The 124,751-nt window shown below is 46.4% G+C and overlaps 1 protein-coding gene and 2 long non-coding RNA genes across 11 annotated transcripts; all 3 read right to left on the minus strand.

The window, feature by feature from the left end:
• Nucleotides 1-28,571: 28,571 nt before the first annotated feature.
• Nucleotides 28,572-30,686, minus strand: SOX14 (SRY-box transcription factor 14). Of its 2 annotated transcripts, XM_015871050.3 has the most exons (2): nt 29,980-30,686; nt 28,572-29,826 (listed from the first exon to the last, which is right to left on the minus strand). In XM_015871050.3, exons 1-2 carry the CDS (start codon nt 30,249-30,251, stop codon nt 29,529-29,531), a joined length of 570 nt encoding a protein of 189 aa, XP_015726536.1. In that variant the 5' UTR covers nt 30,252-30,686; the 3' UTR covers nt 28,572-29,528. The 2 variants fall into 2 exon arrangements, with proteins under 2 accessions (XP_015726536.1, XP_015726535.1); XM_015871049.3 differs by having other exon boundaries at nt 28,572-30,685.
• A 16,979-nt stretch (nt 30,687-47,665) lies between these two features.
• Nucleotides 47,666-121,226, minus strand: LOC116653862 (uncharacterized). Of its 8 annotated transcripts, none has more exons than XR_004308443.2 (5): nt 120,933-121,226; nt 111,612-111,816; nt 83,516-83,709; nt 49,714-50,832; nt 47,666-48,924 (listed from the first exon to the last, which is right to left on the minus strand). It is a non-coding gene; the product is annotated as an uncharacterized LOC116653862 (long non-coding RNA). The 8 variants fall into 8 exon arrangements; XR_014933519.1 differs by lacking the exons at nt 47,666-48,924; nt 49,714-50,832 and adding exons at nt 77,816-82,648; nt 82,749-82,831; XR_014933520.1 differs by lacking the exons at nt 47,666-48,924; nt 49,714-50,832 and adding exons at nt 77,816-82,648; nt 82,749-82,776 and having other exon boundaries at nt 82,872-83,709.
• On the minus strand, nt 59,046-65,852 carry LOC107317834 (uncharacterized). The gene is made up of 2 exons (XR_001557052.3): nt 65,572-65,852; nt 59,046-64,900 (listed from the first exon to the last, which is right to left on the minus strand). It is a non-coding gene; the product is annotated as an uncharacterized LOC107317834 (long non-coding RNA).
• Nucleotides 121,227-124,751: the final 3,525 nt, after the last annotated feature.

Raw genomic sequence — 124,751 nt, forward strand, 5'->3', positions numbered from 1 at the left:
AGAATGGCTTGGGTTGGAAGGGACCTCAATCCTCCCAATCACCAGACAGCTCTGCAGTCTTACCTAGTTTATTTAGGGACTTTAAGAGTGGAAGAAGAATAAAAGGTGTCACTTTATCCTTTTTGGCCCAAATAGTTGTTTCACAGTAGATGCCCTCCAAAATAGTTATCTGCATCCCCTCCTAAGCATGGGCTATCTACTTCTGGGAGGGAACAGGTGCGTTATAGCATTTCTCAGAAGCAGGGTTGGCCTCTGCTCTTGGGTAACAGCAATAGGATGAGGGGTGATGGTCTCAAGTTGTGCCAGGGGACGGTCAGGTTGGATATTAGGAACAATTTCTTCTCAGAAAGAGCAGTGAGGTACTGACACAAGTTACCCAGGGAGTGGAGGAGTCACCATCCTTGGAGCTGTCTGATAACCATGGAGATGTGGCACCAAGGGATGTGGTCAGTAGGCATGAAGGTGATAGGTTGATGTTTGGTCTAGATGATCTTAGGGGTTTCTTCCAACCTTTAAGATACTATGACTCCATGACCTAGGCAATCGTGCCAAGTCAGTAGATCTGCTCCTAGACACCTCAATGAACAGGTATACATCATATACGGCAGCACCAGCTCTTGGATCCCCTAGAAAACCACCTCCTTCAGCCCAGCCCCTGCAGATCCCATACAGGGAACCTCTGCTCAGCCTCCAGGGCAAATTCCAGTAGTAAAATCTGGTAGTGTGCCCCAGCATTAATGCAAAGAGCTACTTGCAGAAGTATGTGACAGACTGCATAACCCAGTAACCCACTCACTGGCACTGTGGGGAAAGTGGCACAGTTTGGAGCTGTCCTTGCTCCTTCCAAGGAAAGGATGAGGGGAAAAGGTGAGTAAACAGAGAAAGGCACAAGCAGCCCCACTCCCCTCCCAGATCTCCCTAAGGAGATTTTAGAAGAGATCACCTGCTAAGGAGAGGATGGATAGAAATTTTCAGGGTCTAAAAGCTGATTAAAAGCTCAGATAAGGTCAGATTTTCAAAGACTGTTGAAAAGCTGCTTTGGAAAAGCCCACTGCTTTCCCCTGCTTCTCTGGGCTCTTCCAGCCCTTTCAAAAAGCCCTCCCTGGGCTTCTGAAGGTGAAAGGAGCCGAAGTGCGGTTGCTGGAGGGAGGCCAGGTGCAACGATAGATGCCTGGAGGATTTGTTGCCGGTGTGTTGTGCCACAGTGCAGGTCTCTACGCTGCAGCCCAGACAATGGGCATTGAGCTCCGTGCACCCCTCGGGATACAGCTAACCCTGTGTTGCCATCAGGTGCACGCAGAGCCGGCAGCCCTGCGGCAGGAGGAGAGCTGCGAGGCGATTAGAATATTCCAGGGGGAACTTTTTTGCTTCAAATGAAAATAAACGCAACCGAAGGATTACAAAACCCAAACATGGAACATTACACGAAGCCATAATTGCCTCCTATTATTTCCCCGCTCTCACCAAAACAGCTATTTAGACAAACAAAAGAGCAAAGAAAGGCAGAGACCAGTGCTGAAAGTTGTTTTATCTCTGCTAATCCCCGCTGCTTTGATAAGTCTGTAATAGGATCATTTGGCATCTCCAAAGTGCTGTGCCTGAGGAAATTCCTCTTTGCAGGCAGGTTTTGCCCAGGTGTCCTCTTCCAGAGATGGAACGATACGGGGATGGCTCAGCTCTGGGCACGCAGCACTCTGAAGAAGATTGCCCTCTATTTTGCATGCACGGAGCTGAGGGATCTTATGCTCCTTCAGCTTAGATTGCTCCCAAATGTTGTTTTATTATTGTTTTATTAGTCTCTCTTTTATGTTCTTGGCAATTCAGCTCATTTGAATGCTCTTTTTGTCAACTTTGGATGCCTTTATTCACATTTAAAGGAGCTTATTCCACAAATGCTGGCATTCCCTCACTTGGACTGTGTTAAGGAGTTACTGCCTGGGCTATCAGAGTTGGGCTCCAGAGCTCTGCTATCCCATCCCCAAATGCTGGAAACAGTGGGTCTTTGTGCTGTTTGTGTTGGCAGGAGAACCATAGATTCACAGAATCTTAAGGTTGGAAAAGACCTCTATCTAAGATCAATAAGTCCAACCATCAACCCATCCCACCCACTTGCCATGGCCCTTCATAGCTTTGGAGTACCTCCACCAAGCTCTGCTGAGCACAGAAGTTTGGTAATTGTATCAGCCACAATGTCCTCTTCCCCTTTTCCCTCTCCACATTGTCTAGTTTCAAATTCAAGACAAGCACATGTTCCACTCTTAATATACCCTAAAAAGCATGAAGACCATTTCCCACGTCCTTCCCTCTGCAAAGCTGACTGCAGCATTAACCCAGCTGTAAAGACATCAAAGTGGTGAAAGCAGTCTCATAGACAGGACTCACATTGATGATGACCGGTCTCCAGGTCATGCTCCATACAAATCTCTTCCTATCTATTCCATGTTATTTTTGAGCTTTTTCCCCCAGAATTAGTTTTGTAAATATGCAGTGCTGGAAATTCACCTTTGACTGAATTTTATACATGCAGCCCTATTCTGTTGTTGTTTTTGCCTGGTATTTTACTTCTAGAAGAAAAGCATGACCTGCCTACACAAAGTTACCATAGATACCCAGAGTTGATATGGTGAAACATGGGGGGTTTTGATGTTTTTTGAATGTTGTATTTAAGATCAATTTATTGCCATTATTAGCAATATCAAAGTTTATGAGCTGCACACAGAAACTTAATTGCGTCAGATTTTCCTGTCGGGAGCCATGCTTTTCTGTCAGATTTTATCTCACAACAAAGAATGGTTCATGCTCTGCTGCTGGCACATAAGAATTCATGAGCAGCTGTCGGGGGATAACATTTTCTCTATAAGCTGCTGGGCTTTTTACCTGCACAGAGTTGTGTTACCACCAGCGATGGGTGGAAAACAGCTGGAAGCAACCCTCCAGCAGCTCTGTTGTGCCAAAGTAATGTTGTACACAGTCCTACCCTGTGTTAGACAGACTCCACAAACAGGAGGTGAAAATAATCTCCTCGCTGCCATAGATACCACCAGTTCTCCACCAATGGTGGCACCATTTCTGCACATTACCCATTGCACTGCCTTGCACTTGGATAAGGCCACCTCCTGTCCTCCCCATGCTCCTGTGTACCTTCCTTTCCCACTTGGACACAAGCAGCTGCTGCAATAAGGCATTGATATTTATGGTAGAGGTAAAATAAAGCAAATAAGACATGCAGAATGCTGTGAGTGATGGGAGCTGTGCAGGAGATGTGTTGAGCTTGGAAGGGGTGACCAGCAAAACACTTGTTGTGTGAGCACACACCATGACTGCATGCAGAAAAACGCTACTTTGGGGGCAGGTGTTCTGTTTAATCACTACAGAATTTCCTCAGCAGTGTAAATAGCTGTAGGATGAGTGGGGTGATCCTCAGCCTATAGGGAAAAGAAGCTGCAGCTGGAGTAACTCCCCAATTCATTACAGTTCTATCAGTTCCTAAGAGTAGAGATGCAAAGTATTGGTGCTGGGCCCTGCACAAAGCAGGTTTCAAACAGCACAACCTGCCCCAAGGATCTTGTGGCCCCATCTCCTGGAGCTGGAGAAGACCACTCCAAGGCTTTGCTTTGTATTTACAAGGAGCAGCAGGGCGTATTCCCTACGGGTGTCCCAGAAGATATATACTGGTGACTGTTCCTATTCATAGTAATAATATGAAGTGAAATGAAATATCAGCGACCCATCTTATTCAGCCTATCTCTATTTCAGATCTGTATTTTGTAAAGAATATTGAAAGCATAATACGGAGCCTTCAGTAACCTGCTCTGCTTTATTACACAATCCACACAAGTTTTCCATTTTTTATTGAATTGGTCACTCAGTCATACTAAACACGGCAGAAAAAGAACAGGAAATAAAATGAACCAATAAATAAAAGCAGGGTTTCTAAAGCTCTTCGTACTGAAAAGAAAGCCGGAGTGTTCTTCAGAGTTTATCCAGGAGTAAACCACCTTAGTTAGAATAAAATTGTGCAGTGGAACAGAAAATAAGATGTTACTGCAAATGAAATGTATTCTTCAGTGGCAAAAATTAAAGATGTCTTGGGAGATAGGATTGGCCTGTGCCCATCTCACCCAGCCCTTCCCTGGGAGTGATGACAAGATAGAAATGCATGGCTGGCTAAACCCACCCATCGAGGGGCCAGGCAGGGCTGCATGGTCCCTTTGCTGCTAGCCCGTCTCTGCTCACCCCAGAGCTTTTTAGTATGTTGCAAAAGTGAAGATGTTTACTTTGCCGTGACATCTTATTTTCTGTTCTGCTGCACAGTGTTATTTTAACTAGAGCAGCCTGCTCTCAGATAAACCCAGAGGAACTTAATACCTGCAGAAAATCCTGCATTCAAATGTGCCTGGGTGTATGCATAGTGGGGAGACAAGAGGATGCTGTGACTTCTGTAGTTCCCTGTGATGTTGCCCCGCTTATGTCTCCCCTGTGTATGCAGGAGGAGTTGTGTGTGCTTAATATGCAGGTTAGAGTGGCATGAAAATGAGCATCCTTCCCAGCTGCATGTGCTTGGGTAGATACACACATCTCTCTGTTAAACCTAGGGGTTTGTTGTAGCACTCTATACCAGGACGGCTGTTTTGTGCGTATCTCTTCTAGGTCTTTGTTTCATTAGTAAATGCAGCAAGTATCCCCTCCTGTCCATCAGCTTCAGCTCTTGAAGCAAGAGACTCAACAAACAACATTGCATTTCTTTCATACCCAGACCCACACATCACATCCTTCTTGTGTTATTAAAGGTCTTCAGTGTTTAGGACATGGCCATGAACTTGTGCTCACCTCCACATTTGCAAATCAGTTATTGTCAGCACTGACAGCTCTTAGCTTGCATATAAATGTTCCATCACTTTTCAGATCTAGCTCTTTTTTTGGCCCTATCAGCTCCCTGTATAAAGGACTTCTTTGTTTCAATCATACAATCAGAGAATCACCAAGGTTGGAAAAGACCTTGAAGACCATACAGTCCAACCGTCCACCTACCGTCAATATTTCCCACTTATCCATGTCCCTCAGTGCAACATCTATATGTTTCTTGAACACATCCAGGGACAGTGACTCAACCACCTCCCTGGGCAGCCCATTCCAATGCCTGACTGAATCAGGAACATTTCATCTCTTGCACTGTCAAAGCCAGGTAGATTTAAATTTTGGTTCTCCGCCCAGGAAAATATAATGGTAATAGTTTAGAGCTGTCCTCATCCACATTCTTCTGAACAGATGATGCCAGAGATAGACTTAAAGACACAAAGAGATAGCTCATGAATGATGTGCTGGGATTTGCCTCCAGCCCCAAGACATGGTCCCTAGCCCCTGCACTTTGCACATCTTCAAATGCCTTTTCAGCAGCTGCCTAAGTTGCATCTGTTCCATTGTCTGTGGATTAAAAGCTCGGCTAAAACAAACATATCCACCCGAGCACCAGACTCTTGTCTGGGACAGTGACATAACATCAGTCCCCTCCAGGCACACTTTGAAGTCTAACTTTGGATGTTCCTCAGTGTCCACGAACCAAAGGGGAAAATCTTTCTTAAACAGTATTTCTTAGATAACACAACATAAACTGGCTGACACATCGCCTCCATCTCAATCAGCGCCCAAATTCTACTTGTAGCAGACTTAACTTTTGCATTGTTTTGTTGGTGCTATTTTTTTTTTGCTAGTTCCATATTGTAAAATACATGTACTTCTGCAGAAAGGATGCCTGCTTGTCCATAATGTTCGTTTAGCTTTTCATTAGCAGGGACAGGCTTTCTTTCCTTTTGTTGGGAGCATCGTTTGGGTTTCACTTGTAGCTGAACTGGTGTTTGAAATGCAAATGTGAAACTTTCCATTCTGAAAAGAACAAAAGGAAACATCTAATCTTTCTGGGTGTTTCCCCAGGACTCTTCTTTTAGAGACACCTGTGAAAGTTTACAGGTCTTTCTGGTCAACCAAGTGACCAAGAACAGCCAACTCATTTCACCACTTGTAGCCATTTAAAAATGATGTGTCTCATTCAACCTCATCATCCTCACTTCTTCCTTGAGCAGCAGTGCATGCCGACTGCACCAAAGGATGGCTCATCCTCCCCAAGAAACAGCGCCTAAGAGTGTGGAGCTGAAGCTGTTGCTGACCTTCCAAAGAGCACAGAAGGGGCACAGACAACCAGTGCTGCACCTAACTTTTCTGCAACTCTGAGTGAAGAAATGCACTCTTCTGTAGCTCAGTTCACCTAAAAACTCCAAGCTCCCCTTCCTTTTTCACCAGCCAACCCTGTGGATGTAACAAATCCACCATTTCTCTGAGCAGCACCATTCAGCTGTTGAAAAGAGAGCAGATTTGGCCTCCAGCCATCAAGGGCAGCCTGAAAGGCACCCTGAAAAACATGGACCCACTCAAAGGCAGCTGGGCTCTTTGAGAATAAAGGAACACTCTTGGAAGCTGGGTTTTTTTGTACTGCCTGGCCTGCCATGGCTGGAGAAGATCAGATATGTCTGCTTCACATGGGATATCCTCAGCTAACAGGGTCTCCTTCAGCTGGTTTGCACTGCACTGGGACAGCAGCAGCAGAAAATCCTGCTTCCTTTTGTGTATCTCACTCACCTACCCAATAACCTTGATTGTTTCCAGGAGATTCCTGCTTTCCCTTCCCATGCCATCCCAGGAGCTTTGGGATGACTGGTGACCCAAAGGTGGCAAATCCAGGCTCTGTGTCACCTATTGGCCATGGGTCTTCTGGGGACCTCTTCTTTGCTCATGTCTGTGCTTCATTGACAGAGAAAGTCTTCCCTTTACAGAACAGCTCCTGGATGGTCTTTATGTTTCCCAACAGCAAATGCTGGTACCTGAGACTGTAAACTTGTGGCAAATCTTTCTGAGTGTCCCTCAAAAACTAAAATAAATATTAATGGCAAATCAAACGCTGTCAATGAGAATCACTCTGGTGTGACAAGCTCAATTTCCAGCCTATAGCATCTTCCCATTCACCACATTAATACCGAGATGACCTTTCGAACCAGCTCCATGAGATCAGTCCAGCAGGATGAATAATGGAAGAGGTCTAGGGTTAGGTAGGTGTTTTCACTGGCTGTCCTGGTGAGTGGGTGGCTGAAACCACATCCCCTCAGCTCCCTGCTGCCTGAAGGACAGCTCAGGGAGAAGCACAAGTAATCACAGCTCATCCCAGGTCTCTCAACACCTGTGGGTTTCTGTAGCAGCTATCCCAGGGGAATGACAAAAGGGAGATGAAAGCTGCAGAGGTGGCATTTTTTCCCCTCTAACATGAAGTTTGGTGCAGATGAGGACTGGAGAGATGAGGAGCTCCCTTGTTAAAACTCCAGCATTTGAATAACCCATCATCCATCCTGCCTACACCAGCCAAGTTTCCTTTGCAACTGTCTGCCTGGGAAGAGGGAGCTCTTCATTATCCTACATGCTCCCTCCCTCACTACCCTGCAGGAGAAGAAACAGAGGAGAGATAATGCTTGAAAAACCAATAGGAAAAAAAAAAGAAAGAAAGAAAGAAAACCCTAATATGGAGCTGTCTCCAAAGAGCTGCTTTCCCTGTGTGGCAGGCGCCTCATGGATTAACCTTTTGTATATGCAGAAATGGGAAATGAATAATTGAGCAGCGTGCAGACATTGCAGCGTTCCCTGTCCCGCATGCTGTGCTGCTCAGACTCGATGGCTCACTTTACAAAACCCTCTTCAACAACACCTTTTAATTGAGATGTACAGAGGATGGGAGGCAAGGGGCAACGAGTGCTGCTCATCTCGTTGCGCCTGATGATATGCCTGGGATCACGTGCAGCCCGTATAATTCTGTCAACAAATTTATACACAGCAACAAATCCATTGGCTGTGGTGTATCGGCCAGCATTCACTAATGCAAAGGGATGATGGGAGCTAGGGTCATAGCCCCAGATCCCAGGCTACCAGTACAATCCAGAAGGAAGCCAGTGGGCTGCTAAGGGCTGCTATTTCACGTGACCTCTCTTGTCCCCCTGAAGAGCAGTAATAAACCATTAAATCCCTCACCAGCTGATGGCAGTGAAGGTGGAGGTTTAGGGGGGAAATACTGATGGTAAGTGGTTGGTTGGATTAGATGATCTTGGAGATCTTTTCCAGCCTTGGTGATTCTATGATTCACCTGTACTGGGCACTGGTACAGCACCATGTACCAATTCCTAATGCTCTGGCACTAGGGTTTGGGGTTTGGCTGAATTCCTCATTCCAGTAATTGCAAAAGTGATGCCTGAATGGACTCATCACAAGTATTCAGCAGGTGTCAGGAATGCTGTGTCTCTAAGGAGCATCACAGATCTCTGTTCTAATTCGATGTTACTATTTTCCAGATGGGCTTGTGCAAAGAGCCCCTGTGCTACTCATAGCCTATAGCTTTTCCCTTCAGACAGCCTTAGGTGAGTGACTATGGAATTTCAAACTGTACATCTGAGCATGGATCACTCATATTCATAACATTCCCCATGCCACAGAATTTTTCCCTTGTCCTCTGACAGCTGCATCCATTCAGTCACTTTCTAGAGGATGCTTAGGTAGGTCCAGCCCTAAGCACATGCTCCTCTGTGGCAGGTCTACCTTTGCTCCTAGAGGTTAGTCAAGGAGTGCGTCCATGTGAAATCACTGTGTTGATGGAGCTGCAGCTTGGCAGTAAGGTACCCAGACAGGCTTTCTGCCTGTCCCCTTGCTCCTGATATGTCCCTAAATATTGCAGGGACACATCCATGTCGGTATCTTTAACACTGTTAGAGCCTGATTCCTTAATACCATAACTGAGCTCCTGCTACTGGTCCCACACAACATTCCTTTGGAGATGGCAGTGGAAAATGTCTCCATCACTCTCTGGTCTCTGCCACCTGCTCAGTTCCTTATTTGCCCATAGGAAGCATTTGTGAAGGCCACCAGCACGTGTAAGCCTGGTGTTTGTCTACCCATGTCACTCAGATTCTCTGATAAGCCTTTACTGGTAGTGGCAGCAGGATGTGAGTGATGTTCTGGGGTGCGAACACAATACATTCCTGAACAACCATCTTTTTGTGCCAGGTGGAGAATGTATAAATGGCAGCCCTGACAGGGCTAATAAAGATAGGGGAATCTTTACCTGCAGAGAAGGATCTATAACTAGGGGGTAAGTTTGCCTGAAGGCCAGCTCAGTCCTCAAGGTCCTGTCTCTGGTTGTTACAATGAAGGAGATGTGCTGAAGGCAAAGGTGAGTGACACAGCTACTACTCTATGGACAGTCCTGCTGGCCGGACTCATACCAGCAGTGAGGAGAGAGCAGCCAGATAAAACTAGAATTGTTTATCTTCTTTTCCTAATATTTGTTGTTTCCATGGTGACAAGTCCCTCTTCACCAGTGTCAACTCATTAGGCCTAGTAATGACAAGTCCTTTTTTTCCCTAATGAATTCTGTTAATCTCCATTGTGGTCAGACTCTGTTTACCCTTGAAAATGGTTATTATGATTTAAAGTGTTTCTAGCGTGCCTCAGAGCTCATCTCTCTATTTGTCTTACTTTGGTTGACCCAGTAGAGATTTACTTTCATGTTTTTTGTACCTCTAGAATTAAGGTTGACACAGAAGGAAGATGGAAAAGGAAGAGATGGCACACAGAGATAGCTTGGTGCTTCAACAAATGAGTGTTCTTGCTTTTCACCTCTTCTAGTGAGAGCTGATGTGAGTCACAGCTAAACCAGGTTAGGAGGTCTATGTTTTACTCTTCATTTATCTGCTGGTGACTTTCTGGGTCAAATCAGGATGCTGCAAACAAGCAGTTCAATTTGTCCCTTCCCAAGGAGTCTCTGCCCACACAGCATATTGGCTGCAGCCAACCAGGGAGCAAGTTGAGAAATTTGATGTGACACCTCTGCCTCCCTGGAGGTGGCATCACTGGAGAGAAAGCAAGAGTTGGTTTACTGACATTTACAGCACACAAAAAAGATGCTGCAACACGTAATGGGCTGCAATAGGAGGGCAATACCAGCACATCTAGGTACTGTGGTAATGTGTTCCCACTCTCTTCCTTTTGCATCAGGACATGGGGCTGGTCAGTTCTTTGTCACCTCCCCTCTGAGCAGCCTTTTGAGCCAGACGATCAGTGCACCATGGCCAGACAGACCTTCCCATCCTAACAAGGCACCACACAATTTCATTGCCCCTGCAATGTCAAACTGCAGCCTGCTCTCATCCATCCTTTTCCTCCCAGGACTGCCCAGCCCCTCCCTTACTAGCACGGCTAGTGCAAGCTTCCTAAGGTGAATTTACCATATTAAATTTGTCTGTGTTATCTACACTGCCCTGGTGCCGGTTCAGCCAAGAATGATGGATATGGTCCCAGCCCGACAGAAATTAAGGAAGTTCACACTCTGTTTTAATAGCAAGTGTGGTGATTTGACATTGAATAATGGAGCTGGTCAGGTTCTATTAGTGGCAGATTAGACCATAATTCAATCTCCCACCTTGCTGTTTTAAGCCTTTCTCATAGACTGTATTAAACCTGACCCAAGCCTGAAAAGGCAGAATGGAAATGCTCTGTGGTATGTGCAGATGAATTACATCTCATAGGGTTGAGAAAACACAGCTGTATTTAGACACCACGGGACCAGGCTGACAGCAGCTCTGGTTAAACCTGGGACATCTCATCCTAGTGCTCAAAGTCACCCATCTGAGATGCAATGGGGCTGGAAAAACTTCACACTGCACACCATTCTATGGGGATGCATTTGCTGTAGGGGGAGGACAGACCCGCATAGTGGCATGTTAGGCTAAAAAGGAGTGGGAATGTGGCACAGAGAAGGGAACATACAACTCAATACAATGTCATTCCCCTGTAGATGTCTTCCCACAGCTCTCACTTACCTCACTCCTACAGTGTTGTGCTCACAGAGTGTTTCCATCACCCTGATAAGCCCAGCAGCTCCAAGCCTGTTCTTCAGAGCTGCTTTCAGTGTTTTCCTCACCCTGCCTTACTGAATCAGAGTGTGATTGGATAGCTGACATGGTGCCATGTTTTCTGATTGAGAGAGAACACTGAATTACTTTAGCATTTATTATTTAACATTTATTGAGCACCTGAGACATAGAAAACATAAGAGACAGCAGTGCCTGGAGATTAGAGAGACCTCAGCAGTGCTGCAAGCTGGCAGAGCAAGCAAGAGTTCTTCGCAAAGAAAAAGGAGCCCTAGATGAAGCCATGAACATCATCACCCTGCCTGCACTCAATACAGAAATCTCCCAGTCACCAAACCTTTCCCATAGCCACATGGAGCTCTGACTGACCCTAGTGCTGGAGCAACTTGTGGTCAATCCAGCAGGGTTCGACCATTGGAAGAAACAGATCATGGGCTGGCATCAGCGCAAACAGCCACAGGAGCCCAAAGGAGATGTTTTGCTTCTCTGCTGCTTTTGTGATTCTCTCGCATTCCTGGTCTCCTCACTGTCTGCAGAAGCACCCATGGGAACCACCTTTGAAATTCATCTGCTTGTGGATATCAGGGCAAACTGGAATCACTGTAGCAACACAGCGAGTACAGGAAAACACAGATACTGGAAAGTGGTAGCATGGATAGATACAGAAAAGCAGTCAGTGGGATTTCTTTTCCATGAAACAAAATCCCTGATCCTTTAACCTATTAAATTTGCATGTTATCTATATCTGGTTTTTTTTATCTTCCATCTCTTGCATTGCAGCAGCCCAGATCCCCACTCACTACCTGGACAAGGTGGTTCATGACCAGCAACACCCCCAGAAACTGGTGACCCTGGCAAAGAGGGTAAAACCTGTTGGCTCTGAACCATCTCAAGTAGCTCCTGGGGAAGCCAGGACTGGCAGGTAACCCCAGAAGTCACCCACCAAGCTTTGAGTACCTTCTGGATGGGAGGAGGACCTGCAAAGGAGCTGTCTTTGCACTGGATTTCTCCTTTCCAGGTATCCGAAGTTCACTTTTAGTGTCTACAGCACTGGTTATTGTGGCAAGTAATTTTCAGGCTGCAAGGGGCAAGAGGTACACATGGTCAAGAGAACATCATCAGAACAGATAGTTCCCTCTGGAAAAAAAAACAAAAAACAAAAAAAAACCAAAAACAACCACATCAGCACAGAACACCTTTGTTAGCTGTATTGCTTCCAGCTGAGCTCCCTCCATCAGAGGAACTTCACACTGAAAGTAGCTATAGGAACCAGTCCAGTATGACTGGAAACAACCACATCTGCAAATCCATAACCAAAAGCCCTTGTGGGGACACTCAGCAAAGCTCTCTGTGTCAATGGCCAAGGAGCTGCCATAGACCTGCTCACCCCAAGACACACACTGCATGTGTCCTGCTCTAGTTCTATGTGTAGGAGTGATGGGATTTCATGTTACTGACACCACTACTCATAGCTCCCTGGATGCTCTTCTGAAGTCTGTCACCTCTGGGATGCAGTTATGGGATCCCTAAGCCAGCTGGGTAACACAGCACACATTCTGTAAAGGTGGTTCTTGTGTGCTGTGTGCCAAATTAACTAAATTAAGCTCAGAGGTGGCACAAACCATGTAACCACACTTGTAAATAACAGCGTGCTGAAGCAGAAGCTGGAATTACATCCCTCCAGACAGTCATTCGGTAAGGGAGAGAACAGCATGCACCTGCTGTAATGCCGTGCATTAAAAAGCACTTACACTGCAACAACCAGCATTAGAATAGCACATAAACATGGCTGTCATGATCTCAATGGGACTCTGGAGTCCAAAGGGGAACTCAGGCAGCATACTGGAGCCTGCAGAAGTGGAGATGGGAAAAAGAACCATCTCATGTATTACACTGATACATCCACAGCATATAGACTACTGCTGATGCCCTCATGTACTTGCATTGAAACAGAGGTAGCTGTGCAGCAACAAGGGGGATCAGCTAACACCTCAGCAGCCCTTAAGAGATCAGACCTTGGGCAAAAGGGCACTTCTCCAACTTTCTCTTAACCAGACACAGCCGGAGTGGCACAAATGCAGCTGAAAGCTGAGCAGTTCCCAAAGCCCAGCAAGAGGACTGAGTTTGCATCATGCTTTTGTGGCTCTTTTGGCAGCATCTCCAGCCCTGTCATCTTCAGTACATGCTGGTTTCTTGAAGACCTGGAAAGACATGAAGAATACATTATCATTGCCAGCCATAAGCGTATCAAAAGGCTGATACAAAGGACATCAGTGAAGACACCAAGGAAAAGTTAAACATTTGCAACTGCAGCCTCACAGAGGCCAACACTGACAGAAAGCATAACATCCTTACCAAGGGACTTACCATTTCTAACACTACTAACTAACACTAGCTGGGAAAGAGTGGGAAATAGAATCTAAGCTTCCTGCTGCTGCTTTTTTTGAGGCTCTGCAATGCATGGAAGCATGCTGGGAAGAGAAAGGAAAACAAGGACTGGTGGGATACAGCCCAGGATGTGGGATTTTGGAGGAACAGGCTAGAAAACAATAAAATCAAATCAGAAGCAGACCTCAAGTGATAACCTTTCATTTGCCTGCTGCACAACTGTGCCCTCCTACTTCTTACTCATGGATTAGACTTGTGTGAGTAACAGCTTTTTGTTCATTCAGCAAATGTTGCTGACTACAAGCAAATGTGGTCTCTGTGGCTTTTTCCCTTTCAAAGGAGATGTCCTTCTGAGCAAGAGCAGAGGGCAGCCCCAACTCACCCTTCCATAAGGAGCAGGCACACTGGCATCCTTTTAGATGGGTAGGAACTCACAGAAGTTAAAGTTCTTAATTAAAAATCCATGTTTGGTCTATAAAAGCTGGGCTTTTCCTCCTGAAAACGTTCGTGTTTGCCTATGAGATTTTACAACTGGGAAACATATGAGTTCAAGGTCAATCTGGTGGACAGCAAGAAAATGATGATCTCATGAGCTCTAAATCTACAGGGCCATTTGGAGATTGACTTGACATTAAATAAGCTTGCAACCTCATGAGGAACAAGACAGGAATTTAAACCAATTCTGCATTTCTTGCCCATCTATAAGGTTAATTGCCATGATATTCATTAACCACAAGCTTAGAGGCAGCCCCAGATTTCCCTGGCTTAAGGACCAGCATGGCCCAAGCAAGTACTAGACACAGCACTTAAGCTGGAGCAAGGAGAAGAGCTGTGTGTACCACCAGCAACCACCATTTTCATAAGACCTTAGAAACAAGGAAAATAAGTGACAACCTAGTGAAACACCATAACACAATGGGAAAACACAGCAATGACAGCAGGGTAAGAAGAGCCCCAGGCCCAAATGTAGCAGCCACAGATGCAAAAACAAAGGAAATAAAAGCTGCTTACCTACAGAAAGCCCCAAGTAAGCAAGAATATCCAGGGAAGTACCCTCACCTCCACTGCTGACCCTTAAATGAGGTCTGGGAAGGGCTGGATCCTGGCTCCACCCTTGTAGTCACTGGGGTACATTGCAAGCACCTGAGCTCCCCTGGGTTGGCCCTGCCTTCCACCAGGTGCTCAATCACTGCTTCAAGCCATGAGTCAGCATTTCTGTGACATCTACCAACCTGAACTACAAATGTCAGGGCATGTTCACACAAGCATCCTTCAGGCACACTGGCATTGCAAAAGGATCGCAGCTACCCAGAGCAGGCTTGCACCTACTTCCCAGGCTGTCCAGTTATCCGTCTGCAACACAACTATTCCATCTATAAAATGGAAACCACAATGCTACCTCTACCACTAAATGATGTGAGATATGCAAGAGGAATAATAATAAACACTGGTGGAAATGAAGCATTTAGTGCCCAAGGCTGGTCCAGTGTAGTCACCAAGTCCAAAAATCACCCAAAGATTGAAGGTTTGACAATATCAAAAGGTTGCTGGGAAATGATCTGTTCCTCTACATCCAGGCTTGTTTCTCAAGAGATTGCTTTCCCTGGCGGCAGAGACAATATTTCATTGAGTGGGGATGCCTGGAGTGAGTCCTCCTGGGACTTGGATTGAGAAAAAATATCACATTCAGTGCACTGAAGCATTTGATGTCTGAGCTTCAGTGAAAGTCAATATGAACACAGAGACACGAGTACTCAAAGTGCACCTATGAGGTACAGCCGGCTGTGCCTGTGCTCCATAAAGGTGATATGTACGAATGTGAAATAACCCAAAGCCCTCAGTGCCCAATACCATGTGGCAACCAATGTTGGGGAGGGTTCTGATTTTAAACTCATTTACTCTAATTTGAAAACAATTGTATTGATCCTTATTCTCACTGTTGTAAAATGAAAACAATGCTTTAAGAAGTACTGATGATATTGAGGTAGTCTGTGAATTACATTGGTCATTCAGAAGTAGACATCATCGTCTAAACTGCAGTGTCTTTCCTGTGCCAATTAGACTCCCATGCTGAAACACAGCAAGGAAATCCTCTCTCCAGCAAACATTCGAGCCAACCATCTTTACAGCTAAAAATATTAATCCTTTGCTTGAGCCATTCTCCCTTTTCTCCTGATAGCGCATCCTCTGAGGAGCATTGTGCCCTGCCTCGGTAGAAATTGCCTACAGGGAATAATTACCTAACGTCATCAAGCCTTGCGTAGTCAGACAGTGGGGAGGATTCGCAGCACCAAACCCGAAGCCTCAAAGAGCAGTGCAATTATACTCTTTACTGGTGCAGTTCCAGGAGTATCCAGACAAACCACGGGCAAGCACAGAGTAATTTTATCCTGATATGCCTGTCTAAACAGCAGATAGCTCCTCAGTAGTGTTCTCCCTCACTTGTTAATTTAACGCTTGATATATAGGAAAAATTAGAATTAAAACGTACCCAGCTGCTTCCTCCATTCCTGATTCCATTTAGAAATATCTCACATCTCTCCACAAAATGAGCTTAACTGCTTGAGACACTTGAGAGCCTGGATTTTATTTTTTGATAAGCCTGTGTGATTTAGGATCCTAAACCCTTCAGGAAGGTCAGGTTTGCACAGCTCTGACAGCAGCACCCACTACATCCAAATCCCAGTCCCAGGGTGGGAAGGGGCACGGGTCCCTGCCACTTTGGGTGGACAAGCTGATGAAAGACCACAGGGACGTGGGTCTTGATGGACTGAGTCTTCTTCCTCCTTCCCAGAGGAAGCACTGCTGGCTTTGTGAAGGTCAAAGGGAAATAAAGATGCTCCAGGGTAGCCAGAGGAATCAACACCCAGACAACCAGGCCAAGAACAGGAGCAAGGAGAAGTGCAGTGACTTGGATTATGCATCATTTCTCACTGTGGGGCTGAGATCTGAGAACAGAGTCCCAGCACACTCCCCACAGCCCTGGGAGAGCAAAGGACCTTGCTAGGAGGAGCACTCACCATCCTTCAGCCCTCCTGCACAGGTGAAGCAAATTCCTTTTCTGTTCTTCAACAGAGCCAATCGGTTATCTGTGCCGAGAAATGAGGATTATCTTTTGTCCCGGGAAAAGGGAGCAAGCCATGGGCAATAGAGGAGATGGGAGGCAGCAAGGCAGAAAACACGGTGCACCTTTGTCCTGGGAAAGGGACCAGGATGTATGCAACTAGAAAATCCACCTGTGGGAGAGCTGGGTGACAGGGCAAAAAAGAGGGGAAGAAGCAGTTTGACAATAAAGGGAACCCCTGGGCATGAGGACAGATATAAAGCAGAAGAGGGCCCATGAAAGGCAGGACTGAATTTCAAGAGCAAATAACTAGAGCTAGATTTAACAGCTGACTCTAGGGACTGGAGGCAGGTGCATGAAGTGTGCTGCTCCTCCAGCCATGGGAGCAACAAGGAAAGTAAACCAGCCGCTCGCTTAGCATGTTGAGAGCCTTCCCTCCTCTTCTCCAACGCTCTCCAAGCAGCGGTGTGCACACGTGATGGCATGGAGAAGATGCCTGAAGAGGCAAAGGCAGATCCGAGGCTCTATTGCCTACGTCTTGCAAGAGGAGAAAGCAAGGACTACACTGGACCCTCATTAATCCAAATAGCTGGAAACCGTGGACCATGTGAGCGAGTGAAGCTTGCACGTCTACAACACAGTAGTGATGCTCATGAGCCCATACCCTTCAGAGGCACTTCTGAGTTTTCTTATTAAAAAATGAATTCTTGGGCTGGAGACAAAACAAAGGAAACACTCAGTATGAAGCGTTACGCAGCAGCCACAGAAGTAGCCAGAGGTCAATGTTAGTTAACTGCGCTGTCAGAGCACTGAATTCTGGAATACTTATGTCCCTCTCCATTGCTTTGTTTCTTTCTATGGCTTACTAAATGAATGGAGATGTTTCAGCTTGGAGAGCACGTAGCGGAGATAGTGGGTGAGGAGTGAAATCCAGGCCTTTGAAATCCAACAGAACTACAGCGAGAAAATGTTCTGTCAGCACCTGTTGAGAGGGAGAAGAGATTAAAAAAAAAAGTAGGGAATGTGAAGAGAGAAGAGGAGGGGAGACAGTGGGAAGGTTCTGTGTATAATCAAGATGAGTTGGATGCAGAAAGTGGGTCTGCGGACAGAGGTTGGCTGCCCATCCTGACCCAAGCACAGGGTAAGCAGGATGAGGCTGTTTCTCCAGGACAGCAGGCGAGTGAAAGCTATGCAGGAAAATGTCACTTGGTGCCTCCAAACAAGTGATGGGAACAGCAGGAAAGGCAATATCCTGGTAGAGGTGTCACTGGACAATGATTAGATGACTATTCGCTGCAAAAACTTTGCATTTCAAAAAGGAAGGACCAGTAATAAATCCAAGTTGGGAAGACAAAAAGTGATGTTGGTACAGGTATGTAAAACTGCTGTGTTACCATCATTCTCAAGTGACTGGTAAAAGAAGGACGACTGTACCAAGTACTGGCAAGGATAAACATAATAAAAAGGAAGTGACAAAGGCTGGGAGAAATTGCTTTAAGAAATGCCCAAAATGATGCCTCCTCCCAGACAATGCCTGCAAACCTTGGAGTATTCTCTGAGCACCTCCGGGATGAACCCACAGTGGCCACTTCCCCCAGGAATGGCTTCATTTACCATGAAACACAGGTCTTTAATACCATAAAACCCAACATCACCCCATTGGGAGTAAAACATCCAAGCAGAAATTCATACATTTGCCTGAGTCAAAGTCCAAGCTGAAAACAAGCGAGTGCTCAAAGCCCAGGAACAACTGTCCCAGAGCAGTGTGCCCAAAGCCTCCAGCAGATACCAATGTAACCCCTGAGCAAACACATCACTGGGGCTGGGGGCTCTCCAGCCCCACCTCCAGCCCCTCTGTGGTCACTTAGAAGGACCTCAATAAGCCCAAAGTCTCACTGACACTGTTCTCATTCATGCTGGTACCGAGGAACCTCCAGGCTCCCAAAAACCCAACACCACCACAAAACCAGGCTCAGAGAAATCAAGTTCCAAAACAAAGAGGTTTGCAAGAAAAAAACCCTCTCTATTGCCAAATGCATCTATCTCTTGCCACACAATGAGAAGAAACACACTCCAGTTTAAATAAAAAAAGAGAGACCTTCAAATCATCTCAACTTCAATAGCTAAACACAGCCATAGATCCATACCCGCGCGTGGTTTCTCACAAGCTCTCTATGCATTGCTACACCCTCATCTTTCCCAGCTCCTTCTCGGAGTTCAAACCAGCATTTTCAATGAGTATCTCTACTTTCTTTAGAAATAAGTCAGTCTTTTTCCTTTTTTTTTTTTTTTTTTTTTTTTTTTGCTATCTTACGGAATCCAGCAGGTTTTGCTGCTATGAATATGTAACGTGTGTTGCTATTTCTAAGTGATGAAGGTAAGTGAATAGGAACTTGTGTTACGCTATCAGGACAGGGATGATTAATTTGCAGTTAACATCCGTTTACTTCATTATCCCTTCATCGAAGCTTGACAAATGTGAAAACAATAATGAAAAATAGAAATTAATAGGAGTATTAGCACTGAATGCAGCCTACTACAGATTTAATCCTCACAATGGAGCGCACAGATGTGTTGGATCTCCTCTCTTTGTAACGACCTTTTATCCACCTTCCTGCCCTTGGGCATAAATCTATTTAAATTTAAAGAGATCCATTTATATACACACGTGTTCATCTGTGTGCGCGTCTATACATATGCATAGGCATGCATAGAGCAGAAGGTTTTCTCATCAGTTATCAATTAGGGCTGAGAAAACCACTGTGAATAAGACAAAGCATGTGCAGAGCTTGACCTTCGGGATGGTTTCTCTGCAGGCAGCAGCTGCTCCCCATGTGCCAGCAAAGGAGGTGACCCATGGTGTCCTGTCCCAACATAGCCCCATTGGCTCCATGCATGATGTTAGTCATAGAGAAGAGAGACCGACATCGACACCAATGAGCACCTAACCATTGCCCTGCCCAAGGAAGGAACCACTGCAGCACCTCCATTCCTATGCTTTTATCCCTCATCCATGCTCCTGTACTGTTGGGATGCTCACACTGCACTGGATGTCCTTTTTTGTACTTTTTAATCCATGTGAAACAGAAGGGCTGCATTTCAGTGGAAAGAGGGTGTACCCAAGTAGGTACATCCTCCAAATCTGCTGTTTGGACATGTGGGCACAAGGTACAGTGCCAAGAGGTGCTTACAAAATTGAGTTAAAGAAAACTATTCATGCCAAACCTCCATAGTACCTCTGCACTGCAGCGATGGAATAAAAATCCATAGTGGAGAGCTGTCCAGATGCTTGCATATCCTTAAGACAAAACTGAGGACCTGTAAGGAAATAGGGATTTTCAGTCATCGCTGCATTTGCCATTAAAATCCTCTCGGAATAAGAAATACCATTAAAAGAGTTACTCATTTACCCTTCAAGGTAACCTACGAATGAAGAAAAATTGTTTCATGCCCTTATTTTTGTCTTAGCTACGAAGGCTCAAAACGTTGGCAGGGATTTGAAGCAACGTGGGGTTGGTTGTTTTCGTTTTTTTTTCCCTATTTTTTGTAAAAATAAATTCTACTATAAATTCAGTTTTTGTCTTCCCTGGAACTCTATAGCCCAAGAGAGAACAAGGAAAATCACCCCATCGCAGAGGAGTGGTACATCCAAGAGAAGGACAAGGTCGCACCACAACCTGTGTTGCCTCCAAAGGAAGGGAACGCCACAAGAGTCTTAAGTAGACTTAAGTTAAGATAGAAAAGTTCGGCTGTTCAACTTACTGTGGGTGAGTCTCTGATAAGGATCTGTTCCTGGGTGAGTAGGGTTGGATGGAGAAGAAGAAGCGAAGGGAAACCCATTTCTGTGTCATCCAGCTAATGGCTCACAGGGAAGGGAAGGAGGCAAACTTCAAAGACTCCTGCATGGAAATTTGGAGAAATTACATGTGATTAAATACCCACTCTAAATCAGAGGTCTCCTACCTTAGTGGAGATAATAATAATAATAATAATAATAAATAATAATAATAATAATAAAATGAAGACCTTATTTGATATTGGAACTACAGCTGAAAGATAGAATAGGAAAAAACATTGGGGAGCAGTGCTGGGGTAGGTGGTGCTGCCCCAGGATGCCACCATGAAGAGGGCATCACCAATGGAAGCCAGAAAGCCCAGCTCAGCCCATGACTATGTGGGGTTCCCATCAGTACCAGTGATGGACACGGACCCTTTGCCACCCAGGTGGCCCAGGGATGGCAGCATTCCTGTGATGTTTCCTATCCCAAACAGGCTGGCACTTATTCCTGATTTATGCAATGATTTCAAAGCTGAAACTGCTGAAATCATGTGAGCCTTCCAAGACCTGATCCTGTTCTGCTGGGAGGCCTGAGAACATTTGCCATTGCCCTTTACAGACAGAGTTTGGGCTGGTGGCACATGCAAAGCCCACCGGTGCCAGCCTGCATGAGAGAGGGCAGCCACTGGGGCAGCCTCAAAACCCCCTTACGTTGCTCTCAAGTAGGTTTCCCCTACATACACACTACCACAACATGACAGCCTGCTTCCTGCTTCACTGGAAATGGAGATAGCTGGTTTTCCAGAGGCCAAACCCTTGTGGGTAAGAGAGATGGGACACTTATGCTGTGGCTGTTACATTTCCCATTTAACCCCTGGCTCAGCTGTTTACTGTGTGGTTCTGCATTGTTTTATGCAGACATCACTTCTTAAGGCAAAATAAAAAGCCTTTTACTTACCGACCCCAGAAGGCGATACCATGCAGACCCATCCTGAGTGTGATGGATTTGGGGACACTCCCAAGCAAAGAGCTTGGGAGAAACCAAACCCTATTTCAGCAGCTTGGTAGTTGTCGCGCCGTCCATGATGAGGGAAAGACAAACAAAGCAGCACCCTGAAATGACTTGAGTGGGTCATTAGACAAAACTCCAGAAGGGTGAGGTTGGAAAGAGTGTTACAAGCAGGGACGGTGCATGATTTCCAGCAGAATGAAGCCACAGGTCCCAGCAGGTCACTGGTGGTAACGTCCTTGGGGGACCTTCTCAATCAGAACCGCTACAGCAACAAGATCCTCCAAAACATGCAAGTCCCAAATCATAAGTCAAATCAGTGCTAAAGGAAAGACATTATGAGATCTAAAACGATGCTACCCAGAGGTATTAAGATGTTGGAACTAAACCTGCCTTATTCCCACTAGCGGCAGCATTTTAAGGAAACCTTTTAAAAGGATTATCTTCAGGAACTCTCTTTCAACAGCCTTTCCTTTAAGAGTCCTTCATGGTGCTACTCTTATTAATTACGCTATGTGATATGATTATGTATTTATTCAGGTGTGGGTTCCAAACATGAAGCGGAGCTGACATCCATGGGTGCCACTTACAGCACAGAGCCCGGCGCCTCTGCCTTTGATCAGCCTGGTGTTGTTGCAGGGATGCACACACAAGGGCATGCTTCCATAGGGCTGCCCATCTGGGTGCTGTTTGATCGCAGGGTGGGCGATGCGCTGATACCTGGGATTGCTGGAAGAGTAGCAGGGACCCCCTGAGTGCCGGCGGAGGCGCTTCTAAGAGGCAGCAGTGGGAGAAATTATATGCGGATCTATATAAATATCTGGCTGAAGATAAAGGTGTGTGTTTTTATCTGCCAATGGAGGTATTTCCATATCTAGCTGCCTCTCCGTTTATGTATTCCTTTCAATAAAGAGCCAACTTCTTGTACAGCTTTTCCTGCTACACGGAGCCTACAAAGGCGGGTTATGCTGATCCGTTCGCTTCCAGCCTGTGTGAAGGTCTCTGGGAGATGACTGATGGATTGGTGGTTTAACAGCCTCCTGCTTTGGGCACACAGCCTCATCCTCCTCATGGCTGTTCTGGTGGGTGAGGGCATAGGGAGGAAGGAGACACCTCCAGCTCCAGCCCCATAAGGAAGGGCTCACATAGGGTTGATTGGTTGCAACACTTGCCTGTGTTACCAACAACAAGAGCCGTTTGCTTTTTGGTCCCTCTTCCTATAAAGGAAATTCTACCTCAGGCCCAGCTATCACCCTAAACACAACAAAAACCAAATACAACCACAGCTTTTCAACTGGGACGGTCTGAGGGCACCAGGCTGATCCTGCCTTCCTGTAGCCCACTCTGTCTCTGTGTGCATAGAATGCTCAGCATGTGGACACAAACACCAGCACCCTCACTACACTGTCAGATGCACCTCCACACTCACACAGGAACACACGTGGGGAATTTAGAATGCTATTTTATGCCTAAATACAAACGTTCTGTTCCAGCTCAGAGAGACGCTGTCTTTGTATGTGCGCAGCGTGGGCATCATATATACTGCACATATATATAAACAGCATACGTAGGCTGGATGTATGTTTCAATCTATGTCTGTGCACTCAGGATATATGAATGCCGTAAATATCTGTACAATATCTGTATATTTTATTTTATAGGCACACACATAGAGAGGGAATGAGCTATTTATATAACATGAGCGTAAAGACACGGTACATACATGTTGAGCACACAAGCTCCGTGGTATATATTATATATACACAGTAGACACATATATAACATCTATAGTTCATATATTATTTATAGATATATACAGACATTTTCTACCAAACTTAAAGGGGTGGGTTTATTTTTTCCCTTCATATTGCTAATATCCTCAAAGTCTGCAGGGTAAACTAGGAGCTGAGGGCTGGGGGTAGAAGTGGGAACTTCCCTTTCCCTACTTCAGCTCAATCCCTCATTATTTCCTTCTCTTTTTCTTAAGGAAACTTCATTGTATATTCCAGAAAAGTATATTGGCAGGGTAGGTTTACCAGAGGCAGAGGGAATGTGCGGGGAGAGAGAAAGTGAATTGATGGATGGATGGTTAAATGAATATAAATGAACTGATACCTTTACAGGAAAATAACATTTCTTTTCTTTTTTTCTTCTTCTTTTTTTTTTTTTTCTTTTTTTATTCTATAGATCAGTGGGTTTTGTATCTGTAATTCTTTCATATCAGCAAAGAGGAAATAAACTCCCATGTAAATCATATTCCCCCCATCTGGAAGCATATTAAAAGCATGCCTTTTTTTTTTCCTTCTTTTTTTTCTTTTAAGCAGAGCCTTTTTTTCCCCCCTATTTGCTTATCGGTTCATCCACCATTACATTTTAAATGAAATTGCAAGACCCCCCCCCCTTCTCTCCTCCCCCCAAATTCCGGGCTGATGTCGGAAAGAGGGAATCAGCCTCTCCCATGCTTTAGAATAACTGACCTAGATTCAATTACAGATAGACCCAACGGAGAGAGGACGGCACCTCGCCGTCTTCTCAGGGGGCTCTTCGTAAGTAAGTAAATAAATAAATAAATAATGATTATAATAAATAATATTAATAATAATAATGGTAAAAAATAAAAAATAAAAAATTGTCCCTTCTCTTAAAAAATAAATAGATAGAAGGAAATAAAATGGAAGTGGGGAGAGCAATCGGACGGACGGCCCCCATCTGGCTCTACCGGGGCCCCTCTCCGCGCTGCCCCGTGCAGCCCCAGCCCCGACGGCTCGGCCCCAGCAGCCTCCCAGCAACGAAGGGGAACACAGACCCCGACATTGCCCACCATCACAACCCCACCCCAGCCCTCCCCAGGCACTTCCGAAGGTGGTTTTGGGGAGGGGGGATCCGCTTCGGAAAGCACAGCCTGGGGATGGACGCCTCGCGGTTCCGGACGGCTGTCCGCGGGCGGCAGCGGGACTCGCGGGGGACACCCCGGGGGCGACTATCGCTCTCCTCGGGACGAGGCGGGTGGGTAGATGGTGATGGTCGCCCCCCTCCACCCGGCTCCGGGGGTGGGCACGGAGCTAGACACGAAGCGGCGCGGTTCATTTCCAAGCGGGACCGGGGCCGCTTTAGGACTCGCCGCTCGCAAATATAATCTTCATATTCAGTTCAATGGAGTCTCCTTATAATTTACAGCGCCGAGATAAGGCTGGAGGATGCGGCGAGGAAAAAAAATCTGAAGCCATCCTCTCCCCCCCGTACTGCTCTGCACCTTGGGCAGCGGAGCAGAATCCAGAATCTCAACTTCTCCCGACATATGTTTCCAGCAGATAAGTAAACAATCTGGACGTGAAATGAAAATTTTAATTAATGCAGTAATGCTATTACACCTCAAGTGTGCAAATCCCATTGCCTTGCACTGTGACAATGGGTGGGGAGGAGGAAAGAAAGCAGACAGACAACAAACCACGAGCAAATTCTAATCTGGGTTTTGCTTTTCACTCGGCTCCAATTGTTTTCATAGTTTGTTTCCTTTGAATTAATCTCACCCTTATATTTCAATAATTACCAGCTCCTCATCTCGGCTCCTCTTTCTCTCTCACACTCAAAGAGCCGCTTCCTCTCCCTCGCTCTCCGTTTTAAATTGGGATCAACCGGGATTTAATGCCGGGCTTTGAGCGTACACATGTTCGCGTGTTGCCGTGCGGACCTGCACGGACCCCGAGCCTTATTTCTTCTGTAGCTCACAATGAATAAATGAAGCATTTCGCTATTTGTCCTAAATATATATATATATATATAAGTGAGGAGGATGGAGCTGGGGGGTTGGGGGTGGGGGGGAGGAAGGGAGGGAAGCTGCGTTGTCCTTTTGATGTTTATATAGAACACCCCAACTGGAACAGTGGAGAGAGAAGGGGGGAAGGCGAAATGAAGGGCCGGAGGAGAAAGGCTCAATTACAGCACATCAAAGCCCGGAAGGGCAGGGGATGCCGCGCCGCGACGTGGGAGCAGCGCACAGTCCGTCCCCCTCAGCGCCCAAAGAGCGCATCGCGCCGCACGCACCTCGATAGGCGAAATGTTCAGCACTTCGGATTCCCCCCCTCTATCCCCTTCCCCCCTTCCCCTTCGTTTTTACATTTGTTTTTGTTTTGTCACCTCGGCGGCATGGGACGCGTCTCCCCCCCACCCCCTGACCCCCCTTCCCTCTGCCTCTTCACCGACACCCGGAGCCCCACAGCTTGGGTCGGGACGGGCGGCGGAACGGAGCGGCGCCGATCGGTGCTCATCGTTAAACGCTACAATCGCGGCATGTAGCCGGGAGGTCGGGCCTGGAAGGAAACCGTAAAATCAGCCTCGCAATCTTTTTGATGTTCCAAAGTCGCTTTGAATGCCTTTGATACACTCAATAGCAAATTTACTGGGCTATTATCACTAATAAGCAGAAATAAGTAATATCTCTCAGAGACTTCTGTGAGCTTAATGTGTCCTTTAAAACAAAGTTTTTTAACATCACATCATTTCCCCCCACACCGTCTTTGTCTCTCCCGTAGCAGCGATTGCAAGGCTGCACCTGGGCTGCAGCTCGGGCCCTACCGATTCCCTCTGCCTCCGGTGTCTGCCCTCTACCACCCGTTCGGTACTTCGGTTAAAGGAAGCTCGGGTGGGATGGGATGCAAACTGACTCGATGGTCCTCGGAGCGGCTGGAGAGAAGGGAGGAGAACAAGAAGGGGGAAGGAGAGGAGAGGAGAGGAGAGGAGAGGAGAGGAGAGGAGAGGAGAGGAGAGGAGAGGAGAGGAGAGGAGAGGAGAGGAGAGGAGAGGAGAGGAGAGGAGAGGAGAGGAGAGGAGAGGAGAGGAGAGGAGAGGAGAGGAGAGGAGAGGAGAGGAGAGGAGAGGAGAGGAGAGGAGAGGAGAGGAGAGGAAAAAAAGAAAGGAAAGAAAAAGAAATGAAAGGAGAAAGAGAAGAGAAGAGAAGAGAAGAGAAGAGAAGAGAAGAGAAGAGAAGAGAAGAGAAGAGAAGAGAAGAGAAGAGAAGAGAAGAGAAGAGAAGAGAAGAGAAGAGAAGAGAAAAGAAAAGAAAAGAAAAGAAAAGAAAAGAAAAGAAAAGAAAAGAAAAGAAAAGAAAAGAAAAGAAAAGAAAAGAAGAGGAGGAGCAGAGGGAGCGGAGCAAAGGGAGCTGTGCGGGACAGGGAGCTGTGCGGAGCCACTCGGGGCCGGGCAGGGCCGCTCCGGGACCCCGGGGTTGGGCGCTGCGCGGCGCTGCTCGGCACTGGAACAGGCTGCGATGCTCAGCCCGGCCCGGGACAGCGCCCGGCCGAGCACCCAAGGCGTGGTACACATAACCTCGCGGCCTCTGTGTAATGATTTTATTGAAAGAAAGAGACAGTTGTGGGGAAACAGGTTTAACGAGAAGCTGTGATTCCCCCTCGAGGGAATAGCTTTTTTTTTTTTTCTTCTCCTTTTTTCTTTTTTTTCTTAGGTTTCCCTTCGACATCAAAGTCAGCAATCGGTTCATTGCTGTGTCAAGATCATTATTTAATTTATTTACCTCCACGGGTTAAATAGCTCCACACCTGCAGATGGGCGAAAGAGCTGGAGGAACAGCTCCAATAACAGCGCTGGGGGAATGGAAGCGCAGCGCTGAGCGGCTGCGGAGGGGTGGTCGGGAAGGGCAGGAGGGAGGCGAGAGGGTGAGGAAGGGTGAGTGAGAAAGGGGCGAGAAAGGGGAGGGGGTGGAAACAGAAGGGGAACTGGAAGAGGAAGAAAAGCAGAGAGGAGTGAAAATGAGAGAAAGAAGGAGAGAAAAGGAGAGGAAGAAAGAAAAGAGAGAGATAAAGAGTGACAGGAAGAAAAAGGAAAGAAGGAGAGAAGGAAGCAAAGAAGAGAAAAAGGGAAAAGAGAAAAAGAGTGTGAGAGAGACAGAAAGAAAGAGTGTGAGAGAGAAGGAAGGAAAGAAGGAAGTAAGGAAAGAAGGAAGGAAAGAAGGGAGAGAAAGAAAGAAAGAAAGAAAAGAAAAATAAATAAAAGAGAAAAGAAGGGAAGAAGGACAAAAAAAAAGAGAAAAGAAGGAAAGAAGCTCCTCGCTAAAGTTTCCAGCCCACATCGCCCAGGTTTTGCCCCGGTCCCGATGTTCCCGTCCCCGGCCCCGACGCGCACCCTCGGCCCGGCCTGGCCCATCCCTATCAGGGCTGGGGGGCTCCCATCCGGCCGGCAGCGGAGTTCTCCGCTGGGGCGGGCGCGGTGCCTCCCCCGGCTGCTCCCTCGGGGCCCGGCGGGCGCGGGCAGCCGCTTCCCCCCCGCGCTACCTCCGACCATTGTCAAACTAATCTGGGTAGATGTTAAAGGACACTGAGCTATCGGTGTTATCACCGAGACTGACAGCTCCTGTCAGCTGGGGTTACATCAGCGCCCGGCGCTCCCGGCGCCGCGTTCCCTGCCCCACGCCGGCCGCATTCAGCCCGCGTGTCCCAGCGGATCGGCCCGCTGCTCCCAGGCCCTCCCGAAGCCAGCTCTTTTAATTGTCCTCATTTGTAAGAGCCGTTTTGTCATGCTAAACAAGGCTGGAGCAGCCATTCTAACCTCTCCTTTCAGCCCTTTTCTCCTCTCCCCTTTTGTTTACCTTCGCCTGATCTCTCATTTATTTATCTATCTATTCTTCCCCTGCTTACCCTCCCATTCAAGCCCCATGTATGTTAATTGTGTTATGCCGTTTAATTCTAACATCGGTCTCCAAAGAGCACTTAATGAGCAAAGCACATCCAAACACGCCGCGCTCCGCTATTCAGCTCCAGCAGACGGACCCCGAGCTCCTCCTCGCCTCCGTCCCTCCGCGCAAAGACCCTCGTTGCACAAAGGGCCCCGTGAATAGCACCCGGACACCGCTAATTGTCCCCCGGCACGATGCTAATTCCCCCCCCCCTCTCCCCGACTTCCAAAAAAAAAATTCAATTAAAAAGAATTAAAAGAAAGACAGAGAGAATCGTCGCACCGGTAACAACTTCAGCTCCGCGGAGGTAACTTCGCAAAGCTCACTTTTCCCCGACGGGAGGGGAGGGGGATGCCTCCCCCCCACCCCCCACCACCTTCCTTTCCCCGGCTCTCCCCCCCTCGTTGTTTGTATGTATCGTCCACCCGCAGCCTCCTGCTCTCCACGAGGGGCTCCAAGAGGAGCCCGCAGAGGTGCGGGACGCGGTGCGGGGCTGTGCGGGGCCGCCCGGTGCGCGCCGTCGGGGCTCGGGGCTGCAGGACGGGCACCGCGCTCACACCGCTCTCAACGCCAAATTGCCTTCATTCCGAACGGCTTTGTTTAACCAACGTAAAGGTTCAACGAGATAAAACCCTACCGGATACGCACGGTTTTGTTTTTCCTTCCCAAGACATCGCGAAAACGTATTGAAATGACCATCATTTTTATTACGATTATTCGGTTTTCCGTTATTAGTAGTATTAGTATCAGCATCGTTCATTTGTTTTGTACAATTCTACCGCCTGACTTCAGACCTGACGCTCTGCCTAAAGTAAACTTAGATCTAATCTCACTGGATCACACAAATTGAAGGACTAGCTGTTAGAAATGAAGCAAACACTATCATATGTTAGAAATAGAAATGCTTCTCTCCCTCCGTTTTGCTTTTTCTTTCCGTTTTGAACTTTGAAGAGACACGAAAAAGCAATTTGCTTTCTTTCCCGACTAAAGCGTGGTGGCAAAATATATAGAGATTTATATATATAACACAGCCGCTCTCGTCTTTCAATGTGCAAAAGGAAAACAATCCTCCCACCCCACCCCTTAAAAAAGCCCCAACAACAGAACAGGACCGGGACATCCCAAAGTCACATCCAAGTGCCGTGAGACCATGGAGAACTCAGAGACGTTCAGGGAATAAATTAAAATCACCGCCTCTCTCCATCCCCCCCCCCCCCCCCCCCCCTTTGTCCCAGAGGGGCAGTTCGAGCTTCGCTCTTCTTTGCTTTCCTTTTTTTTTCTTTTTTTTTTTTTTCTCCCGGATTTTCGGAGTTATTTGTTTCTTTCTTTTTCATTTTCTTATTGGTTTTGTTTGTTTGTTTGTTTTTCTGTTTTGTTTTAAAACACATTTACAACTCGGCCCGGTGCCTGGATCCTATCCGCCCCCCGCTGCTGCAGGTTCTCCCCCTCCCACCCACCCCCCACCTCGGGGCCCGGTGACAGCTCTCAGCATCTCCTCGTCCCCCGGGGCGCATCCGCGGCTGTCCGGGCTGCAGAGTCCTGGCTTCGGGAGGCTCCGGCGGGGTTATGTACATGCACACGGAGGAATCCCAATCCGGCCGGCTCCCCTGGGTGGGGGCCGCCCGTGGGGTTGTGGGCGGGTGTTACATAGCAGTCGCGTGTGCTGAAGAATAGGGGTCTATGCCAGTCTTGGTCATGCCCGGGAATAATATGTAGGCAACCGGAGGCTGCAAACTGGAGGCCGACCATGCGGTACAGTTACACGGCACCACGTAGCCAGGGTTGGTCGGCGAGGGGTGGGTGTGGGTGTGTTGGCTGGGGCAGCTCAGGCTGCCGAACGCCCCGTTCTGGTATCCCAAGGTGGAGGCGTAGGGCAGGGTGCCGGTGGCCAAGGTGTGAGGAACCTCGGTCATCTTCTGAATGGCGCTGGAGCTGAACTGGCTGGGGTCAAGTAAGGAGTAAGGTGCTGAGGTGGGGGGCAGGAAAGCCCTGGCCTTCTCCGGGGAGCTCAGCAGCGAGTCAGTGGCCCCCACGGGAAGCCCGGCGGCCTTTAAGGGATCGGTTTCCCCCAGGTAAGGCAAAGGGAAGACATACCTGTCCTTTTTGAGCAGGTTCTTGGGCTTGCGCCGGGGCCGGTACTTGTAGTCGGGGTGTTCCTTCATGTGCTGCGCCCGCAGCCGCTTGGCCTCGTCGATGTAGGGCCGCTTCTCCGCCTCGGAGAGCAGCTTCCACTCCGCTCCCAGCCGCTTGCTGATTTCCGAGTTGTGCATTTTGGGGTTCTCCTGGGCCATCTTGCGCCGCTGGCCGCGGGACCACACCATGAAGGCGTTCATGGGGCGCTTGATGTGGTCGCTGGGTTTGGACATGCTGCGGGCGGACGGGCGGGCGGGCGACGGGACGCGGCGGTGCGGGGCGCTCTGCGGGCACCGCGACGACGAAGAGGAGGAGGAAGAGGAAGAAGAGGCGGCCGGGGCAGCCGGAGGAGCTCCAGGCGAGGGCTCAGCTGATCATCACAGTCCTCCACCGACGCCGTCCCCGCCGGGAGCCGCGCCGGGGCGGGGCGCGGGGAGGCGCGGAGCGGTGCGGAGCGGAGCGGCCCGCGGGGAGGCGCGGGGCGGCCCGCGGGGCCCGGCGGGCGGCTAGGCGGGCGGCGAGCCGCCGGGCACAGCTGCGGGCCGGCGGTGGGGACGCGGAGCGGCGCGGGGCAGTTCAAAGGCGAGGGGCTGCGGCGAGCGGGCTGACATAGTGGCAGGGCGTTCACAGCGCGGCTGGGCGCCCAATCAGCGCGGAGGGGGACCAGCTTAAAAAGAGAGGGAGAGAGGAAGGGCGAGAGGAAGAGGAGGGGAGGGGACAGGGGAGGGCGGAGGAGGAAGAAAGGAGGGGAAATGAGGACCCCCCCCACCCCCTCTCCATCAGCGCGCAGATTAAAGGGAAGGCTTTGTGAGTTGCCGCGCTAACAGCGAGGGGAGAGCTGGGGGGGGGGGAAGCATCGGGACCCTCGGGATATGGGGACAGGGGGTGCAGGGGTCCCGACACCCCTCCTCCGCCGTCGGGGCTGAGAGCACAGCGCTCCGCCGGGCCGAGGCCGCTCCCCGCCGCCAATTCCCCCGTTCCGCAGCCCCGCTTAACCCCGGGAGCCGGCCCGCGTCCCGACTCGCTTTGAATAATTGCCTGCCTCCCTCCAAACGCCCGTGGGGAAAATATTTATTAAATGGAAACAATTGTTCCGAATCCCGACGGGGGCCGCGTTTGTTCGTGGCTTATTGGTTTTGAGCACCTGCTTGGTTAACAAACCTGCTCCGAACAGCCCCCGTCGGGCCGCCCCTTGCCCCGGCGCGGAGCGTTCAGGCCGCTCTATGGCTGACGGGGGCAGAAACGAGATGCGAGCCGGGCGGGGGGCTCGGGCCGGGCCGGAGGTGGGGTCCGCAGCCCCGCAACCTCCGCGCTCCCCCCGCAGTCCCCCGGAGGCAAGTTCTGCTCCGGCCGGGCGGCCACGCGCTGCCATTGGAGGTTGTTCGCTACCCCCGGAGTAGTAATAAGAATAACAACAACGATAATGATAACAATATCATCAACCACCCTCAGTTATTTCCTGCTTTTTCTTTTCTTTTCTTTTTTTTTCCTCTTTCCGCTCTAAATAAATGACTTTCATTTCCCCGTGTGCGTGCGGGGCCAGGGAGGAGGAGGAAGAGGAGGAGGAGGAGGAGAAGGAAGATGGGGATACGCTTTAGAGTCCGCTCACCTGGACGAGCCTGGTGGGGCCGGAGTCATTGCGACTGCCGCCACCGCCACCGTCCCAGCGGCTTTTTTCGTTGTGTTTAGGAATGTGTTGGGAATTTCTCAGCCCCATCCCCTCAAAGCGGGGGCTGCGGGTCGGGCTCCCCCTGTCTTAACCCTCGGCACGGGGGAAACCCATGGGGAAACTCCTCCAACCCCTTCTCAAGGTGAGGTCCCACGAGTCTCTCCCTCAACATCCCGGCAGCCTCTCTCGAGAACCCGTGACAAAACTAAAAGCGGCTGCAGGAGGCCCCTTCCCCCTGGATTTCCCCCACATCCCCTTAGCAGTGCCCACAGCGTCACCCCTTCGGGCAGCTCCGTGCCACGCGTGGCCCCGACGGGGAGGGAGCAGGGATGGTACGTGCAGGCGATGAGAATGGGAACTGCTTTCCCCCCCCCCTTCCCCCCACACCCACCCACCCGTGGGAGCAGCCCTCGTGGATCGTGTTTTCCCCTCCTCCATTTAAAATACAAAACTACCTTTGTTTTCATTTCTTATTCTCGGATACTTCGAGGATGGGGGGGAGGGGGGTGTCCTACGAATATACTCATCATTTGTCATCCCGTGTGCAAACTGAAGCAGGGAAACCTGGCGCCGTTTGCCAAAATCCGGCTCTAGCAGCCAACTCGTTCGGAGGGGGAACGATGGCTCTGCCCGCTCCCAGAAAGTCTTTCCAAGCAGTTCGTGACGCTTCGCAATATTAACGATAAAAGCCAGGCAGCTCCGCTTCCATTGGGTGCTACCTCGGACCGCGATGGGGAGCTCGGGGCGTTTCGGGCTGGGTTGTGTTCAACTCCATCCTATAGAAGTTTAAAAAGAGAGAGAGAGAGAGAGAAAGGAAAGGCAAGATTTCTTGCGAGGTGCTGATGCCCCAGTCCTTAAATACTCCCATTCATAACAAGCCGCCTCTCCTGGCAGCAGAGCTCCTGTTGCATCCCCCCAAGGAGATTCGGGGCTTTTTGGGAACTTCGCAGCGAGCAGCAGCGATTTCCAGGACGACGCCACATTGTTCAGACATCAAAACGAATCTTGCAATTACGAATGACATCATCGTAACGCAGGAAGATAAGAAGGTGCTGATATGGAAACGTTAAAATCGGATTCTCGGTGGGAGTTCATTCGGAGTAACTTTAAACGCGATGGGATCGCGGAGCCTGAGATATGACAGCAGCACTAACAGAGCGGTGCTTCTGCCTTCATCCTCCTCCTCCTCTTCGCAGGAATCCCGGTTGGGCAGTGCTGGAATGGCCCGAAGTGGCACAACAGTTAGAACTTGAAAGTGCCCCGATCCAAAGTTTAATTGCTGGAGGATAATGGATCATTAAAGAACGTTTTGCTTCGTGTTTGTGCTTCGGGCGTTGGGGAAAAGAGGGGATTTGAAACCAAAGGGAGCACGTTTTGGAGAGCCTAAATCTCCACCCGGCTGCAGGCGCTGCCCGTTTCGCAGCCCCAGTGCCATTCCCTCTGGCAGCAGCACTCAGTGCATATGTATGGGGTAGAGCTCGGTGCCCAGGCTGAATATCGAGGCAGTTTTCATCTCTACTTGATTCTTTTCTCTTTACATGTAAATGCATAAGCACGTTTCCTCGTTCACGTGCCACATATTGAAACAGATCCATTTAATCACGTGCCATCACATTATATATATTTCTTTATTAATATTAGTGTATAAAACATCTACATGCACACTCACCCACCCAAGCACTGATGCACTCACAGATGCTATGCAGAGCTCAGCCTGCACCCATAGGATATTCTCTGTGCATATCTGTGGTATTTCTTGCTCAGCACCTCCCAGCCCTTAGCAACACCATTCATAGAAATAGAGGCACTCAAAGTTACATGGATGCAGCCCTCTGCATGGGCAGGTGTAAGGGAGCAGGCCACCACCTCATGCTTTAGGCAGAGGGATGGAAGCATCAGACCCTATAAGCCCCAGTCTGCATTCTCACACTAGCCAATATGAGATGGGAAGAAACCGCCCTCTCCAGGAGGATAATCACTACAAAACATACAGACTCCTCTCAGCCCCAATAATATACACTGAAGCTGAAGAGTTTTCAGCCTCATTCAAACTTCATCTTCATTCTGCCTCTTCCAATTGGCTGCAATTGGTGGAGAGGGGGAATATCCCAATGGGACTGCGTTACAGCATGGCTTTGTGCCCTGAATTGCAGACAGCAAGGACTAATATGGTCCCAATGCTCTGAACAGCACTGGCCACAGCCAGTGGACACCGCTTGGATTACCATTGTAGTGTGTAGCACCAGGGCAGAGAGCACCAAAGCTGTCCAGGCAGGGTCAGACCACACCTGGGATAAACCTCAAAGGTCCCTGATCACAGACCCTGCAGAAGAGGATGGGAAGACCTTTGTGTGTTTCCTTTGCACCACAGGCAGCAAGTAGGAGAGCTGAGATTCTCTACAGAATGGAAAGGACATTCACTGTGGCCTCTCATGTAAAGCCAGTGCTCAGCACAGAGCTGACATCCCAGATACTGTGTGGCTGGGAAGCCTCAGTCCTTGTCAGCAGCACAGAGTTAGGGATAAAAGACGTGAGCTCAAAAGCGCAGAGCAGGCTGGTAAGGGAAAGGGGTATCTTTTACTGGAGCAACTGATATGATACTATACTTATTTTGAGCAAACAAATGCTCAAAAGTGTTATTTTCCCATTGCTATTCTCAAGCAGTTAAAGCATCATAGAATCACAGAATGGTTTGGGTTGGAAGGGATCTTACAGCCCACCCAGTTCCAACCCCTGCCATGGGCTGGCTGCTTCCTCACCAGGTCAGACTCATTAGTGTTGGAAAAGACCATTAATATCACATAGTCCAGTCATCAGCCCATCACCATCACGCCCACTTAACCACATTACCAAGTGGAACATCTGCCCTTTCCAAGGCATCAAACAAGAACCAGGTAATTCCCCCCTTGCTGCTCCCACATGCACCCACTGGGCACTTCAGTTGAACATATTCACCCAAATACAAAGCTGTGAGCACATAGCACTTAAGACCCATCAAAGATCCAAACATCAGACAATTTCTCTTGCTACAAAGACTCCATACCTCTCTTCCCTATTCACACAACCATTCTCAGCATCTGCAGCTGAAGCTACAGATGTGGGTTGAGACGCTGTAAGCACCAAAGGCCATTTTTTTGCCAGTGACACACTCCCAGTATAAAGATAGAGCTCTAAGAACACTGGTAGCCAAGCACTGTCTGATAAAGCCCTGAAGAATCAATTGCGTGGACCAAAATAACCTCCAGAACAGGCAGGGAGGTTTTATGTGTTGTTTAGATCCCAGATTGCTGGAGATGACCACAGCAGTCAGAGTTGCTCCATGACAGTAAGAGCTGATCAGTAGATGTTCACCCACCTCAAACCCAAGACCCTCAGTAGAGCTTTGGCTGAAGACACCATGTGACAAACACAGATTTGGACTGAAGTGGTGAATCAAAATCTAAACAGTCAGAACGATGCTCAGATCCCACACAACACAGTGTCTCAGGTGCCATGTTTTGGTGGGGACACTGATGATGGGTCCCCATGAGTAACAATGGAGCTCTCCAGCATTCACTCCTGAGCTACAGAAGTTGTTCCTCATTAGGATCAGCAGGGCTGTAGTCCTCAGCCATACCACAAGCATCCTCATTGGGCATCATATGAACCTCCCGCCCAGTCAGGGAAACATCACTTCTGGAGACTCCAAAACACATCAAACAGATCAGCAAAGAGCTTGGGTAGAGAATATCCATAATGCCTTGAGACAACTGGAGATCCATTCAACCTAGATGGAAGACATAGCCTTATTCAGACAGAAAAACTGCTGCAAGACAGACATGGTGACTAGAAACAGAACCTGGTGTTGCAGAAAGTGTTCCTGGCTTGTTTCCTGTGTGCCCTCTACCACCCTGCCCAGCCCAGCCCTACTCATACACCATAGCATCCCAACTCCAGCCTCAGCCTCCTTGGCAAACACATCCCCCTGCAGCAAAGCCAACTTCGGGAAGTTTCAGGAAGTAGTTTTTATTTGGGGGGGATGGTACAGATGAGATGGTGATGGCTGGAGGAAATTATTATATTTTTAATTGAATTTTGTGTGTTACGCTCAGATACTACGGTAGCGGGTCCTTTATCAATTGTTAACACGAATACTAATGAATACTAATGCTAATCATTTGTTTCTGGAAACAAATGCATAGATATTTGATGGAAAAGTCTCCCTGAATTTTAACACTAGAAATAATGAAATGCATCAAAGTCTTGTGGTGCCAGCAGACAAAACCCTACAGTTACAATATGGTGACACAGAACGTGAGATATGGAGGAGTCAGCACCTGCATTGATGTAAGTTGCTCCATAAGTAATGCCTCCTATATATTTCCATGCCAAAGACAACAGCCACAAATGACACAGTAACACTACTTGAAAGAGCAAATTCTCACCTACAAAACACTGTTTTCCCACACAGCCATCACCATTAGGTATGCATTTTTGATCGTGATTAACATACAGGGTGGGAAGATGCAGCCTCTACTGCCGTACCACCAACACTTGCCTATGATGCTGTGGGCCAACATAATAAAATAGGATGCATTATTTTTGGAGCAGTTCTTGCAGCAACTGATGCAGTCCCACCAGAACCCAGATATTGTTTTCTCACCACCCCTGAGGGCAACCCAGGTAAGAGGAGCAGCCAAAGTCTCCCTCCAGGTTCCATCCCATAGAGCAGGACCTGGCACATCCACCAGTGCCCACATTGGAGTGATGCTCCCTGCTTGACTTGCAAGGAGCCCATCTCTCCAGTAGCTGCTGGCTCTTTACAAGGCTGGGAGATGAAAGCAAACTTTATTTCCAGCCACCCATCCCAAACAGGAAGGCACGCTGCTAACCCTTTCCTAACCCTCCAGATAGGGATTTTGTGGGGAATAATTTTGCCAGCAGGAGATTCCAGAAACTGCAATTAACAAAAGACTTGGATGAAACATGCCTTATATCTTGTTCCAGATGCAGTCACAGAGGTTTATACTGAGGTGGGGGAGGCAAATGTTTAAGGGAGGGCCTGCTCTGGAGCACAAGTCTGCAGCACCTGCAAATTTCACCCCCAGGATAAATAACTGAGATATCTCCGTCACTTGGGGCTGCTCAAATTATTCATAGCAAATAAATTACCAGGTGCATTCAGTTTGTTGTTCACCCCTCCTTCCTTTTCCTACACGCTCATGAATCACTTGGAAATAGATTCTGATTTCTGCAAGAGTGTCTATTAGTCATAATAAAGAGACGTGGCACGGCTCATGTGAACACATGTGGCCAATGGGCTGTCAGCAAGTGTTTGTTACAGGTCTGGTACCTCAACCTGACTGGTGATTCAGGGTGTTTGCTACTGCTTCTGAGCCTCACTTGGTGATGGGACTTTTATCTTCTTAATCCTTTTTAGCGAGCAATGGGAGTGAAGAGGGAGGACCCATGGGGATGCCCAGCACAAGCCTACCCTGCCAGGCAGAATCCCCCACTCCTCTCACAAACATAGAAGCCTTAAGATTGGAAGAGACCCCTGAGGTCCCCAATTCCAACCCCAGCCCACCCCACTGTGCCCACATCCCTCAGTGCCACATCTCCACAGCGCTGAACACCTCCAGGGATGGTGACCACACCACCTCCCTGGGTAGCTGTACCAATGTACAAAGAATGGGAATGGAGGTCCTCCTGCATCTCCATGAACCATAGCACCAAAGAAATACATTCTCCTCTTGGGTAGATATATGATTATATATATCCCTCCAGGCACCAACAGCTTCAATTCTGGTTACCAAGAAGCTATGCAGCACAGAGGACCAGCCTCACTGTTACCCATCTGAGCCCCTGCAAGGCTGCCCTAACAAATAAACATCTTGTGCTTGTCCTGGTGGACGTCTAGGATCCCACTGGTCATGGAGGGAGTGAAAACTTGTTATTGGTAGAACACAATTAACACTGTATACAAATAGAGATTTAAGGGGACGCGGGTGGGAAGAGAGGAGGAGAAGGAGGTGCTGAGTCTGGACTTCCTCCACCACGGTCAGGTTGCAGGGGATGGGAGACTTGTCTGATTACCAGCCAAACAATGAGCAGCGCTATTCAAACACATCCAATTACTGTCGTTATTCAGTGGGCAGAAGCCAATATGAGAATAAAAATGCAGAAGGAGCAGAGAGGTCTTTGCCTGGGAAAGCATGTAGGAGCCTTGTAACGCTCCATTCTGAAAAAGGATTTAATCAACAGCAACAAATTTGTAGGGTGAGGAAAGAGAATGAGTGCATTGTGCACAGCACTGACTTTTCATGCTCCCTCCTACATAGGGCATGCTGATAACCCCCCAGCCATCACCTTCCCCAGGAATGAAGGAAATCAGGCTGCCTCATACATTTAAACCCAGCCCAGGGCCTTTGTCCAAGAGAAACTTCTCAATTTCCCTCTGATGCTCCGATTCTGTTGAGATCTGATGATTTCTGGATATCAAACCATCTCCCAGCCCTAAAACTGTGGGTCAGAGAAGCCATTCTGCTGTTTTACCCAACCTACTTCCTCCTCTTCCACAGTAGCCCTGCTCAGTGCTGGTTTTAACATGGGTTCCTGCACTGGTACATCACAAAACCACAGAATGGTTTTAGGCTGGAAGGGACCTGTGGAGGTCACTTGCTCCACATTGAAAGCATCAGGTTTTAAGACTAAAGCAGCTGTTGTTGTACAGCATTAGCAGAATAAGGGTAGCTTTGTACCGCATGAGCTTAGTGCCTCCCTTGAGGCTGCAGTGGTACAAGTAACAACATAAGGACACATCGCATCCTCCATCTGGAGCTCATTCTGCTCTCTTCCTGTTAGCATCGCTCATTTCTCCATCCATTGGAGTCCCCAGGTCACAGCTGAGTGCCACCAGAAGGGGCCCTCAGCATGGAGGACAACCACTGTGCATGAGGATGGGGCCCCTAAGTGAGGAGTCTCTCCATAGCTGGCTCTTCTCACCAGCTCCTGTTGTTGGAGGCATCCCAGCACATGGCTAAGGGTGCTGATGAACCCTGAGGGAAGGCAGCCTGGCTATGCCAAGCTGATCCCCACACTGTCCCAACACGTGTGTGAACTGAGTTTTTCCACCAGCTTACAGCTCAGGATTCTTTTCCATTTAGTCAGTCTCTTGGTTGAGCATTTGATCACTTACTGACAGGAATCACAAAGCCTTTCCTTCTGACTCACTCGATGCCTTCAGTCATTGCCTGCCAGGTCTGCATTGGACTGTCTGGGTCACATGCATTTATTCCTGGGCAGGACCTCAGGATCAGAACCAAAGTAGGATGGGAACACCATAGAGCACAGGGAGAACAGAATTCCAGGGAACTCAGCACCTTGACCCCCATTATTTTACTCCCTCTGCATTGACTGAAGAGGATGAGCAGAGCCAGTTTGAAACGAAAGGATTCCTGGGTGGGTTCCTCCAGCCAAGTCAACCTGGTGGCTCCAGCATGAAGGTTTATGATGTCTGCAGTCAGAGTGGCTTTTTATATATCTGTCCTTCCTCCTAAATTAGGGGTTAACTTATATAGCCCTGGATTGATACTATACTGGCATCCTGTTCTATTTTCATCCTTTCCTATTCCCCCCCCCCCCCCCAATTGCTGTCACACAACATTTGTATTTCAAGCCCTATTCCCTTGGAAGGGCTTCTTATTCTAATGCAGCAAATTTCAAGGATGCAAATGCATTTTCTGTTTCCCTTGCAAAACAGGAATAGTCCTCTTGTGGAAATTTTCCATTAAAAAAAAAATGTATATATACAAGAATAATAACAACAACCAAAGCACGAGCAATATTCCACCTTTTGGAATCTGAAATAGATTTGGAGCTGTGCCTGAGGAAAAGGGGGGAGGGAAGAGAGGAATGCCACAGAACACCTTTATAAAACACCCCCACTCCCATGGGGTGCAGCACGGGCAGGTCCTGGCTGCTCTGAAATAGCTCCGTGCCACTGGAGTGAGAGGACCAGATCTCAACCTGCCTCACTGATCAGCACCAGCAGAAGGGCAGCCAACAGGGAAAGCCCTCAGCCCTATGGAGAGAGAGAGGTTGGGGTGCTGTGCCTGGGAATGCAGCCATTGGAAGGCAGGTAGATGAAGTAGAGAGGAATCCTAAAGAGTGTAAATCACTGCTAAAAGCTCTCCCCACTCTGACCCCCCATCCAGGACTGGCTAATCCAGCCCAGCTGCCTTCAACTTTGATCTTTGTGCTCAAGCAACAAAATCCAACTGGAAACAAAGCAACCAACCCCCTTGGTCCAAAAGATTCACCTGACCTCCTTATTTCTATATGACCAGCAGCATCCCCTAAAGAATCATAGAATCATTAAGGTTGGAAAGACCGCTAAAGTCAACAAGTCCAACCAACAACCCATCCCCACTATGTCCATTAAACCATGGCACTCAATGTGATAGTCATCCTGTTCTTGAACACCTCCAGGGACAAAGACTCCACACCACTTCCCTGGGCCGCCTGTGCCAATACCTCGACATTCTTTCAGAGAAGAATTTCTCCCTAACATCCAACCTGGTATCCAGCCAAAAAGCTCCCAGTGCAGGCAACCCGGTATGCATTAGCCAGAATGGGATCTCTGAAGCAGCGTGGGGAACATCATTTCAGTGCTGAGGATGAAGATGTCAAATCAAAGTGGATTCAGGGCCATGGGCTTCTGCTGTCTACAAGATCACATTTCAGCCAAGAACTTGCTATGCCCAGTGACCCATGTTACCTCCTGCTACTAAAAGCTCACAGAATACAGTTGTGTAGGGTCCCCAGGGGGACATAAGGAAGAGTTAATAACAAATTGTAACAATCAAAAAGATCAATGTGATATAATGGTGATACAGGAGGTGTAATGACAAAGAGACTCGTGCGAAGGAAAGGTGCTACAAACAGAAGTGCTCACCCATCTCTGAAGATCTAGGCTTACAATAGGAACTCCACAAAGGAGGGATCTCCAACCAGAAATCCTTCCCCAGTGGCAGTCAGCCTTTAAATGGGGTCTAAGAGAGGTGCAGCCAGATTCCACCCCTTCCACCCTCCCAGCATTGCCTTCACCTGTGCTCCCAGGGCTGACCAGGTCCTTTCCCCAGGTGCTCAATCAGTGGTTCAGGCCTGGACTCAGCAGTTCCCATAGACAGGTTTATTGCTGTGACATGTATGAAGCAAGGATGCCCCATGTGCTGGGACACTTCTGGTCCCTTCTCTGAGGGTGCTCAGCCCCAGTGCATTCTCAGGGCTGCTCCTTTCCCACTCAGACCATGGAAGAAGGAGGATATCCCTCCCATTAAAATCCATCTGACTCCGTGTCTCGAGTCTTCTTATTTATTTCCATCTGGGTGACATGGCTGATCTCCTGCTGCACTTCAGCCTGTTTTCCTCGTCCTTTTTAGAGACTCTCTAATACTTTGTATTGTTCGTGTTTTATTTTATCTTCTTATTTATTTCCCTCTAACGCCGACCTTCTTTCATCTCCCTAAGACTTTCTCCCCCCCTCCCTCCGCTCCCGCCTAGAGTCTCCCTTTAGCTTCTTATTCTTCGCCGTAAGCCCCCATCCCCTCTCTTGCCTTGTACCGGATCAGTGTAGGGTTTCATGCTTATCACCCAGCCCGGCTCTGCTCGGCTCCCTCTGCCCAGGAGAGGGCACTGGCGCAGCAGCCCAGCGCTCCTCACTGCAGCCTCCATCTACTCGCGTTTTCATTTATTTTCCTGCTCCTCCCCGTGGATGAGCACTTCTCCCTTCCAACCCCGTTTTCTTTCCCTTTCCTCCCCCCCCCCACCACGCATTTTTTTCTCTCCATTTATTTCTTCTCCTTCCTCCCTCCCACTCTGAACTCCTCATCTGCAGGTCCTTTCTTTGGGCCCAATGCCATCATCAGAGCTTCGGGTGCTCCCTGCTCTCCCCATACCCCCCTGCCCTACACCTCCTGCTCCCATGCCCACAGTACCCAAACCATTCAGCCATCGCTTCCCCAGTGCCGATGGGGAGGAGGCAGACCCTTTGCTTCTGTGAGTAAAGCACTGCATGGAGCCTAAAAATAGCTGCCGTGCGTCTGAGCTGCGTCAGCAAAGCTCAGTTTCCGAGTGCAAGGCTTCTCCAGGGAGGAGACACCCTTGCTTGGCTGTATGTTGGCTCCAGGTGCTCCTTGTTTTGGATCCCTTTGTGCTGCCTTTATGCAGGCAAGGGGAGGTGAAGGCTTCCCTATCTGCCCCAGTCCAGCTGAGGGGTGTGGGAGGATGTTCTGCTTTCCTCAGGTGTAGTTATTATTGGCAAGCTTGGCTTTGTCAGAACCTTTTTGTTTTGCCTTTTATCATCTCGCTTGCTGTGTGTTGCTTTTATTCATTTCTTCTTTCTCGTGTTTTATTTCATCTCATTTGCCACACGAGGAAAGGCTGAGAGCCCTAGGGCTGTTCAGCTTTGGAAAGAGAAGACAGAGAGGGGATCTGATCTGTGCTTATGACTACCTAAAGGGCAGGAGGCAAGTGGATGGGGTCAGGCTCTTATTGCTGGTACCCATAGACAGAACATAGAGCAACAGGCACAACCTGGAATATAGAAGTCCCATTAGAACAAGAGAAAGAACTTTACTGTGAGGGTGACAGAGCACTGGAACAGGCTGAAGTGTCCTCCTACGGAGGTATTTAAGACCCATCTGCATGCATTCCTTTACAACTCCTACCACAGAACCTGCTTTGAGCAGGTTGCTAACATACAAACCAGCATGCTTCCAGCCCCAGGCTGCCTCCCTTTCACGGCACTTTTTGGGTGCCCTGCACATTCAGAAGGAACTTTCTTCAGCTCTAAAGTTCACTGTAAGACATCATTAATTCCCCCTTGTTTTTGCCATTGGAAATAACTGCTGTTGGCAATAAGGGTGAGAACTGCTGTTACACCAGAGGGTTTTTGGGTCTATCCAGACCCAGAGGCGAAGTCTGGGTGGCATTCAGGTCCCAACTCCTACATGCTGCCTTTGCCATGGGCAAGAGGAGCCCTGAGATGTCACCTTCCCTGTCCCTGTGGGGTCCCCATGCTGTGACAAAGTTCTCCAGACACTCCTAGAGCTGCAGGTTGGGCTTTGAGCACAGGGACACCCACCTGTAGCTCCATTCACCCCAAACAGCTCCAGCACTCCTATCAGCACACCACATCTTCTGCCCAAAGCCACCACAGGAAGCGGATGGGGGAACTTTCCAGGTTCTTATTCCCTCCCCTCTGTCCTAATGGGAGGAGAGATCCTCATGTGAGTGCATGGAGCCCCTGTGCAGCCTCCGGGACTGAGGGCAAGAAGCCAAAATCAAATCTTCCCTTTTTTTCTCCACTCCCCCCCTTTCTTTTTTTTTTTTTTTTTTTTTTTTCCCTGAGTGTATCACTGGCTATTGTCCTTATCAAACAAAGCCCTTTCATCAGAGGTTCTTTAACACACTTTATTTCTCTTTTATTTTGCTTTGAAATAAGCCGGGCAACAATTAATTTCAGAGAGAGAGAGAGAGAAAGAGAATTCAACAAGGATCTATTACTACTCTCGGCTTCTATTGCTGTAATGAAAATCTATTTCCTTTCCCTTTTGTGTCCCATATAATTTAATGCCCATTTTATTAATGGTCTGAAATAATTACGGAACCTTTTGTGATTCTCAAGTATGTTTCATTTAATTGTGCAATAAACGCCTAATCTCTTCCTCCATCTGAAGCTATTATGGCATTAAAATTAACAATTATGCAGCAATGCGCCCGGGTCCATAGAAATCACTCCAGATAACTAGACATATATAAATCATTCATGAGAACAATTTCTGAAAAGAGACGAAGGGAGAGAAGGGAAAAAAAGAAAGACCTGTGTTGAGAATGACATTGGGAAGCCAAGGGCCCGGGCTCTACCAAGATAGCAACACCTTAAAAGAAAAACAACGTGGGTTTTTTTTATCCCCTCCCTCCTTTTTCCCCCTGTTTTTTTGTGGTTCTTATTTTACTAATTGTATTTAGGAGCACAGCCTTCTCTTCTTCCTCCTCCTCCTCCTCCTTCCCCCCCCCCCCCATTAGTCTGACAGATACTTTCAGAATTAATTAACCGTTAGCTCAGAGGATAAATTGTTCGTTATCAATTTTTCCCCCCTTCCTTCTTTTTCTTCTTCCCTTTTATAGTTTTCCCTTTTTTTTCCTCCTCCCCCCCCCCCTCCATCTCTCTCTCTTTCAGGCCAGCAATTACACTCTCCGCCTTTCACTGGCAGGTCCTGTTCTGTAGGAGGTAATCCAAATGGGGAAAGTGCTTTTTCTTTCAACCCTATTCACTTCTCCTCTTCTTCCTTTTGTGGGATTTAATAACCATGGCTGATAGGAGCGCTGTGGACAGAGAGGTTAAGTTTGTTGTCTCAGCACTTTGCCGTTGGAGGACAGCTCAGGCATCCTGCCTCAACCAACCCTCCTCTCTGCTCCTCGTGCTGCGCTGCTTGTTAATTGTGATCCTTCTAATTATCACCTGAGCCCCAGGATGGCCACTTGGTTAGACGCTTATATCCCACACAGGAAAGGAGTCTGGGACATCTCCATCTTGGTTCTACACAGGCGCTGGATGTGGAAGGCCTGGGGAATGGCACTGGAAAGGAACATGGATGTGTTTCAGGGCAATATTGGAAGGAATGTCCCAGGCTCGTGCTGCATCTCCATGTGTAGACAGGGGATCCCAGGATGGGGGAGGACAACACTCAGCCCATCTACCAACCCCCAGTGGTCTGCAGGACTCTGACACAGTCTTTTGTGTCATACCCATGTTAGCATCAGCCTCTGATACCACAGCATCAAAAGCCCTACCAGAGGTGAGACATCCAGCTGGCCTCTCCTGCCCCTCCCCATAGTCTCTGCACTCCCAAGGGAGTATGGCACACATATGGTTAAAGCTGATATCCAGACACAGATCTGACCAAGGACTTCAAATAGTCACTTTGAATAATAGTAGCATATTAGAAACGAGATATATCATTCCCAAATTCACCCAGTGGCCTGCCCACTTTTGAGCCAATGGAGAGACTCACACATCACCTTTGATATTGTTTCTACGTAGAGAACCCCCTTTCTGATCAGGTCAAAAAGCCCAGCCCTCCTGGCAGATGATAATTGGGATTTATTGGGCAGCGTCATGAATTCACCACTTACAAACTGCCTTTTTGCTCTATACTGAACATGACTGGAGGTGAGCATGCTCTTATAGCATAAACACGAGTACCACTCTGTTGCTGAATGGGTAGCCTGGCTCATTGGCACCATCTTCATCTTCTCACTCCTCCACCCATAGACCAGTGAGGACAGACGCCTGGCAGTCCCCTTGCATTAGGTTATGACTGTGGATGTCAGGACCGATGCAACAACCTGCCCAAAATCCTGAAGAGAAGTTATGATGGAACTTCTTTCACTTGTCACTCCTGTTGCCCTAAAATCTGGGCTGTAGTTCCTCCATATTGTTTTTAAAGGGAAGGCTGGATAAGAGGCTGCCAGGGAAGGAGCTAAAGTTTGCCTGAAGAAAACGAGGGACAACTCCTTGAAGCTGCCTAAGGAGGATATGGAGTTATTCTGCACAAGTTAGAGTGATACTGCCAAAACAGGGCCCACGAGAGAGAAAGAGGTTGGCTGCCATGCAGGCTAGTGTTCAGAGCAGGCATCGGCTTTGACTTAGATCAATATACAGTAAATGCTTCATTCATAAGTGATTTCCAAGGCTTTTTCTGCTTTCTAAATCTTTCCTTTATCACTTAACACTAAAATCAAAGCCTTCTCAATTCCTCTTTCTTTTTAACACAGACAGAGAACTCAGTCAAGACGTGGGAAGATCCCTGCTTTTGATTAAGTGGCACAGGACACCAAAATCCTATTCCTTATAGCCTTGCTGCACAACCATCCCAGCAGGCTGTATCTGGTGGACGATGCTTCATCCCTGGGCTTATCTGAGCTCTGTCACTCCCTGGGGTCACAAACTCACAGGTAAATGTACCTCACATTAACACCTACAGCTCCTCAACTGAAGCTCCTCACCTTTAATGCTGTTTACCCCTTACACTGGCTTGATAGTCACTGCAGCTATCAGTGGAGATACTATCAATGATACAGAAGCCAAATCACTATCCACATTGGCCCTTGATTGCAACACGAAGTATTGGGCCATGAGTACTGGGAAAGCAACACCACTGGTGTGCTCAGCAGCAGGTGAGGAGTTTTATCCAAACATGGAGGTTTTGTGCAAGTCACCTTTGAGATGTAGCACAGAGCAGAGACCACCTGGCCTCCAAACTCTGCCAGCTCTGCTATCAGTGTCCAAGAATTGAACACCTGTTTCTAGAGATGGAGAATGAAGCCACTCATCTTGCTGCCGGATGTCAGCTGGCAACCTGGATTTATACCAGCAGCCCAAAGAGGAACATTGGTTCAGCATAAAACCAGCCACCTCCAGCAGCCTGTTTGGAACAGACTCAGTAAAGCCTTGCAGAAGGTATATCCAACCTGCAGCCTGTGGCTCACAAACATCACTGCACAGCTTGCACTGCAGCCACCCCCACCATCATGGTGAGAGCTCTTCCCTCCCAGTAGCCTGCAATGGCCCCTCCGAACATCAGTGCTGTATGAACCACATCTGGGTTAAAACCAGGGCATGGGGAGGGCACAGTGCAGTGCTAACTCAGGTGATGATGTAACAGGACAGAAAGTACCACTGTAATAGCATGGGGGCAAAGTCTTTGGCTGAAACAAAAGAGAGCAAGCCCAAATGCAACAGCTGCAGAAATAAAAGAGCTGCTTACCTTTATAAGGTCTCAGTTAAGCAGAGATCTGCAGTAAGATAACCTCACCTTCATTGCCAGCCCTTCAATGAGGTCTGGAAAGGGCTAGATCCTGGCTCCACCCTTGCAGTCACTAAGGTACATTGCATGCACCTGAGCTCCTCTGGGTTGGCCCTGCCTTCCACCAGGTGCTCAATCACTGCTTCAAGCCATGGCTTAGCAGTTCCACTACAGATGTTAATCAAGTTTATGTATTTGCAATTTCATTTTCAGTTGACGTGAATACACTACTTGTGAATTTTCAAATGGAATGTATAGGGTTGCAAAAGTAATGTCTTGTATTTGATGAGGTTGGCTCACGAGGTCAGAGGTAGATGTTGGTGGGATGGCAGTAGAAGCTGAACCTTCCCATCAGCATCCCATCTATATCTTGTTGCTGTGTGACAGGTGGCAGCAGAGGGGCAGTCTGACAAATGGCATCTGGCTTGGATCATTTCTGGCAAAAATGCATGGCTAATGGTGGCAACTACATGGAAAAATAGTGTTTTGCAGCTGAGAACTTGCTCAATCAAACAGTGTTCTTGTGCTCCTTATATCTGTTGTTCTTTCTATAGAAATAAACAGGAGGCATTTCTTTCGGAGCAATCTATGTATATACAGCCCAAGACAATTCCTCTTCACTCAGCGTGGCCCAGGCAAGCTGAAAGGTTGGACACCCATGACTTACAGCACAAGGGTCACCAAGCAGAGCTCCTTGTTCACTACTAAACCCCTTTCAGCTTTTCCTGCAGCGTTTCTCCTTGAAAATCCAAAGGTGATCTGCTTTCCTGGCTTTAAAACTGGAATTGGGAAAGTGCATGTCGTTACATTGACCTTGCTCAATGTTACTACAGTTCTGATGGTCAAGATGCCCAATTCCCCTCTTGTAGAGGCCATCCCAAAGAGGTGGATGCAACAGACCACCTCCCACTCCCCAGCAGGTCCTGTTGTGCAGATGTTAGCAAAGCCCACTTCATTTAAATGCTCGTTTTCATTTCACTGGCTGGTATTTATTTATTTCATAGAGCGTGTTTGAGGTTGTAATGAAAAACGACCCAACCTCACCACCGAGACTGCCCCACACTTAAGACGATTAAGATAAAGTCCCACATAAGTGGCCCTAATAAAAGGAATTTATCACAAGACATGGAGAGGAAGGTATCTTTATTCACGAGGTGAATAGCACTAAGGGTTGTCATTGCAGGTTTTCAGTTGGGGAAATTATCATTCATTCTCCAAATTACTGACTGCACAAAAATTACTAAATGGTGCGTTATCACTCCCTCTCAGCGCGAGAATGTCTTTGTTGTACGTCCGATTACAAATGGCTTGCCCCACGATTATCATCAATAAATCACAGGTAAGCACAGCACATGCCATCAGGAGGCTTGGCTGAGAGGCTCCTGGAGCTGGCGTGAAAGGAAAGACAAAAGCCCCCTCCGGCGTGAAGCTGAGGTCTTTCAGTTTGGTAATAACTCACTTCATGCACAAGGACAGCCGTGGACTAACATGGGCGCAGGGAGAATTCATAGATACTGAAAATGCCTTTCCTTACCTCTTCAGAAATCCAGGCAAGTTGGAGATTCTGGGATGTCTTTTTTGGCTTCTCCTTCTTTCCCTTTTTTCTTCTTTCGTTTTCTTTTTGACTATGGAATCATTAAGGTTGGAAAAGACCTCTAAGATCATCAATCCCAACCCATCCTACCCTGCCCACTGACCACATCTCTCAGCACCACATCTCCATGGCTCTGGAACACCTCCAGGGAGGCTGACTATGTTTATTTAAAGAAGAAAACCATAAATATTTGTTACTGACAATATAATGAGATCTTTCCACGCTCCTTGAAACAACTTCTGGGCAGCAAGAGACAGTGGATAGAACTTCAGGCTTGTTCCTTCAAGAGCAGGATGAGTATCTCCCTTATTGGTGCTCGTTGCTCCTGCCATAGTGCAAAACCCCTCATCAGAGTTTGTGGGTAAAAAAAGCCCAGCTTCCAGTGGCTGTGATCACCTCCTGTGCCAGAAGAGATTCTTGAACTCAGAAGTCTTGATTCAGTCACACACTTTGACCTATGTCAGAGCTCATCTTTGCTCCGCACTCGAGTCACTCCTACAAAATTGCCTTCTAAAGCTTTTCTAGGAAGAAAATCCCAAAGAGGAGGATGCTTTTACAGTAAGGCTGCATTGGAGAGCAAGAAGGAACATATGAGGAGCCTGAGTGATCCCAAAGCAGCTGGTGACATCTATATTGGAGGCAGAGGATGTTCAGCCTGGTGAACAGACAGTGCTTGCTGTCCAGCCAAGCAAAGCCTCTTTCAAACGTGAAGGCTGAAGAATTTCCCCACCAGCACAATGCTGTGTTTTTCCCCTCATCAGCTGTCTCTTGTGTCCTCGCCTTTCTTTGATCTGTAAGAAAAAAGAAGGGGCTGTGTTCAAAACCTCTGGGTGCACAGAACCCATCACGTCGGTGCAGTGAGGCCAGGGAAGCAGCAGACGCTCACTGCGGTGTGAAAGGGACTGAGTGCAGAGATTAAGATCTCTATCAGAGCTTGTGGCTCCAGCGATTACAGTGTATTAAGGCTCTGGCAGTGTTGACAAACACTACCCCAATTAGGAATTATTTTGGCACGGCATCTGATAGCGCTGCCTGCTGCTAACCTGCTAAATGGGCTGCCCTTCCCTCCCCCCACTCTTTTAATGGGGTAGTAGGCAACAAATCAAATTGGAGACCCCTTTGCACCATCCGTTCTCCTCCTCTTTTCACCTTAAGTGACACATATCCACTGACACCCCTGGGCCTTGTAGATGAACATTAATGCTAGATACCCAGAAATGCCTCCCCTGACACCTCCAGGCCAGTATCTTCCAGTACAGCTGATGATAATCAGCCTTTATTTGGTATCTTTGGACTTGTGCTCGTCAAATACATAGTAAAAGAAGCATTTTTCTCTCTTGAAGGCAGTGTCCATTTAATGCAATGCTTATCCACATCTCCAAGACCAAAATCTAGCCTGCCTTCTTGGTGTCCAGCATCATGGTGCATATATACATCAGTCAATTGCTACCAGTGCAAGGAAAAGCAGATATTATACCATCTAAACTTCTCAAGGGAAAATGCAGAAAGACAAGAGGTGCCCACAGCCAAGGATAGGGTACATCTGGGTCAGAGAAAGGCAGGAAACCAGAGATACTTACCCTTTTCCTTCTCCAGGGTGTTTTGGCTTCAGAGGGAGCTGCACCCTTTGGAGCTGGAGGCATTTGTGGTCACAGGTAGACATTTAAGTCGCCCAAGATGTGGACAGGACAGGAGGTGTTCTGAGATCAGTGCTGGTGGGGACCGTGAAAATGGCTCATAGAGAAATGGATGGGGCAGCTGTGAAGGCGTGTTGTATGGAGACTGGAGAACCTGAATGTCTGCTAATATGAACAATTAATTTGGACATGGAAATAATACAGAGCGATCTCCTGCTCTTCTTTGGACCATGACTGGTACATGAGATTCAGGAAGAAAGTGTCTGCTGTGCTAAGAAACAGGTTGATAGGGGATGAGAGTTGGGCTGTGCCTGTGTAAGGGACTCCAAATACCAGTGGCCAAGAGCTTAGCAAATGAAGTGAAGGAAGCTGCCTTACTTGTTCTTATTGCTTTTAGAATCAGGCCTTGATTGAAGCTGCTGTGATGTACACAACCAGGCTGTCCTGACATCCCTGTGCTGACAATGGGATTGCATTGATGCTAGTGCCCCTGCTGATGGGCAGCAGCGATAAAACAGGCTTTCCATCTGCTCCTTCCTCCTCTCCTTGGTGGAGCCAGAGGGTTTACATCCATTTATTGCTCCAGCTCACACGGTTTCCATTAGAGTGAGGAGGACTGGGGGAGGCATGCTGTTTTGGTTCACCTTTCTGCAGCGGTGGAAATTGATAAGGTTCATATGCATACAAAAGGCTGAATGGAGAGGCAGGAGGGTGAACGGGGTCGTACACCCAGATGGATTTTTTAATTCCGGGGGAAAATAACACCACGCTCTCAAGTGATAACTGAGCTTTTCTTCCCAACTCGGACCAAAATATGATTTTTCATCTGCGCGTTGGAGGAGAGGAAAATTATACAGAATTTCATTCTGCAGAATAATAAGGCTTCATGCTGAATAAAGCTCCCATAAGCCAGTGTAATTACTGAAGGGCAAGAAATACACTTTCAGTTTATATCTAATCACAATGCCATATTGTGTGCTGTGAAAGGGACTTCTGGAGGCCAGAGTGTTGCTGGAATGTGAGCAGGCCCTGTAGACTTTCTTCTTGGCAGGACTTTTTTGGCTGTGAAAAAAAAAGGGAGAGGACTTACCAAAGTCGCTACAGAGAGGTACAAAAGTGTCCTTTGAGAAGGAGCCTTCGTTTTGAGCTCCAGGCTCAACACTGCTACCTCTTTGACCTCAATTTGGGACCACAATGTCACAGACCAGAGACCTACCAGCAGGTGCAAAGGAACATGTTGTGGGTGGCCTGGGGCTGGGTGCCACACACGCACAGACCACAAGACATGGGTTGGCTCCTTTGAGGTTATAGATCTTACTGCAGGTCTAGCGCTGCTTCCCCCATGTCCCACCTGGGCTTTTCTTCAGGCTTCCAGAAGAGTGGAACATGTTGCAGAATAACTGGAGACCAAACCTTCTCTCTGGAGACAACTGAGCCTTTCAGACACTGCCTCAGGTGAGCAACAGCTTTGATCTTTGCTTTCCCTGCCTCACAACTTCCCTGCCCTACACTACAAATGCAGTTGTAATTTCCAGAATACACTGATTCCTGCTAGGTTCATTTGCACTGATGCCAGTGGTGGATTTTAGCCCCTTTGTTTGCCTCTAAGAAAAGCCAGATCAAGAAGTGATCTGTTAGACAAACCAAGAGCTGTTAACATCCTCTATTTTTTAACCCTGCCCGCTTTCTCCACATCTTGTCCACATGGACAACAATCCATGTGAAATATTGCTGTTATCATGTAAGGCACCACTGCAGTTTAACTGGTCTGAACTGGGAATGGCTCGGCTGTCAGGGGCTGGGAACTTTGCTTTTTCATAGTACAGCTCCTTAGTGGCTCATAGACATCCTCTGGTTAACTTATATGCTCACATCTTTCTACTCCCCTCTCATTTCCAACTGATGAGCTTCCAGTTTAGAGCAGAATTTCTTGTTAATCCCCAAGTGCATGACCTTGCATTTAGTAGTCTTAAATTTCATCCCATTTCCTTTACTCTCGTCTTCAAGATTATGCAGTTCTCCATGTATGGTATTGTGATCCTCCTTTACTTTGCTGACGGCTTCGAAATTTATGAGAACTAGAAAACTGGCAGGAAACTTCAGGCCAAGCCTGGCTGCCAGTTTGCTTCAGCTGAGAGGGGATGCTGGGGGTGAGTGCCCCAGCTGCTTGCAGGTGGTGATGGATCCATGGGTGCAAAGGACAGCAAATGATGCAGTAACCACCTGCCTATCCCCACAATCGTGCACTTCCTTAAAAAACACCCAACATGGGATCTGTCAGAGAGAGAAAAGGTTTCTCTGGTCAGATGAACCCATTTGCTCACCCTTCAAGGAGGAAATGGTTGGGTTGGTTCCCTTGGTGGTGAAATGCAAGTTACCAATGGCCCAGTGAGCCATTCAGAGATGGGAGGCTGGCAGCGTTGTTGTCCATCCAGAGACAGAATACACAGGGAGAAGCCTGTGATGACTTATTTTTTTTCTAATGGCTGTGTGGTATTAGGAAATAGCTCCTTGCCAATATAGTTCAATGTCTACTTGGATGGTGACTGCATCAACCATGTTTACTACTACCACACAGCAGCTATGCAACTGTACCAAGTTTCCTTAGCCACAAGTCCACAAGAAACAAGTTTTGACATTCTGACAATTTACGAGGCCTTCTGAAATGTTTTGGACACATTAACTCACATCCAAAGATAAATGAAGAGAGTCCGGGAAGATGGCAGAGGCATTGGTGGAGGCACAACGGTGTGGACAGGTGTATCTCTCCCCGACCTCCTACCTGCTTGGCTGCTTAAAGCTGAGCTGCATTTTGCTCAGCTCAGTGTACGCCAAAGCACCACTGCATCTGAAAGAAACCCTGCTTTGCACACACAGACGTAATATCTCTGGTTAATAAATGAGAACCGTTGGGGAAAACCACAGGACATTTCTCCTCCAGCTCCTCGGTGATAGGAAATCTCCCTGTCTGAGGGCTCGCACGGCAGCACCCCCTCAGAGACCCCATTTGCCTCTGCAAAATCCCCTGTCTGCAGGGAGTTAGCCTCTAACCTCTCTCCATTCCAGGAGGGAGTGCAACTGTTTTGCACTAAGTAGGTAGCCGAGTGAATTCAGCCCTTCCAATCAGCACAACTAAAGCATGAAATGAGGACACAGAACGAAGGAACGAGTGGGAGAAACTGTGCTCTGCCCCTCCCGCCCCACCGAAAAAATAAAAATAAAAAGGAAGGAAGCAGAGCCTTTGCATTATTATGTGTTCTGTCCAGACTGAAAATGCTCTATTTTTATACACCTCCCCATCTCCCTCCAGCCCCGTTTCCTCCGCCTCTACCCGCACAGGCAAAGTTCTTGAATCAGCAGATTCTGAGCTCGGCAGCGGTAAAGAGCTATTGAGGGACGGACTCTGATAGCATTACAACCATACATGGAGCCATTTTCTGTGGCGAATCGCTGAGTTCTACCTGGTTATCTCCTGCCTTGCACATCACTTCCGAATGACATGCTCTCAGTCTGGGCAAAAATGAGAGTTTTTTTTTTAAGAGCTGGGATTTCAATAATATGTGACGAAAGGATGAGATTACTTTCTGAGGTGGGAGAAAGCGAGAGAGGGGGAGAGAGGGAGAGGAGATGAAGAGGAAGTTCTTGGTCTTTTATGGAGTTTCTTAGCAAGGCTTCTTTCGTGGTGTTAAAGGAAGAGCAGTTGGCTCTCTTTGGATGGCGCCTTGCCTGTTCTCCATGCAAAGGGCTTGTTGTTAAGTATTGCTCTGAGGGTGAGCCCTCCTCTTGGCCACCTACAGGCAGCGACCCGCTGCACCAGAAACAAGAAATGGGCCATTTTCCATCTATCTGATTTCTTTGTTTTGGTGTTTCCAGGATGAATTGCTCTGGTTTCTAGTTTCACATACATGTGCATTGGAGCACCTTTGCAATGGCTGGGAATGCAGAACTGCACTCACTTCCAGTGTCTGGCTGCTGTAATTGCTGTGAGTTGCTCAAGAACCAAGAGGCGAACACAACATTCATGAAATTTGCTGGTGATGAAGAGGTTGCCTGTCTGGCTAGATGCAAATGGCACAGCCCTAAAGGATGGATGAGTCATAACTGAAATCACAAAGATGGATTTCTGCTTGGAGAAGACATGGTGTGTCTGGAGCTCACCTGGTGGTTTTATTTCCAAGGTCCCAAATTAACCAAAACCCTTCTGAAAACGGAGCGGGCTGCAAACACCAGTGAGAGGCTCCCAGGCAGATGGGGGGATGCATGGGCTGTGTGGATGCTGGTGGTGGGGCCAAGGGTGCAGCAAGAGTGCCAAATATTCCCCTGATCAGCAGAGGCAGACTTGTTCCCAAGTGATAATCTCTTTTCTGCCTTCAGATAATTCCTGTGCCTATATTCTCCAGCTCAGGTGCTTATCTGCTTCCTTTCCCACTGTTGCTGGTTGCGTCACTGTCTTTATCTCTCCAGCACCCCTCTGAGGCAGGCAGTGCTGTTATCCCCAGGTACCATGCAGAAACCAAGGGTCGGGATGAGCAGCCTGTGGGACTTTGCCATGGTCACACTTGGAACTGACTGTAGATTGCAATTGGCCCCCAGGGTACATAATAATGCATTAAAGCTTTGTTTCAATGCTCAGATGGAGGATGAGGAGAAAAAGAAATTCCATCTCCATAAAAAAAGGCAAAGTCAGGGTGTGTGGAACTACTGCATCCAGTCCCTGGGAAAGGAAGCTGAGGCTCAGCAAGATCTTAGGGATGAACTGCAATAGGGCCAGAATTTGAAGATGAAGGAGCCAAGCTTTTCCTGGAGCTATTGTGTTGCTTGGCACCGGAGTAGGATTTAGGGCAGCCCTCATTTGAAAAGGAGTCTGCTTTTTTTTAGTGAGGGCACTGCTCAGGGAAAAGGATGCAATTCTTGCACAGCAGAGATTGGAGAAGACTGCTTCCCTGCATGGGAGCTCCAGAGACCAAGACAAAACCTTCATAGCAATGCACATAGGCAGCAGGCAAGAAGGTCACTAGGGGTGTGAGAGCTTTGCCCACACTGTGGCAATGCAGAGGGTACCAGCACTGGAGATAAACAGCTGTAAAAGGTGTGGATAACACAAATGACATTCTGCTGGCCAAGCAGAAGAGATCAGGGTTGTAATTCGTCCTTAAAACACAAAGCTTCATCCCGCTTTGTCCTCAGAGCAGAGCTGCACAGCTGCAGCCTCACCAAAATGCTGCTCAGCCACTGAGCCCACCTGCTCTGCAGGACAAGCTCTTTGCTCTCCATCCATTTCCCAACCCTGGAAGCACAAACACGACCTCTCCCAGAGCCAGATGCGATCGCCTGCTTGTCACAGCGAGCTGCCGGCTGCCTGTGTCGAGGCACAATCTGACAAAGTGCACCGGATGAAATTTTCCTGGCTTCTGTCTTTAGATAAGGGCACTATCACTGACTCAACATATTTTATGTATAACACACCCGATGCAAAAAGCATTCAAGCATCAGGCTTGTTTAAATGTATTTGATGGTATCTGGAAAAGCAGTTAACACTTCTCGGCTGGATGCAGGACGCTCAGGATGGCAAATCACTGCAGCAGTGGCCATCACAGCTTGTCCTGTGTGCCAACCCACCTGCCAGCAGGGCAGGGGGGAGGTAAAGGACAGCACCTGGCAGCATCACCTTCCTAAGGCTGTGATGGGGATTTGGGCAGCTCTGCTCTCTGTAGAAACCTCAGGAGGAGCTGCTGGTGGGGCGGCATGTCCTAAAAGACCCCTTTCACATCAACAGCTGTAAGAATGGGGCCCTTTGGCCACTGTGGCACATGGCAGCTACGTGAATGTATCCAAAAGTTTTATGGGCACCTGAGACCATCATCTCCCTACCAACACCTGCCCTGTGACTCTCTTGTGTTTCTGCATTTCCAAGACCTCCAACATACACCTCTGCTCTCAGTGAAGACAAGCCTCTGAGCACAAGTATCACCACACTGCATGGGGTTTTTGCCTGGGTTGGACCTAACTTTCCACTACCAGGGTAGAAAGTGATTGTTCAGATAGATTAACATACTCCAGAAAATTAAAATGCAGTCACTTTAGTGGAGCTTTACTTTTTTAAGCTGGATTTTACAGGAACACATGAGAAGCAGATAGAGGCAAATTACTCCTAAGGCTTTCTTTCTATTTACAAGATAGTTCTTAATCTTGAATTTATGATCCTGGATCCAAACTCATGTGCTAACTGCAAGAAAGCAGAAAGTTTTTGTGTGTAATATTACATACCAGTAGAGATAGCACTGTGTTGAGGCAGGCATCTATTAGCAAGGCACTGGCACTGGTTGCCCATATTGGTGGCGAATGTTCCTATCTCTGGAGATACCCAAGGTCAGGCTGGATGGGGCTCTGAGCACCTGATGGAGCTGTAGGTGTCCCTGTTCATTGCAGGGGGTGAGGAGGAGCACCAAGATGTACATGAGTTTGTATACGGATGGTGGCTGGGGCTGATGGCGAAGGATCCTTTTGTAACCATCAGCAGTTCTCCATGCTTTCATCCCAGGCAAAGATTACATTGAACTCCCAGGGGTCTTTGCTTCCTCGGATCCTTTTCAGACTGAGCCACTGTAGCACTGCAGATAGTTTTGGGTGCCCTTTCATTTTATATATATATATATATATATATATATTTGACAGTATTAAATATATACTCCAGCGAGCCATAAATCAGTGGTTTATCAGAGAATAAATCGTATCTATAATAAGGGACCACTTCTTTTTAATTGGACAGTGCATTAAATTAAAGATATACTTCCTCAAAGAATACAAAAATGTGTCAGCTAGCCTTCTTTAATGAATTTTAATTTTAAACCACCTTTTCTTTGAGAGAAAAGCTATTTTTCCCCTTCTCCGGTAAAATTATATTCTAACTCAAGGATTTGCTGAGTTTTATGGGCTATTGTATTCACACCACTTTATCTTTCATTCCTACAGAGATAGAGCATCCTTTTGCACAGGTTCAAATTGGGTTGTGTTGAGATGAGTCTTTTAGCAAATGAATCTTTGTGCACGCAGGAGATGTTTGCATGCGCCTGAATGTGCATGTGTGTGCAAACAGGAAGGGCATGTCTCCAACACATACAGTTGCAGGATATAATATGATTTCAAACCTCTTTTCCTTAGTGGGTTTGGAGCAGGGATCGTTTTCCTTCTATTAGCAGCTTACATATCAACCAGTGTGCCCATATATCAGCTTGGGAAGAAGAGAATGGCTCTCTACAGATGAGGTTTGATCTGCTGGGGTGAATGTTGTGTGTTTTATTCTGTTATGAACCCATTGCAGTTCAAAGGGATAGTGCCCAGCCTGTATTGGGAAAATCCCTTGCAAATGTGGGTAATGTGAGGATAATAACAAGGATATAACACAGCAGTATGTGAGGAGTGGTATGCCATCTAGTGTGTGCTCTTTGATTAATAAAGCAGTTATTTACCTGCATGGCTTAGAGCAATATATTCCTCTGCTCTGTGTGGTTGAACACGGCTGACCCCAGGTTTTGCTCAGTGCTTAGTATTTTAATGATTAGCTCAGGCTGAACAGATAGACAGAACATCAGGTGGGCTGTCTGCTTTACTTCTCGGCACAAGAGCCCTGGAGCTGCACAGGGAACCACAAAGTAGCATCAGAGTAGGGATGCTCCCCATTTCAGCAGGCAGCCAAGCACACCAACAGAGAAGTTAAGGCAAACTGATGCAGAACACCTGGTTTCTTCTTACCCATGGTGACATCCACTGTGAGTTTCCCTATCCTGCATCACTCCCCATTGTTCTAGCATCACCACCAGATCCTAAGGGGAAGGAGCTCATGAGAGCAAAGCTTTTGGGGGCAACGAGTCCCACCAAAATGATGAGGCTGCCCTCATAGGAGTGCAGAGGAGGGACAGAGGAAACCCCAAAGCCCTGAGGAAGTCCTGTAGCCCATCATTCCTCTGCAACAGGCTGAGGCTGGAGGGCAACCACCTCCTGGATAAGGTGGGAAGGAAATGGGGATGTGAGAGAGCCTGCCCTAGCACGTGGCCAGGCACGGCCGTCGGGTGTGATGTGCTCTTGGATTTTATTTAAATCAGTAAGAAGGGAGGACAGTTCAGAGCACTGGATTAATTCCACTTTCTCCCTCTCTCTCTCTCTCTCTTATATATTTTTTTTATTAGGAAAATAAAAGAGACTTTGAAATATTAAGAGAGAGTGGGATTAGAGCCCTCTCCTGCTACCCCAGTCTTTCCTCCCCTATTAATTTCCACTTGATTAGAATTCTTTTTGAAGTATTTAAATATGGACAATAGGAAAAAGGGAGGGTGAAGTTATTGAATATCAGTTAAACTGTATTAATATAAGCTCAGTTCCAGCTTTTATATAGATACTTCATATATATGTATAGTTTCCACCAGGAATAAAGTAGATCTATCCCTCCTCCCCTACCTAAAGTAATTATGATTTTAAAAAAACTATAATGAAACTCTTAAACTTTAATAGCCCATTTATAAATCCCCAGCTTAAAATTTAAATGCTTTAAAAAAAGTTTTAGAACTGTAGAAATTTGATTTTTTTTCCCTCTCTTTTTTTTCCCCCTCTCTTTTTATGTAAAAGACACTTTTATACAGTAAAACTTTTGAAGCTGTGTTTCAGGAGCAGCCACCCCTGGCCTTGGTGGCAGCTGGGGTGCAGTGGGGCCTGGGAGGAGACTGTGGGACTCTATGCTGGCAAATGGAGGTGGTAGCAAGGTGGTCCTGGTGGGCTTCCAAGGGCTGTAGAACCACTGGAGATTTCCAGCTTCTCCATCCTCAGCATGGGTGGCTTGACATTACACTGGGTATGATACAGAGCCCTCAAGATATTGTTCCGTTAAAATATGATGCTGGGACTGCTGATGGAGGGTCCTGGGATAGACAGTGCTGGGCATCCCCACCATGGTCATTTGGCACCTCACGATGCACTACCTGCCAGCATCTGAGCCATTCATTGGGGGGGGTTCATTTCTTAATCAGTCCTTTTATAAACCAGATTTAGATATCTCCTTCCAGATTCATAAATCCTCTCAGCTAACCCAAGGACTGCATTTTGATTTACAAACCATGACTTTCCACATCAGATTTAACTCCCTGAACAACTTCTGTAGCGTCCGATTGGCTTAGAGGTCAGGAAATAGATTTACAAATCCTAAAATATAACATAACCACTGGTCATGCCAGTAAGTTCTAAGAGAAAAAGCCAAACAAAAAAGGAAACAAAAAAACTACTGGTCATTTACAAATACTTCTTTACATTAGGAATACAAAAGACTGAGGTCTTGTCACCTTTACAACAGGCTGCATAGATCCAGCTCTCACATTTAAATGCCAAACTCAGATCTATAAATCTCAGTCCGATGTTCCATCTCTAACTGAGCCTGAACTTCCAGTGAGGTCATAGGATACAACATGAACCCAATTGCTGACACCAGTTCCTCTACCCATGAGATGATCAGAAGTTGATGCTGCTACCCATGGGAACGCAACACCAACCATGGAGGATGAAGGGCTGCAGTGGTAAACTCTTTAAAGTCACAATGTTTAATGAGATGAAAGCAATTATCCAAGGAGAGGATATATTTAAGAGCATGTGTTCCCCTGCCTGATGGCTTGTGACACGTCCTCAGAAGATCTGTGTTCCACATCCTCCCTCTCCAAGCTGCAGCATTCTTCCATCCCATCTCTTGGGATGGGCTTAGCACCAAAGCAATCACAACTCATGTTGCTGGGCTCTTAAAAATGCACTGGAAATGGTCCAGCTGGTATATTAGGATTGATTGGCCCCACTTAAAGAGGAAAGAAAAGAAATGTTGTATCTGCTTGGGAATAATTTCTTACATAGCATTTTCAACACGTCACGTTGTTTCTCTGAGGTGGTGGCCCTCTGTACCAGATTCAAGAAATAAACACTCTCTAATCCAGCCAAGATTTCATAGCAAATGGTTGCTGATGATGCAAACTTCCATCTTTCTTAGTGTTCTGGTGAGATTTAGAAGAAAAAAATCTTGTCCACAATGTTAAAATGTTCTCAAGTATCACCTCAATTCAACCATTTCTTTTTCTCTATTTCCTCCTCTTTTTTCCCTTCTTTTTTGTAGCCTTCAGTCTTCCAGATACACATCACAAAGCAATGACTGTCACTAACTCATTTTCCTCTTCACAAGCACCTTTAACAGAAAAATCAGCAGGTGTAAGCAGGTGTAAACATGAGGAATAAAAAGGCAGATAACAATGAAGATTTCATGGACACTCACAGAAACGAGCATCCAAGCATAACTGCTGCAATTAAATGATGGGCAACAATCCTCAGATGACATTTTGTGAACTGACTGCTGAAAAATGCACCTTAAGAATCAACACTGGGGCAGGAACTTGAGAATCTGGAAGAGACTGAAGGAGGTGAACATCACCAGAAAGCTTGGCCTTGTTTGTTAGAGAGAAACCAATGGGTTAATGGTAGGTCTGGATGGTGTAGGTCGAAGTTTCCAATCTTCACGATTCTATGAAACAATCAGTTCTAGGAATTAAACTCCTCCACCTTTCAGTCCTCTGAGGTAGGACTTCACCAAAGAAAGGGTTTAACCCATGGGTGAGCTTTTATATCTTCTGCAGCTCCTCACGCTGGCTGTGCTGGCAGCTCAGACTGTCTTAGGGAAACTGGTGGGACTCAAATTGCGGAGCAATGCCGAGATCCTCCTCACCCCCTCTTGGAACAGGATTTTGTAAGTTTTGCCCTTATTCCATTCCTGGCATCAAATGAATAGCAGTTTGTTTTCCTACTGAAGGACGATGTGGCACTAATGTTGCCCTGGCCCAAACCTTGCCTGTATGCAAGGAGAAAGAGCGTCCAACTGGGTCTGATTTCCTTCCTCCCACTGAGGAAGCAAAAGAAAACACTATTTCCACCCTCCCCTCTCCAGAGAGATCTCCTCACTAACATTATTACACTTTCTCCAGACACCTCCTCCACCACGCGCCCTCAGGAGCTGCTAATAATAATATTGCAAACCCCATAATAAATATTGTGATGGCTGCCTAACAGGCAGTGGAAAGAGGCTGAGGATAAATAATAAAGAGAGAGAGAGAGAGTTTTCCATTTATCTGTGCTCCTATGTGCATGCACGAGAGAGGGAGAGAGAAAGGAGTTAGCTATTAAAGATCCTGCATAGCCACGGGCAAATTCAAGCCTCCTTGTCTCCTTGCAGAGACCTTTTTCTTAAAGCAAGAGATTACTCTGGCGGTTCAAGGTGCTATCGAGCTCTAACCAGGGACAATTACAAGGCTCCAGTTGGAGCGTCTGAGACGATGCTTACGTCTGATAAGGTTGAAGGGGAATAATGGAAGGAGGGAAATGATAATGGACTGCTGAATGGGTGGGTTGAGGTATCATTGCCATAGAGCCTGGAGACAGAAGCGGTTGCTGATGCAGAGAGGGTTGGTAGGGTTTTTTTATTATTATTTTCCCCCTCATTTTGTTTCTATTTTCTTTGCACAGGAAAAAAGAAGGAATATTTCTGAACATGCACTTCAGAGTGATTTTTTTTCCTCCTAGCCTTGAGCAACATTAATAATACCACTCACCAACAAGTTTTGAGCCATGGGAGCATTCATAAAACATGCCTGTTTGCCTCACCTCTCACATGGCTCAGGACAAGAGGTTCAAAGAACATTTGTCTGTTTTCTATCCATCAGTACTTCACCAAGCACCAGGCAGGACCCTGTGGCTGCTCTCAGATGACCAAAGACTGAACATCCCAATACCATGTGCCCAACCTCATCTCTCTGGACCACCTCTCATACCCCATTATCTCTCCCTTCTCTTTCTGGTCCATTCTCATCAACCTGTGGGCCACAGTCCTCATAAAACAAAGATTGCTGGCAGACCACAGAAAGAACCAGTTGAGTTTTCATTACATTTCATTACTTGATTCAGAATGGACTGTGACTCAGAAATGTCCATTTGTCTCTGTAGACTCTAACATGAGCCTAAGCAAAGAGTTCAAGCATGAGCAAGTACCCTATTCACTTCTGAAGGCAATGAGATAACCCCACCTTTGAAATATATTTCACTTTCCTCCTAGGTTTTAAATCAGTAGACTTAAATCTGGGTTTTCAGACTCTTCCATCAGAAAGCACTGAGTCTGGAGTAGTCAAATGACACTGGGGCCTGGGGCTAGAAGGCAGCTAGTGCTCACTGTGCCCTTGCAGGTTAGAAGGCCCAATGGACAGACTACCCTGTGGGACAGCGTGTGTTTCTGTATACAGAATAAACAACAGCCTTTAGTAGATCTTTGGTAGGAAAGAGAAAGCAGGGTGTTCCAGGAGGGTCCAAAAGCACAATAGCACTGGGAGGAGTTGGAGAGATGAGCATGAAATGTATCCAAAGACAACCAGACACCCATGGCACATCCTTACAGAGGGCACATAAGAAGAACATGCCAAGCCACGTACATTTCAGGTTGAATATAAGGAAAAGGACTCAGTGAGACCTGTGGGTCCCTTCCAAACCTGAACATTCTACAAACCCATGATTTCCATTCCTTAACTGAAACATAAAGAAGGAAAAAGCTGGTGTCACTCACAACAGTTGAAAATATTTCATGTTTCCTTCCTTCCCACTTCCATTTACTCTTCCTCCGTGCCACGTTTCTCACCTTGAGCCTTAGGGTGAGCTGAGAGTACAGATCTCAATAACTTAAGGAGCCCCAAATTTCAGCATGAGCTTCCCACAAGCCTTCCTGCTCCTTTCCAGCAGCGCCTTGTCAGAGAAAAAGGCAGGAGAAAAGAGCAGGTGATAGATGGGGAAATGTCTTTGTCCTCTCTGCCATTGTAGCGGGTTAAAATAAAGAAGCTGCTGTGTGATGCCAGGAGAAAGGAGATGATATCTGTCCAGGTTATACCCTGGATACTAAATCCAAAAGCATTGCAAGCAAGATCAGTTGGCTTTTTTTTTAAAGAAAAAAGTTGATTTTCTTTCCAGCTCTTGGAAGTGAATCTATTTGGTGTCAGGCTGAAAGAAGACAGCGTGTAAGTAACTGAGAAAGTGTTTACTCAGTGAATTAGTTCAGCTTTCATTGTGCAGAGAGGATTATGGCCTCAGCAGTGGATGAGCTCCATTTCAGGCTGGAGTGGCTCACTTAACTACCTCCAGGGCAGGACTAATTATCATAGGACTTAGGCCATTAAAGGGCTTTAACTACCAGTGCTCTCTCCCAGGTCTGGATTAACTGTTTGCCTGGAGCAAACTGCCTGGATAGCCATTCAGCCTAATGGACTGCTTTGATTCCTCTGCCCCCGCTGCCCACCCCTTTCGCCTTTAAACTTCACATTATTGGCAGATCTGGAACAATAGCTAAGAATAGTACTACCATTGCAGCAAAACGACAAAGGCGTTTTGTTATAGGTTTGTTTTTTTGTGTGTTTTTTCCCCCCCTCTCTTTTGTTTGATCACTGCTGAGGCAATGATGTAAGGAAGAGCTATTAGCCATGTCAGATAGCTCTTACCTGGATCAGGTGGATTGAGAGGGGCTGCTTCAAAGGCTTGACCCCCAAGGGAAAACACAGGCATGCCTACGGAGCTGGGCTCTGTCTTACTCTGCTGTCTACACGACAGTAATTATGGCAGAAGTTACTCTGCATAGAAATAGCAAAATAGCTGTTGTGCCCCGAGGTGTCAAAGAGCCAAGATGAGAGAGAGCAGAAGAGGCTGGAGTACGGTGGGTTTCAATAAATGGTTTGCCCAAGGAAACAGATGGAGGCTGCTCTGCTCCTTCTCATTAACAAAAGGCTCCTACTGGAACAGAGGGTTCTCTTTTTAAAGAGACCCTTCCAAACCCATCCCTTCCAGGGTGCCATTACACCCAGGTTGGCAGCAAGCACTTTGCTCTTCATTCCTGAGTAAGATCCTGAGATTTCCTCTCCACTTCCACATTTTTTTGGGTGAGTTTCCTTTGTTATGGGGGGGCCGGGGGGGTGAAGAAGATACCATTTAATGCCAGTCCCCATGCTGAGCACACAAGGCCCAACATGGCAATCACTTACTTGCACAGATGAGTTTATTCACCTGAGTAACTTGGCTGTTTGAGGAAGAGAGTTCATCCAGCCAAAGCCCATAACATTCATGGCAGCACAGATTAAAAGCTGAAAGGTGTATCTGTGCTCCTCCACATGTACTTACGTCCTTGGCACATACATAAATAAAACAGATATTTGTGCAAAACAATATATAAAAATCAGCATGATTCCTCTTCCTGCTGTTAATAAACCAGCACAGTGTGATCAGAAACATGATGTACATACAGCAGGAGATGGTTCTGACCCAAATGAGCAACACTTAAAGGCGGCAGCTTCCTATGTTCAGGGTCTGCTCAAAGTTAGAGAAGCTTCCATGCTCAAAATATCAAGACAGACCTAAAACAAAGCCCAGAGAAAGATGCTTGAGCCAACAACAGAGCACAACCTGTGCAGATTATGATTGTCTGAGTGGAGTCAAAGGTCTGCAGCCAGGTTGTGCTGATGATGTGACCTCCAGCCCTGCCAAGCTCAGGCACCAGCTCTGCTCTACTGGGATCTTTCTTCTCTTATTCTTGGCACAGAATCACATGGCAGCGCCTGTCCAGCAATGGGCTTTTCTTCTTTGACACTTTTCTCCGTCCCTTTGAGCACAGTCTTTGCTGACTTACTAGGTTATGCATTCTGTTGCCCAGCTGACAGCTTTCGCAGCATTTTTCAAAGCTCTGGAGTCTGTTGTAAGATGGCCAAAATCGCCTTCCGCTGCTTCGTCTATATGGAAATTGCATAATTTCTGCTTTCCTCTGATCTCTTACTCTGAGGATAATGGGGTTTGGTTCTTTCCCTTCTTGCCCCTGCTGCAGGTGTGAACTAGAATAGAAAACAAACTGCTTGCTGGAGTGCAAGTTATTTGTTGTTTGCAGATGAACGGAGGTGGTTTTCATTTCCTGTGATTCTGAGCATTAAATTTTCCCCCCCTCGTCATTTACCCATTGCATGACATCTTCTGCTTTCAACTCATTCATTCCTCGTCGCGTCTGAAACCTTCACACTGGAGCCCATCAAGGAAAACATAACTGAAGGAACACAGTAGGGGAAAAAAAACAGGCAGTTGAAACAGCAAGCAATATCTTTGGAGAAAAGGCACTTCTTAGAGGAAAAGTAGAGCATCTGAGGATTTCCTTCTTGGTACTGAAAGTACTGCAAGCCTGACAGAAATGTCTACCTATGAAATCTATCAAGAAAGCCCCCAAAAATGAAAATTAGGACTGCAGTAATCAAGGAGTGAATGAAGCTGCCCTGTCCTCAGTAAGAAAGCACCAAGATGGCACTTTCAGAGGCAGCAAACCTCTTACTGCGTGCCTGTTCAACAGGGCAAGACCCTGCCCTGCAGCAGGAAGAATGACTGTAGTGAGCCAGGAACCCCCGTGCTAAGACCAGGAAAGCACACACTGGCACCTCCTTCCCTTATTTATGAAATGCATCTTTCCCACCTCATAAACATGTGCTACAAACTTAACATTCCACTCACTGCTGTTCTTTCATAGCTAAAAGGAACAAGGTCAATAAAACACCAAGGTAAGCTCTGATATGGCCTTTACAACAAGATCTGTCCTAGTACAAAAATCTGCAAAACTAATGAACCTGGAGCAGCTCATGCACAGGGAGCCCAGGATCTAAAGGGAGGTCAAACCAACCACCTCAGAGATGCTCCACCCAAAGGGTTTTTGTGTTCCTATACACATACCTCAGTGTTAGAGGATCCCAAGTTTGCCACCACCTCCTATGAACAAGGGTTCTTCTTGGCTGCAAGTGCAAGAGCTTCATGCTGTAGATGCAGAAAACCTTGGTGGGAGGTATCTGAACGTGTGATTGGTTAAGAGATGGGTTTTCCTAAAGGCTGATTCTACAGGAGACATCTGTGCTGAGAAACAGGGAAAAGCTGTTTGAAACAAACAGCAGCATTAGCTGGCAACTGAAAACAGCTGCTCTAGAAAAGGAAGAAAAAAAAAGAAATAACCCATTCCCCCCCCCACACACACAATAGCATGTTATGGGAGAACAGCTAATCCTGTAGCATAGGCACAGAACTCAGCGCTGGGAGGAGATAACAAAGACCAGGGACTCTTGTGTTATGGGTCAGCTGCTGGCCCCCAGCTTTACCTCTTCTCAACAGACACAACAGGCACTGTCACACAATGTCACTATGCCTGCAAGAGATAAGCTCCTGGATGAAAAACAGCTGGCTGGAGCTCAAGCCAGGCAAGATGGAAATGATGCTTCTAGGAAAAAAAAGAAAGAAGCCATTCAGGCCTTTTCTAAGACAGTGTTGGTGCTGTCTTCCCCCTTGCATGGGGAGAGGAACACCCAATGGTCTGGGGCTGCATTTAAGGCTCAGCCTGTCCCAGGCACACTGCTCACTCTCCTGCCTTTCTCTTTCTGTATGTGAATACTGGGAAGGAATGGTCCTTCACTGAGCTTGGACTGAAGTGCCTCTTCTCCAAGATGAGGCTTCCAGAACCTCATCAAGGTGAGTTGCAATGAGCAGAGGATGCCAATGAATTGGAGTTGATCTCATCTCCTGACCCAGTCATTAACCCATTTTGGAAGCACAGCTTCTTCTATGGGAGAGGAGCCAAGAGATGGGTGGAATAACAGGAATGTTTGGAAATTCAAGGAAGAAGTTCCATCCATTTTGACCCATGAGTTCTTTGGTCCTTTTGAGCATTATCAATAGGGACGGAGTTATTCCCCATATGGAAGAATTAATTTATTGTGTTTTCATCTGGGTTTAAACTTTCCCATCTCTTCTTCCACAGCTTCCAAAATAACCTGCCATTTTAACTCTCAGTTTTCTTCTCCCTGCCCAGGAAGAATTTTTCATGCACTTCCTTAGGAAATCAGGCACAAAAAAGGCACAAGTTGACTATCAAATAATCTACTTGCCAAAGTGATAAATACTGGAAAACTCAGCCCTTAATTCAATTCTTGTAGTCAGAGTTAACGTAGCAGTCACCTGGAATACGGCAATCCTTTCTGAAGTGTAGATTAACCAACTGAACTCCAATTTCCTCTATCTTTCATGGCTGCCTCTTCTTTCTTATATGTGCCCTTACTGAGATACGTGGGTTCTCTTTCCAGTAAGGAATTTGCAAGGTCTCAGCCTCATGCCCACATGGAATAAAGGTCAAACCCCGAAGCCACAGAGTTCATCATGAATCAGAATTCTCATTTTTTATCCGGCTCACACAGAGTAAAGGGTAAGAAGTCTCTTCATTGGCAGCTCCACAATACCTGCCTCCAAGGACACTTCCCTCCTAATCCCCAGTAACTGGAAGATTTTTTGTGCCCTGAAGCGTGAAGGTTTATGTCTCTTCCAGAGCGCTGGATGTTTTGTTTAAAATTCAGAGCATTATAACTTCTAAAATAGCCCGTGTTCCCTTCCTGTGGATGCTTCAGCAGCTGAGATCTGCTGACTCAAGACTTTGGGCTGTGATGCAAACAAATACCCTGGGGAAGAAAAAGGTCCAAGGAGAAACTTTGTGCTTACCCAGTGGAGCAGAGAAGAAGATGGGAGATGTGGTCATCTGGGCTGTCAAATGTCCCCACCACACCCCTGGGACAAAGCATGCTCACACAAGGAAGCCAGAGGACCAGCTTATGGTATCCTCATCAAGTGAACACAGATAACCTATTTTTGCTCTCCCAGGGCATGTGTGCTTCTATCAGGCTTAGAGGTTATTGTAGTCAGGCATTGTGGGGAGAGAGAAAAGCAGCTTGGTCCTATGCTCCTGTGCAAGAGCACTGGTTGGACATCTCTCCACTAGTGGCTGATGTGAGCCATCCCAAATGGACAACTGCTGCGTGGTGACCTACCCCAGCCTACAACCTCTTAGAAAGCTATTCTAATGTCTGTGACTCCCCACACATCTCATTCTGCAGAAGAGCAAAGTTCTCAGTGCCTTCCTTTGCCCACTCCTCTTGATGGCTGAGTCCACCAGCGGGGTCCATAGTTGGTGGATGGGGACCATGCGTCCTTAAGGTTGGGCTGCCAATGGCTCTGCCTTATAAAGCCCAACACCTCTCTACCATAGACCCCTTCCTCCTCTTACACAGAGCACATTCAACTTCTCAGTAGTACACAAAGAAATTTCAAGCATTTTACAGGAAAAGAAATGTGCTCCCTTGGATATGTATGAAATTACCCGAGTCGGTGTGGGGAAATGATGCGTTTTCTCCTCTTTGGACTTGCTCCTTCCTCCTTTTAACACGTGGAACAAATGTCTGCTTTGGACCGTGATGGGGTAACTTGGAGAGGTTGGCAGAATTGCTGCAGATGGACGCGGGGCCGGTTTTATTTTTCTATTGAACCTTGATGGAAACGCATGCACAGCAAGTCAGGGCCTGTCCCTTTTCCTTTCTCCTTTCTCTCTCTCTCTCTCTCTCCCTTTTATTTATTTATTTATTTTTTTATTTCTTCCAGGAGTGCTGATGATAAGAAAAGCAATGTCTAAATCTTCTTAATGGTGTTTATGCAAGCAGTTTTGCTTAGCTGCAGTCCCTGCCACCCCCTCCCCCGTCCACCCTCCCCTCCCATCTTCCTGCTAATATCGCTGCTTCATTCCTTTCCCTGTTGGCTATTACTATGGACTACAGCGAATCTAAAACTAAATAATCCCCTTAGTGTCAAGTTTTCTGGGCTGAGCAAATAAATCTAACCAAATGTATTATCTAGGTAGAGGAGGCTGTTGTAAGGGGGGGGGGGGGTGTTGGAAGATAAAAGCTATTTTACTTTAAGGCAAAGAGTAAAGCCATCATTTTTCATTCGCATTGTACTTTTAAAGTTGTTGCTGTTGTTTTTGTTTATTTAATTTCATTTTAACTTCACTGTTCATTCCCTTTCTCTTTCTGGTATAATTAAAAATAAATAAATAAGCGCAGCAAAGCTTCTGATTTCAAGCATTAAGGAGACAGAGAAAGACCCCAGATAAGGTGCAATTCAAATCCCCCTCTCAGACGGGTAATTCTGATCAGGCAGCAAAACAGTCTAAATAAATAAACCCTTCTCCACTTTCCCTTCCCTGGGGGAGAAGGACAAAGGATTTTAGAAAACTCATTTAAGGGAGGAAGAGGGAATGGAAGACGTGAGTGTTGCAGGGCGAGGTGGAGAGGTCTGCTGGGCTTTGGGCTGCCTTGGGGTTGGCTGCTCTACGAAGGCAGGATGGCTTTCTTCAGGTGTGTATGCAGGTGTGTGTGGTGGCAAAGAACGCTCATTTTTGGTTTCTTTAAATCCAGGGCAGGTCCTTGGCCAGTAAAAGCCAACAGGGCTCTGTTGGGTTTGTACTACCAAACTCTGGCCAATGTTTTCCCCATGGCTGCCAGCATTCAGACACACACCAAGTCTTGCTCAGTTGTGCCTTCCCATTTCCCAGTGTCTCCCCCAGACCTACATGTGCTATGGGAAAAGGGTGGAGGATCCTCAGCCTGGTACAGTCCCTGAATGGCCACCTACACATCCATACACAGCAGAAACGATTCAGTGCCATCCCCATTTATCTGAACTCATCGTCGCCAGTACTGGTTCTTTTCAAATGCAGGCTGGACGAAGAAGATGCTTGGCCTGGCTTTTACAAAATCAGAACTTGGCTCACACATTTCTGTAAAATCAAAGCCCATTTTGGAGTACCTACATGAAAAACAAAGCAAATTGCTGACCTGGGGTCTGCCATCTGAAAAAGCAGAAAGCTCTTGAGATACTGGAGCTAGATGCATCAATAGAACAAGGTGCTGCTCCTTTCAGGTGTGTTTTCCCCTAATAATTGCCTTTTTTCCCACTTGAACTTCAATTTTGGAACAACTCAGTTGACAACTTTTTCTCAGTATTAGGCCTTATCCTTGTGTGTATGCAATGTACTTGACCAGCTTCCAGATGCATAGGTGATCTGCTCCCATGATCCATTAATCCTTAATTAGGTTTCATCTGCAAAGATATCACTGTTTGAAGCTGAACCCTTCCATTTTACTGTTCCTTTTCTTTTCTATTAAATCATCTATTTATTTATTTGTTTGTTTGTTTGTTTTTCCCCAGACCCCTCTGTTTTTAGCCATAAATCTGCATGGAAAAGAAGAGAGGTCTTGTTCTATCAGTACTTGCTATAAATCTTCTCCATAGAAATAAAACCTCAGACACAGGTCACACTGAAAAAATAAAATGGTAAAGAAAACTCCACTGAATCTCTGAGATGAGGATCTGCAATAGACATCACAAGCAGTCTCAAGCCAGCTATTGACCTTCTGCTGGCCAGCCTAGCAAGGGCACCAGCTGAGTACCAGGTTCAATCAATTTGCAATACAATGGTGCAAGAGTATTGCTCATTTTATTCTGATATTCTTCTAAACATCTGCACAAAGCTGCCTGCTTGGCTATGGATCAACTCCAGAAGCACACAGAGAAAGAGCTGCACTCTTTGATAAATGAGGTGAAGGATGTTATCTGAGATGACAATGGATCACCTATGTGCATTAAGATATTATGCAATATTTTCAGTGGTCTTATGGCATCACCCAGTATGTCTGGAAAAATACCGCATGGAATGAGATTTCATGTGCACATTATCTGTTATTTTCTGGCTGCAGTTTCTGCCAGTATTAACTATCATTTCTGAAACTTAGAGGAATGTCAAGTGGGCTCCAGTAAGTTGCTGCTGACCTGCAAAGTCGTGGTATGTGGTTGCTGTAAATGATGAGCATCTTGCATTGCCAGAAGGTTCTCCCATATTCAAAACTTAAGTATGGTGGCCTACTATGAAAATAGACTTGCTGGCTCCTCGTGGTAGTGTTTTGTCTGGAGCCTCATCCTAAACATGTTTGATCTCCAGAGATCCCTATGAGATAAGCAATGAATTCTCAAAGAAAGTTTTGATGGTGGATGTTACTCCACTTGCATCCCTAGTTTTTTATGTGCAAATACAATGTCCAGTGATCATCACTGATGAGATACACCCAGTCCAGAAAAAAATAACCCAAACCATTGGCAGATCAGCGACTTGTCTCCTTTGCTACTGCTGCTGAGCAGGATCAACCCATCAGCTTGCACGGCAAGAGACCAAAACTGGGGGAGTGTCCATTTTCATCACTGCAGATGGAAGGTTCTCTTACTTGGTCTTTCTCTCTCCATTTTGTTAGGGATGTAGAAACATTGCTAGCTCATGACTTTAAGCATGCCTCCCCTGACCTTGGTTACACTCCCAAAAGCCCTGGCTCCAAAGGCACATGGTTGGGGTGGGGATGGACTCTCCTTTTTTTTACATCATTTGTTTTAATCCATTGCTTTAAGGGGAAAAAAGGTGAAAAGAGACCCAAGCACAAATGTGACCAATGTGACAAAAGAATTTAGACTGGGGGGCATGTGAAGGGAACTAATAAAGATAGGATGTTTTTTGCAGATATTTCCAGATCTGTGTGGAAACTCCCGAGCTCTGGTTCCATGGATCTGGAACAGGCATCATGGGTTGCATCTGCCAGCACAGCAGGACTAGTCTTGCTCCTACCACCTAGACAGCCACAGGGCTTCCTAAATTCCTTGTGCAAAGCGATTTCCTCTTTGAATTCAGATTCCTGGCCTCTGTCACAGTGTTTGAGCACCCACAACTTGAAGCACTGCTGGTTAAGTCCAGTTGAATGCCCTCTTCTGGTTGTGTCTGTTGTCTCTTGTTCTGTTGCTGCGCTGCTTTATTGACTGGCCTCATCTTCTTTGAAAACAGAAACTACACTGACACATTTACATCTCAGGTTGGATATTAGGAAAGATCTCTTCTCATAAAGAGCAGCAAGGCACTGCACAGCTGCACAGGGAGGTGGGGGTCACCATCCCTGGAGCTGTGGAGATGTGGCACAGAGGGACATGGACAGTGGGCATGGTGGGGTGGGCTGGGATTGGACTTGCGGATCTGAGGGGCCTTTTCCAGCCTTGATGATTCTATATTTCTTTATACTGAACAAATCTATCTGCTGCCCCTGCTTTAAAATCATGAGCCCCAGAGGAGCACATCCCCAGTTGCTTTCTCTCCAGATGTCTCCTTGCTCCACTCTCTGGCCTGTTGTACAAGCACCTTCTTGCAGCTGAAGGATTTGGCTGGCAGGAACTTCACATTTTTGGTTCTTGCCTGATGCTCTGTCATTCACTTCCTGTTTCACCTATGGCTGAATCACTGTTGTCTTACCATGTCTGCCAGGGGATTGGTTCTGGTTCTGGGCTGGGGCCAGGGGCACAGAGCCAGCACAGACTGAGTGTGCTGTACAATGTATGGGATTTCTGGGTCCAAGCCTGGAGGGACTGGGAGAAGGAGAAAGCCAAGCAGAGACAAGGCAACTCCTGGGACATGAGGCAGCATGAGCAGGGAGCACAATTTGCTGTGGGTATTTCTTAACAGTGAGTTTGGTTGAACCAGATCTGGCCATCTCTCTCACCAAAGAGCTCCTCAAAGACAAAGCTACCAACCCCAGCTCCTGGAAGGTAGACAAGAGGTTGACCAATCAACATGGGAACTCCTTTCTGTTGCTTCACTGCCTTTTTGCTCCCTCGTGTCTGTGGCTGTAACTGGACCAGCAGACAAGTAGCCAGAATTGATGCAGCTTTTGATGTTCTACCATAAATCTGTGCTAACTCTGCACATTTGGGGAGTTTAGTGCTTTTGGTTCACATGAAGGATCAGGAGTAATTTGTCTGGAATCTTCCACCAAATGTCCCTCCTCTCTTCCTGATGTTTGCAATGCTTTTCTGCTTGGCACAGAACCTGACCTCAAAGGTGTGCTAATTTGGGCAAACCTTCCCTGTGGAATATATATATAAATATATATATATTTATATATGTGCAAAATTGAGCCACATTTTTCTTTATGCTGCCTTTTAATGTCACAGGGATTGGAAGGAGCCATCTGTGCCCACAAGTGATGCATGCCTCTTCTTTTTGTCCCTCTTACAGCCTCTATAGGCTCTTCCAGAATATTAATCTTCTCATTGTCTTTGATTTTCTGCTGAAATTAATTCATTTGGTTCTTGTCCTTTGACTGGAGTAACTCTTTTCTTTCCCTCCTACTTAATTCTCTAATATATTTCCTATATTTTCCCACATTTCCTTTTGCTGGAGTAACCAAGCCAAGTTCTCATCCCATTCATGGGACACGCTCACTATTCAAGTGTTACCCATTCATGGCTCTTCCTCAGATATGGGTGACCAAAAGATCTGAGGTCTTCCACACAAGGATACAATGGTGTGGATACAATTCCACACAATATCTGGTGCAGAATACAATGGCGTTATAATTCCTTCTTTCCACTGGAAACACTTCACTTAGGTTGCATCCTAGGGTTGCATCATGCTAGGGCTCTATTTCCTTTCATACTCATGCATCCTGTCATCATCACAGATCTTCTTGCTGTAAGGTACCAAGCCTTGTTTCCTCTCCTTCTGCATCCCACCATAAAACATGTTGCAGTCTCAGTGTCTTTTGCTTTGAATCTCATTTTCCACCCACAAGCCACCATACAGACGACCCAGGACTGAAAGTACTGTGCCATATTTATAATATCTTTGGACATCCTCCATCTTCTTCTCTCATGTAACTGGTGATAGGACCGGAGGGAATGGCTCCAAGCTGCACCAGGGGAGATTCAGGCTGGACATTAGGAAATACTAGTTCTCTGAAAGACCAGGGGATATGGCACTGAGGCACATGGGCAGGGTTTGGATCTGGTTATCTTAGTGCTCCTTTCCACCCTCTACAATTCTATGACTCTGATGTGCATGCAGTGGTTGCTGCCAGCCATGGGATGCTGAGTGATGCGGACAGAAGCCCTGAGGATGCTCCTCGCCCTTCGGCATGGTTCATCATTGCCTGAAGCTGTCCCACAGCACTCAGAGCCCTGGCTCAGCCAGAGTGCTGCAGACATCCCCTATATGAATTCCTGCATGTCACATGGATTGAATGAATGTTTGCAGTCACCAAGTTTGAGCTCTAATCCTCTCCAGTTCAACAAAGTGTCTGGGAAGGACTCTTCCCTTCATGCACCAAGGCTACAGAAGACTATGGCCAAAAATGGAACAGGCAGATGGAAGAAGTTAGGAAAAAAAAGAAGTAGAGGTATTTTGAAGATGCTGATTTAGAGTGCTATTAAAAATGCTGCCCACATAGCCTTTTAACCCTCAAAGATATCAGATAACTTTTTTTTTCCCCTGCGGTGAGATGAAGTGGCTGTCATTATCTGCGAAGGTCTGTATCATATTGGAATCTGCCGGTGCAGGTCAGCGAGTCCGTGGTGTTCTGGTCCCAGCTCCAGCACTGAATTACATTTCCCAGGCACAATGGCTGCAGAATGGGTGGGTGCTTTGTCATTTAAACTGCATAAAGAGGCAGAAATTGATTTTTATTGTGGATCTTCATATCTAATAAAGCTCTGAGGGGCTCTTTTCTTCTCCGATTGAATGGCCATTGAATGCTTTCAATCTAGTTCTGTGTTTCATGCCTAAACTGAATAGTGGCAGGAGGAAAATAGATGGGGGGAAGAGAGGCCAAGTCACTTTCCAGATTGAAAAGGATACAGAAGAGAAATAAATAAAAAAATAAAATAAAGTAAAAATGAATCCGGGGTGGGGGGGAGGGGAGGGAAGCCATTTAAGTGGAAAGAGGAACTTTCCTGATGCTGGGGAAGAATTGCTTTGGGCAATGCGCGTGCGTGGGACTGCACGCACGGTGCCATGAAATGATGTGGGACTCAATAAAAAGGTATTTGAGGCACCCTGATATGACCTGCATCTCCTTCAGCTCTTTGGGACTGGGAATTCCCTGCCCCCTGTTCAAGACATGCTCTTACTACACATCCCAGAGCTACTAAGCATGTGTTGCCTTCAATAACTAGTATTTTGCTTAGGCTGCTGTGAAGTGGGAATGTCTCCATCTATGCTGACATTAATTAGAGACGAGATTGGTTTAGAATACATCATTTTTAAATGTAATTAGTACCTAGTTCATCACATCTTCCTCGAATCAACAAAGAGGCAATAATGGCTTCTCAGTTGCTCTTTGATATGTATTGCTCATTTAGCCCCGTTACCCTTGGGAAGCTCCATCACAACTAACAAGGCCAGGAGCATTAGCATTAATTGGTCATGCTTATGGTCTGATAGGTCCTAAAGAGTCCTCACGTGGCAGACTGAGGTCAGACAGCCTTGGGAATTGCCTCCTTGAGCCCTTTGGACATTAGACCTGGGACTGATGCTCACAGTGTTTGCTCACAGGCATAGCTTTGAGGCAGGACTCCTTGATAAGTGAAATGCTCCTCAGCACAAGCCGCAGGGCCCAGAAGGGGTGTCACAAAGCAGCCAGCTCCACTGGGATTCCTTCTGCCAAATGGGACAGTTATCTGCTTGGCAGCATCTTCAAGCTCTGTCCAGCCAACGTGACTCCAGCTTGTGGAGACTGAGGATGTATCAGTATGTGAGGAGCATGTTTCTTGCATGGCTCTTTTTCTTGTTTTCAATACTCATGTGGGAACTGACTCATCTCCTCTGACCTCCACATCAAGCAGCGCTGCAGGAGGTGTGAGCAGCTCCTGTTCTCAAACCACAGCAAACCACTTACACTGGGGAACGCTCTTTGATTCGCCTTTCTTGCAGCCCCTTCTAACCCCAGCGAAGGCTGTTCGATTGACGTTGCCAAGCTTAAAGTGAAATGAAACTCAGCCCTGTGACGTAAAGCTACTGCTTCAGTTTGAGCAACAAGAGCATTCAGCAGTCTGCCCTTCCTCACACAGGCATTAAAGCCTCACTGAGAGCCTACTGAAGGGCCCAGTGCCTCCACTGCCAAACCCCCAGTGATGGCCAGGGGACAGTGGTCTTGGCAGACCACAGATGATCAGATTTCTTTTCCTGTGAGCCCTCTGTGACACACACTCCCAGACTGCTTTATTTTTCCTTCCTCTCCTGTCCTGGAGATGTGATAAAGACACCTTTAAAGGTTCGGCAGGGCCAGCTTCCCAGGGCAAACAGGATTCTTTCCCTGTGCATGACAACTTCCTTCAGGGAAAGAGATTTTCCTTAGGGCGCCACAAAATGAGAATGACTTGGAAGCTGTTAGTGCAACATCCCGGTTGTCTTTGCCAAAAGCTCAGTGCAGTCTTGAAATCCAGAAAGCCAAGAAAATGCCAAGCTATGCTTAAAAATAGTACTGAAAATGTTGTAATTGAATCACAGAACTGTGCGATACACCCTTGCTCAGAATAGTGTTTTCTATTCTGTCCTCTCTGCTTCAAGGTGCAGACCAAGGAAAGGCGTAGGGGAGGGCAAATGAAAATATTAAGTGCATGGAAAGAGATCCATGCAAGGAGAGCTGAGAAAGATTGTGGATACATAATTTAGCATGATAGCACGAGTAAGAGAAGCCATGATAGAGGTACATAAAATAACTGGTCTTCTTGGTCTGCAGCAGTAGGAAGCACCGTGTGTTCTGCAGATGGTCTCCGTTCTGACACTCCATTAGTGTCCAAAGAACCCAAAGGCAACTAAATCCTTGTTTTCAGCCCAAAGCAAAGATGGAAGTGAAGCATTTGACCCGAAAATTGTCTCTTTGAGAGAGACTCTGCATTCGTTCCCAGAGAACATTTTCTGTAAATGCTCTGGTAACTGTTTCAAGCAAAGTCTTTTAAAGAGAATGTGAATTTTGGAGAGATACAAAAGGGTTTGTCTGCCTGAATACTTGTCAATTTCTTCCAATTGTACTGATTGGTCTCATAAAAGGTTATTAGATCTCTCTGTACAAAGTCACCTCTGTTCAAGAGAGAGGACTTCTGGCACTCTCGTGACACCATCCACACTCCAGGCCTTTCTGAGTCGTAGCCTTAGACAAAGACTCGCCATGTCAGGGCCGAAGTGGAAAGGAAAAGAAAAAAAAAACCAGCCCAGCAGATGACAAAGTCACAAAGAATACAGACAACAAAGGTGCAAGTAAGAATGATCCAAATTAAATGGTGAGGTTCCAGATGGATTCAAGACACACAAATACCTCAGCTAACCTCAGAGCACAACTGAATCACTGAGGACAGCAGTGAAAGCAGAGATCAGCCAGGTGCCAAGTAGTTTGTTCTTGAGGTCTCTGAGCAGGAGAGAGGTCTGCAGTATTGACAGAACAGTAGTAGGATAATGGTTCCATTTATTTAAAACAATCAGTTTTTGGTGTCTGGTAGTTTGGTGCTTCTGCAGAGTATAGGCAGGAGCCCTATGGCTGTCTTTGGAGTCCTCTACAGACCTGGTTATGTGGCTTTTAGGGTAGGGGAATACCTGACCATGTTGTCCCCATCAGAGGGCCACAGGACACATGGCAGGGAAAGAGTGAAGGACATCCCACCAGCTCAGGTAGTACCACCTCCACGTGTCCTGCTCTCAGCCTCTTCTCCAAGGTGTCCACAGTGTAAATCTCACAGTTTCAACTGGTCATTTATCATGATGCCTCTCCTCTGCATGCTTAGCATCTTTAACTTAGTTCTCCATTGCCCCACTCAAGACCCATTATCGATCCTATTGCTCCTGAACATGCAGGAAGCTTACACCCTTCCATTTTGTGGCTACCTTCACCTATTTAATGTTCCCACAATACGCCTTGAACATCTCCTGCCTAGAGAAGGCAAATCCCCCATGCTGCTCCTTTAAGACCACCACCCAGGCCCTTCTCCCAACCCAACCACCTCTGTCACAGGGCGTATCTATGCAATCCTGAGCCATACAGCCCGTATATTTTCAGAATTAACTCCAACAGCTGCAAATCTTTGCAAAAGTTAACCTGGGTAAAATTGCCTTTTCCACGTCTCACTCTTATGCCTTTCTGCTGCCGCACAGCCGAGCAGAGCGCAGTTATCTTTTGAGCAGTACAAATCAGCCTTTTTAGTTCATTTTTTTAACCACTGCAAGAGGCAGGATTTGGAGATGGATGGCCTGCCATTCTGATCTGGTAGGACAAATCCTCTATTTCTGTGCGCCTATAAAGATTTTAGATCAGAAAAGCATCTTGTCTGAAATCCATGTACACGGTCCATGATCTTTTAATGCTGCTGAGGAGGTAGCACTGGGCAGTATTAAGGCTATAATTCTAAACCTGCTGTACCTGCTAAGCAGTTTCCATATTGTTCCTGTCACATTAGCCTGGTGGTATACTCCTTGTTTTGGGGGTTAACAGTTAGGGTTTTATTCTCACAAGTGCTGGTGCACTGAATCAGAATGGGGTGCTGGTATCATATATTTCCCAGCACCTCCCAAGTTGTGTCTGCTATTTCTATGTCTTTTACCATGAGCCCACATTACTTTGCTGCAGTTGTTTCATGTTTTTCACCAAGGCTCCAACTTGCATTGCTCTGCTGGAGTGCGTGCAGCCTCTGAAACTGCTCCTCATTTTTATTAAAAGATACTCAAAATGATGCCGGGAGTAGAAGTTTGAGTTAATTACAAATTATTCTCGATTTCACTAGCATTTTATTAACAAATCCACATTAATCCAGTATTAAAGTAGGGCGGGATTATAGGATTTCTCTCATCTGAAGCTTGGAGCAAGGGAAGTCTATAATAAACCCACCTATTCATTTGACACAAAGCTGTTCTATCAAATCTACCCCAACATGTGGCCCACCCCCACTTCTTTGCAACATGCATATGAAATCATACACAATAGAAACTGTATATTTTTACCATTAACTAGGATGGATTCAAACCCTCACAAAAACAATTGAGGGTAAAACTGCCTTTCCAGCCCCTCTGGCCTTGGAGATGCCCTTCTTGAGTTACGCAGGTGATTTAGCAGGGCTATTTGTCACCAGCAAAAGAGCTGACCCTACAGCAACCTGTTTAATTCCATGCATTTAATTGCAAGCGGGATGAGACTAAAGCCAAGGATGCTTTGCAAATGGCTGCTGACACCACGAGGTGGGACATACCAGAGGAGAGGAAGGATCTGAGCACATCTGAAGAAATAAGTGGGCAAAGCAGAAGTGTTTCATCTTGATCCCTCCACGGTCCTCAAAATTGTCTTGCAAGTTTCCACAGAAAGGAGCTAGCTAAGGGACCGAAATAGTTTGCTTTAAGATATAATCCCTTTAATAAAATGTGAGGGTCAGAATTTCATGTTGGCAGTGAACATTTTGCTAAATAGGGCATGATGAGTTTGCTGTTCTGCTCCCAGACTGAGCGCTCGTGCTTGCGTGTTATAGTGCATAACACCCGCGTGAAATCGCTGTCTCTGCGGGGCTGGTGTGGGCTGATCAGTCCAAGGTGCAGCAGCTCCTGAGCTCTTCTTGTTTTTCTTATTAGAATGGTCCGTAAGATTATTTCCCCTGACAGGAACAGCCAGAGAAAATTAAGAATAAACATCAGCTCTTGTAGACCCCTTTAGGCTCAGCCATTGGGGCGCCATGAATATCTGAACACTGAAATTATTTCTCTTTATACCTCTAACAACTATCAATTCTTACCCGTAGGTTTTTGATGAAATAGGAAGGGGGATGCTGGTGGATGGTTCCATTGATTCAAAAAGCCGTGTTTCTGCCAAGACTAGGCTACACTGTCATTCTCCATTTAGAAATGACAGCAGGATTAGGGCTGCACGGAAATGCATTGCCTCTCAGCAGGTCAGCTCCCAGAGAGGCACAGTAATGGGGCTGAGAAGTGGGGTCCTTGGGCTCCTTTTCCAGCATTTGCCTTCCCCACTCTCTCCTGGCCCTCCAGCTTTTTCTTAGTGCTGGTAGACATCTCTCACTCCTGCCTGGAGAGGGAAACTTCATCTGTACCTTTCCACATCTTACCAAGCAAGACCCTTGGTGTCCAGACGCTGTGTGCAGAAGCATTATCTCCACAACCCCATTACAAGTGCACCATTTCCTATGACCAGGTATGTGTTCTTCCCTGACTGCATATACCCCTTCTTTCAGTGTCTCTTAATATTATCTGCTGTCCATTTTCCCATGAAAACACAACTTGAGGCCATCACCCCTTGTCCTACTGATGCTACCTGGGAGCAGATGCTGACGCCGGCCTCACCACAGCCTCTTCTCAGGGAGTTGCAGAGAGCAATGAGGTCTCCCCCTGAGCCTCCTCTTCTCCAGACTGACCCATCCCAGTTCCCTCAGCTGCTTCTCATAATACTTGTGCTCCAGACTCTTCACAGCTCCCCAGCTGGCAAGTTATGGTGCTTGTATTTGCAATGCAAGAACCCCTTGGTGACATTTTTTGGATGCTTTCAGACAGGCAATCACAAGTCCCTGTACCACGCATCAACATACAGTGAAAGAGCGTTTTCACTTACTGCCTTTTTCCATGGCTAGGCCATAGTGGATTAACCACCAGGAGCTGCTGTGAGTTCTGATGTCCATTTTCTCTCCCATCTTCTCTGCAAGCTCAGTGAGCAGCTTAGGGATGGGAGATGGGTCCTTTTGGAGCCCTGTAACAACAGGCAATTTGGAGTACAAACAACCCTTTTGTGTCCGCCACTTCAGGAGGCCCTTGATAAAGATGGCTGTGGAGAGGAACTGACATGAATATATGAGATCCCTCCTGCCCACAACCAGTGCCAAGATCTGAGGCAAAATGCACCATTTGAGTCAGGTCCTATTAAGTAAATTAATGTCCTGGAATTTTTTAAAATAAAAATGTAGTAAAAAAAAAAAAGAGAGAGAGAGAGGGGCCCAAGGAACTCCTTTTACAAATTAGTCATGATTTGCAAGAAAAATGATGCAATCAAGGGAGCTCCACAACAATAAATGAGCACGAGACTGAGGAATTCATTAAACAGGCTGTTTGCATTGGGAAGTTTCTTCTCCCCCATTTCTGCTCAGTCTGCCCCGTTGAGGATTTTTGGCATGGATTGAGATACAGATGCACATGCTCATGTGCAAGAAGGTAATGCTCCTCAAACTAACACTAATTATAGCCCCAGACGGGGACAATGTCCAGGGAACCTACAGTTTGCTGCATGAAGGGGTGGCAGATCGTGCTGTCAGCTTGGACAAGTGGTCTTGAGGACAACATGTAATCATAGAATCATAAGGCTTGAAAAAGACCACTAAGATCACCCAGTCCAACCATCAACCTGTGCCTGTGACTGCTCTAGACCACATCCCTCAATGCAACATCTACCCTTTTCTTGTACAGCTCCACAGATGGTGACTCCACCACCCCCTGGGCAGCCTGTGCTGGTGCCTCCTCACAAGAGGTGTGGGCCAGGAAAAGCAAAGGCAGCTTCGGTGGGAACCCACACACAGAAGGAAGGATACCAGGATGTGGTGTCCATTGGATAAGCTTCTTGTCCCTTGCTGCTGACACAAGCCCTTTGTTCACCTTCCTTCCCACACTCCTCAACTCCCCATTAACACAGCCAGACTCAAACGCCATGAAATAAACCCAAACAACGCGCCATACAAGGCTTCCAAAAAGCCAGCCTCCAACCAGCCTGCACTCTAATGCAAGCAGCAGACAAAGCTAAAGAAAAGCAGAGGAGCAGGCACCCTTCAAGTTAAGCATGTTATTAAAGAATATTCCTTTTTTGAAGTTTGTTGATTTTATTTTTATCATATTTTAGCACAAACCCTTTTCAAGTTATAAATTAAGTAACTGCTGCAGAAGGGTTATGGCGTTGTTGTTGGGGTTGTGGGTTTTTTTTTTAGATGCATTTCCTATAGAGAGATTTTTTTTAAGTTTTCAGTACAAAAAAAAATATAAAAAATCACGGAAAGCTGTGTTGAATTATGTGATACATTGAAATTAAAATGAAATTCCAAATTATCTTGCAGTCAGGGGCTGATGTGGACTGAGTGATAATAAATAAAGGTTAAAAGGACATTGGCAAGTCTTTTTTCATGGCTTTCAATTTTTTCCCCTCCCTGTTGTTTGTAAAAACCTCTTAGAAGATTAAAAATAATATTTCTTTCCCTATTGATTTTTTTTTCTTTTTCCACATTTGAAAACAGCATTTATTTATTTTCTGTGTTTCTAACGGAGCTGGGATTAATGTGGATTTATTTGTTCTCTGCTCGGCTACTGCTTTGGTCTCACAGTGAAACCAGTGTGGCCCTGGGAAGGGTGCTCGCCAGTGGGACAGCACCAAATGTTCATCAAAGGGCTGCTCAGGGGCTGAGTTCATCCATAAATACATTGACCTTGGAGCCACCACCCAAAAACTCAGTTTGATTTCCTTGGGTATGCAACATCCCCAGGTCCAGAGATGCACACAGGTTCAAAGGGTCCAACCTGGACCTCTGAATGGAGGACTTGGGAAAACACTTGGTGGGAGATGAGTCTTCTAATCCCCTCCAGGTACACAGAAGCTGATAGCCATGCCCTTGGCCAGGATCTGGCTTGTCCTTCCACTTGAGAACCCATGGGGTGGTCTTATCTTCTCAGAGGTGCCACAAAGCTCAGTGCATCACAGCCCACATGATGTAGCCAGTGCTAGCAGATGGGGGATCAGAGCTGGGGTGGAGGTGTGGCCTGGCTCCTCCTGTATCCAGCAGGGAGCTGCCCGAAACACGTGTGCAACAACTCTCACCACAGACACTGAAATTATCCATCACCATCAGGTTTTAATTTCAACTGGGTGAAGCAGGAAGTTCCAATGAAGCTTCAGGCAGCTCAGCAGAGACCTCTGCTCCATGTGCAGCAGCAGTGCAATGGTATAGCAGCCATGTGGCTGCCCAGACATGGACTGCAGGATGTGTTAATGCCTTTATGTACATCAGAGATGCAGTTCTGTCCACAGTGATATTTGCACTATTGGTTTTCCTCTTGAAAAGCCTACAGCAGTATTAGGGGGGTTGGAGGTGGGCAATAAGAATATTAGATGTTATTCATGCCCATAATCAGAAGGGAGAATGGAAGGATTGGGACGGCTTACCTTGGAGAGAGGGACAGCTCTGCCAAAGCTATTGAGAATAAAAATTGTCGGAGAAAAGAGAGACAGATCTCAGTTCTTTGCCTCTGAAAAATGAGAATATTTTCTGTGCTGTCAGCTCTTTACCTGTGGAACTCACTGCCACAAGGCAGTAGTCAGGACCTGCTCCAGCATCAGAACCACATCCCCAAACCCAGATCCAGGGGAACTTCTCAGAGTGATATGAGTCTTCTTGTGACCCAGCCTTGTGAGGGACACACCATGTGGAGAACCTGAGCCTGTTTTCCCCATCAGTCTCAACACTTTGTGGGTAAGAGGGTATAATATTAACAGTTATCAAGGTAGCTATTTGTACATTTGCATTGAAGGGAATACTACCACTGCCTGCTGAGGGTTTATAGGCCAGGGCAGGCAGTGTTGGCTTGGTATCTTTTGAGATCCTAAACTGCAGGAGATCCTGGGTCTCAGGATGGAGAACAGGAGCTCGGGGGCACCTGCCCATTGGGCAAAGCAGCCGCTGCTCTTTGCTGCTGCCACAGCTTTGAGCACCCAACATTTGAGGCAGAATGGCTGTGCTTGTGGAGGTGGTGCAGGCTGAGAGTGCCAGAGATGCAGCTGCCTTTGGCCACTGGTAAAACAAAAGCTATTAATGCTTTTGGTTCAGGCCGTAAGCTCTTTAGAAGGGGAGACTGCCAAGGTATATTTGTATAACCCCAGGGCAGTGTAAACATAGACTTCCCTAAAAAAGAACAACAAAACTGGTAACATACCAACCCCAAGAGATGGTCCCGAGCTTTAATTCCTTGTGTCTCCTCCCTGTGACGGCAGCTGATGCTTTAGGGGCAGCAGTGTGCTGAAAAAGGATGCTGAGAGCTGGATGGGTTCCTCGCTTTGGTGCGCACAAAGACTTCCAAAGACCACTGCTCTACTCCCCAGTGTTTGCAATGAGCAGAAGTTGTGTTTCCTAAAAAAAGAGAAGAGGGAAAGGTAGGGCAGTGGCGTCTCGTTGGGGAATGGCAGTCAATTCAGCCCCCCAAGTCAGTGTGTTGAAAGGAAATACCCACAGGCAACGGGGATGTGAGCAGCTTCACGAAGACTGCTCTGAATCCCCGCAGAAGATGCACAGGGAATGTGCAGGGTCTGTACACAGGGTTATATTGGGGGAAGGAAAAAAGGAGTTCACCAAACCCCTCCCAGTTTCCAGTTCTGTCCTGGTAAAAGCAGCAACAAGTACAAAGCCTGCTTGGCTCCGAACTCCAAAGTTTCGCCCGAGCAGACTTTCTTATCACTCTGCCTACAATGTGTGTGATACTTTATTAGCATCTCCCGCAGTAATCCCAGCAAAACTGAAGCAAAAAAGTGTCAGATCAAAAGGGGGAGCATGAAAGCGGGCGGCTAAGCAGGTTGCTGGGATGCTAATGATTGCTTCCCTCATTCTCTGAGTGTCACACACAACATCCCTAAGCCCGGCGCAGCGCGTAAGCCACACAAATAGCCATATTTGTTAACATTCATGTGACTCTTTCGTCTGAGCTGCATTTCCTTGAGTACACCACAATGAAGAGTTTCTTTTAATAGGGATCAACCGGGGAAAAACAACTGTGAGGGACTTTTCTCTCCCTCTCCCTCCTTCTCTCTCTCTCACTCACTCCCTCTCTCACTCTCTCTAAACCTTTTACACTGCGGTTGAACAAGCCTCTGGATAAAGACTTTATCCAAAAACCCCCTCTTTAAAGTTATTTCAAATTTCTCTGCAAGGCTTTCAGAAATCTGTTTGTTTGAGGGCAGAATTAGATGTGACCGGCGTTTTATTGTGACATAAAACCATATTTCTTCCCTGGAAGATTAAAAAATAAAATCGGTTAATAAGAAAAGCTGTCAGCAACAGAAAATGGCTGACATAATCCGTTTATCCTCCGAGCAATAAAGATATTGGTCCTTGGGAGTCTATCCTCTCTCTCATGTTATTTCGCCCAAAACATTATCTTCCCAGCATTCTGATGGATTAAGAAGTCATATGGGAGATAGCAGGGAAATGACAGATACAAAAAAAATAATATCCTTTCATTTCCCCTCCTCCCCACACTCTCTCTCTCCCTTTTTCTCTCCCGTTTTCTCCCCAGCCCCTCCTTCCCCTGCCTCCCTCTCTCTCTCTTTCTGTGTCCCCTTGGAAAAGTGGTCCATCGGCTTCTTCCCAGCATCCCAGCACCCTATGTAAGTCCCATGAAGCTGACCCCAGCCTGAAGAAGCGACACAAGGTTTCTCCCACTCCTCATCCCCACTCACACACGTGGATGCTCATGGCTCAGCACCGTTCAGTATCTTCATAGGAGCTACCAAATCCCACCTGCCTACCAGCTCTTGGCCACCACCTCTGAACTCCACCTGAATTGATTTTATTCACAATTCTTTGTCCCTGAGCAATCTGTTGGAGGTAAAGAGGTGAAATCTGCCACCAGGTTTGAGTGAAGCAAAGCTGGGCTTCATTCCAGTGCTTTGGTGGTGAAATCTATGGATGGGAGAGGGCTCTGGTCTTTGCAAAAGTCCTCATCACACTTGTGAGAATCTTCTTCATGCTCTGTCCTGGTGAAACAGAGCCACCGTGGAGGTCACCTCCACACCAAATGAGTGAGCAGTCCCAATGGTCTCATTCTTGGACTTATGGGCAACAATCTCTCTGTCTGCCTGCCCATCTCCAGAAGCTGGTGGAGGCAAAACCTGGCCCAACACTGAGCTCCAGGGACTCGGACACATGGCACTGGCCTTGACACCTCCCAGCACTCTGTGGCTCTACTTGAGTAAACTTGGCATTTCCCCTTCTCTCAGAGGCTGAGAAGCCCCCTCCAGCCACCAGCCCGTGTTCTGCCATGACTCTTTCAGACCAGGGTTTGCTCCAGCATCAGAACAAATGCCACAAAGTGTTTTGGAGATGCAGGACCCAGGGCTGGGAGGGAGGTGAGATGCCATCTAATCCCTCCATCAAAGGATCATGCAGGTCTAAAACAGCCCTGAAGGATGTTCATCTAAACTCTTCCTAAACACTGGAGACTCCACAGCCTCCTCAGGAAATTTATTCCAGTTCTTCACTACCCTTAGCACCAGAGTGTTTTTCTGAGCACCTGACTTAAATCTTCCATGCTGCAATTTAGGGCTTTTACTTCTCCTCCTATCCCCTGCAGACATGAAGAACAATTTATTGTCTTCCTCTTTTCGTCAGCCTCTCAGCTAGCAGAAGGCTATCCAGAGAGGAAATGAGCAGGAGGAATGATCTCCTCTTTCCCCCCATCCCATCTGCTTCTCCTTGAGAGGAAGCCAGTTCTGGCTATTCCAGCCTTTCCTGCAAGGGAAGGTTTTCTAGATGTACCCCTCTCTTCTTGTGCCAAGCAGAGGTGAGCTGACCCCCACCCAGCTCCATGGGCAGCTTCCTGCAGACAAGGCTGGGGAAGATCTCAAACCAAAATACATTAAAATGGAAGTTATAAAGAAAAGAATACGCCACTTGCTCTGACAAATTCCACAGCATTTTTCCTCTCTTTTCTATTCTTTTCAGCACTCTTGCATTTTGTGAACATCTTTAATGCTCTCCCTCTGCTTTTCTTTGGCAGATTTTGTGTCATTTGGTGCATTACAAAGGATGCATTGTCATCTTTTTGCACACTGCTTACCCAGCACTGGGGTTGGGTTATTCACCCATGAATGTTCCCAGATCTGCCCACCTATCTCACACCAAGAGATGTCCTCCTCTTGCAAACCTCCATCTGCCTCTTCTGTGCCTTTTCCAGACACAACCAGTGTGGTTCAAAAGCAGTTTCCACTGTGGGGCAAACTGAGCAAAGAGGAACATAGAGATCCTTTCCCAAAAGCTGACAGATAATTGAAGGGATTGTCAAGGGTGAATCACTGGGTGCAAATACATAAGAACATGAAAAAACAAAGCCCAGAACAGCAGACATCTGCCTATCAGCACCAATTCAGGTAGCTCCCCTGGGAGGAGGTCACACTGATTACCCAGCAAACAGAGGCTGTTGGTGCAGGGATGGAGGGAGATGAGGATATTTACTTCTAGTTGAGCAAATTTGTCAACAGCCTGTAAAACACATGATTACTACAGAATTACATGCATTACGCTTGGTGTTTATTCTTATTTTAAATATAGATATTCTCTAGGGCTGGATTCTGATGAAAAGCAAGGATTAAAAATAAGAAACAAAACCAGGATTCAGTAGCAGCCGAACATGGCAAATATTAATGTAAGGGACAAGAATCATAGACAAGGCAGCATAACATCCAATAGGCTAAGATTTAAAGGTCGGAGGCCAAAATCACAGCCCTGGGACAGCCTTCAAATGGCCACCCAGATATTTCTGGAGCCCTCAGATCTGTGTGCTGTTTAATCTAAATAGCTGAACACTCTCCAGCCCTCCTTCACAGTCTATGGCTTCTAGATCCCAAATGGGCCTCACTGATCTAATTTTGGGTTGCGTGTGACTACTAGATACACCACTTTACATCTGATGTCCCTTTCCTTTGTGTTACTGGATGACTCTGACAATCACACACTGACACCTCACTTCTCAAAATGTTCAGAAACCAACTGAAGCAAATTGTGTGAGTGCTCTGTAGTAGTAGAGATGAGAGGGAGAAGGCAGAAAGGCTCCATAAATCCAGGAATGCCAGTGAGCGGTGTGATGAATTCAGATGATGGCATCCTTATGGATGCTCCACGACTGAAAGCACAGGGAGAATGCACTGTGATTTGGTGACATACCACCCCCTTTTGGTACAACTGGAGATGACACCACGACTTGGAGAGTCAGATTTGGCGTCAGGTTACCTCTCTGTGACTTTACCTCTTAGGACACTGGGCACCTTTCTCAGACACTGCTCAGCATGGCCCTTACTTTAAAGTAATGCCTGCAGACAGTCCCACCAAGACAAGACTACCCTATTGGGAGGTGCTCTGAAGGTAAATGGTAGAAGACCAGCCCTGCCAAACAGATACCAACAGAAGCAGATGTGTAAAGGCCTGGAGATTGTGCAGAAACTCAGCGAGCAGACTGGTAATAGCTCTGGCAGCACCAGCATCTCACAAGCTGCACACTGGTTCCCCATCTGTCTCTATTGCCCCATCTCAGGCCATGGGCAGATGCTGTAAAGACTAGCTCTCGATCTCACCCTTTCCCAAGGCTCCAAATAATCGGGCTAGCCTGAAAGTGGCCCTGACCTTCAGCATTTCCATCTCTACTGATGGCTAACAGCACCCCACAACCGCAGCGCTGTTGGCACAGGCACAAGAGACAGCAAAGGAAAGGAGGAGAAGCAGACACACACTTACACACGCTCACAGGGATAAAAAGGATAACTGGATCCATGAAAATAAGCCAAGCACTGCCATCGTCGGTCTAAATGCAGATAAGTATTGTACTGGAAACAAAGATTACTTGTACTTTGTAGATAGAGACGTGTTTTGTTACAGGATGCTTTGTATGGAATTGGGTCACAGCAGAATATGAGCCAACTCCCCCTCCCGCCCGCCTCCTCCCAACCTCCTTCTCCGCCTGCCTATCCTTTGAATCTGGAGCCAAATCTCAAGGGTAACAGAGTAGAAATTGCTACAGTTTTGCCGTTTTCCCTTGGCTGGGATTTGCTTTTCATTCGTGGGGCAATACTCGTGCCTCTCTGCCATTCATCTATTAATTAATGTCATTGATTATTAGCTGCTCCCTCTCAGCCTTGTGTTTTCAAACCTCTGGAGGCAGAGGGGGAGGTGAGATGTATCCAAAGGATGCCCAATTCAAGTGACAAGGGAAGCACCAAAGCTTTGTTATCCTCCTTGCTAATCCCACCCCACTGCCATGTCCTAGTCCACTGTCATACGCCCTGCACTGTGGTATGCATGCTAGGCCCATCACGATGGTATGTGATCATCTTCTTCTCTCCCCTACAAAGCTAAGCATCTGTTTTTGTCCTTTCAGTATTCTTTTGCTCAGAAAAAGAAGCCATATACCCACATCACTTATGGATCATGTCTCGTGTCCTGCCCTTTGCAGCTATTCCAGATGCAACTTCATTTCTTGGGCACTGCCTATTGCGTGGCTGAACTTATCAACATCCCAAAGTTAACATCCAAGACTTTGGACACTGAAAGTCCTTCGCTACCCCAGGCTTCCCAGTGTCTCACACAAGACACGACCTCTGAGATCTAAGTATTCCCAGAAACCTTTGATCTGCACCTGTAGATGCAAAACCCACTCTTTCCATATTTCCATAGTTCAGTTCTGGATGTCAGCAGTCATTCAGAGAAATTTTGTTGGCTACAAAAACCACAAGTCCAGCTCCTGGACTTGATTCATGCATGTTCACATTTGATTGCATTTACACCAGTCTCATGGTCTAAGACAGATCTACAGTTCATTTTAGACTGGTGCCATCTAAAGCAGACCAAGTCACGTAGCATCTCCAAGCCTTCTCCCACATGTAGGAGGTCTCTCCCAGGTACCAACTCCCATGGCAATACCAAGGCTTCTGGCCACATCCCACATTGCTGCAGAGCCAGGAGTGCCCCTCCCTGGAGGAACAGGCACTTTGGGTGGGACACCGCTATCCATCACTTTTGTAGTCCAAGATGGAAAGTCAATGAGTACTGTGTTTAAAATCCACCATGTTTTTAACAGCTGATGTGGCACATGGACCAGCCTGGACCCTTCCCTTCTCTACAGAAAAGCCAGATAGCAAAGATGTCATTCCTTGAAGCTCCGAGGATTTAAAGAGTCATCCAAGCATTTTCTCAAAAGGCTTTTTTTCCGCAGTGCTGAGTCAGGGCTCACTTCCCCCCGCCCACTGCAATTCACTCAGGGCCTGATCCAGCCCCCACCGGAGCTGATGAATCCCACATCGAGGAGAGACTCCACGACGTGGTGCAGCATAAAGTTTTTATCTGTGCTGGTTGGGAATGAGGTGCATAACTCACCGGCGCCGTTGCCACTTGTGAGTAATGCGCCCATTCTGCACTCCAGCGGATAAAACCTTTACGGCCCAGCGCAGCACCAGGTATTACATCTAATATATGCACCACCATAATGACGAGCACTGAAAACCTGTTTTTTTAACCTGTTTTCTCCCCCCTTCTTTCTCCTTCCCGCTCCTGAATACCCCTCTCGTGTCTGCTTCATGTGGTGCTTCGCTTCTGCTTTGTCAACCGCCTGGGGAACCCGCTCCATCGATATTCTGGACAAGGTTTTGATTGGGGGGGGGGGAGAAAAATAAAGAAATAAATAAATAAAACCACAGAGCAAGCGGCATAATTTAAAAATCAAAGAAATTCATTTCAGTAGTAAAAGGTTAACAGCCTTTAGGAGGAACACTTTTTAATCACCCACGTCTAGACTCTATCACTCGAATCACCGGCAGCAGGAGTGAAATATGGCTAAGCCCCCGTCACCAAACAGCACCTAAAGACTGTTGTATTTAATCATGTCTGTGCACTAGTTATGGATTTTCATTATGATTCCCGATGCTGTTGCGCTGTGTAAAATATTAATATCCATAGTAATGATGCATGAAGCTTGGAGTGTAATTTCTTCACTCTCCTTGTCTGATATTAAATTGTTACCACTTTATCATTTGTGTAGAACTGCACGTTTCAATTAATCTTTCCGTATCAGCAGCCCTGATTAATATAGATCATGATTCATAAGCTTATCGTCACTATAGTTTTAACAGATCATTTATAAAGATCTTAAATTTCAGGGCCTGGGAGGCGCAGCCACTCTGTCCAAGGCTTTTCTCCCTTCCTGCTCCAGCAGGTTTCTCCATTCAAACAACTAATTCCAGCAGAGAAAATTAGCCAGATAAAAATAAAGCGTGCCTGATTATTTCTTTGAACTTTACTGGGAGCTCCACGTAAACTTTCTCCCTCTTTGCTTTGTTGAGTAGACAGTGCATGACTGGAGGCTCTCACCAGCTTTGGGTTTCCTCCCCGTGCCCACCCAACTGGTCGTGATCTTCTCCATCCCCAAGGAGGAGGTTGGTTACAGTGTGTAGACGCATCAGCTCATGTTGGGCAAGGTGCAATGCAGGCACTGCAGTGCACGGCACAGATGTTTGCCTTGAAAATGAATGGCTACACGCAGCAGCCCCTGCTGAGCTGGGGATGAATAGGTAGCATCCCGCCTGGGGGAGTGCCCATCTCTTTTGGGACACTGTTACAATCGTAGTAATGAAGAACAGCGACCAATTAGTCATCTTTTAGTGGATAGAGTTGGAAAAGACGCATTAGGTAGTTTAAAACATCCATCAAAGGTCCCTGTCTAGCCTTCTGTATATTCTCTGGGGCTTTGTCAAGTGATCTTAAGTGTCTCAAATAATGGAGAGACTCAAGAGACTATTTAAAATCCTAATAGATGTTATTTTTTTCCTACTTACGTATTTCCCTTCCTGACAGTCCCAGAATTCCTAATTACAGCCCTCCATTCAGATCTGCGAAGGACGTGGGGTTACACCAGGAGGAACAGCTCTGAGAGCACCACTGGGGACCACAGTTAAGACACAGCAGGGGCTGGGATGGGGCATTTTAAATCTCTGCTGTTTTCTCCCTTGGTTCTGTGCCAGTGATTCCAGCCCTACACTGAGCACAAGCAACAGCTGAGAGCATCGCTCCCAGGAACCAAGCATCCTTCCTCCTCCTCCATTCCCCGGGTAGGATGCTCTCCCTTCTACCTCTCACCCCTCTCACAAAATGGGCACCATTTGGAAATATGGTGATGTTTTATTAACCTTCTGCCCTCCCTGACTAACAAGGAGAAGGCAAAAACCCCGGGAAGTATACAGCCGTATCTGAAATCTATACAGCAAGACAGATCTGGCTGGAGCAGTCTTTAGGGCATATATACATTACCAGGCTACAGTGAAATATGGCCTGAAATTTGTCTCCAAAGATGAGATAATGTAGCCGCGTTAACAGCTGCAACTGTCACTTTCGAGTGAAGTAGTGGGTATTGTGTTGAGTACATTTGCAGGGCAATTTTCCAGTTGGAATAAAAGGCTTTCCGAGGTGAATTTTGCCTGGTTTTTATCCATCCATCTGAGGTTATTTTTATATATATATTATACAAATATTGACTGGTTCTGAGGGCAATAGAGGTAAAATATCACACCAGGAAAGAAAACAGTTCCCAAGTCTCTCTCTATATATTTTGGCCTCAGCTATAGGCTGAGGGCAGTATATGCCATTTCTCCCCTCTGGGTATGAAATTTTACTGCTCTTGCTTCTTAGCTATTTTATTATCCCTTTGTATGTTTCTAAAGAAGAGAGAGATAGGGTAGTGCTGGACTTGGAGGCTTTTGCACGAAGCAATGTGCTTCAGGAGAGTTTTGCATGAAACATGAATTTGCTCTACCAGGATCTGTGTTTGGAATGTGCTGCATTAAATGCAGATTTATATCACTCCCCGTGTTTTGTTCAGTTTTGTTTCTCCAAATACAAACACAATATAACAAATTGCCACAATGATTTGGCACAGGAGCTCCAGCACAGATCAGGGCACCGCTGTCCCAAGCTCTCTGAAATACATTCTAGGTAGCTTAGGTACGAGGCAATTTGTGCATGCTACAGAAAAGCTGAGGCAGTTTAAGGCAGTGCAGGCTTTTAGTGGCAGCACTGCAAACACTGCTACATCTACCTGTTTGCTTCCCCTCTAGTTTTGTCATCATGCTAATGTGCCAGAGAGGCGGACCCCTTGGGATGCCCACTGGGTGCAACAAGAATACCTTCTTATAAAATTTGCCTCCTACAGCTTGGATAGCCTCTTGTGGATGAGCTCTTAAGATACAGCAAATACAAGCAGCAGGGGAGGAGCACAGAATAATAGAGTCATAGAATCATTCAGGTTGGAAAGACCCCAAGTCCAACAGCAGCCCACCCCACCATGCCCACTGACCATGTCCCTCAGTGCCACATCTCCATGGCTCTGGAACACCTCCAGGGAAAGTGGTTCTTCTGCCTCCCATGTGAATGGAGGACCGTACCATAGCAGCAGTGGGAGGAAAATCAGCTCCTTCTCGCTCTGGATTTGGGTTGTGTCTTCCACATGGAACTGTGTGAGACCCTCCAGATCCCCCCATACTTGTAGTCTTAGAGGAGGCAAAGCAGAGCATCTCACTTGTGGGCCCCAAGTATCCAGCAAAGAAAACCCTTTTACCACCAAAGCCACCATATCTTGGCCACCAGAGAGCTGTCTTGATAGAGCAACGACCACCCAAACCATGACCCCATAAAGAGATCAGTAATCCCACAGCAGCGCTGGTTATGGAGCAACCAGGGAATATCAAGAGAAAACAAATCACCGGTGGCACCTATAGCCACGTGCAGAAATTAGAGAGTCTGACTATAAGGTCACAATAAATCAGCGTGCTGACAAGGAGATCTACCCTTTGTCCAGGGCAGAAGATTTATCTGTGACCCTAAGCAGGGGCATTTCTGTCTTGATTTGTTAAATGCTGAGCAGAAAATGGAGTTAGATCAGGTGCCTGATGAGTACTTGATTGCAGATGCCCAACGCCTGCACTTTCTCCCCTGCACACAAACGTACTTGCTTGAAGGATGCTGTATTATACTTAAAGAGTCCCTCTGTTTCTCTCCCTGTAACGGACTGGCTTTTGTAGAACTACCTTTTGAGGCTTGTTTTCTCTATGACATTTTAATCAGAGGGCTCTTTGCCTCAAAATGCCAACCAGTTCCAGAGCAGTGCCTACCTGCTGGGAGCCCAATGGGATGGGGTGAGACCGAGGCACAGAAGCCTGCACTGCTTGTCCAGCCAGGAAGTCTGGGCTGCCCACTTGAACAGACAAATCACCAGGACATCACATTCATCCTGAAATGGTAAACCACATTTCCTCCTTCACCTCCCCAGCCAAACCCTATAGATATCCACAGCCTGCATGCAAGGGAGTTACGGGTTCTATTTATAAAAGCACCAAACTCAACTAAGACCATGATGCCATCCCATTTACACAGCAACAAGCAACATAGACAGTGGCAGTCACAAAAGGCATTGCAGGAAATAATCAAATAACTCACTTTGACATTGCTTTACAGGCCCTGAACTCATTCACCAAGGGTTTTAGTTCTCCATTTTTTCCTTATCTCACCAGTAAATTATTCCTTAACTGACTATTGTGGCGATTTGAGGAACTTTCGACATATAAATGCAAACGTGCCCATAAATTTCACAGTAAAAACTTAACATGAGGAGCCTGCATAATCGCAAACAGTAAATATTTTGCTGTGGCAGTGGTTCATATGGGAAAAAATTAGCATTTCACTCTGGTTTGGCCCAAATGTGTTTTGATTTCCTTGGAGGTCGTTGAGAGTGTTTTTTCTGGTTTGGTCTCCAATAATAACGTAGCCAGATGCTGGGTATATAAACACATGGCTGATGAGCAAAGGGATGTGAAGGATAATGTTCATTATCTTTACAACACTGGGAAACAAGGCTACTGTTTCTGAACTGTATCAAATGCATAGAATAAATCAAACATCAGAACCCTGTTGGGGTCATAGCCTGCCTATGGTGCGGAGTGACTGGTGTATCTTGTCTGCAACATCTCACAACCTCAACCTTTTCTGTACATGTATCCCGATTTATTTAAGGGCCTCATTTTTGTGGACCAAGTGAAGTTCACCAAATTGAGAAGAGAATTTGACCTTGCATTTTGATTTGTATCTTGCCGCAGCTCCATCTGAATTTATTGGAAGAAGGAGGTTCAGCTCCTCCTGCATGGGACCACAGATGTCTCTGCTGGGACTTCAGTGACTCCAGAAAGCACAAGGATTCCTTTAGAAAATTGGCTACTTTCTCATCTGTTCTTTCTATGATTACATTTACCAGATCAGAATAATCTTACCTCTGAATTGTGACTAAGAACTGATCACACTGCTGAATACACTGTGTTAAATATGTACCACTTCCACATGAATCTGAATTCAAGACATCTAGCAGTATCACAGGCAACTTGGGTTGATTCCTATTGTCACTTAAGATCCTCCCATACTTTAGTGTATCTTAACCATGACAGCAGTACATAATCAATACCTGTTTGCAGAATGTCTATAGTGATGTAGGAGAAAATTCCCAGCACTCTCTTCTCCAGGAAAATTTGCATAGAGTTTCACATTCCTGTTCCATTGGTGCCACCTATTGGTAAGTGCACAAGTCAAACCAAGAAAGCAGTCATTTCCTTTCAGGAGCTGCAAGGAGGGCTTGGACCTGTCCCGTGTGACTGCAGTCATGATGTAGGCATCATCTGGGAACACTCTGAAAGCAAACTCCTTGGCCCCATTGAGTCATTAAGCTCCACTGACCATTTTCCAGCTCATGACCCAGTGAACAAAGAACTTGTTGCCCTTGAGCTTAGCAGGAAGCCCTGCTGCTGGCTGCTACTTCACCTGGCCACTACTTTTTCCACCTGGGATTAGAGAAGCTCCTGGTCCATCCTAGAAAGGTGGTTGGCCTCCATTGCAATCTGTACAGTCATTAATGAAGCAGACCTTCACAAAGCTCTCCTTGGCTTCAGGTTTGGCTCCATATGACTCAGCCAGCGAAGTGCCAGCATGGTGTTCTCAGTCCTGGGCACCCATCCCAGCTGCCGAAGGGAATTAGTTAATACCATCTTCAGCAGTGGGTAAAAACCCCGTCCTACACAAGGGACTGATGTCTCTGTTGAACAGGTACTGCTTTCTGTATTGCCCACCCTCCTCAGATAGACTTTCCAAAACAAAAGAAGGGAGAAAAGAGGAAAGTTCCTTAATTTATGTAGATCAGTAGTTAATGGAGATGACCCTCTTGATCACCCTGACAATACTTCTCAGGTAAGATCCATTGAGCATCCTTGATAAAGAAAATGACAGTCAGCTGAAGTCTGACTGAGATTTGCAAGGCAGAAGACCAGCCCACAGTACTTCTCTGCACAATTAGGCTTTGAAATGATTACAAGCTCCACTCCAGAAGGCATCAGGAATTGCCTGAAGACACTGGAAAGCTCCAGGCTGTGGCTTTGTGCCAAACTACCCTACAGTTCAACCAAAGCATTTGTTTCCCAGCTGTGGTACCGAAGATACCTCAGCCTGCTAAGGTGTTGACAAGAGAGTGAGAGCAGAGGGAGAACTGATGGGTAACCCCAGGAAAGCCCCACTGTCCTGCACCCACAGATTTGTATTGTGGAACTGGGTGTGCATTTCCTTGTGCAAGTGAGGGATGCTGTCAGGAGGGTGCTTCCACTTAGCACCCCAACTAGCAGCAGGCAGCCAGTTGAACCCAAGCTGGACCAGAACAATGGCAAAAAAAACTATGGCTAAATCTGGATGAATCCTGCCTGGAATCCACTTTCTCTGAATTCCCATGCTACAAATAATTATAGAAACATCATTTTCAGTATAGGATGGAGACAACCCAGCAAGGTGCCACCCAACTCTGTTCTCACCTCTATGCCACCCTTACCAGAATGTACCAGTTCTCCCACAGCCCCCAGTCTCTGATCCCAACACAGCCCTTCCTGTCCCTTCCACTTTCATTTCTGTTTCTTTACATCTTTATTAAACTGTATAGCCACTTTGATAGGAAAATTGAAAAGAAAAAGATATGAGGAACAACAACAAAAAAAAAGCCATAATTATGAAGATTCAATTTAATTTTAAAGGTTGTGGAAGGAGGAAAAAAAAAAAAAAAAAAGGAGCAGGAGAAGAAGAAACCAAATTAATTTAGCAGGAAAGCATTGCATGAAATATTGTTGGAGTTTAATAACCATGCAAAGACAGATGATATGTGTGGAAAAATTAGTTGTAGGACCTCATAATAGTCTATTAATATTTTCTACAGGCACAGAAACCCTTTGCTGAATGATTGTAACAAAGTAATCTTTTTTTTTTTAAGACATTAAAAAATATCTTCAAAAGGAGAAGACGGCAGCAATGTATGTACTGTACAGAATGGAGACCCCAGTGAGGCATGTTAGATCCCAGGCTAGATCCAGCACAGACATCTCTGCACTGCCATGATGCAAAGGCTGCTTGCTATGGGCAATTGTCCCAAGTGGAAGGATGACATCCTTTGACCAACCCCTGCTTCCACAGCAGCTTTTGGTCACTAATAATAATAATAGTTATAATAATAAAATACCACCTTTATGCACAGATGGGCCTGCCCAACCGTGAGTTCTTGCTATTGGTTCGGCTCCCTAATGAGATGAAGCCCAGTGGGGCAGATGGATGTCCATATGGATCTCTGTTGATTACTTGGGGGCCCATGGGAATAAAGCAGCACCCTGAGGCTCTGAACAAGTGGTAGACTGATCTTCTACCTCTTACTCCTGAAAAGCAGCGGCCAGGCTTGCAGCCAACTACAGTTGGGCTATTCTGTCATCATGATGTGATAGCAATGGGCTCTAAATAATATTTTTTTCCTGCATCAGGTAACCTACAGGAACCAAAGGAGCAAGGACCATTCTCCAGGGAGCCCAAGGAGATAAAATGTCACAATCGAGCCATGACTGAGCTTGGATCAGTCTTGAATTTCAGTTGATTCCAGCAGGAAGGGAGCAATGAGATCCCCACCACAGTAGAACACTGGAAAACTGGCACTGATGCCAAGGTGGAGGATTTTTGCAAGCTGGGGCAGCTGGACAAAGCCTACACCTGGAGAGCCCATAGTTGACAGAAAATTCACACCCAGCAGCCAGTCCCCAAGGATGAATTTGTAACTCGCTGGTCCTCAAGGGCTCTGCATACAAAGCCCAAAGCTCCTGCATAGTACTGTCAGACATACAAGGACAAAAAACACCCCAGTGCCCAGCCTTGTTGCTGTGCTGTCAGGGATATCTTTAACATCAGCGTTAACAACCAACCCAAGTAAAACACCAACACAGCTGCACCAAGACAAGGGGTGGGTATGGGAGTTAGGGAGGAGAGACCTCTGTCTGTGGGCAGTTTCACTTGGCCTCTTGAAAGGATGTATTTCCTTGGTCCTAAATGGGATTTGCTTTAGCTCCAGACAAAACCCTTAGGATCCTGCAAACTCAACTAGGTCAGCCCTGCAAGGAGGGGGAAAAAAAATACAGGATGAAATAAAGAATGAAATGATGAATAAAACAAAACTAAATAGAAATGAAATAAGAAAATAAACCCAGGACAAAGCCAGACTGCAATTCCTCGTTCGGCTTCCCCTTTTTCCTATTTAATCTGTATAGTACCATCCAGTTCCAGCCTCCCCCTTCCCCCCTTTTTTTTTAAATGCAGTCTAATCCTGAGTATGAACTGATGTAGTTTGTGTGTTAGGGGGGAAAAAATCTCTCTCTCTTTCTGCCTTTTTTTTTCCCTTCTTCTTTCCTTGGCCCAGTTCATTATTTTTCTTTCTTGTCACTCAGTGTGATAGGTTGAACAGAAGTGCACAGATGAGCACTGAAAACGGTGTCACAAGGCCTTAATCTAGTCTTTAATGCCTGACTTCAGAGATGTCATTTATCTTCTAACTGCAGCAGGCTTCCACCAACTTTATCTCTAATAATATATTGATGGATTAAAAGGGTCGGGCAGGAGACCGGGCTGGAAAAATTGCTTATTGACATCAAAATACAGTGCCCTCAACCTGATAAACATGGAGGGGCTCGTGTATCTCCTAGAATAGTTGGCGTTGCTATAATTTTTTTTTCCTAGCATGTTTCTCCCAGGTTCATGGGGTGGTCTGGTAAAATAAACAAACAGAACAAATAAATAGGAAATATAGTTTCTGCATTGACACAGCTGGGTGGAAGCCCAGCTATTCCTGTAATAGTTTTTTAATGATAGTGCTGAGCACCGCTATTTTATCGTGCCTCTCTAAGCTGCATCCTGAAGTGATGTGGGAGGGAGAGCTGCCATTGTTTTAATGGGTTGGGGGCATTAGGACACCTGTGATGCTAACACAGCCCTAACAGTGCATTTCAGGGAGGCTGTTCCTCTCCCCAGCAGTGTAAAAGTAGGGAGCTGTCTCACAATCTTTACAGCTGAAATTCATCCCTTGCGCACCAAACTCATGCAAGGAGAATTAAAGAGAGGAGAGCAGAGCACCAGCACAAATGCTGCCCCAACCTGTGTGCTCTGCTGCAAGCCCAGAGGGTGAAGCTGCCTTGTCAACACTGCAAGAGCAAAACCCCACAATTCAGGATCCCACCCCCTCTCTGCCAAAGTAGGGGAGAGGTTCCTCCTTGTGCTGCACGTTTCTACTAATCCTGCTGGTGGGAATGTATTTATTTCAGGTATATCTGCACAGGGTGTGAGGTGGCCTCTTGGTTGGAACAATAAGGTAGAGTTGTTCTATAGTTAGCTACCCAATTCCGTAGTCTCTTTTGCATGGGAAGAGATTTGCCACATCTCCAGGTGTGTCTGTAGCACAGTTCGTCCTTCTGGTACCAAATTACCAAATTGGCAATTAGTAGGAAAATCTAAATCAATTACATCCCAGCTAATCTGTTGTCAGTCCCACTATAGTAGCAAATGGCTGCATGAAGTCTTTGTGACCTGTGGGATCTGGGCTTGGGGCAGGTTTTACCGATGTCCACAGGAGCTCAGAAAGGATTAAAAGAGGCAGACAATAGGACAGAAAAGACAGTAAGAAGGAGAGTATCACGTTACTCTTTTTCAGACTATATGGCTTCTTGGGGAGAAGCTTTCCTTGGCAATTCTTCATGAACTGTGACCAAATGGGAACCCTCCAGTTACACATCACCAAACAGAACTGGCTGGGAAAGGCAGACACGTGGCATTGCTAGGAACAGCCATGGCATAAACATGCTCCTTGCAGTGGGGTTGAGGAGGTTCAAGCATTTGCTGGGACAAACTGCACCACTGAGAGCATGTAGAACCCACCCCTTCTTGAGTCCATTGCAAAGTGGCTCCCCTTCCTCTCTTGCTAATCACTCTTGTTGCAAACAGACATGACTGAAAAATCATGGAACTTCATCCTGAGGGGAGTCCCAACATTTTCAGTTAGATTTAGACCAAAGCTAGACTGAATAGCAAAATCTTGAAGCCTTCTCTGGGAAGAAGTTAAGAAAATAAACATTGATTCAGAAGCGTCATAAAAAAATCTCCCTAAATCCTAAACGGCACATTACATTTTGGCCTGGTGATCCTTCTCCTTTCCAGCCTAAGCCATAGCTGCCTCCCACCTTGACCCATCAGCTGCCTCCATTATGGCTCAGCTCTGTTCACTCCAAAACACCACCCGCCAGGCACAACGGATGATGCATCCTTCTAACCATCTGCACAAGCTTCCTGGGAAGCCCACAAGCCACCGAGACAGATAGAGAGATAAAGTTTGTCACCAGAGAGAGCATTTCATTTCATTTCCCTGGAAAGAAATTCCATGAAAATCAATCTTCCCACAGAAAATTTTGATTCTTGGCAAAACATCTTTTTCTGATCGGGAATGGCCTCAACTCAAAAATATCTGAGCAGCCGTGGTTACAAAAGGGATGTGTTTCATTCCCACTTGCACTGTGAAGGATTTTATGTGAAGGCAAACTCAACAGCCCTTGAGGAGGTGGGAAAGTCGTGAATTTCATCATCACAAGAGCTCTTAATTATCAAGAGTTCAGACTGCTTTGATTATGCCCCAAAACTCAAGTTAGATGGTTTGGAGCGGTGTCAGATGGCCCAGCAGAGACCACGCTTCCCATTGAAGTGGTCCTTAGCTCACAAGAGATGGGTTCACTAGAACTAACAAGCTTACGCAGCTTGAAAGCCTTGTCTTTCCCTGACAGCTGGAAATAACACCACAGTGCATCAAACAGGCAAATGTCAGGTGCAAAGACCTCCTGCAAATGAAGATCAGCGAGCTGTGCAGATGAGCTCTGGAAGACCCATGCTGATCGCCACCATTTCCCATCTGGGAACCCTAAAAAGCATGAATGCAAAAATAAAAGGAAGTGGGGAGATCAGGAAAAGTTAGCCAGATAGCCTCAGATGAGCAACCAAGCCATCAATTTGATCATAAGCACTGCTCTGGGAGCAAATGATGGAACATCACACAGTCCAGCATCCCAGTTCCTTGGATGGGAATGATGGCAGGCACCATCACCCACAGAACATTATGAGATTGCCCTTTTGAAATTTACCCAGTGAAACACTGAATTCATCAGCTGAAATGCCTCAGACTTCTGGGAAGCCTCCTCTGTCCGACCACTTGATGGGAAGAATGACTCTGATTTTTTTGGCATGTGGAACTAAAGCAGCTCAGCCACCTTCCCAGCACCTGCCACTCACTCCTGGTTGCATTTTATCTGAGCACCAGTTTCTAATTTCACTGTGGTAAGGACTATCGCATTTTTGTAATAGGTAGCTAAAGTGACAAACTGAGGATTGTTACATTTGCCATATAAATCAAATAAATTACTGTGGTTAAAAATAGCAATTTAATACCCGTATTCTGTTAAGGGAAAAAAAAACAGATTTCTTTTTTTGCAAGCACCATTCTTTGCACGCTTCTTTTTTCAGATTCCTTGGCAAGCGGAGAAATATCCCAAAAATGAGACATTTTCTTCATTAAAATGGAATTCTCTGAAGCTTTTCGCACAACTTTGTTTCCTTCCCATTAAATTCCCTGGAAGGCTTCACGGTGACATAACTAGAGCAGAGTTTGGCCAGCACAGCTTGTCCCCAAGACATTTCACAAATCAACTTCTTCCAGCACTCCCTTCAAATTCCCCTTTCCTTTCTGAATTTCCAGCTCATTTCTCATCATTCCTTAAATATAAAGCAGGGATGAGTGTAGGATTTCTCACTCCAGAGCCACAAGTTGCACTATTTATAAGACCACTGGGTGTGACCAATGGGTTGCACTTTGTGGGTCAGCCCTGCAGCAAGACCTGTTCCTTCCACCCAACCATGCTGTAGCATTGCTGCTGTGCTCAAATTGAAACGTTGTTAGGAAATAATTAATGATAATTCACAGTAGAGCAACTGCCTATGAACTAAGCCATGGCAAATTTCCAGTGGCAACCAGTGCACTGTAGCTTTCTCTTCGAGGCTCAAGAGTTCTTCATGGCTTGTTAACCTGCTTAGCATGGGAGTGATTTCACTGTCTGGTGAACTCTTGCCCCATGGTAGTAACCTGGGTTCACCATTTAAGATAAAAAGAAAGGCATATCACACCTGGCCATTTTTACCCCTTGTTTGCTCATTGCTCTCCAGAAGCCACCAATGAGTGGATTGATGAACAAGTCCTCAAAAAGCGTGGGTGTGCTCGTTTGCTTGTTACAATACTGCATCCTGACTCTTCCAAGCTGCTTTCTCCCTCAGACTGCCTTTCCCACAAAGAATCACACTGTAAAAACCCTCATTATTTTATAACTCCTATGCCCCTCTTCTCTTCTCACCTTGTTAAACACTGCAGGAGCAAAGGAGTTCAGTAGCTCTACCATTTTAGCAACACCATTGATTTTGTCTCCCTCTTCATTTATTAATGGAACTACTTTCTCTCTAGTATTCCCTTTTCCCTGATATAATTGTGAGAGCTCTTTTTATTCCCCTTAAGCCTTTCTGCTCTCTGAGCTGGCCTTATCTTTTCCCTGCAAGCCTTAACTGACTGTATATTCTTGTTTAGTTCTCTTCCCCTTCTCCATTTTTCACTATAGGTTCTTTCTTTACGCTCCTATCTTTCGCTGGTGCTTTGTTATGCCACATTGGATGCTACTTGTCCTTCCATTTATTTCAACTGGAAGCGTGGCGTGCTCAAGTCTTTTCTGGCATTTCTGGCCTTTTCTCAGCCCTCTGGATTGAACACATCTCCTGATTTAGCCCTGTGAAGGTCATGGCCAGCAGTGCATGGAGGCACTGGATGAGGGCAGGCTGGGATGGAGCTATCACAGCAAAGTCCCACACCTTGTAACCACAGCATCACAGGCACATACCCCCATCCCCTGGCCAAAAACCCACCCTTCCAAAATCTATGCTGTCGGATGAGTTACTCTTAACACCAAAATGCACAGAAGTTCCTCTTTCATCTCCACCTGTGTATACTTAAATAATGCTAGCACCAAAATTAACAGCAGGAACCAAAATGCCTCTCCCAGATCACTAATCCTTCTCTTTCTGCTTTCATTTCAGAGTTAGAACTTGCTCCTGAATCCAAGGATTTCCAGCAAGTAAGCCCACGATATGGTTTCCGTTGTTGGAGCATTTAGAGCCTAGAGCAGTCCAATGGAAACAAAAGAGTGGATAGACTTTACATCTATGAACTTTCTGATCTGGATTTTACCATATGAGCATTGCAGTAACAGCAGGTTAGACCAAAGGATTCAGGAGCTATCATAGTTTTAGGCAGCTCTCTAAGTGTCTTGTTTGTTTGTTTTTTGTAAGGGGAATCCTGGCTCCACCCTTGCAGTTATTCAGGTACATTGCATGCACCTGAGCTCCCCTGGGTTGGCCCTGCCATCCACCAGGCGCCCAATCACTGCTTCAGACCATGACTTTTCTATTTCTATTACATACATTTCAATTCCACTGGATTTACAACATGTTCAGATGAAGCTCTTCCCTGAAATTGTAACAAATTCACACAATTCTCTTGCTTGCTTGGAACCTGCATTTTTTCTATACAAGAAGAGAAGTGAGAAGTATCCAAAGACAGAAAACAGTGCTTCTGAGAAAGACTGAAGAAGTTGGGGTTGCCTAGCTGGAGGAGGAGGCGGGCCATGGCTGTAACCCAGAGAACATAGAAAGCTTATGGAAAGAGAAAGGGATAGATTTTCCTCTTGGTAAATCTTAGAATGGTTTGGGTTGGAAGGGACCTTACAGCCCATCCAGTTCCAATCCTTGCCATGGGTTCATTGCTTCCCACCAGCTCAGGCTGCCCAGGGCCCCATTCAGCCTGGTCTCAAGCACCTGCAGGGATGGGGTACCCACAGGTGCGCCTACAGAGCAACAGTGTCAGCACCTCACTGCTCTCTGAGTGAAGAACTTCTTCCTAATATACAAGCTAAATCTCCCCTCTTTTAATGTAAAATCATTCCTCCTTGTCCTATCACTATTAGACTATGCAATAGCGATGGTCCTGGGAAGAAGAAGGCCATTGAGTTTATCCAACTTCAAATCAGGAGCTTTGAGTTTAAACCAAGCTAAATCTGAATGCAAGGGGAGAGGTTCTAGCACTGAAGCTGCTGACATGCTGGAACAAGCACAAGGAGAAAAGCTGTACCTGCGCTGCAGAAGGTCTCTTTTCCAACCAGCATGACCACCATTAGCCTGGAGCAGCATGATTTGGTTGCAAAGGTCTTCACAAGGTCCTCTCCATCTCCGTTTTCCCAAGTCAAGTCTACAGAACTCAATGTTTTTTGGATATTGCAGAACTTGTGCAGCCCTGTAAGATTTTGAAGGACCTATAGAGGAACATCTTAGAAAACCTGCTTGGTCTGCAAGCCTCCCACCACGCAGAACTTCTGTGGCAAGCATCATCCCTGTGTTAAGCATTCATAGGGTTTCTATAAAATCATTATCAAGAACATAAAAGACCCAGGCATGTAAAACCAGCTAGAGCTACTTCCAAGCATAAGGAGCCCATGGAAGCTGCCAGGAAAGGTACTTCAGGCAAACCCAGCCCAGGAGGGCCCCGAGCTGCAGTGTGGGCACAGGGGGAGGTGGGATCCTTCAGGGAGTTTGGCACCACTCCATTCTCCCTGGTGTGTGCAGAAGTTAGAGCATGGCTAATTACAGGAAATTAAAGAGAAAGAGATATAAAGAGATTGCCTGAGCTGTGAGAGCCCTGGGAAGGGCTGGCGGATGTCCCGTGGTGCTGCTGCTGCAATTAGGCTCATGGAGTAGTGCTTGGAAGTGGGGCTGGTATGAAAAAACATGAAACTGTGTGGCAGGAAAAGGTTAATTATAACCCATTTGCTGCAGAATCTAATTTCTAGGCATTGAATATTTGCAGATTAGTAGGCAGCAAGGCCAGGAAAGAAACTTTGAGCAATCTAGGCTGGAGTAGCAGTGATGAGACACTGTTGCAGAACTGAGTTGGTCTTCAACCCAACACCACAATAAAGGTGGTTGTGCAAAGACTGCGGGAGGCTGCTGGTTAAAATAAATGTGCTAGATCAATGCCAGCCATCAGAAAGCTTCTGAAAACTGGAATAACTGCAGCAGGCTTGGCTGGATTTGTGCCGCAAATACTTAGCTGGACCAGAGATGCTCTTTGGGGTCAGGTCTTCATGGGGGTCTCACTACACTAAGCAGAAGGGATACGACTTGTTTTGGTGACACTGACCAATAGAAACAAAATGCAAAACAGGAAACAAACTCAGATCTCTGTCATTTTCTAGCAACTCTTCCATTAATCCAGATACCCCTCTGAAACTGCTCTTTCCAGCACGCTGGGTGCTTTATTCTTGCAAAAGAGTAAAGACTTTGCAATTAACCCTCAAAAGATGAGATAACACCGCTCTCAACTGGCCTCAGCTAAATGTCTCCTAGCTTCCACGTTTCCTTTCACCCTGAAACACAGGATGAGTGCATTTCCACTATCTTGAAGCCTACAACAGATGATGTTTCCCTCCACCCATCCAGGCTCCATCTCCAGAGTCGCTGGGGGTCTTGTCCTACTAGTTTTGCTGTGCGATATTTCCAGAGCATCAGTGCCTTAAGGATGGAAGAGCACCTGTAGAAGCAGCCCCAGCATTCCTATATCCACAGAGTAGTCATGGCAAGTTTTTAAGCATTCTAAGGAGGGGGGATGCAGAGGGAGGAGGCCCTTGTTTGCAGACGAAAGAAACAATAATTCCTTCAGCAGTTTGATGTTAAAAAAATAATAGAGGCTTGTAAGCTGCTCTGAAGCTTGAATGTCAGAAGTAGACCCTGGGGACATGGATTACAGGGCACAATGAAGGTGAGGCTGTGAAATGAGCATCGCGGATCTTTGGGAGATTGTTAATAAGAACACAGAAATGCAAATCTCCAGGAGCTGGTGAGACATCAGCCTGCACGCCTACAAATGCACACATGGCTCCAGTCAAAGCAAGGGAGATTCACAGAAGGCTGGTGAAAGGCACATGGATGACTTGGTGCCTGCTACAGCACAGACCCCTTATTTCTACTGCAAGAAAACCAGCCAAGGACCTCTTCCCATGCAGAGTATGTAAGGAACTGACCCTTCCTAAATTCGGCTGGCTTCATGGGTATCCGTGTTTGGGAGTATTCAGCGCCATATGTAACAGCCTAGAGATACCCTTGCAATTGGCTATGAACAAATTGCATGTAAATGAGTGAATCCTGACTGCATCTACAAATAATGGGTGTGTTATCTCCTTCCTCTGCCTTTCTATTTGGTTTTACATGGGAATCCAGCCCAAACTCTCTGAGAGCAAGAGGAGAAAGCTGAACAGAATATGGCGTGCTGACTCCTCACGCAGTAAGGCCTTTCCCTTCACTGACTGTGAGCTGGTGTTGCTTTATCGTTTCAGACTTAAAAGCTGAAAACCAAACTCTAATTCCATCCTGCTCCCAGCTTTGTGCTGCTTGTGAGGACAAAAAGTTGCTGCATGCATCTTTCACGTAAAGACATGGAACTTTCACATGAAAGTAGCTTGCCAACTCAAGGCTCCAAGAGAAAGAAGCAGCATTTCCAGAACAGGATTTTTCTAGAAGGGTACAAAGTTTGGGCTCTTGAGGATCATTGGACAGAGGGTTCATCTAGGGCATCCTTAAGACCTGGACAATGTTCATAAGTGGCCCTGAGCTTGAAAAGAGCAGACATCTTCCTGAACAGCATCCAGTTCTTGCATACAGCCTTTCATTTCTGCTCGCTGATGTTGCCCTTGAATGTTCTTCTCCTCCAAGAGCTGAATACAAGCCAGAAAGGGACAACCAACAGACTCTAAATACATTATACCTTCCAATATTTGGGCAAGGGTAGGAAATACAACCCCAGTCTCCTAAAACTCTCGCTTTTAGGCTACAGTTGATTTGGTCTGCCCTCGTTTTACAGCTCCTCCAACCTACACCCTTTCCAGAGACCACAACCAACAGCAAGAAGGTGCCACTACAAAGCCACCACCAGGTTTCATGTTGTGTCTCCAGAGCAGCAGAGATACAGCAGGCATCCGCAGGCGCATCCCCTCCTTCTTTCTCTTCTGAATCCTTTATTTTTTCCCCCTTTCTCATTCTGTCTTTGCTTGCATTTCAAGGTTAAAAAAAAGTCAGGATACAATAGTAAATATGTAAGATTAGCTCCTAAAATATGTTAGTAAGTGAAAGCTAAAGAAAGCCAAATGAATTTTAAAAAGGTTTTCTTGAAGCTTAGAACACAGACAGCTCTTTTGATCCTTTATCACACCACAACAAAAAAAGCACCATGCGAGATACATATATATAATATACATACAATATATGTATTTATATACCCCATGTGCGTGGGTACGTGTGTGTGTGTATGTGTATTTTAATTCACATAGGCTTTTCCTTTCTTTAAAATGCTGCAAGAAGCTTTTTTCTTTCTTTCTTTCTTTTTTTTTTTTCCTGCAGATTTCTTTTTCTTTTTTTCTTTCTTTTTTTTTTTTTTTTTGATATTTCAAAGCTGGCAGTTCAGTAAATGGCTGGAACTGCCACATCTCTGTTCTTGCTAAAGAAATCAATGCTAATCCTATTACTGGCAGTTATCACCTATCCCAGAAACCGCGGCTAAAAGAAAAAAAAACCACTGAGATGTCAAAGTAGGAAAAAAGCATGGGGGAGGGGGAGAAAGCGCCCTTCATTCACTTTCAAACAGTGATTGTTTTCTTATTTTTGATCATTTTTTCCTGTTAAGAGAGAAACTAAACCACCAAAAAAAAAAAAAAAAGGAGAAAAAAAAAACCCGCACACATCTGTGCTTGAATAACATGAAGGGCCTGAATTAAACCCACGCACCCTGTATGCAAACCTGTATGCAAAAAAATGGCTTTGGGGCTGGTGGTGTCACGCTGGGGCAGGCAGCCCCTTTTTGGGGAGCACCCCAAAGCATCCAGCCAGATATCTTCATATAACATAGAATTCTGAGTTATCACATCCCATAATGGAAGCCAGGCTCTGGCCTTCACCTCTGCAGTCGATATCAGGGCTGAGCATCTCAGATGGCTTGTGTAGGTCACTGCAGCTCATACTTCAACATCTCTATGGGATCTTGGCTGCCCAAAAGCATCTTTTGCTCTGCTTCTCATCCTGAGCACTCTAGAATTCACTCACATGCTTTGAGCATCCATGATGTATGGCTCACCCAGCCAGGATCTCCCCATTGCTGTCATGATCACAAGATGCTGAAAAAAATGCAGCTCCTGAGGCCAGCTCACTTTGTGAATGTCCTGTTTGCCAACTCAGTGCCTCCTAAGTTCAGTGGTCAGCCATCCTAGCTGGAAACATTAGGGCTCTGACAACAGAGAGCAGCTGTAGGTTTGAAACCTGTGCTTCAGGAGAGTTGACTGGCTCCGAGTGTCCTTCAGCCTATGCCATCCTCTTGCTGCCATATGCACGGAGATTTTGACCATTGGCAGGCTGGCACCCAGCACAGGGCCAAGGACCACAGCAACCATCCAACACCCTGGGTGATCACAAAGAGAGAGGATGTGACCCAAGGTGCAGGTACCATGATGGGAAATAGGTGATGTAGAAAAGAAAATGAAGCAGGCTGTCAGAGCTACCTGAGGATAATAGAAGCCTATTGAGATGCTCACAGGTGACAGAGGGAGGGCAGATATGCACGGAGCTAATGACGCCCTGGGACAGATCAGGCTCACACAGCCCGTGTGCAGCGTGTGACAATGCCAGGGACAGAGCAGAGATATTTCCATCACAGGGTGCTGCAATGCTTGATAGCAAAGCAGAGGCTGAGGCTGAGCAGGAAAGCCTAAGTATTTCTTAGTGCAGAGAAAGAAATGCACAAGAGCAGTTTCTGCCTCTGGCTGGGGCTTCAGAGGGAATGGGGAATACAATGAGGGTATGTTTCATTTATTTGTGGTTGGAGGAAAGTATTGGTTTGACACTCTCGTGCTGAAATTAGGGGAAAAAAGTGTTCCATACCATGCAGAGGTGTAGTGAAGGAGATGGGGGTCTCCAGGGGTGGCTAAAGCTGTGATGGGTGAATCCTATCCAAAGATCTCTTTGGGTATCTGTGGAAGACCCCCTCTCAGGAGCATCACTTTATGAACTATTTTCAAACAGTGAGATATGCTTTGTGGCCTTGTTTTCTGTCTTTAAAATGAAGGTCAGGTGTTCAGCTGACTCAACCTGCAGTATTGAATGTAATCAGCTATATTAGCAGAAAAGAAAAATGAAAGCCTGCATAATTGGAAGCATTATTCACTGTTTATCTGATATCAGCTCTCTCCCAGTATCAATATTTGGCAATTCTCCTTAGAACTGTGTGGGTCTTATCCACCTTTGTAGTTCAATCAATGGGAAGACAGCCCTCCTGCAAACACTGGAGTTGAAAGGCGTACAGAACCTCCTGATTAGTGCTGCTAATGAGCGACAGAAAAGCAGTCCTGCATCCCAGCTCTTTCCAGCTGCCCTGGGTGGTTTCACGTGTCCTGCTTCAGCCCAGTTCCCCCGCTCACACCTTTGGGCAGAAAAGCAGATGCAAAAGATGTAGCCCTTTGCTCCCCATAGAAGCACATCCCCTAGCCCACCATTGAGCCCACCAGCTTCTCTCCATTACAGTCAGACTCAACTCATCAAGTTGCTAGTGCAGGCTGATTAAACAAACCTTGAATTTGAATAGTGAGCAATAAAGAGAGAGAGAGAGAGACAGACAGACAGACCTTCCAAGCCCTAAGGGTAGCAATCAATGGGAGCAAGGGGTGACACAGTTAACAGCCACATGCTGCAGCCACAAACTGCGTGCTGGCAGGCTTTGGGGAGGGGGCACCACAGTGCAGGGGGGAATTAATGGATTTCAATGTTATGGGCTCTGAGCAAGTGTGGATTTCCCACCCAATGGTGCTGGCAGCCCAGAGTCCCACCATGAGAGTTGTGCCTATAACCATAGGCTATGCTCTACTGGCATCTCCTGCAAGGGCCAGCTGTCCCCTTGGGCCCCCACAGCACGCCACTGTGGTGCATGCAAACTGCACAGGAAAAAAGAGGCTGAAGGATTGCCAGAATGCAATGGGAACGTTCAGGCTGGATGTGGAGAGGCCTTTAAAAAAGAATGGGGGTAAAAGACACCTCCCCAAACCATCTTTATCTTTCCCAGTGTGCCTAGAAATGTGGTAGTAGCATTTCAATACATTGGGCTGGCTCAGCCTGGGGACAGATAGCTCTCATTGCTTTGAGAGCTCTAGAGGTATTTGTGTGAGTTTGTAGAAGATGTGCGTTGGGTCGGCCACCACCAGGTGGTCACAGTGGTCTGGTGACACCCACGGGCCCACCAGCAGGTGAAATGTTCACAGCTGGAACATAATTACCTTAACACTGACCTTAATTTCAAATGCTTCTCCTCTAAGTGCTGCCTATTTACGTTTCCGCTCCTAAAAACTTCATAGCAGAAATGGCACCATGTTGTATTTATATTAATTAGATATTCTGGGTACAGTGCTCGCTCCATGGTGGGGTTAGAAACCACTTAATACACAAAATAAAGTAGAATTTCATGTGTACGCAGCCTATAATTTAATGCAAGAGAATATGCAAGGTCTTCCAGCACAGAGTGCTCTAAACAACAGCATTTTAGTCTCTATAAGCACAGCAGCAAGAGAGACATTTTCCATGCTCCATTTCTCTGCTATCAGAACATTTGTTTTTTATTCTGAATATTTCAGCACATCTATTTACCTGGCACTATATTTAGTACCACAGTACCAAGATGGCATATATAAAGATTCAATTGCAATTCCCATCTGATGTCCCTTCCCTCTCCTTTTTACCCCTGTTTTTATGTCCGCACTCTGAATTCAGCACAAAGTTGGTGTGTTTAATTTAAAAAGAAGTAAAACGCGCCAGGAGACGCCTCAGACCACTGCAAATCACCTGCTTTATAGAGGCAGTAAAATTGTGTATCGGATTAAAAGTGATGCTGATCTGAAATTTATGATAACTTTTAATGGCATTATAATTTTTTTTCCCCGTGCACTCCATCACGGAATCATTCGGATGCACAGTGCAGCAAGATGAAATTTGTAAGGGGAGAACATCAGACAGGCGAGCACTGAGGCAGGGGAGTGGGTGCTGGGTGAGATGGGGTAAGGTGGGGACACAGGGGATGTGGTCCATGCCAGGGAGAGAAATATCACCCAGAGCACAATGGTTATCGAGGGGAGCGTGGGGACTGAAATGTGTTGCTAGCAAAGGGCTGGTGTTGTTTCACTCCTTAAGTTGGCTTGGCAAAGCTTGCAGCAACGCCATCCATCCTTTAGCCATAAATGCAGCCCAAGATGGATGAGTGGTTCAGAAAGCACCACTGCCCCACGTCACCCTGTATGGATAGAACCCAGCCTCTCCAAGCCAGCAAGAGGGTGAGAGCCAAGCACCAAAGTCAACAGGATCCAAGTAGAGGGGTCCTGAAAGACAAGGGAATATCAAACCATCTCGTTACCTCCACCACCACTTGTTCTGCCTAACCAAGGAGGAAGAGCACCATGCATTGTGACCACAGACAGGAAGCCATGAGTGGCCCTGAAATCTCAGCTTTCCCTGACGTCTTGACTTGGCAGAGCAAAATGCTCACAAACATCAACCTAGACTGTAATGCATTCGTCATGCTAAAATCAGAATGAGAGGAATCGCATGTATACATGCAAACAGTCAGATTATTAGCAGTGGCGTAACATTGAATCCCACTATTTTAATGTGTATTTGTGTAAGAGCAAACCCACCTGTCAGCAGCTTGGGGTTCTTCAGGAGCAATAGCTCTGCATTTGAGGAACCAAAGTGTTGGCACTGTGATCACTTCAGGGATGTGCTGGGAACCAGCAGATGCTGGTTGACAGGTTGTTCCAAGCAGACAGCTGGCAGGAAGGAAGGTAGCTCAGCAGGGTGAATGTGAATCGAGCAGGAGGTGAAAGAACAGGAACTACATTCCTACAAAGAAGAGAAAATTGCATTGATACTAGGCGCATGCAACCAGATGTCAGCTGAAATCTCTTTAGGAATAGCATGGAAAGAAACCTGCATTATTTATCCACTGGCCATTTGCTTTCTAGAATATAAGGGAATAAAACCAGTGGCTTTCCCATGCCTCAGCCCCAAGGACACAGTATATTTTGAAGCACACAGAGAGGGATACTGCCTCAGTTTCCACTGTGTTTAAGGAGGTGGGGATGTGAATGCAAAAGCAAGGACAAGAAGAGATGTCGGCTCTCCAAACTCCAAGATACCACTTCACAGTAAAATATTAACAGCTGTAAGTGATTATTTTGCTGTATTATGTGAAGTTAAAAACCTTTTGAATCATATTTTGCAGTGAACCTGCCTTTGAATCCATGTGTTTTATCATTCCACAGCAACACATATAATTTCAAACAAACAAGTGAACAAACCCAACGATAATGGCCTGAATCTCTTATCAGTCGGTTTTACACTGGCGTAACTCCATAAACTTCAGTGGAATTAATCTTGATTTACACTGCTGGGAGAGCAGAAACAGGCACCATAAATAGCTAAATACCGATGCAAGGCACTTTAAAGTAAAAGCATTTGCACCAGATCTCCTGGCAGCAGATGAGGATGAAGGCATAAAAAAGCTTTCCTGGTGGTGCTAATCCATGGGCACGTGGATAAGCCCAAAGGACAGGGATGGAGAAGTTGTGCCATCAGCCACTGCGGTTTTGCAAGCAGAGGGGCTTGTTTGTTAGATGTGTCCCCACTGGTAGCCCCCAACATGGGTGACATTGAGATGTGCCACTTGGTGGCAGCCCCTCACTGCTGGGACAGGGCAGCCCATGAGCTCTGCTGCTTGTAGAATGAGCTGACTTCAGGTTCAAATCCTATTGCTACCCAAAAACATGTTTCAAACACATGGGGACAAGTGTAATTTGTTGTAAAATCTCATGACCACCTGACAGCAGGTGGGTGCGTTAGGCACAGCAACCAGCATAGCAAGAGGTGGTGGAGAAGCAGCGCAGGCTTTGTCCAGCTGCTCATATCAATCCTCACACCAAGGGGAAGACAGCTCAACCATCTCTTGCAGACAATATACCATGTACTCACTGTGCTCACTTCCATTCTCTTTCCTTCAAGAGTAAACCCTATGATGAAGCTCAGGTGAAGAGCTTCAGAAGCAACTAAAGCTGTGCACCTTGATAATATTTCTGTTCTCTTTTCATTCTGACCCTATCTGACATCAGCATCAACACGAGGTTCATTAGAGGTGATGCTTCATAAAGGGAAGCTGCACTTCACACAGAGAAAGCCTCGATCTGAATGCACTTCAATTAGCAGAGTGCAGGTCCCAGGGCCTCCTGGATGAGCTGCAGCTGTAGAGATTAAGGCAGGGGGATCTCCAAGCCAGGGAAGAGGACAAGGGTGGGCTTTTGCTTTGTTTTTAACTCCTTCCCTTCCCCCCTTAGGGCCACTTCCAGCCACCCTGCCATGACCATTGTGTTCCTGGATATATCAGATCTTCAATCAACGAGATCCAAGCCTTAGCCTCATTTAGATGTTTTCTCAACAAAGGTCAAAACTTATCTGTCTGCTGAGACCCCCTCACTCTTAAAGGAAGCATTTTGCTCTCAATTAATTCATTCAGATGAAACCAGCAAAAATGTCAATGTAACAAATTAGATACTCATTGATTATTGGCTTAAAAAAGACTAAACAGTTCCGTCCTGGAGAAGTGGGTTAGGCAGGTCTTTAAAGTGACACACGTCATCCTTTACTGTTCATACAGGCTCTGGAATTGGTACTTTATATGTGAATATGTCTATAGTAATTCTCAGTGTCTCTGTTCTTACCTGCCTGTATGCCAAGGTTTGGAGCAGACAGGCTAAATTCAGCTATAACCTGGCTTTAGAGTGACCAGAGGTCACCGAACAGCAACAACAACAGCTCAGGGTCCAACAGTGCAGAGCTCCATGTCCTTCAGATACATGCTCTAATAGAGTTACAACAGGAGATGCTGTCCATCTGCCTGCAAGGAAGGACCATACAACTCCATAAAAGTTGGAATTGGGCTTCATGTTCCTTATTGGTCCCTTCCAACTGGAGTTATTCCATGATTCTATGATTCCATGATATAAAGCCATTCACTGCTAACATCCATATGCAACCCCCAAGCAGGACGGGCAGCATCCCCGTCTCTCCCCTTGTACCAGCCTTGGGTTGTGTCTTTGCTCATCACAGAAGAATAACAGGAGGATGGGGCATCAAGACAGCTAGAAAAAAAGATGTTTGCACCTGAAGCAGGATGCAATGCAGAGCTCAGGGACAACCTCAGCAGCCTTCAAGAAAGTAAAACTGGAGGCAATGGCAACAACTGTTTTGAAAAGCACAGTGCGGTCACTGTCAGGAGCTGATTTAAACTGTGTATGCTTTAATCAAAAATCTGGATTGAGGATTAAGTTTGAGAAAGAAATCACATAGCTGTATTTAATTAATCAAGGCTTTAGGTGACCTAAATGGAAATACCCTACAATGATAACTCCTTCACTGGCTTAAGACAGGTTATACTGATGATACGTATTATGTTTCCCCTACTCTGAAATAACCACGATTAGTTCCCTACCTGGGAGAGTCCCTTTGCCCTAGTAAAGCCTCTTTAGAACTGAGAGTATAAGTGAGCACAGCCCTGCCCTGGGGCCCTCCATCACCCTCCTATGAGGCCTGCACAGCCCCAGCCCCTGCCCACAAACAGCACCTCACCAAATGCATCTCCCCTTGCCATCGAGTGTCAATGCCTCTCATTCACACCTGGCTTTTAACAAACCGGTAATGCATCTGCTTTCTTCTACAGCAACATGAGAACACAGCAAACGTTTCTGCTATCAACTCCAGACCCCTCTGAAAGGGAGCATGACTGCAGCCTAGTTAAACTACAACAGGCGTGTCCTTGGCGAGCAAGGATGTGATGAAACACATGCTTACATCCGAGGTTTTGTTGTTTGTTTGTTTGTTTTTTTTTAAAGAAAGGCTACATTCAATGGCAGAAAAAATTGATTTAACCACATAAAATGTTACAAGCGAAAATCAGAGGTTAGAAGTAGAGTTGAAATGCAAACCATTACCTCCATTATCCAAAACAGGCTGTTTATTTACAGCAAGAAACTGCAGAAATGACTTGGCTTAATCGTAATTAAAACCTTTTGGTATCTTTAGAGCACCAGAAGTGTTCCATGCAAAGGTAGCGGGACCGTGAGATGCTACGAGACTTAGAACAAGGACATCTTGGGCTTCAATGAGAACAAAACCGAGCCCTGACAAACAAGATAGCAAAAAACAATTCTGACTATGGTTTGTAATTGAATTTGTAAAAGGCCATACAGCAAAACTAGAGCTAAACTATTCACAACATGTATTAGCTGAAAGAAGCATTTCAAGTGAGAAAGGATCATCCGTCTGCTGTCTGAGCTCCGTGTGTCTGCCTTTGCACCCAAGGCAGCATCACACAGCCCTCACACCTCCCTGGGACAGCACTGGCTCTTTAAGACTATAGACTCAGAAGCCCAGCTGGTCTTTCTCCGGCATCAGCTACAGCTCAGCAACAGAGACCTTTACATCCATTCCATCCATCCCATTCCATCCCATCCTGTCGCTTCTATCCACCCCTTACATTCCACCTCATCCCATCTCATCTGTTCCCATTCCATTCTACTCCATTCCACTTCATCCCACCCCACCCCACCCCACCCCACCCCACCCCATCCCATCCCATCCCATCCCATCCCATCCCATCCCATCCCATCCCATCCCATCCCATCCCATCCCATCCCATCCCACCTCTTTTATCCATCCCATCTCTAGCCACATCCTACCTACCCTGAAGTCTGACAATGTACCCTGCAGTGTTCCTGAGTGGCTTAGGACCATGCCCAGCTTCCTGGAACCCTCTAGGAACTCCTGTAATACCCTGGGTGATCTGCTGACAATTGAGCAGCTCTGCCCAAACTGGAGCTACATGCAAGAGAGAGGAGAGGTGCTGCAGCTGTGCAGACCAAGGAGATGCACTCAACAACGTGGCTTGCATGAACACCATACCCTCTTCACTCAGTATCTGTTTCCACTGACTTGGTCAAGTGTACAAGGTACAATTTGGGTAAAACATAAGTATGCCGACTGCATCCACACATTAAGCCAAGACAAAGCTTCAGCTGGGGCTGTATCCAATTCTTTGGCAAATTAAGGATAGGATATAGTTTTTTTAACAAGCATTCTGCCTTTTGGTAAATATTCTTTAGCAACTCTGTTGTCCCATTGCAGTGCACATGCCTGTAAAAATGATCTCCTCGTCCCTGTTAACACTGTCAGTGCCACTCCTTGCCAGCTGCAGGAGGGCTGGAAATAGCTGGGGTGTTTGGAGGGATGAGGAGGAGCTGAGCTCAGTGACACCACTGAGCATTCAGTGCCTTTTCAAAGGGGGCAATGATAACATCACCCAGTGGTTACTCACAAAAGGTTTTCCCCACTTATAGCAAAGACAAAATTCCTTTCAGATCCCTCCAGCAGAGAGACATCTCTTGGGTGTACCAACAGCATCTGTCACTGACCCTGTACTAACCACGTATAAGGAGCTTCGAAAAAACTCCTTCCCTTGCATAGTAAGAGTCATCTCTTTGAATAAATACACAAACCAGTTGACTGGAGGCATGTAAATATTTACAGGGCGTGCTCAAGGAGGGCCAGAAACCAATACATCACCTGAAAGAAGAATACATGCTCAGTGACCATAAAGACCTGAGCTTACATTTGCTCTGAGCAATTACAGTTAAGTAACTGCAATACAAGCACATATTTAAGCACTTATGCAAGGAAAAGTGGCTGATGACCTCGATTATATTTGCATTGTGTTTCCTGTTGTTAGCACTTCCTTGGCGGAATGACTGCAATACATTTTGGGCTCCAATCTCATCTGCCAGCTCCATGAGGCTGCAGCCAGTCACTTGAGAGGTCCAAAAATGCTTAGGATTTGAGCTGTATTTCTTCCTGAGCTCCTTTCTTCTCCCATCCTGTCTCAGATGTTACTCACATCTCCATGCTGCCATGCAGAGGGGTTCAGCAGGAAGAAATTCATCCCAGACCTCCCCTGAGCATCACACATCAGGTGGGCAACCATTGCACTGTCTCACTGCAGTGTCCCATGGCCTGCCATGTGGCCGTGTTGAAATGGCATGTTTCTGAACAGTTTGATTGCTGTTACTTAACAATATCATTTTTCAACTTTGGGACTCCATGCAGCCACACACCCCAAAAATATTAAGTGTTGTAAGGGGAAGGATGGTGGATTTGTTAAACGGAATGCAGCATCCAGATGTGGAGTCTTCAGTGCAGGAGGGACATGGACCTGTTGGAGCGCATCCAGAGTCAGGCCACAAAAATGATCCCATGGATGGAAAACCTCTCCCTCAAGGTCAGGCTGAAAGAGCTGGGGATGTGCAACATGGAGAGGAGATGGCTCTGGGGAGACCTGAGAGCAGCCTGTCAGTATCTAAAGGGGGACTGTAAGAATAGACATGCTCTTCAGCAGGATCTGCTGTGATAGGACAAAGGGAAATGGGAATGGGAGAAAAGAAGGAAAGAAAAAAGAACTGCTGTGGAATAAGCTTCCCTCACTCCTGGAACATGGAGGTTTATATATTTGGTAATGGCTTTTTTCTGTGTAACGTAACTGGCGAACTTGGTAGCAGCAATATCTTGGGGCAACGAATCCCCTAAGCTATGTATGAATTGCTCACAAAAGTGTATTTTTATCAGTTTCAGTTCTGTTGCCTTTCAAGTTTATTCAGGGTCCCTTTGAATGAGACACTCTTGTAATTGTCTAAAAAAAAATGTGATTGCCTGCTTGACCTTCTTTATGCCGTTTATTACAGTCATTTCATTTCCTATTCATTCTCTCCCAGGAAAAAAAAAAACAAAACAGAGACAATATCATCACACTATCCACACTTGGAAGTATTTGTATTGCATGTCTTGAAGCCTTTGTTGTTTCCTTTCTTCATTTTGGATGTGGCACAATCAGAACTTCACACCAACTTCAAGGTGGGAGCAGGATCTCAATTGGGAGCAGTGTCAGCTCCTTCTACCTTTATGGCATGTGGTCATGGTCGTAGTTTCTCACTCCTTTAGACAGGAGGAAAGGAATAGAGAATAAAGCCACTGTGAGACATCAGCTTGCCCTCAGCCTGCTGCCATTATCTTATGCTTGCTAATCCTAGTGTCACTCACCAGCTCTGTGTCCAACCTCCATGTTCTTCTGAGACCTCTGCAGGTCTGTGATGTCCAGAGTTGATCATCCCAATTACTTACAGGACACTTGCAAAGTCAGATAATGACCAAGATAATGACCTCCTCCAGAATCCAACTCTGTAGTAACAGTGAGCATCAAGCACTTCTTGCAACCTCTCAGCAGGGTAGGCTACCTTAGCCACCGAATGGACTCCTGATGTGATATACTGAAATATTTCAGTTTGGAGCTGCTGAGTTCTCCTTTGTGATATATGGTTTCCCTTGTATTTTTGAATGGAGTTTCTCAATACTTATCTGGTCACTCTTTTGACTTACCCATTGCTACCAAGCTCGGTCCTGCCAGGTAGCCTTCCCAGCAGCATCCTTCCTGTGTCTCCAAGCTCCATTCAACAGCGATTGTACAACGGTTCCCCAGGACTGAAGCAAACACAGCACCCATCCCACATACAGACAACCATGTGTCCCAGCACAACTGCATCACTGCACTCCATCAGGTCATTCACAAGCTGGCCCTGCTGTGTTGTCTTGGTATGTTCCACACAGAGATAGAATTTCTTCCTGGTGTTGGACGGGTTGTCAATGAATGGCATGAAGCAGCAATGAATTACCAGCCTTCTGCAGGGGGATATGGGATGGGATGTGGTCCAGGACCTGCCGAAGCGCTTCCCCAATTATTCTAAGGTTTTGCTGTTCAATGACAGGCACAAAGCCCTTCCTCTACGCTGGATGCACTCTCCCTGCAGCGCCAGGGGCTTTTCCCAGCCTAAGAATGAGAGACTGGGACTCAGAAGAGGTAATCTTTTAGAACATAAATGGCCAGGCTGATTTACTTCCAAATGCACAACAACAAAACAAAACAGCAACAACAACAAAAACCTGCTGTTGGGCAGGGACCTTGTCTGCCAAATTTCAACGGAGCAAAATTTTACAGCAAAGTTACAACCACTTTAAATACCATCGTTAGCTTACAATGGAAAAGCTGGCAGAGCGTCAGCTTAAAGCTGCTCTTCTGAGTGGTGTTTCACCATGATACATACGCCATATAAAGTCAAAGATCCACACGGTAAAATCTGGATCCCCATGAAAAATTACACACACAAAAATGATCCTTGGCTGCATCCCCTGTGATTTGCCCAGCTCTTGGATGTTTCCAGGGCTTTCTCCAGCAGCTCGCTCCCCTCCACCAGTCACCTCCCTCCAGAAGCATTCTGCCAGAGCCACACTTGTTGCCTCCCAGTGCTGGGAAATTCCCTTCCCAAGCTCAACGTGAGAAGAGGAGTAACAAAAGTCTGGAGCTGAGCTTGAAGAGATAATCTCTGATAAGTAACAAAGAAAGAATACTAAGATTATGATCAAGGGACCAAACTGGAATGCAGCATTGAAGTGCCTAAAGCTCTGCCACTGACAGCAACTAAGAGACATCTCAATATATTACTGAGAATGGTTGGTACTACTTGCTTCTCCTTGGAAGGCTGAAGAAGAGAGGACAGATCTCAGCATCTATGTTGGATGACCCTTCTGAGCAGTGTGGGAGTGCAAAATTTTGTCATTGCTTTCTGAAATGTCACAGAATGGAATCACAGAACGGCTTTGGTTGGAAGGGACCTCAAAGACTGACCATATGGAGGATTTCCCCTGGCCAGCCATCTATTTGGCAAACCTTGGCCAGCCCAACAAAATCCAACGGGGTGCAGAAAAAGGAAACCTGATGATGTGTGTATGTGCCAGCTTCAGCCCTCTCTGATGTGGCTCCTTTGCCATTTTACATCCCTCTCCCCAGCTTTAAGAGTGAATGGGATGGAGCCTCCCATGCCATCCAAGCTGGAGGAGAGCGGGGAGGTGAAGAAGAGCCCGCAGCCCATTTCTTCTCCCCAAAGCCTGAGCCAGGCTGGGATGCAGCATCACAGCGCACACACATTTCAGAGGTGCTGTTGGGGTGCAGCCTCCGACAGCCTTGTTCTGCAAGTTCACAGGGAGCCGAGAGAGCTGCCGAAAGCCTCGTGCTTCGTTTGCATTCATTTTCTTCCCAAACTCTCATTACCCGAAAGAGAAAGAGAGAGGGAGAGTGAGTGCATTCAAGTGGAAATGGTTGGAGTGCACTTAGAGGAATTTAGCCAAAAGGAAAAGGATAGATGATGGTGGCTTGGGTTTTTTTTATTTATTTTTTTTATTCTCTCTTAAAAAAAAAAAAAAAAAAAAAAAATCCTCCAGAACTTAAAACTGTTTTAATCAGCTGAAAAACATACGTGGGCTTTACAGCTCTGAGACAGCTTGCACAGGCTCTGATAAATGCCTATCGCTCATTTGCATACGCTAACAGCTACACTTTAATCAGCCTCCTAATCCCTGATGATATTAATGAATTTTTTTTATGCTCTCTCTCTCTCTTCCCCCCCTTCATCCCCCCCCTCCCCCCCCCCCCCTTCTTTTTTTTTTAGTATCATGTTTGCTAATTCAAAACCGATCAGCGGCTTCTGTGTGCCTTTTTTTATGCAGGAAATAATGGGTGAGCTTGGTACTCCTGTTATCCTGCTCTCACAAATAATTAAGACTACAAAGGGTACAAATCAGTCTGAATGCACGGCACAAAGGCTCAAGCTATGCAAAGGTCTTTTTCTCTCTCTCTCTCCTCTCTCTCTCTTTCTCTCTTTTCATTTATTCCCTTCTTCAGACAAGAGGTGGCTCAGAAAGATACTTAGCAAAGAAATGAACCGGTCACTCCCAAAATGCAAGAGTTTCCCAACCATTTTAAATGCTCCCGATCCGCATTTGGACTTCTTTCCTTTTTCGTGTTTACTCACGTTGTCACTTGGCACGTCCTGCTTTCAGGGAGGAAACGAACGCCTGCTGGAAAAGCCATTGAAAATCTGCACCTTCGTTTTGGTGGGTTTGCTTTGCTCTTTGGGAAGGCTTGGCATGGGGAAATGCCCCAAATTCTGAGGGACTTCAGCCTGAAGAGGTATTTCTTACAGGGAAAAAGGGCGGCAGAACAGCTGAATCCATTGGGTGTGGAAAAGAAACACTGCATAAGCCCAACAAGTGTAGGGGAATTGATCCAACTACCAAAGACCCCGTGCAAGCTCCCAGACCACCAGGCAATGGTTCCCTCTTGTGGCCAAGGTCAACTGGTAGATCCAGCTGCTGCCTGAATGCAGATCCTGCCCTTCTCTACTCCCACCCTTGGATGCAGCCAGGAAGACCGAAGGCAAAATGGAACTTGCATCAGACCCACAGCAAGTTGTCTCTCAACAATTCTAGTAGTTTCCAAGAGATGCCTCCTTTGGAGCACCTTGCCATAGAATCACAGAACCATAGAACAGCTTGGGTTGGAAGGGATCTCAAAGATCATCCAGTTCCAACCCACTGCCATAAATAGGGTTGCCAACCACTAGGTGTCATCTTGAAATTAAATCAAGTATAAATGTAGCATTTCCGGATGCTTCTGGATTTAGCAGACATCGTGAGAATCATTGCTCCATGGGCCAACAAATGGTCAACTAAAAGTCTTACAAAGTCTGATAAGCTTGGAAGGAACACATACAGACCAATATGGTGGAGTAGAGAGGAATCTCAGGAATGTTCTCAGCACTTATATCCTTGAGGTCCCTTCCAACTAAAGCCGTTCTGTGGTTCTGTGATTCTATGATCTCAGAGAAGTAAGGTGGGAAAGAAACACTGGCAGATGATCTGATGTTTGGGATGACCATGAGCATCAACAAAACACAGAAGCTGTTCAGGAATTCATGGGAATGTCAGTGCAGGTTTTCTGAGTAATATGAGCATTGCAGCAATGACAGAAGGTGAGTCAGTGACCGAGATCCTCACACAAGGCTTGGTACAAATACATAAAGATCTCCCTCAGAAAAGGAGTTCAAGTCAACTAATCTCTCGCGTCTTACAGTGAAGGGGCACTGATGAATGCTTCTTGCAGAAAGTCCAGAACAGCCCAAAGATAACTGGAAATAGAATCGGGTTTGTTGTAAAGAGAAACTGTCAGAGAAACATCAACACTGAAACATTCTGAGGTTAACAGGGAGCTTAAGACTCAAGCAGATGCAAAGTCATTTTGGTCAGTGGCTGCCTTGCAAGATGATATCTGAGCCACTGACTAAAACATACCACAACTATGCTTGCACTGAAAAAGAAATACTGGCAATTGTTTTAGATCATGAGCGTTTTCATGAATATGTTTATGGGTAGAATTCAATCAAGGTAGAAAGAGACCATAAAGCACTAGGAGCCATAGAGCAAAATCCATTGTACAATGAGCCACCTGGACTTCAGAAAAAAATGTAATGAAATTGCAAAAGTACTCATTAAATGTGAAATACAGGCCCAGTAAGGAGCTTAGCAGATACGCTTTCAAGAACACCTATAAATAATGAAAGCAATGAAGTGCAGGAAGAGGAGTTTGAAGTAAATATGAGTCAAGTACTACCCATGTCTGAAATGAAATTTGACAAGTTCAAACAAGTAACACAAAATGACCCAAGTTGACAACAGTTTGGGGAAAGTAATTCTACACAGATGACCAAAGGAAATATCGAGCCAGTGCTGAGCATAAAAACTTATTGGGACTGGAGATATGAAATTGCAGCAGTTGATGGAATTGTGCACAAAGAACATCCTGTCACAACACAATATCGGCACGAGGTCAGAAATGCTAAGTGTTTTTCAGAGGCTGAAGCCTGTGGGTTACTGTGAGGAGAAAAGGGCTGTGAGGACCCCAGGTCTGAATGCCACCATAAGAGGAAAGTGTGGTGCCTTCCATACATCCAGCAGCCGCGCTGAGGCAAGAGTGACATGACCTAAAGATGTGATTACAGCAGATCCATGTTTGGTGTAGGTCTCACTGATGGGAGCTATGAACTCTCAGCTAAGATCCGTTTTCTGCTGGCATGTAACTGACCAAGGAATACGTCACAGGTCTATGCTTTCTTCTGTGGGGACTGTAAATGACTCAGAGCAAAGCACAGACTCCTGCTTGGCTGATGTGCCCAAGAAGCTCCTTGATGGCAGTGGGAGCAAGACAAAGCTGATCATTTTAAATAAATGAGGTCTTCCATTATGAGTGGATGTTTTCAGCACAAGCAAATTCAGTGGAGGAAAAGAATTGTGCTCAAACAAGGAAAAAGAAGCAGAAAGAAGAATCCAATGGAAGGAGACACACGCACGCAACACCTTTCTGCCTGGATGCTGCTGGATTTACTTCAGCACGTTACTGAAGACACACAGCTCACGCTCTCAGAGCTGCCCTGTGTATGAAAAGGAGTCCTGAAGGCAACAGGGACCTCTCGCAGGTGTCACCTTCATTTGAAAATCTGGCCCTACCACAACTCCTGTAGATATTTCCACTGCTGACAGATTTACTCCGGTGTCAACATTAATTGGAGCCGAGAAGAGTTATTCACTGAACAAACTGAATCTATGAAGAGGGTCAAGTGTCTTTCATGTTCCATCATCCAAGGGAAAAAAAAATCACGATCCCATCACCACCCCCTGGGAAATAGCAGATGATAATGGCATATCACAGAGCAGTCTGCTGCTCCTGTAAGCCAGTGTTATCTGTTCCTACAAGGACAGGACACGAAGGCCAGAAACCTCCCCACATCCAAATCGGCTTTAGCAAACCCCCTTTTAATTTTCCAATTGTTGATATACTTTGTCATATCCATGCGTTCACCAAAAAGAACAAGATCCATTTGTTCGTTCAGTGGTTGAAAACGGTGAACGTGAGCTGGGCACACTGTTTTTTAGGAAGATATTGACAAACTGGAGGGAGTTCAGAGAAGAGTGACAAAAACCATTTGTGTCTTGAGGACTGGTTCACACAAGGCCAAAATATGCACAATTTGGGTAAGTGACAACTGCAGGAAGCTGGAAATGTATATTATAAATAGTTGAAAAATGAGATCACGGATGAAGGAAGAACAGAGCTTTAATTTGGATGCAGCTCAAGCACAAGGAAGCAAAGCTGGTTTTCAGAGAATACGTCCTAGCACCAAATCATCTGGAAAAGCCTTGTAAGGGAAGGAAAAGCAGATTTGTGCATTAAGAACTTCTAACACTGAAAAGTCTGGGAAATATATTAATGGGGGTGATACCAACCTTGACAGTGGGATGGGTTGTTTTCAGTTTTCTTGCTTTGTTTTAACTGAGCCAAGCACCGGAAGAGAATGAACATCTGACATACTGAAAGATATGAGTTATAAAGAACAAGATCCAAGGAATAAGGTTGGATTTTTAGCTGCTGATCCCCACACTGACTGCTGGCGGGCAGGAGGTCAAGCCCAGTGGTCAGCACTTCCACATACAAACCTTCTCTGCCCCAAGAGGAAAGCTGGGCAGTAGCCAACATCTTCTGCATCTCATTGACATAGACAACTGTATTGAAAGGCAAACACATGCCAGAAGTGCTAACATGAAGTATCCCTAAATGCCTCCCAGTCACTGTGAATGGCTGAGACATAAAAAAACAGTAAGCAGCTAGAAACATCCTTCCAGTTCAGAGACATGAGCAGAGCAGAGCCCTTTCAGGTCTCCAGTCAGCATCTAAGAAGACATCATATACTCACAGAATGGCTGGGATTGGACAGGACCTCAAAATCATCCAGTTCTGA

The sequence above is a fragment of the Coturnix japonica genome, chromosome 12 (assembly GCF_054131305.1).
Source record: "Coturnix japonica strain WE chromosome 12, WE-NBRP24, whole genome shotgun sequence".
Classification (NCBI taxonomy): Eukaryota; Metazoa; Chordata; class Aves; order Galliformes; family Phasianidae; genus Coturnix; species Coturnix japonica.

Excerpts from the sequence above, each read along its gene's own strand:
- SOX14 (XM_015871049.3), bottom strand. The coding sequence starts at position 30,251 with ATGTCCAAACCCAGCGACCACATCAAGCGCCCCATGAACGCCTTCATG.